Source organism: Odocoileus virginianus, chromosome 7, assembly GCF_023699985.2.
Source record: "Odocoileus virginianus isolate 20LAN1187 ecotype Illinois chromosome 7, Ovbor_1.2, whole genome shotgun sequence".
In the NCBI taxonomy this organism is placed as follows: domain Eukaryota; kingdom Metazoa; phylum Chordata; class Mammalia; order Artiodactyla; family Cervidae; genus Odocoileus; species Odocoileus virginianus.
This window is the reverse complement of record NC_069680.1, coordinates 13,457,747-13,601,925: the sequence shown is the minus strand read 5'-3', so window position 1 is coordinate 13,601,925 and position 144,179 is coordinate 13,457,747. Positions and strand designations below refer to the sequence as shown.

The 144,179-nt window shown below is 41.7% G+C and overlaps 2 protein-coding genes and 1 pseudogene across 2 annotated transcripts; 1 reads left to right on the top strand and 2 right to left on the bottom strand.

Moving 5' to 3' along the window:
• Positions 1-50,455: 50,455 nt before the first annotated feature.
• On the bottom strand, positions 50,456-89,200 carry SMC3 (structural maintenance of chromosomes 3). The gene is made up of 29 exons (XM_020905446.2): positions 89,041-89,200; positions 87,982-88,057; positions 82,218-82,256; positions 80,650-80,717; positions 76,061-76,132; positions 75,385-75,464; positions 75,040-75,118; positions 73,648-73,765; positions 72,482-72,657; positions 71,901-71,981; positions 71,511-71,675; positions 71,087-71,208; positions 69,752-69,965; positions 63,630-63,733; positions 63,076-63,175; positions 62,298-62,458; positions 61,827-61,968; positions 60,083-60,233; positions 58,179-58,331; positions 56,799-56,950; positions 55,907-56,065; positions 55,194-55,301; positions 54,578-54,686; positions 53,693-53,940; positions 53,394-53,606; positions 52,925-53,116; positions 52,596-52,773; positions 51,526-51,632; positions 50,456-50,864 (listed from the first exon to the last, which is right to left on the bottom strand). The coding sequence occupies exons 1-29, from the start codon at positions 89,053-89,055 to the stop codon at positions 50,793-50,795; spliced, it is 3,654 nt and encodes a 1,217-aa protein (XP_020761105.1). The 5' UTR covers positions 89,056-89,200; the 3' UTR covers positions 50,456-50,792.
• Positions 89,201-110,714: 21,514 nt separating this feature from the next.
• Positions 110,715-111,785, top strand: LOC110145227 (M-phase phosphoprotein 6 pseudogene; annotated as a pseudogene).
• Positions 111,786-130,125: 18,340 nt separating this feature from the next.
• Positions 130,126-143,044, bottom strand: DUSP5 (dual specificity phosphatase 5). The gene is made up of 4 exons (XM_020905445.2): positions 142,447-143,044; positions 137,617-137,765; positions 134,376-134,595; positions 130,126-131,632 (listed from the first exon to the last, which is right to left on the bottom strand). The coding sequence occupies exons 1-4, from the start codon at positions 142,823-142,825 to the stop codon at positions 131,226-131,228; spliced, it is 1,155 nt and encodes a 384-aa protein (XP_020761104.2). The 5' UTR covers positions 142,826-143,044; the 3' UTR covers positions 130,126-131,225.
• Between the last annotated feature and the right edge of the window lie 1,135 nt (positions 143,045-144,179).

Sequence of the window (144,179 nt, the reverse complement as noted above, 5' to 3'; positions counted from 1 at the left end):
CCTTCACCGCTAGGAGACTTAAATTTACCCTCACAGGCACGAATGTTTTCTCTGTTCACTGAACTTCTCTCATAGCTGAGTGGCCTCTGGTAAATCCGGTCTTCCTTCTGGACCTGGCTTCCTTTTCTACCAAATAAGAGAACTGAATCAGATGATCTCCAGGGCCCCTTTCAGCTTGAAGTTTTGCTTTCTTATTCACCTTGTAGCCCAGTTTTCAGAGTAATTAGTCAAATGAAAACTTATTGACAGAAGAATCATCAATAGAAGGAAAAGAACCAAGCTAATGAGTGACTGACACTGAAAACTAAGGTGATAAAGTGTGTGTTCTTTAAAACCCTTGAAGGATCGTATCAATAAGTTCCATTCAAAGACACAGTCATAAAAATTCAAAGGAATTTTCATCTCCCCCAAATTGATTCTTATTTATAACATCTGTGCTCCCAAAGGTTGAGTTATCATTGGCTTAGATATTTACCTAAGAAAACTAAAGACATGTCCACATTAAAACTTGCAAAGAAATATTCATACGACTTTATTGTAATAGCCAAAACACTGGAAACAATGTAAATGTTCATCAATAGGCTAAGTAGATAAACAATGTATGATATATCCATAAAACAGAAAACCACTCAGCAATGAAATGGACCAAACTTTTGATATGTGCGAAAGAACAGATAAAATTAAAAACTGTAAGCTGAAAGAAAACTCACAGAATGAGAGAAAACACTTGTAAATCATATATCTGATAAGGGTCTTATCTGATTCATAATTTCACACGAAAAAATAACTCAATTTAAAAAGAGACAAAGGACTTTTCTCTGAAAAAGATAAATACAACAAACACATGAAAAGATGCTCAGCATTATTCGTCATTAGGGAATGCAAATCAAAACCACCATGGGATACCACTTCACACTCACTAGGATGGCCATAAATTAAAAAAAAAAAAAAAGGAAAATAACAAGTGTTGGCAAAGTTGGAAAGAAACTGGAACCCTCATTCATTACTGGTGGGAATGTAAAACGGTTCAGTCATTTGGAAAACACTTTGGAAGTTCCTCAATAAATTAAACACAGAATTATCATATGACTCAGCAATTCCACGTCAAGATACATACCCAAAAGGATTAGAAACAGATATTCAGGCCAAAACTTGCACACAAAATTCATAGCAGCATGATTCACAATAGTCAAAATGTAGAAACAGCCCAAATCCATCAACTGATGAATGGAAAAACAAATCCATACAATGGAATTTTACTCAGCAATAAAAAGGAATGAGGTACTGATACATGTTACAATATGGATGAGCCTTGAAAATATTACACTAAGTGGAAGAAAGCTGATATAAAAGGCCACATATTATATGATTCTATTATATGAACTGTCCAAAATAGGCAAGTACATAGACATAGAAAAAACAGATAAGTGATTGCCAGAGGCCTGGGAGAGGAGGGAATAACCACTTAATGAGGACAGGGTTTCCTTTTGGGGTGATGCAGATGTTCTGGAACCAGACAGTAGAAACTGTTAAGCAACATTGTGAATATACTTAAAACTATCAAATTACACTTGAAAATCGTTAAAATGGTTAAGGTACATGTAGTTTATCACAGTTTTAAAAAACATTATTTCCCCCCAAATCATTATGTGAGTGAAAGAGCCAGGTAACAAAAAGAGTGCATACTATGATTTCATTTGTATAAAATTCTAAAAAATGCAGACTCACCTATAATCCTAGATCACTAGTAGCCTGAGAGGAAGGGGGTTAAGGAAAAGAGAGAAGGATAAAGTATAAAAGGCATGAAGAAACTCTTGGGGGTGATACAAATGTTTACTATCTTTATTGTCTGATGGATGCTTTAAACATGTACAGCTTAGAGAACTTCAATTACACTTCTGCAAAATTGAGAAAAGACCAACAAATGTTTTAAAAATTATCCCTGGACCTCTTAAATTCTTACACTTACTAAATTTCTATTTGAAATACACGGAGGAACTCACTGTTTAAAGAATCTTTGCTATAAACCCTTTTGAAGGTCAAAAGCAAACAATCTTTCCCTGATTTATTGGTTCTATTAAGTGTGCTTTTTCCATTCAATGGTTTCTTAAAGCAAAAGAACACCTGTAACAGTGTCTGCTAAAACTGTTCAAGAGTATGTCTGGTGGAGACTAAGTGAGCTTGATGTGGCCATGTTTCAAGTCAGAAATTCTCTTTGCTATTAATAGGAGCCTAGGACACTTTAATCATTGCTGAATCCTGGTTTTTTGAATTGGTTCAAAAATGGTCAGGTAGAACTTGGCATAGGCTCACTCTGCAAATCAAACGATCTTATGTGTTATTAGTTGAGCACATGCTGAGAGGATTATAAGTGTTTATGTACTCTCCATGAGCATCCAGTTCAGATCTTGCCTAACATGCATAACAACAGAATAAGACAGTGAATCAAATGCCAGAGTCAGATTTGGTCCTGGAATTTAAATTGGGATATGGATTTCACTTTAAACCAAAAGTAATACATAAAGCTAGCAGAAACGGAAAAAGGGGTTTCTAATCAGACTGCTTAGTTCGTCTCAAATTAAATTTGGCAGTTTCAAGTTTATTTCAGTAATCTTTCCATAATAATATTTCCTTTGTAAATAATAGGGTTTTTAATAGATTATTTTGAGGATGCAGATGTTTACATACAGATGACATGATCACTTGAATTTATATAACATTCTCCCATCCCAGCCCCATACCACCAGTTCTTTCATAAATACTATTTTCCTTAGCTTTGTTAAGTCCTTTGAAGTTTGTGACTTGATTTCTTCATCTGTAAAATGGGGTGAATAAGGGCATTAACTTCACAGGATTATTGTTGGATTAAAAGATTAAATGGATTAGACATACATAAAGTGCTGAGACTATTGGCTGACTCACAGGAACCACTCAATGAATGTTCAATGTCATTCACGTAATTATTACTGTTCCCTTTTACAGATGAGAACACTGAGGCTCAGCGCTATTGGTGGCAAAGCTGAATCCAGAACACAGAGCATGCTTGCTCCTGATTCTTCTCACTACTCCACACCACCTTCCACACCCATACATATTTTGTGCATGAAAATAAGAGTACCAATCGAGAAGAGGCAAAAATAGTTGTGTAACTTAAATCTAAAAAGCATGAACAAACTGGTAGTCACAGGCCAGCTCCAAGACTCATCCAGTTTAGGCCCCAGAGCAAGTCATCAGTCATTTTTAAAGTCGGCTTCATACAGTGATTTTGAAAAAAGAGATTAAAGGTTTCTGCAAAGAGTCAACCGAGCTTTGAAGATGCCCCCCAAATTGTGCCAGCTAGCAAAAATGACATTATCGCCCACTCATTGCTTCAACATTAAAAGGGGTTTATATTCACTTTGTATGGACATTAAAAAGTACTGCAGCTCAGGAGAGAATGTCTCCAGAGGTGGAAAGCGTCAGGCCCATCAATTAAGTTCTTATCAGGTCAAGACTAGAAAAATCCAGAGGCTCCAGATAACAATGCAAACATATTTGCAAGGCTGTCTGATTTAATCTGCTTATCCAAATTAACCCATTCTAAAGTGATAGTTAAGCTTCCGGTTCCAGGAATTTCATTGAGAAGGGTTTTTTTTGTTTGTTTTTTTATTTGTTTGTTTAAGGTGGTCAAGTTAAAAGATAAAACCACTAGATGAGAGTTTGTTGGGAAACAGGATATTCAGAGGGTCTCATAGGGTCTCACTTCCAAAGAAAGCTTACTAATCATAGACAGGTTAGATAGAGAGATCTGGTGGTGACCACGTTAACCAAGGGATCAAACTTAGTGGAACATATATCACCTGTTGAATGCATAGCCTTGCCAAAATGCTTAACCTGAATCTGGCCATGAGAAAACAACAAATACATCCTGATCATGGTTCCTTCTTATTTTCTTACGTATTTATTTTTAAAAATATTTGACTCTACCCCACCGCACATGGAACCTTAATTCCCCAACCAAGGATTGAACCCCTGCCCCCTGCACTGGAAGGCAGAGTCTTCACAACTGGACTGCCAGGGAAGTCCCCAGATCATGGTTCACTCTATAGTGGGGAATCTTTGGTCACGAAGAGCAGAAAAGAGCAGGTACACTTGCTAAATTAAAAGAGATACCATAAACAATGCACTTGAAACTGAACCAGAGGGGTTTAAGAATTGCTATATGAGACATTTTTCTGAAAATTTCATTTCATTTCACAAATGTCTTACAACTGGAAAAAGTTAAAAATCAAGTGTTTATGGGAAACATCATTTAAGTAAGACTAACCATCTTAGATACGACAACAGGATCATGGCTATGCAATTTACTTTCAGATGCTCAAGAAAAATACGTGACACTGCTCTGCTTCTGTTTGGAAGTATGGAACAGAGTGTGAGATGCCCTAGAGAGACCCAGTCTACCCCCACATGTCGAGAGATCTTTGTGGGAAGTACTGAGCCCACACTCTAAAGCCCACAAGCTGCAACTACTGAGCCCGCATGCTGTAACTACTGAAGTCGGCGTGCCTAGAGCCTGGCACAAGAAATGCCAGCGCAATGAGAAGCCCTAGCACAGCAACAGACTTACCTCTGCTTGCCACAACTAGAGATAGCCCCAGCAAAGCAATGAAGAGCCAGTGCAGCCAAAAATAAATAAATAATTTTTAAAAAAAAGAAAACAGGAAGATCTTTGTGGGGAGAGATGGCAGGAGATAACACACCCAGAGATAATTTTCAAAATTCTCTTTCAGAGGTCGAGTAGACTAGAGCTGGCAGATAAAAAGGTCAATCTATGAATGTTCTCCACTTCCTTCTCCCTCATTTCCAGGCAGGAAAAAAGGGCAAATAGCAGAAAACGCAACAGACAGAAATATGAGTATTCTTATCCTAGCCTGACCACCACTTGCTGTTTGACTTTAAACAATTCTCTTGGCTTCTCTGATGCTCACTTGCCTTACCTAGAAAAACAGGGGGGCTGGGCTAAAGCAGCTCTCAGATGCCTTCCAGATCTAAAAGTTAAGATGCGAATGACTCATTCAGTCTTAAAGACAACATGCAATGCCAGTGTGAAAAGTCTATTCCTATTCTTTTTAATGGAAATAAGTTTTTCCTCTCTGATTAGAAAATTAATACATGCTCATTGGGGGAAAAAAAAGTATAAAAAGGGAAAAAAGAAAGACAAACCACTATAATTGCACCACCTAGAGTTAGGACCACTGTTAATATCTTTTATTTGTTCTTTAGATGGTTTTTCAGGCTTGAGAAACCAGCACATGCTCATAAAGTTTTTTTAAAAAACACAAGATCCCAATATACGTGCTGTTTGTAATTCTTTTAGTTAACAATATTATATGGTTTACAATCCATATTAACAAATATAGAATAATGGCATCATTCTAATGGATGAATGGTACATGCTATTATACAACCACATGATTTATTTTCTCAATGAGAAACATCTGGGTGGTTTCTAATATTTTTGTCCTTCTGGCCAATGCTGCAATAAATATCCTCAGGTTCACCCTCATTATGTAAATAACAAAGTATCTAAATCAAGATTTAATCACACTACTCTCTCCCTTTTCAAACAGAAAGTTAAAAAAAAAAAATCTCTTTTCAAGTATTAAATAAAGGCTCTCCCATAACTCCAGACTACAGTGACCCTGCCCAGGAGGACACAAGGCCCTGAGGAGACCTGGGCTTTAGAATGCTCTGGAAACAATGTTTGATCTCTTTGATTCAAGGAGGCACGCAGAAACCTGAGGCCCAGCTTCTGGATAACTGTGATCTCTTTGCAAACTGTTTGCCGGCGCTGAGTTCTGGGCGAGTCTGCGGCCCACGCTGCGGCGAATGAGTGCACCAGGCAACATCAAGTCTTAGTCTGGGCAGCCGGCAGGCTCCTCCAAACGTCTGTCAGCCTATGCTTATGTTTTCTGCCTTTAAAAATAATAACGGCGCCAAACACACTCCCACCTGCCTGTATTCAATACAATCTAATTAAGACTCATGAAAATTACTAGAACAGTACTCTTTCTACAAACTCAAGCATTCACTTTAACATTCCAAAATAATGAACATTCTAAAGTATTTGTTTTCATTTTTTAAAAGTTGGTAGTAATTAGGAAACAGTATGAAATGCCCTCCTTTTCACTGACATTAGTATCTACCTTTCTGTTTTAAAATTATGTCATTGATCCAGAAATATTTTGCAAGTGCTGAAGAAAACTTTTAATTCTCTTTTTGTCATTACTGTTGTTTCCATGAGTAATCAGTCTCACAAATATGTACCTGAGCCCTTGATTAACATGTAACTGATTCTCCATCAGATGTGGAGGCAAGGAGAGGCATCCTACAGTGATAAGTATTCAGCAATATTCCTGGGGATTCACATAATTTTATTCTTGGAAAGAACTGACATTGATCATTTCCAACCCCTGGAGAAGCAGGATTAGGAAGATTAATTGATATGTCCAGGTTACCCGCTCCCAATCCAGGGTTTCTTTTTCCTCTCTGACCCTCTTTGTTAGAAACCCATCTATTAATTTAAAACAAAGATACTCACTTTACATTTGACAACACCAGAAAGATCCTACCTGTCATTCAATTCAGTAATGAATTCAAAATAGAGCCAAAGAAGTAACTTTGTGAAATGAATACATCTTTAAAATATATATTACCTTGTCTACTCCTTCAGCATCATGGCACTGGAGGTCAGGCTTAAGGGTGGGTCTAATAAGAACCAAAAACACATCTGGAAGAGTCTGTAGACAAGCTGCACAAATGAAAACTATTTCAGATGTTTAGACAGCCGTGAATGGAGGTTTCCAGGTTCGGATCAGAGTGCAAGTGGCAACTGAGCATTGGTGGTCATTACTGTGATCCAGAGAAAGCAGGTGCAAGAAAGAGAAGCAAAGAGCCCTGGTGCATCCTTGAAGCAAATACCCACATTAAAGGAGGGAAAAGTGGCGTGAAAACTATCTTCATGGGGTGACAACCACCCCCAAATGCAGGCATGACCTCCAGCCTTTTGCTTTCGAACACATGGAAAGATTTATTTGGCAAACTGAGCCACAAGTTATTAACACATCCTCACACAACTTGCTTCACAGCTCTTGTTTTGCTCATAAAGTACATTCACATCAATATGGACCATCCCCCTGACAGAGCTGCTGTCAGCAAGCTGGAAAAGTTTCCTTGTAAACTATCAGGGGACTTATTTATCTTATAAAATCTAGCAGGAGTTGTAGGAAAAGAGAGGCTCAATTAACTTGTCTATAACTTCTGCCACTGTAAAGACTTTATCCTATTAGATGGATATATGCCTTAAATCCAAAATACCCCCAACTTGCTGCCTTGAAAATGTCGAAGACTGAAACCTTAGTTGGGTGGAATTAACAGTGACCACCCATTGTGCCAGGCAAAATATCAGCCCACCGCCAATATCCCCTTGGTGGTTGTTGGAAGCCAAATTCACATTCCTGATTAAAAATGTGCCTACTTAATTAAAGTCAGGATTTCCCAGTCTTCTCACTGGTGGGAAGAAGCAACATGAAGCTTCCAGAACACACACATCAGCAAGATGTCAGGTTCATTAACCAGAAAGCGAATTGCCATGTGTTCCTTTCTACAAGCCGCTAATTACCGTCTTTTGCCCTGATTCTGGAATACGGATCACTTTACTTTCTGCAAAACTTTTTCAATGCACTATTCTAAACACAGCCATCAGTCAGTCACACCAGCTGTGAATCCACAGCGACCTTCCTTGTTAAAATACACAAAATCGTATCGGCTACACCATCCCAAACAAGATAATTACTGTGTCAGGAAATAAAAATCAGATTAAGTGGAATTTTGTGGCACAGGACACCCCTTCAAGCTTTTGCCTGACAGAGGGACCAAGGAGGATGAATTTGCCTTGAGTTTTAATTCCACTGTCTCAAACTTCTTCCATTCTAGTTTTTCAAGTTTAGTTCGATCTGTTTTAATTCTATCCCTTGGTCAGATCTCAGTTCCTAACATTTTGTAGATTCTTGTTTATCAGAGATGTGAACTGAGCTATACTCGTGTGTTCATTTGAGGATTAGCTGTTGTGGTCAGGGAAGAAATATTTGTTCAACTGGAGTCAAGAACCTACAGCCACAAGAAAAATAAATGAGAGAGAGAGAGAAACTGGATAATGGGGGATCATTTCACTGTGAGTCGATCCTGGTGGGGTTTTCTCCCTTCTGGTGACTCTATGCATAGGCAAAAATAACTTAACAGATCAAAGTCCACATTCCAACTGATAGATATGGGTTTTTTTTTAATTATTAATTTAATGAACTGCTAAAGCAGTAGCAAAAGAATAAGTGGACAGAAGAATAAAATGAGTGATAAAATTTGTCTTCTTTTTCTTCCCCTGCAGCACTGGCATTAGAAAAGCTCTGTGTACACCATATGTACAGTCATTTACTGTGACTAATGGGAATAATGTACTACATTTCATAAAACTGATCTCTGGCAATTTGAGAAAACACTCGTAACTGGATGGCTACACTTACTATCTAAAAGTACTTATCACAACAAACCCTCAAGCAAAATTTCTTTTTTAAAAAAACAACCTTAATAGGCTTTCTAGCGAAGCAAAGAAACTTTTCAGAATGTCAAGAAGCCTCCCTGTTTTGGGTAAATGCTTAATCCTCTCAGATGTTTTCTCCTGCTGAATGCTTGTCTTATGTGCAGTTTAAGATGGTGTTTAAAATTTTCAAAATTCCTTCTACAAGTGTATCCCTGTTTCCTCTAAAAATGGACTCAAACTGATGTTAGAAAGTGGCACAGATGTTAGAAATTCCAACCTCTTTCCAGAACAGGACCAAGTATGAGTTGAGATAATGTCCCTTTTTGGTAAACTCTTATTTTCTCTCAGATTCTGGAAGTAATTGTCAACATGCCCATTAAAGTGAGTGGACATCACACACAACTTGCCTGAGTGTCACCCTACGAGTTACATGGAGATCCTTCCAAATGCAAGACATCTGTAAAATTATCTGCAATCAGAGTGACTACTCGTAATATTCCCTAGGCTGATCCAGGGAGCACTGTGCACTGAAGATGCAACCGGCCAGCGTCTTAGCTCCAGGCAGAAGACTGTAAAAGCAACCAAAACTGGATTTATATCTTCATAAATCACAACACACGCAGGTGACACTATCAAATGCTAAGTCAAAACTTTTTCCATTTTTATAATTGATTTTTATTCACTTCATACCAAAGTAATCCGGAAAGGAAAAAAATAAGTCATCAATGTACAAATTAAAGATGCAACCTGACATCAAGCATTAGCCAGAAGTATTTCACTGCAAACCAAATAATTTAGGAAAATCACCTGTGTGCTCATCTCATAGATGTGTGTGCTTGCTTGGTTAATTTTCACCATGATTAGTATCACACTTTCTAACTGCATCTGACAACTGACTTCCACACTGCACACAGAACCAGTGACTCCGCTTTCATTCTGAAGAGTTTTAAAACTTACAACCTAAAATTGAAAATTTCTGATGTTCATCAGGATTAATAAATAACTTCTTATAAATCAAGAATTAGGTTTGGTTATAAAGCACAAAATTAAAAAATAAAATACTTTTGAAAATAAAATATTGTGAATATTTGAGGAGATAAATCCTTGTAAAACATTCACTGACACATATCAATGTTGTTCTATTTCTGTTCATAGGAAGATAATATATATTTTTTAAGCTCTCAAATTATTCTGATTTCCTAAACTTATTCCAAATCTTTTAAGGTGTTATTTGTAATTCCTTTGCCCAAATAGCTTACATAATGCTTCAGATTTTATTCAGTAATATCTCCACATTGACCAGCTTAGAGAATGCACATTTAAAACACATATCTTATAAGACATTAGTTATATGTGTCTAAACATGGCTGATAATCTTCATAGGTAATGCGAACACTAGCCTGGAGTCAGGGGTTAACAAGGGTAGACAGGTCATGCGCCATGCTTGACTGAAGCTAACAATACAACAGTGAGAAAACTAAAACACCTGAACAGGACAAAAGAACTCCACAGTAGTTAACTTTTGATGCAGCCTTCATAAATACAGAGACGAGATTCCATAAAATAAACCCCAAAGTCAATCACATTATTCATTGTCACACCTCATTCTCTTAAGACCAAATGTAACGTAGGTGAATAGAATTCAGTATGTATTACCATCATGACTGTTACTTTACCAAAATCATTCATGTCACCCAAAATGAAAATGTCATTGAAGAAGATCAGTAAACACAGACTTTAAGTGAAAAAATTATTGTAATCCTTAAACGCTAAGGCAACATGAAGATTGGTATCTTCATCATTTTGAAAGCAATCAAAACTCCTCTTACAAATTACATAATAACCTCATTTAAATAACCAGAAAAAACACAAGTTTCCCCAATACAGCGCATTTAACATGCTTCCACTAGAGAATTACACCCAAAGCTCTAGCTTCCCAAAATTCTCAAATCAAGAGGTGGACAACTCTTTTTGCCGCTGAGAGCAATCTCTCCCCGCCACATTTTCTCAAAGATGGCCGATGCAAACAGCACCTCAAAACTACATAAAAATGGTTGCTCAGATTAAATTATGCAAGCGCAGTTTCAAAATAACCTGCTCAAGTTTCAGCACATTAAAGATGGACCTGCAAAGCATTTGTCATGTTATGCCTGCTTCCAGCAGAATCACAGTGGGTGATCAGGGAAGCACAAAACCCAAGTCATCCTTATAAAAAGAAAGACTCTGAAACACAAGCGCACAAACATCAAATCCCATGCGCACATTCACCAGCCTTGGACTTGGCGCCTGAAGACTGATCTGTCACCAATGCAAAACAAGGAAGAAACATGAGGCAGTCCTTGAGGTCTCCATCCTGGAACTACTAACAGAAGGGGCCATATTTGAACAGCTCAGGCTCATCAATTAAAGTAAAATACTCCAGGGGTGGAATTTTCAAAATGGGGGTGAATTTACAAGGTTAATTTTTTATTACATGAGGTAACTGAAATATACTTGAAATGATTCATCTCCCACAAAAATAGCCTTTATTTTCAACCGGGCAATGTTTCATAGTCAGACATCCATCTCCAAAGATTTTTCTGTGAACATAAAATTCTTGGCTTTTTCCTAATTAAAAATAAGTGACTGGAAAATGTAGGGTGATTACAATACCAAAACAAGTTCAGTAAACTTACTGTGCAGCCTAATTTCAAGCCACGAGACACTGGTAAGAAGCACATTAGATGTTTCCCAATTAATAATCAGTCAATAGAGTTTTTTCCTCTTTTACTAAATAAACTTTAGGTATTAAACATCTCTTCTGTGTTACTTTATATTTATATTAAGGACTAAAGAGAAATTTTAAGTAATGATGTACTTAAACTGTCCATCATACTTAGTAAATCTTAGCTGAAATAACTTGCAAAACAATGGGAACAGAATAACAATATAAAATATTTTCATTTTCAAATAATTAGCTACTTGCAGGTAGTTGAAAAGTTTTATAAAATCAAACTAAAGCCAAAAGTTGTCATAAATGGAACTTTTAATATTCTACCAGTCAAGAAAAGGGGGGGAACCATTTTGTTCTGCAACACGATACCAACGTTCCTTGATGTCAAACATAAATTTTCACTATTCTTTCATGACATGTTAGCCTTAAAAACAATACTTACTTCCATTTATGCCCCATCACTGGTTATTTCTCTTATTACATTTTAATAGGTTTCATAACTCAAAGCATCAACACAGCAGCGCTGGAAAACCTCCGCTTTGTTCCATAGGACTGATTTTGCTGTACTTGTGTTCATTTCTCTTTCTCCAGTTTCGCCAAAGCACTCATCGTCCAGGCTTTCCAACACTTCTTACCCTAGTTTCGAGAACTTCACTACAAGCTGAGGGAAACTTTTAGGAGAATAAAGATCTTTTCAACAAACCAACATTCTAGGCCTTAAACTGTCCAACAAAATCTCGAAAGAATGAACGGAACCTCACCCTTTTATTTTTATCTCCCCCTAGATGGGTTGAATAGAGCTTCTGAGAGCACACTGGCCATGCCCAACCTACTCACGCATTGGGACGTCCGGCCCAGAATATTCGCGACCCGAGCCGCACGGATCACCCGAACCACGAGATGGTAACATTAATGGAAAACGGTTCCGCTGCTAAGAACTCTTCGCAAGGGCCTTCTTGGAAAATGTAAATACTTCTTGCGGGGCAGAGCAAACGATGTTGTCCACAAACCCTCGGTACCCTTTGCACCCAGTATCACTGGTTGACTTCAGGGTCACCATTTAAGGTGGTTTCTTCGGGCGGGCGTCTTACTGACGCGCCCTCCCGCACGCGCGCGCACACACTCGCGCGCGACTTTCTATACGTTCCAGCGGCCTCCTGGGGCTGGAAAGATGAAATATCGTCTCTGGGCCATTTCCCCCTGAATTGAGCTAATTGAGTTCAAAATATACAGTAGAGAAAAGAAAGGGGACGAGAAAGAACAAAATTATTTTCCCCAAATAGCTTGGCTTTCCTCTGCCCAAGCTGACGAACAGCCGGAATGACACCAACCCTGCCGAGAGGGACGGCAAGAAAACTTCAAAAGCGAGGCGGCCGAGCGAAGTTTAGCCGGGTGGGGAGAGAGGACACCACAGAAGGGAGCGCCCGGGGTGTGTCCCCCAAGCGCACTCAGGTCCCCGCTCCCCCTTCCCTCCTCTTACTTTTGGATGATCTGGGGCAGGCTGGCTTGGGGCGGAGGCGGCGGCGGCGGAGGCTGCATCCCTCGCGGGCCTGGGGGCGCCGGGGCGCCGGGCACGCTGCGGGCATCTCTGTCCGGTTGCTCGGGGCCGCTGGGCTCGGCGTCCTGGCTCATGGCTGCGGCCAGCACCATGTGAGGCGAGACCGGCCCGGGCTCGCGGCGGGAGAGCGCGCGCGAGGGGCGGCCCGGGGCACGGGCGCTCACTGGCCGGGGTCCCCGTACCCAGTCCCCTTGTCCTTCCCGGTAGCGCGGGGAGGAGACGCGATGGGCGGGGAGGAGGCAGTCCCGGCGGCGCCGCCTCCGCCTCCTCCCGCGGGTCCCGCTCGCCCGGCCGGGCCACTCAGAGGTGGGGGCCAGGGGGCGTCTCCCAGCCAGCGGGAGACACTCGGCTCCCGGGTGGTCCGGGGAGCTCTGCCCGCAGCTCCTGGGCGCTGCGTTCTCCACCCGCCACCCGCGCGCCCTCAGGGTCCCCGGGTCGGCGCTCGGCAGCGCAGCTCCGCCGCGTAAGGCGGCGAGACATACGGCCGCCCGCCGCCGGACGCCGAGCTCTCGCCTCTCCCGCTAGCCGGCGGCCTCCGGACTGTCCCCGGGGACGGCGCGCGCGGCGTTGCGCGCTCCTGCCAAGCGGGGCGGACCGAGGGCGACCCGAGCGTCTGCGCGCATCGCCAGCGCGAGGTGCGCGGGCCTTGGCACCTTCCCGCGGCTGGTGCCCAGCCAGCGCCACTCATGGCTGAGGGGCCCGAACCCGCGGGGGGGAAAGTCCAGAACTCCCTCAGGTCGGTGGGACTGGTAACCCTAGATCTAAGATGACCGGACCCGCGGGCTCTCCAAACTGGCAATCCCCAGACGCAGCCTGTGGGGCCGCCGTGATTTCTCTTCATTTATTTCCCCAGTTTTCTAAAAGACCTGCCGCTGTCCCGCGAGCGCAAAGACAAAATCACGTGTATGTTTTATTCTTGTTATTTATTGGCCAAGTTTCAGTAGGAATGTAAAGGATGAAGAGGAGTTCGCTACCATCGCACTCCCCAGGATTACCGCCTCCGAAGCTCTGGTGGTTGCGCGGGAGCCGCAGTGCGCCAGCTCACCTGCACACAGCGGCTCACGGCTGTGGACGCGGGCGTCGCGCTCAGGAGCCACCCCACGAGGTGCAGTGTAATGTCCTAGAGCACCGGCAGAGATCTGGGGAGGCACCTGGTGCCGCGGAAACGTCCAGAAGCTGCGCAAAGACCTAGGAGTGTGGTTACCCTGGAGATCCTTACCGTCTGTCGGACACACAACTTTCTAAATCCTGACATGGGCAGCCCCAAGAAACGAGGAGAGGCGTCCCTTGGGTGCTTTGGAAGCCAAAGCGCACGCCAGGGTGCCCCCGGGCCTGGAACGAAGCTTCCCGGGGGTCTCAAGCCAACCCATCCTCCTCCCGCAGTTACGTGGAGAATTCTGAAGATGAATCCTCCGGGGACCAGCAACTATTGAATCCCCTGAAAGATGATTTCTTCTCTCCCTAGACTGTGAGTTTCTGTCAACTTTCCTGCCAGTTTCACGAAGTTTAGCCTCCCTTTTGCTGTCATCCTACCTAGATCCTCCCCCACCCTCCCTCTCTCCTGTACACAGAGTGTCCTGTCCACTCCCTGGCTTCCTTCTTCTCTCTCTCTCTCTCCCCCTTTCCCCTTACAGATAAAATGATACACCCAGTGCCTTGTATTCATGAGTGATCACAGTTCGCAAATTTGAATCTCACCAGAAAACCCAGGTAAAGACAAGCCAATTGTTTATTCATTGAGCAAATGAGGCGAGTCAGGGTGATTTATTTGTTCAACTATATATGGCTAGTAAAAAGCTGTCCCGGAGTCCTCTTGGGCGCTAGGAGTGGTTAGTTCATCATTTTCAGTTTCTATCACTAAAGTACTGACTATGGTTTTCATAAAACTCTACCTTCCACTGCACCCCCTCCCTTGGTTGAGGGAAATGATCTGAAATTAACATTGCAACTCTCCCAGAAAGGAAAACTTCCCATATGCTTGTATTAAAATACCCCTCTGAGAATCCCCCAAAACCTTTGTTAAAGACAGCTTTGTAGTCAAAAAAAGACAGATCACTTCTTACCAGAGAGGTTGAGTGACTCAGTCTCTCTGAGTGTCAGTTACCAAATATGTAAACTGGCAGTGATGAGACCCTGACTTGCAGAGTCACTGTTAGGATTAGAGATAATGTATCCTGCATAATTGATGCATAATTGGTACAAGAGATATCCAGTTTGGCAGTTATCACAAAAGTGACTCCTTATCTTCCAACCTTACAACCGAGTAGAACAGTAGATCTCAAACACTAGGAAACCGAGTGCTTGGAAGTCATAATATTGATATAACTTAATCCATCCTCATAATATTTTTCCTGACAGAAACATAAAGGAAGGAAAGAAAGAAGGGAGTGAAGAAGGGAGGAAGGATAAAAGGCAGGGAGGGAGGAGAGGAAATTCTTATTATATAAATGCAGCTCTCTGTATCTCAAAAATAATGTATTAGCTTTTGTGACAAAATAACAGTGATACATCTGGGGTATTTATTAGACTTTTCTTCCATCCTTTCTGTAAGTTGAAAATTTCCCCCCAAATGGAGAAAATTAATAATACAGAAGGTGTTTTTAAGAAGCCCCATTTCTGTGAGTATAGCTGAATATTTGCAACATATGTGTTATGTGAGAACTGAAACTCGAAGCAGATGTGAAGGGAGAGGGAAACACTGCAGCAAAAACCTAAAGCTAGTTCTGGACCTGCCTCAGATCCCCTCAAAATATTGTCCAGGTTAGCAGTGAACAAGACTTTCCATTTTGCAAGTCAGACATTCAGCGTATTAAGCAAGTCCAATGAAAAATATTTATTAACGTAATGTCGTTTCACTTCTTTCCAGGAAAAAATGAGAAAGCTCCCGGGATGGGGTTGCAGCCACTCAAGAATCCTTTAGTAGGTTTGCTTATGTTTGCCCTGTGTCCTCACCACCCCCATCACACCAGGATGTGCTTGCCATTACTGACCTGAGGGAAAGGCTGTCGGGGTCACCTGACTTGACAAATGGGAAGAGGGGAGGGGTTGTAACATCTCTGTTCCACTCTGCAGAAGCGCTCTGTCCCTGCTGACATACCAGGAAACTGAGATCAGTGAGGCTTTTGCTGTCTATGAATATATTGAACATTTCATAGGTTATTGTTGTTCAGTTGTTCAGTCATATCTGACCCTTTGTGACCCCATGGACTGCAGCATACCAGACTTCCTTGTCCTTCACCATCTCCCGGAGCTTCCTCAAACTCATGTCCATTGAGTTGGTGATGCCATCCAACCATCTCATCCTCTGTCGTTCCCTTCTCCTCCTGCCTTCAATCTTTCCCAGCATCAGGGTCTTTTCCAATGAGTTGGCTCTTTCCATCAAGTGGCCAAAGCACTGGAGCTTCAGCATCAGTCCTTACAGTGAATATTCAGGGTTGATTTCCTTTAGGATTGACTGGTTTGATCTCCTTGCTGTCCAAGGGACTCTCAAAAGTCTTCTCCAACACCACAGTTCAATAGCATCAATTCTTTGGCCCTCAGCCTTCTTTATAGTCCTGCTCTCACATCCGTACATGACTACATGGGAGTCAGCTGTTAAATGCTTTCATAGATTATTACTTACTTCATATTCACAATAATCCCATGAGGTAGCTGCCCATGTTTTTATTTATTTGTTTTTTAATTGAAGGATAACTGCTTTACAGAACTTTGTTGCTTTCTGTCAAATCTCAACATGAATCAGCCATAGGTATACATATATCCCCTCCCTTTTGAACCTCCCTCCCATCTCCCTCCCCACCCCACCCCTCTGGGTTGATACGAGCCCCTGTTTGAGTTTTCTGATCCATTCAGCAAATTCCCGTTGGCTGTCTATTTTACATATAGTAATATAAGTTTCCATGTTACTTACCCACGTTTTAGAATTGAAAATTAGGCTAGAGGGCTAAAGGAATTTGCCTCAGGTCACCTGACTTTTAAGCTGCAGAAGCAGAACTGCAGTTAGATGGATCTGACCCCAAACCTCACCCACTGCCTCAGTGGCACACAGAGCCCCGACAAGCCACCTGGTCTTCTTTTGATGTGACAACTGCCTGCATCTTCCAGAGAATGTAAAATACCCCCTGCATTGTGATTCAACTCTGCCACTCATATTTATCTAATCAGTAAATTATCAGGTAAGGTCCAAATTGACATAAGCAAGAAAATTTAAAGAAATTAAGCAGCCTGGGGCGGGAGGCGGGGGTAGTAGAAAGGAACAGGAAATAGAAACCAGGTCTCTGTCATTCTCAAACTTGCCAGGGACTCTGGCACACTAGTTTGTTCTGTAATGTTAATAAATGCTTACTGGGTACCAGACAGTGATTCTAGGAGCTTTCGGGTGCCTTATTTCACTAATTATCACCAGGTTGCAGACAGAGAAGCTTGATGAACCTCTCCAAGGTCACAAGGATAATACATAGTGGAGTTGAAGTTCATACCCTGGTCTGACTCCCTGCAACTCGCTGTCCTCCGTTCAAGGTGACTGTGAGCATTCAGCTCTGCAGATGAGATCATTTAATATGTATTGCTTTTCCCTATGTGTAATTACTACTTAAGGAAAAAACAACAGTTTATTTAGTAGGTTATAAAGTTTGATAATAAACAGAGCTGGTAAAAATACAGGAATGTAAATATTCTCATATACTGTGGGTGAAAGTGTCAGTTGCTACAACCTCTTTGAAAATGAGTTGTCACTGTCTGTTACAATTACAACAAAGGAAACTGACTCAGTAGTTATCCTTCTAGGAATGTATCCTATAGGTAGGTTTATTTGTAGCAACAACCAAAGTTCCTTGTGCAAGGAAGTTTACTATGGCATTGTTTGTAACAGCAAAAACCAGAAACAATCACAATGCTAAGCAAAGGGGGCCTGGTTACATAAAGGATGGTCCCTAAATGGAACGGAATACAATGTAGCCCTGAAAAAGCAATGCTAGGTCTATATGCACTACTAGAAAAAAATTTCCAAGATGTATCACTTAGGAGAAAATGCAAGTTCCTCAGCAGCATTGCAGTATAATTAAATTTGTATAACCAAAGAGTATAAAACATTTCTAGAAAATTATAGAAGTAACTAATTACTAACAGTAATTACTTCTGGAAGTTGGGATAGGGCAGGAACTCTCTTCTTTTATATTTGAATATTTGAAATAAAATTTTATTGACGTATATGTACTGTTTGAAATTTTTTACTATAAACATGTATTGTTTTTTATTACTGATCACTAACAACAAAGCAATTCTTTCCCTCTTCAACTAGTCTTTCTTAACAGCACTTAGCACATGAATATGATTTTTTTTTTTTAAAGCAAAACATCATCTGGAAGATTGAAAGAGAAACACACTGGACAATGTATTGTCCACGGTAGTCTTTTGTTATCCTAACAACCCCAATAGAGACAACTGAATAATTAATTCATTAATTCCCAGCAGTCATGTTGATACAGTTACAGTCTATTAGTTTGATAATCGTGTAAGCAACCTATCAACATTAGCCATAACGTATTAACTGTTATCTGGGTGTTAATAAACAGTTATCATTTCTTTAGTATTACTCTGTGTCAAGCTGTCTTGAGCACATAATATTTCTCGTTTGATCCTCACAACTTCCTTATTAGTTGGCTGTGTTTATGCCCGTTTTACAGATATGAAAACCAAGACTCCAAGAAGTTCAGCCACTTGACAACTACTCTTTGGGAGAACCGCAAATCTAATGCCAGTCTCCATTCCTCCTAGAATAGAGCTTTTAACTATTCCAACATGGTGCCAGTGATGTTTCTTGGTACAATGGGTCTTTTAAGACCAGACATTCCTCTGCTAAGTGATGGCTGGTGTGACCCTCTCTGCTGTCTCCAGTACCTCATCCTTTGATTTCCTATCTCTCCACCAGACCTCGCTTCTCTTTTCCATCCTCCTGAAGTCAGCTTTATCTGTCTGCTGGCTCCTCTCTCAGAGCTACACCCTAATCTTTTACTTAAACTTCGTGGAATCCCTGCATATGTCTTAAAACAATCATAAAATAAAATCCTGTGCTAGCTTTGGAAAGGATCACCTCTCTGAAAATGCTGGAGAGGCAGCGGCTGAAGGATGCTGTTTAAAAATAATATGGTTACTCATGGAACTGGATGCACATTTGAATGTGAAGGCGACAGTCAGGGAACTCTAGCTGAGGAAAAGTTGAGGACATGACCCATACGGTTCTTTTCTGCCTAACAACTCATGCAGAATGTCCCTCATTGGCTGCCGGGAAAGGCTTAGCCACCACCTCTCTGGTGGTGGATTTACCAGCCAGGCCCCTTGTCCTCTGATGAGCCACGCAAGTCTTATATTATAATCAAAGGAACAGTTGACTGGGAGTCAGAAAATCTGAGTTCTGGACCTCTAGGTGTATCCAATGTTCCTGAACAGAAAAGCAGTCATCCCAAACCAGGGGTGAAATCAACATCTTTGCCTCTTCTAAAAGCATCACTACTCCAAGCCCAGGTGGCTTGAGCTCTGCCGTTCCAGCACTTGCTCAGGACCTGGCCACAAACCAACAGAGGATTGAGTTAGAATCCTAGGGGGCTCACAGTATTATAGGGCAGAGTTACCTGGGTCTGGCTTCCAGGAAAAGAAAAATGTTGAGCTGTGTTTTGAAGGAGAGAATGGCTTCGTCTCTTTTGCTTTTACCAAGAGAAAGCAAAGCAACAGGGACAAGAAGGGGTGTCAGAAAACGAACTGCAGCTGAATTTTCTTGGAGGGGGGATGGGAAGTGACGGAGGTATGAAGCGAATGTGGGAGAAACGTTAGCTGGAGGCTAATTGCATGATTTAAGTTCCATGGGGCTCGGCACCCCCGTGGAGACCCAGCTTCCACACTGCAAGCTTAATCCCTGGGGAATGCCACTGTCATGCAGAAGCTGCTAGTGTGACTCGGGGCCCCAGCCAAGCCCATCAGCACTTCTTAGAGGCAGGGGGTTCCTTTATCGAGCCCTCCCCCCGTCGCCTGCTCTGTCTTCTCTTATCACCCGGGCGGTCGGGCCAGTTGGTCCGCAGGGAATAAACATCTCAGGCTGTCTGCCCACCAGCGCGGAGATCAGGTGACCATTATGGAAGGCAACACCGGAGGCCTCTGCATGCCACCATGACGCCAGGAACAGAGCCTGTGATGTGCTGACCTCACTGAGTGGGCACCCATGCAGCTGGCTTGAGTGAGGAAACCGGTGCCACTCCCCGATGTGGTACCTTTGATCATCCCAGGGTCACCCGATGCCGGATGTCCTGCCCAGCCCCCTCTCAGTGTAGACTCTGGAGTCAGAAAAGTTAGATTAGAAACCCAGCCACATGATCAGTTAGCTGCATGACTTTAGGCTACTTTACATCTCTGTGCTCCCTTCGGATGGGAGCCTCAGTGTTTCCATCTGAAAAATGGGGACAATAATGCCCCCATCATAAAGTGATTGTTAGGATTAAGTGTAAGGCACTTGGGAGGTTGGTAAAAGAGCACAAACTTTCAGCTCAAAGACAAATAGGTCTATGGATCCAAAGTAAACATGGTGACTAGAGTTGATAACAATGTGCTGTATAATTGAAATTTGCTGAGAGTAGAACTTCTGTGTACTCACCCACAAGATAAATATGTGAGGTGATGGACATGTTAATTAACAAGGTGGCGGGAACCCTTTCACAATGGATATGTATATCAAACCACCAGAGTATGTATTTTAAATATCTTACCATTTTATGTGTCAATTATACCTCTATAAAGCTGCTTTTTTTTCTTCAAGTAAAGCACTTTAGATAGGCATAAGATTGAGGTCAGCAAGCTGTTGTTAGCTGCTTTTAACATGATGATTCCTGGGCTTCCCAATGGAGAATCAACAATCATAATACATAGACTGCTCTTGAAAGGGGGGGGGGTGCTCTGAGTCTAGGATGTCTGTCACCTCCTACATGTAAAAGTCCCAGGCAAAAAGGGATGTAATCATAAGAACCATCTGGAAGGTAAACTGGGGAAAAGGGGGTATTGTCAGAAGAACACACTGGAAAAGAGACTCGCAGACTTGGGTTGCCTTCGCCAGCCCCGTGACCTTGGGCTTGCTTTGTGAGCTCTCTGCCCTGAGTTCCCTCATCCATGAGATGGGATAACAAACACTTCCTTTCTGTTGTTGTGCGGCTGAACCCAACGCTGGCCCAGAGTCACCTCTCGGTCCCAGTGGCTGGCATGAGGACCTGGTCTCTGTAACAGGTAACACAAATCCAGTGAATGCAGGATGCCCACAAGAGGACGGGGGCAGTAGTGAAAGGTATGTTTGGTTTGGTTTGGGGTTTGATTTGTGGCAGGTGGAACTTGCCTGTTCCTTGGTATATTTCCCCCAGGAACTTCTCTCTGATGATTTAAAGAATCCTAAAGAAAGCCAGTTAGGGTTCAGGAGGGGGAGGGTTGTTAACACATGTCTGCTTTCCTCTCCTCCCCTCTCCCCCAGCAAGGAGTAAAGCAGCATGTCTAAAAGGTCTAAGGGCATGCTGTGGGTTGAAATCTGTCCTCTAAAAAGATCTGTTGAAGTCCTAGACCCTGATACCTGTGAATGTGACCTTATTTGGAAACAGGGTTTTTGCAGATGTCCTCAAGTTAAGATGTAGTTGTTAGAGTGGGCTCTGATCCATTGTGCCTGGTGTCTTACAAGAACAGGGAAATCAAGACATAGATTCCGTCACAGGGAGAACGCCCTGTGATGACAGAGGCAGAGACCGGCATGATGCAGTTGCAAGTCTGGGAACGAACTCCACCAGGAGCCAGGAAGACGGGAGGAAGGATTCCTCAGAGGCTCAGATGGCCCTGCTGACACCTGGATTTCTGACGTCTGGCCTCCAGCACTGAGAGGATCCATTTCTGTTGTTTTAAGCCACCTAGTTTGCAATGCTTTGTTACAGCAGCCCGGAGGAGAATAATACAGGGAGGAAACGGACTGGGGGAGAGGGAGGAACTGCGGGCCCAGAAAGCCAGGTGAAGAGACGCCCAGCTAGAGGGTCCTTGGGGCTCCCCACCTTATCCTGCAGCCTGAGAGGGCTTGAGCTCAAACCACTGCCAGCGCCACCACGGAAGGCAAGGTATTTGAACCACGTGAGAAACAATATTTGAACCAAGTTATTTGAACCAAGCAGGGAAGAGCCAGAGACAAGTTTCATGGTCCAAGAAGGAAGGACTCTCCCACCCAAAAGCCTTCACAGCCTCCCCATGGTCCAGCCTCCAGGCTCAACTCCTTTCACACGTAAGTCTGGCCAGGCTAGTCTAATTCTTTCCCTAGAAAAGCATCTTATGTGTTTTGTCCCCTGAGTCTCTTCTTCTCTGCCTTTCTCCCTCTATGCCCTGCCTGACTGAGCCCACTTTCATCCCGGGAGCACCTTCTAGCCCCAGAATGCCTCCCTTCTTGGAGCATGTATCACATTGCAGGTCTGCACATCTCACTTAGCAGCTGGTCATGTACCCCCCAGTAAATTGTGGGTACTTTTTATTTGATAAAGTGATCCCTTTTTACTGGTTTGTGGTTTAGGTTTTCATGTGTCATGCCTTGTTCTCTTGACTATATCAGGTATCTTGGTATGCAGGGACTGGGCATGTGTCCTGAATCAGTCCTTTCATCCTCAAACATGGAGATCTGCCCATGTAGAATGTATAGCTGTTTCCTGATTCAGCACAAGTTTTTTTTTTTTTTTTTTTTTTTTTTTGGCTGCACTGGGTCTTCATTGCTGCACAAGGGCTTTCCTAGTTGTGGAGAGTGGGGGCTACTTTCTAGTTGCAATGCTTAGGGTTCTCCTTGTGGTGACTTTTCTTGTGGAGTGCTTGCTCCAGGCCATGAGGGCTTCAGTAGCTGCTGCACACGCTTCAGTCACTGCAGCACGCAGGCTGCAGACCACAGGCTCAGCAGTTATGACACATGGGCTTAGCTGCCCCACGGCATGTGGAGTCTTCCCGGACCAATGATGGAACTGGTGTCTTCCGCATTGCAAGGTATCTTAACCACTGAACCCCAGGGAAGCCCAGCACAAGAATGTTAGCTATGAAGATCTGGAAATCTAGAGTAGTTTTGTTTTTGTTTTCTTTTAGTTCTGCCATTGGCTTGTTTGTATCATTAGGGGCATGGCCATTAAAATCAGACAGACCAGATCTTGAATCCTGACGCTGTCAATTAACAGCTGTGTGACCTTGGGTAAGTTACCTAACCTCTGTATGCTTCAGTTTCCTCAGCTCTAAAATGAAGTTCATAGATTGTGAGAGTGACAGCACTGTGTATCTAACACACAGGGTGCCTTCAGAATTCATCTGTGTGATGAATAATTTGTATAAGTGCTTGGCACTATGCCTGCCAAAGTTCCCTGGGAAGCAGACTCTGAGACAGGCCATAGCAGGTTTATTTGGGGCTGCTCCTGGCTGATCAATAAAGTGGAAGAGAATAGAAGGAAGCAGGATTGGGCAGAAAGAGATACCAGGCTGTGAAAAAGTCTCAGTGGAGACCTCAACCAGCTCCACGGAGATTCTGAGGTTGGGCATCCACCAGAAGTGGCAAATAGCTCTCAGCATTTCCACATCAACACTCCATCTAGGTGCAAGACTAATAGAAGAGTGAGTGTGCCCCTCCCAATCATCCTAACAAAATCCTTATTACATTTCTTTGGCTCTGATTGAGTCCTGTGCCTATTTGTGAACCAATCTACAGCCAGAAAATGTGATAATCTCACTGGCTGAGCCAGAGCCTCATGCTGACCCCTGGTGCCAGATGCCCCATGCACTCCACCTGAAGCAGGCAGATTGAAAATTGCAGAGCCTGTGGTTCCCCTAGTGGAAACTCTGAGAGTGCCAGGAACAGAGGGATGCTGTACTGTGAAAGCCTGACAAATGTTTTTTCTTGAACTGAAAAGAATGTTAGCATAGGAACAGCTTCTGGTAGGGCAAGTACCTACTGAGAATGAAGGACATGCTGACGGGAAGCGCAACGTGCATTGATTGCAGGGTGTCTGACTCAGAGGAATGTTTGCTTTAAAAAATGAAAAAAAAAATGTATTCCTAATAAATGGTGGAAAACAGCATCCACTGAGTGATCCTCAAGTTGAGATTTAAATCTTAGCCCTGGAGAGGCTTCTGAGCTGTTGGATGTTCTGTTTTGATCTGGGTGGTGGTTTGGGCTTCCCTGGTGGCTCAGATGGTAAAGAATCTGCCTACAATGCAGGAGATTGGGCTTCGATCCCTGGGTCAGGAAGATCTTCTGGAGAAGGAAATGGCAATCCACTCCAGTATTCTTGCCTGGAGAATTCCATGGACAGAGGACACTGGTGGGCTACCGTCCATGTGGTCACAAAGCTGCTGCTGCTAAGTTGCTTCAGTCGTGTTCAACTCTGCAACCCCATAGACGGTAGCCCACCAGACTCCCCCATCCCTGGGATTCTCCAGGCAAGAACACTGGAGTGGGTTGCCATTTCCTTCTCCAAGGCAGGAAAGTGAAAGTGAAGTCGCTCAGTCGTGTCCAACTCTTTGCGACCCCAGGGACTGCAACCTACCAGGCTCCTCCATCCATGGGATTTTCCAGGCAAGAATACTGAAGTGGGTTGCCACTGCCTTCTCCACAAAGAGTCGGATACAACTGAGCAATTAACATTTTCATGAAGGTATTCACTTTGGAGAAATTCAATAAGCTAAACATTTATGGGGGCTTCCCCGGTGGCTCAGAGGTTAAAGCATCTACCTGCAATGTGGGAGAACTGATTTTGATTCCTGGGTTGGGAAGATCCCCTGGAGAAGGAAATAGCAACCCACTCCAGTATTCTTGCCTGGAGAATCCCATGGATGGAGGAGCCTGGTGGGCTACAATCCACGGGGTCGCAAAGAGTCAGACACGATTTGAGCGACTTCACTTCACTTCTTCAAACATTTATGATTTGTGTCTCTTTCTCCATATATGTCATACCTATAATAAAAATGTTCCTTAAAAGAAAACAATTTCACATAGTCTAAGGCTACATTATAAGGCTGTATTCTTTCTCCATGTTGTAGTGTTATTTTACTGTCCATAACCTTTGACAAGTTACAACCACTCCATTGCTGGCTGTTCACTGCCTGAAGAACTATTTCATCTAGGATGATTTTTATGATAATTGAGTGTCCCTACAACCTTCAACACAGACCCCCCCGCCCCCCCCCCCGACAACTGGGATTTAGGCTTTTAAGGGTGGGTCATGAAAATCATTATTAAAGCAACAGATTTTTTTGTTTTGTTTTTGGGGTCTTCTTTGGCTGTACCATGCAGTTCGTAGCGTCTCAGTTCCTAGACCAGCGATTGAACTTGGGCCATGGCAGTGAAAGCTTGGAATCCTAACCCCTAGGCAACCAGGGAACTCCCAAGCGAGACTTTTTAAAATCAGTGTTTCATATTAAACTTCAAGGATTCAGATAATTATCTAGTATTTTTGTTGTTGCCGAGCTAGTTAAAAATAAGTGATAGACACCATGAGAGTTCATTTCTGAATATCAAGTAATGCCAAAGAACAAGATATTCTTCTCTATAACCATAGTATCATTAAGACACCCAAGAAATATGTTGATACAATAATATATAATTTTCAGTTCATGTGAATATTTCCCCAGTCATCTAAATAATGTCCCTTATACTTGCTTTTTTGTTTAAATCGAAGCTTCAACCAAAATATTTTGCATTGTATTTATTTGTTCTTCTCTTTATCCTGCTTTACCCTAAAACAGTTTCCACACCTGTTTTGGGGGGGATCATTCACAACATTGACATATTTAGAATCCAGGTGAATTGATTTGTAGAATTCAATCTCTATATTCTGAATTTGTCCTATCACTTTCTCATTACTAGATTCAGGTTAAGATTTTTTAGCAAGAAGACTTACATGTGACATATACTTTCCCTTCCTCACACAAGAGGCCCAGTTTGTCAGATTGTTCCATTATTAGTGATACTCAGTGGTCTAGCTTGGTTAAAGCAGGTCTTGTGGTCTCTTTCCCTTTGTGCTTAGAAATCATCTTTGGGCTGACAATTTGAGACTATGTAAGTGCCCTGGTCACCAATAGTCATTCACCCAATACTTTTAGCATACACTGATGATCCTTTCCAGAAGCTGTTATAAATGAAGCTTTTCTAGTTGAATCATTCCTTCTACATTTGTTGATGTCTTTTGTAAAGAAAGAACATATCCTGTTCTCTTCTCTCTCCTTTCTTTTCTCTCCTCTCCTCCTCTCTTCCTCTCCTCTCTTTCAAGCATATGCGTTTTTATTATACACACATATTCTTATTTCCCTTTCTTTCACAAAAGGTATTTCAGAAACATTGTATACTTCTTTTGATAAACTCTTTTGCTCATTTTTATATTGGGTTTTTCATCTCCCCCTCCATCCTAGAATTTTAGGTCACCTTCATGTATTAGGAAAATTATATCTTTATCTCTGATATAAGTGACACGTATTTCCTCCTAGATTATTTGTCTTTTGATTTTTGTTTATAGTTTAGTCATGCTAACATTGCTTTATTTTTACATAGAAAAATTCATCAATATGCTGTTGTTGCTATGTCTGGATTTTGAGACAGACAAATTTCTCCACGCTGAAATAATCTTTTAAATTATGTTTTCTTCTAGTACCCGTGTGATTTTGTTTTTTACACTTAGACCTCTGATCCACTTGGAGTTTATTCTGGTGTACAGTGTAAGGCATTGATCCAATTTTATCCACCTCCAAATGGCCATCCAGTTGCTCCCACACCACTTATTAAAAGAACCAGCTTTTCTTAGTGATTTAAGATATTATCTTTATCATATGCTAAATTCCCATGTGCCTTAGATCTATTCCTGGACTTGCTATTTTATTCTAATAGTCTGTCTATTCATTTACCAGTTTTAATTATAGATCCTTTATAATATCATTTACTATTTGACAAGCCTAGTCTCTTCTCATAGCTCTTCTTTGGGGGAGTTTATGGCTATTCTTGCATGCTTATTTTTTTACATGACTTTCAGAGTTGACTCCTCCAGAAAAGAATGTGGTATTTTTATTATGATTGTGTTAAGATTGTGTATTAGCTTCAGGAGAACTAGAACTTTATGATGTTGAGTGGTCCTGTCAGAGAACAAGGGAGGTCTCTTGCTTTGTTCAAATCTCCTTTCAAGCCTTTTGGGAGTATTTTGAAGTTTTCCTCAGGTTTTGATGATTTTGAAGTGAAGTGCAAGTCATTCAGTCGTGTCTGACTCTTTGCAACCCCATTGACTATACTGTCCATGAAATTCTCCAGGCCAGAATACTGGAGTAGGTTGCCATTCCCTTCTCCAGGGGATCTTCCCAACCCAGGAATTGAACCCAGGTCTCCCGCATTGCAGGTATATTCTTTATCAGCTGAGCCACAAGGGAAACCCTTTGATTATTTTAGTTGTAGCAAATAAAACAACACTCCAGAAGATCAAACAAAAGTTTTATTACAAAAAGTGATACCAGAAGAGAGGACAGAGCCAAACAAAATCACCACATTGATACCAGATGCCAGTCTTATAGCCCAGAGGCACAAGAGACCTGGAGCCAGACAGATAACCAGCGAAGGCAGAAAGTGCAGCCATAGCCCCTCTCTGGAGGCTAGACACCACCTGCTGATACATGGACTTGTGATAACCTAGGGGTTCAAAATGACTCACATGGGGTCTACTCTCAGAGCCAAGCCTGCCTATAAAACAGGAAAATATATTTAAAAAAAAGGATGTGTGTATATATATACATGTATAATCCGAATCACAGCAGAAATTACTACAACATTGTAAATCAACTATACTTCAATAAAAAAAAATTGATTGAAAATAATGAAGAATTGTATATACCTCATTTAAGAAAATAGGGTTTTTTTCTTTCATTATCTCCTGTAACTGGTTGTTTATTTAAATACAAACATTTTTGCACATTCATATGTTACTTATCTAAAATTGTGCATTTATATGTACTTCTTATAGAATTGTTTTGCTTGTGTTAATTTTGTCATTAAAACTTTTGCCTATTATAAGCCTGCCTGTTTTCTTATTTATGACCATGCAACTCATTTTCTAGATGTCTAATGCTGAAATATTAGGTAGAAACTTCATATAACAGATTGTGTTAGAGTTTCCACATAGTTCACACATACTTGTTCGTCTATTCCTAAATATTTAGTGTTTTTTTGTTTCTGTGCCACATATCACCTGTATGTGAATCTAAAATACAGCACACCTGAACACATCTACGAAACAGAAACAGGATCTTGACACAGAGAACAAAGTGGTGGTTGCCAAGGGGGGGCTGCTGGGGAAGGGATGGAGTCGGAGGTCGGGGTTAGTAGATACAGGCTTTTATAAATAGGATGGGTAAACAGCAAGGTTCTACTGTAAAGCACAGGGAACTATGTTCAATATCCTATGATTAATCGTGATGGAAACTATTAAAAAAGAGAATGTATATATATGTACAATCTGAATCATAGCAGAAATTAGCACAATATTATAAATCAACTATACTTCAATAAAAATATTTTAAAAGATAAGAATTGTATATACCTTATTAAAAAATCAGGGTTTTCTCTTTCATTATCTCCTGTAAGTGGTTTTGCTTATATAAATATATATTTTAATATTTATATATTATTTATCTAAAATTATGCATTTATATGTACTTCTTATAGAATTGCTTTGCTTGCGTTAGATTTGTCATTAAAACTTTTGAATTTTCCAGCTATACTATCATATTATCTATGAACAGAGATAGTTTAATTTTCTCATATTCAATTCTTATCCCTGTAATAGTTTTCTCTTGCCTAGTTGCATTGATTAAAATCTCCAATATCAGCAACAACATGGATGGACTGTGAGAGTATTATGCTTAGTGAAGTAAGCCAGACAAAGACACCAATACTATATGACATCACTGATATGTAGAATCTAAAAAATAAAAATAAAACAAACTAGTGAATATAACAAAAAAGAAACAGACTCACAGGTATAGAGAACAAACTAATGTTTACTAATGGAGAAAGGAAAGGGGGAAGGGACAAGATGGGATAGGAGATTAAGAGGTACAAACTACTACATATTAAAATAAATAAGCTACAAGGATATATTGTAAAGCACAGAGACTATAGCCAATATTTTATAATAACCATAAATGGAGTATAACCTTTAAAAATTAAATCACTACACTGTATACCTGAAACTTATATAATATTGTAAATCAACTATACCCAATTATATTATTTATAGCCAATATTTTATAATAACCATAAATGGAGTATAACCTTTAAAAATTAAATCACTACACTGTATACCTGAAACTTATATAATATTGTAAATCAACTATACCCAATTATATTATATCCAATATCATGTTAAATGATAGTGGACTTGCTAGATATCCTTGCCTTGTTCCTGACTTTGTGTATTCATTTATTAAATAAGATTCTGACTTTAGGAGTGAATTATACATTTCTAATATATACATGTATTGTATAATATACATATATACTTATGTCAAAATGAATTCACTAATTCCTATGTTTCATTAATGTTTTGATCATGAATGAGCAATTACTTTTATCAAAAGATTTGTAATATCTATAGAAATAATCAGTTAATTTTTTAATAAATGTTAAATTTATTAAATTTAAATTTAATGCTGAATTTCATTCTGCATGCATGTAAGTGAAAGTCACTCAGTTGTGTACAATTCTTTAGGACCCCATGGACTATACAGTACATGGAATTCTCCAGGCCAGAATACTGGAGTGGGTAGTCTGGTTTTTCCAGGGTATCTCCCCAACCCAGGGATTGAACCCAGGCCTCCTGCATTGCAGGTGGATTCTTTACCAGCTGAGCCACAAGGGAAGCCCAATAATACTGGAGTGGGTTGCCTATCTCTTCTCCAGTGGGTCTTCCTGACCCAGAAATCAAACTGGGGTCTCCTGCATTTCAAGAGGACTCTTTACCAACTGAGCTATCAGGGAAGCCATGCCCAGTCATTAAGTTATGTCCGACACTTTGCAGTCCCATGGACTGTAGCCTACCAGGCTCCTCTGTCCATGAGATTTCCCAGGCAAGAATACTGGAGTGGGTGGCCATTTCTTTCTCCAGAGAATCTTCCCCACTGGAGGATCAAACCCACGTCTCTTGTACCTCCTGCCTTGGCAGGTGGATTCTTTACCACTGAGCCACCTGTTTACATATTACATTAATGAATAATATCAAACCATCTTTGTAATCCCAGAATAAATCCCACTTATTCATGGTATATTGTTTTGAATGTACTCTTAGAATATTTTCTGGCTTTTCGAGATGTTTGCATGAATCTTTATAAGTAAAAATTATTTATACATTTTCTGTTTGTTTATTGGATTTAGGTATCAGTGTTTACTTCAGAGGAAGAGTTTGGGAATTTTCTTTCTTTTTTTAGGCTCTAACATTAGGATTATCTGGTCTCTGAAGGACTGGAAGAATTCTCCTGTAAATCATGTGACCTTGATGCTGTGTGTGTGAGAGAGAAAGGGAGACAGAATTTTGGATAACTTTTTCTGTTTCTTCTATGGAATTGATTCTCAACTAAGTGACCAAAGGACACTCAAGGGTCCCTATAACCCTTTCAAGGTGACAGCAAAGTTCTCCTTTCAACTAAATATCTGCATGAAGCTAAATTTTCTTTATATTCTTCAGTCCAAATATATTACAAGACACTGAATGAAGAGGCAAACATGAGGGGTTTCCCTGGCGGCTCCGTGGTAAAGAATTGGCCTGCCAATGGAAGAAATATGGGTCTGATCCCAGTCTGAAAAGATCCCACATGCCATGGAGCAACTAAGCTTGTGCACCGCAACTCTTGAGCCTGTGTTCTAGAGCCCAGGAGTCGCAACTACTGAAGCCCACACACCTGGAGTGTGTGTACCGCAACAAGAGAAGCCGTGGCAATGAGAAGCCTGCCCACTACAACTAGAGAGTAACCCCTGCTCGCCACAACCAGAGGAAAGTCCGCACACAGCAACAAAGACCCAGCACAGCCAAAAACAAATAAACAAGTAAATAAATAAAATATTTTTTAAAAAAGAAGTCAACGCAAGGATCCAGCTGTCTTAGATTAAGCCAAACAAAAACAATTGCAAAAATGTAAAACTACTATTATTCCCACTAAAGTTTTTTGAGGAAAATATAATTGTTTTTCATAAAACAGTACTATTTATGTTAACATGCAATAGGCTTGTTTCTTAAATATTATTTCAATGGTCTCACTTTTAATGTCTAATAGATAGTGATACACAACCCACATAAACAAAAGCTCTTGAGATGTCATCAAAATTTTTTAAGACTATTAAAGTGTCCTGAGACCAGCAATAATGAGAACTGCCATTTTATGGGAATTGTATTGTTTAACTTTTTATCTTTATTATGGACAATTTTGATAGACTGTATTTTCTAAGAAATTATGGGTTTCATCTATACCTTCATGTCTATTCATAAAAAGTTGTGCAAAATAGCCTTATTTTTAGAAAATTTCCTCTTTTCCATGGTTATTTTGTTCCTGTCATTTCTTTTGTGAATTTGGCCTTGCTTCTTTTTATTATCTTAAATAAGCTTAAATAATAAGCAATATTTATTAGCTTAAATATTAGTCTACATATTTTGTTGATTTTTCAAAGAACAAGCATTTGAATATGGTTGCTATTTCTGCTGTCTTACTACTTTTTAAACTCATTAATTTCTGCTTTAATTGTTCCACTTTTAGTGTGGTGGCCTAAGTCCACTATAGCCTATGTAGACTCTTAAAAGTAGTTTTCATTCACATGGGGCCATCAGCAATATACATCAATGGTCATGCCCAGAACTCAGTTAACTCTCCTGTCATCTGTTGTAAAATAGTCCAAAAAGCTTCAAATTCTGCAGGATATTGCAATAGTCCTTTATTTTGATAATCATATTAATAATAGTAGATGAGCGAGAAATGTATTAGAGTCCAATTGGTATGATAGTAAACCTTATAAAGACTCAGGGACCTGCCACAGTAGTGAATTGATAAGGATTCGGTGGTCTGAAGCCTGCCAGGACATCCTCTCAAAGTAACAGACAATTTATTGCATCTTGCATCATCCACCACCAAAAAGGAAACACAACACTTGCTTGACCTCTTTCTGTTCTGGAGGCAGCATATTTATTTCACACTTGTGATCCTGCCCCGACCCATCTGTCAAGTGACACAGAAGGCTGCCAGCTTTGACCAAGGCTCTGATACTGGGAACAGACTCTGCAGTCAGGTCCAAGCTGCTGCCTGGGCCACGTGATGCAGAAGACCTTATGGTGTCTGTAGAAGCCCTCTGGGGGCTCCTGTAAGAAGATGCTGTGTAGGATTCATTACAAGCCCTAGCAGGAGAATCACAATATACACACCTGAGTTCCAGAATAAGCCATGACAAGTGCAGCAGAGATTTATATACATATGAAAAATAGCTGGGCCCTGGTGGAGACAGTATCTCTGACCTTGCTGACCATGGAATAACAAGTGGCTATGTGGCCAGAGGGGGCTTCCCTGGTAGCTCAGCTGGTAGAGAATCCACCTGCAATGCGGGAGATCTTGGTTCAATTCCTGGGTCAGGAAGATCCCCTGGAGAAGGGCTAGGGTAGCCACTCCAGTACTCTTGGCCTTCCCTGGTGGCTCAGATGGTAAAGAATCCACCTGCAATGAGGGAGACCTGGGTTCGATCCCTGGGTTGGGAAGATCCCCTGGAGGAGGGCATGGCAACCTACTCCAGTATTCTTGCCTGGAGAATCTCTATGGACAGAGGAGCCTGACAGGCTACAGTCCATAGCAGTCCCAAAGAGTTGGACATGACTGAACCACTAAGCATAGCACATGTGGGCTGAGACACTGCATTATATTTTTATTGCTATGTAATAAATCACCACAAATATAATGGTTTAAGGGAATACACATTTACTAACTTAGTTACATAGGTCAGAAGTCCAGAATGGCTCAAATAGGTTCTCTGCTTAACAAATCACAAGGCCAAGACCAAACTGTTGACCAGGCTAAGTGCTTATCTGGGGGCTCTAGATAAGAATCTGCTTTCAAACTCATTCAGGTTGTTGGCCAAATTCAGCTCCTTGTGGTTGTAGGACTGTTCTTGTTGGCTGCCAAGTGAGGGCCTTTCTCAGCTCCTAAGGCCTCCACATTCCTTCTAATGTGTCCCTCATCCTCCTCAAGCCAGCAACAGTGCACCTAATTCCCCTCTCACTTCAAATCTCTGGCTTCCTCTTTGCTACCAGCCAGAGAAAGCTCTCACTTTGAAAGGTCCCTGTGGTTAGATTAGGCCCACCTGGATAAGCTTCTTAGGGTTAAATGTGCTGGAGAGCATAACAGAACCACGGAAGGGGGGCTTCCCCAAAGGCTCGGTGGTAAAGAATCCGTCTGTAAATGCAGGAGACACAGGAGACAGGGGTTCTATCCCTGAGCAAGGAAGATCCCCTGGAGGAGGAAGTGGCAACCCACTCTAGTATTCTTGCCTGGGAAATCCCATGGACAGAGGAACCTGGAGGGCTACAGTCCATGGGGTCACAAAGAGTCGGACACGACTGAGCACGCACATGCAGTTCTCATCACAGGAGGGATAGCTTCTCATAGTCACAAGTTACAAGGATTAGGATACAACATTTGGTGGGCCACTTTAGAAATGGTCTCTACCACAGCTGTCCATCATGAACTGGATTATCTTGGACACCCTAAGTCAAAAGCTGAGGTTGGTCCACCAGCAGCCCACTGAAAGATGGAAGAAGTACGGCAGGTCTGGGCACAAGCAACACACGTACTCACAAGTGAGCTGTACCAACAGGGGACTGAGACTGCTTGTCATCCATCATCGTTGTACCAGCGTCTCTCCCTCAGCCTGGATCTACGTTCGCAAGGGAAGTCCTTTAGAACCAGCCGACAGAGGAGGGAAAGGCCTCACAGGTGAATCATTTGATACATGGAGCCAAAAACGAACCGCTGCCCATGCAGCCCTCCTCTGGCGTAGCTCTGGGAGAGTGTAGAGAGGAAGTCCTCCCAGTGGGGAGAGGTTCAAGTGGTACACTTGGTCATTTACTTTCCATGGACACAAAAGGATCCCAAGACAAGAATATGCATAGCCTCATGGGCAACCATGAGTGAGTGAGCTGGTGAGTAACCAGCTCTTATAATCATCGTCGCTAACAAGGGAAATGGGTCTGGGTGAAAGAGGAAACATTACTAGCATGTACAATTAACAACCACAATCACAAACATTATATGGGAACTTAGGAAAATAATTGTGTAAGAATGTTAAGCAATGGATAACTTAAATTCTTTTGGCCTCACCTGGAAAAGGGGCTTACTAACATCTACTATATTGGTTTATTGTGATGATTAAATGAGACAAAATCGGTTGATCATAGTATCCACTTATTATGAGGGACTTTGCTGGCGGCTCAGACAGTAAAGAATCTGCCTGCAATGAGGGAGACCTGGGTTTGATCTCTGGGTGGGAAAGATCCCCTGGAGAAGGCCATGGCTACCACTCCAGTACTCTTGTCTGGAGAAGTCCATGGGCAATGGAGCCTTATAGAGGGTTCACAAAGAGCAGGACAAAACTGAGCACTTTCATTTTCACTTCTACTTATTATGAACCTGTGTTTGATAAATGATAGTTATTTTGTTGTCATTATCATTTACAGTAATGGTGAAAGAAAGAACAAAAATAACTCTTTTAGGCTGATGCTAATAAAACAACAAATTTTAATCATCTCATGTAGCAAAATCATGTAATTCTTTTCTATAATTAAAAAAAAATTGTAATTAAAGTAAAAGTAACCAGGGTTTATTACCAGCACACTGAAACTCATTAACAAAGTAAAAATAAGTATTATGTCCTCCTGGCTTCATAAGGTTCCAGTGAATTAAGTTAATTTCCAAATGTGAAAATGTCTTGAATGTAGTCACATACCTTTCCCAGTTCTTTCTCTCTTGCCTGAATCTCCCTCTCTGGTGTCCTGGTGAAGGATGTACTGGCTATGACACACACTCTGAACAAGAAGGGAGAGTCAGTAATTCAAGTGAAAATCTGCATGTGGCGGGCCGTGATGTCAGCTTTAGGGCCTCTGGTGAGTACCTCCATGGGACAGAGGACCCACAAAAAGAACTGAAGACTATCTGGGAAGTGGACGGCACCCCCTAAGCTGGATCCTGGATTTGGAAGGGCTCCAGAGAAATGCTGTCAAAACTCAGGAATTTAATTTTAAAAATGTCAAAGGAAGGCAGCCTCAGATCCATACCAGGGCTCATCTGTGATATATTTCACTCAAAACTAGTTCCCATATATTTACACATGTATGTATAACTGAATCACTTTTCTGAACCCCAGCAGGTAGCATAACATTGGAAATCAACTATATTTCAATTAAAACAGCAACAACCACAACCTCAGCTCTAGATCCCACCTCCCATACCTAAACATCCAATATCCTCCAGCCTATTACTACTACTGGCTGTTTGGATCTAAATGACAGGACTCTTGACTCTGTCCCTGAGAAAGACAGAGGTCTTGCCTCATTAATTTTTGCAAGTTACCAGAGCTCCAGAAACTGGTTAGCACCAGAAAGGTTATTCTGCTACTGGATTTTTCATTTTCAGACTCCAGAAATATCACACATTCTGGCTTCTTTGTGTTCTCCTTACTCTCTCTGAGAACTCCCCTGACGGAAACTGGATTAAGGGACCACTCAATATAAATTGGGCTTCCCTGGTGGCTGGGCTGGTAAAGAACCTGCCTGCCAATGCAGGAGATGCGAGTGAAGCAAGTTTGATCCCTGGGTTGGGAAGATCCCCTGGAGAAAGAAATGGCAACCCACTCCAGGATTCTTGCCCGGAGAATCCAATGGACAGAGGAGCCGGGCGAGCTACAGTCCATGGAGCTGCAAAGAGTCAGACACGACTGGGCACACACAGGCACATGGAGTAAATTAAGGGGCCACTCAATGTCAATATCAACAGTTCACTTGTATTTGGAGCCCTTTTGTTTTTAAAAATCCAGCAGCCTCCTTTGCACCTGTTGGCAGAATATCAAATTGCTGTTTCACTCATGCTGTATGGGAGAGTCAATCATAATTTCAACTACAAAGTCAACATTTGGAAAGACGAGCCAGGCATTTTTCATTTAATCCTCACAAAAATCTCTGCAAGGTAGGCATTATTATGCCCATTTGTGGATGAGAGAACTAGGTCTCAGAGTTCAGGAGCATGAACAAGATCACACAGCAGAGCTGGGAGCCAAAAGTAGGGCTCTGGCCTGATGAGGGCTGGCTCTTTCTATTGCACTGTACCAGGGTATAGACAGGGCTTCCTAAGACAGCCCTCCTGCCAATGCAGGAGACATAAGAGATGTGGGTTCAATCCTGACATCGAGGGCATAGCATCCCACTCCTGTATTCTTGCCTGGAGAATCCTCTGGACAGTGGAGCCTGGCAGGCTACAGTCCATGGGGTCACAAAGAGTCAGATATGACTGTGGTGATTTAGGACACACACAGCATATAGACAGAATGTTTGATTTCTACAATTTTCTCTGTAAGTTCATACTTTAAGGTACTACTCCTGCTCTGAGCACACAAGAATAATGGATAAAATATGAAAAACATTAATCCTGCTCGAAAGTCCAATGAACATCTCTGTGGACTACTCAAAATGAGCCTGAAAACCAAAAATTTTAAGCACATCAAGAAATCTAACACTCAGAAAGAAAGCTAACAAAATCAAATAATAGAAATGAAATTTTCATACAGATTAAGTGAAAATAATAGGCTTTTCTGATATAAAATTTTAAATGATACATTTAGATTGTATTTTTCTCATTGCATCTTAACAAGTAGTGCATGGTTTCATTTTGCCTTATTAACAATGATGTTCAGTTTGGTCACTTGATTCTCCAGGCTTCTCTACTGTACAGCGGATGTGAAGAAGAGGGAACTATTGTATAGGGTTGGTGGGAATGTAAATTGGTGCAGCCACTAAAGAAGACAATATGCGGATTCCTCAAAAAATTGAAACAAACTACCATATGATCCAGCACTTCCACTTGTGGGTACTTATCCAAAGAAAACCAAAACACTAACTAGAAGACATATACACCCCTGTGTTCACTGCAGCATTGTTTACAATAGCCAAGATATGGAAGCAGCCTAAGTTCCTGTCAATAGATGAATAAATAAAGCAGCCTTGAACTGAACCTGGGAAGGGCTTGAGCTGGTGGGGAGCAGACAGGGACTCAAATCCTTTCTCTGCTGCTTAGCTGTGGATTCTCAGGCTAGCTACCTTCCCTGGCCTTGGCTCAGCCAGTTCACTTCTCTGCAAAATGGGAATACATGAGGCCCAGCTTAAAGAGTTGTCAGAATTAAGTAAGAGAGCATATGCAAAGCGCCTGGCACCTGCCTAGCACAGAGGACAAACCCTCCATTCAAGGTACTTCTGCTCTCCAAATGACGTGTGTGCAGGTGTGTGTAACAGGTGTTAAATGCATGTGTGTGCGTGTGAGTGGGAGGAGGCAGGGCCCGCTGGGGGATACAGCACACAGTTGGCTCAATTACTCACGGCCTCAAAATAAAAAAGCTGCACCAAGCAATTATAGGCCCCAGGATGATTGTAAATCCCACAGCCCTGGCCCCAGGCCAGAATAGTGCTAGCCCCCCTCCCCCACCTCCTCCACTGGTGGCCGGAGCCTGCTGCCCTCCTCTCTCCCCAGATGGCCTGGTCCATGCGTGCCCAAGGCCCCGGGAAGCCATGGGGCATCAGAGGTGCCATCCAGGGTGGTCCTGAAGGGCCCGGGGTGGGGGTCTGCTGGACTTTTTGGAGACCCTGGACTCTCCAGGGACCTCTCCAGGTGAGGAGATCCATCTAGAACCAGGGAAGGGAGCGATGCACAGCCTGGACCTCTCCGCCTTACAATATGGCTCCGCCAGGGGTGCAAGTCCTCAGTCCCTCCCGCCTGGGAGCCGGCCAAGCAGGTGGGGCACGCTGGCCTCCACGTCTCTGAGCAGGAACCAGGAATCCCTTTCCTGTTCTGGAGCTTCGGGGGTGGGAGGGGGCTGGCCCTCGAAGGACTCCTGCTGGGACTCTTTGTAAACCGAAGGCTGCCTCCTCCCTGTTGAACTCCATAAAGCTGTTTTTCTGTGACTTTGCAGAAGGTTGAGAGGCACACAGATGGCTCTGGAAGGTCAGTGTGAAGCCAGCAGGCCTGTCCCCCTCACCCCAGTCATTCCAGTTAGCCCTGGGAGTGTTGGTGGGAGTGGGGGTTCTGGGGAAGTGTTCAGTCAGTGGGCAGCAAGACTAGCCTCCTTCGCATTCCCCTGGACAGGAAGGTCGGGGACAGGACTGGCCTGAGATCACCCACAGTACAAGCAGGTGCTGGCTGAGCGCTAGAACCCAGGAGTACTCTCCCATCCACCTCTGTGCTCCCAGAGCCAGATCTGAGGCCCCATGGATAATAGGGGTTCAAAGTGATGGTGGGCTGGACTTCAGCCTAGGGTTCCTGGTGGCGAGACTCTGCCTGCTCCCCCAAGAGGCTACTGCTAGAGCTCCACAGAACATTCTGTAAAGAAACATTCTGGAAGCGCCTACTTACACAAGGGTAACTGCAGCAGATTAGAGATGGCCACAAAATCTTGGGGATCCCTCCATGGAGAGGTGGGGCCCAATTCCCCTCACCTTGGAACTGAGCTGGGCTTCGTGGATTCATGACTTGCTTGACAAATGAATGATGTGAGAGTGACGCACTGGGACATCATGGCTAGTTTCTCTTAGCCTCCCACCAGATACAGGAATGAAGCAGCCTTGAAGTCACCAGGTGAGCCCATCTTCCAGCTGAATACCACTCAGGTGACCACCAATGATGCCACATGGAGCAAAGAATCACCTCGTTGAGCCCTGCCGGGATTCTTAACCCACAAAACCATGAGATATAATAAAATGGTGGTTGTTTTAGTCTACTGAGTTTTCCTGTCATCTCTTAACACAGCAATAGATAACTATACGGTAACTTTCCATCTTGAACATACTAGAGAACACAGCAGCTGGCTGCAGACTCCTTTCTAAAGCAAGTACACACACCCCTGAATTGTATACACCATTTAAGCTCAGATGTCTTTCGAGGTTTCATGAAGCTGATTTGGGCCCCAAATATTATAAATGTAACTTGGAAACCAACCCGCATAAAAAAATTAAGCCGAATTCTTCTGGTGCAATGCCTGGGTGCACAGCCCTCTGTTCCCATTTAACTCCAGAACCGCCTTTTAGGGTAGTTTCGTGCAGTATGGCCATCTTAACCAGAGAGGACATGGAAACAGAGGTTAACGAGCTTGCCTAAGACCATACAACTCGCAAATGCCAGGGCTGGGATTCAGAGAGCCTCTCCCCACGGAGGGTGCTTCCCAGGGGCCCTCCCGACGTCTGAGAGGACACACCTGATATGCCGTGTTGGTGACACGAGGGGCCCGCGGGCGGACGCTGGAGCGGGGGTCCCGGGGCCCCAGGAAAGCTGCCTCCAGGCTGAGGAAGGAGCACAAACCCCAGGCCCAGCCTCGCGCCACCTGCCCACGCCCCCTCCTCAGGCCCCTGGCGCAGCTGTCACCATCACGGGCCTCCGATCCGGTTACAGACCCCAGAGCCCCCTCCTCCTCCTGCCTCCTCGTGCGCAGGACGGAAGGCAGAGCCCCGTCCGGCCTGGGAACGGCGCTGAAGGCGGAGGACCAAACCGTCCAAGGCGCTGCCAGCTGCCGTCACCGCCGCGCCCCCGCCCGCTGAGCTCATTCTCTGGGGTCTTCGGCGGCTGGTGCTGAAGACGGACAGGAGTGCGCGCCCTGCGGTGGGCTGTGAGGAATCCTGCAGTTGGCTTTGTTGAGACGGGTGATGCCGCACGGGGCCCGGGCTCCGCACCTGCTGCCGGAGGAAGTCCCCTCCTATCTTGCCCCAGAGTGCGTGCAAATGCACACGCGTGCACACAGAGGAAGCCGCCTCCCACCCAGTGGCTCCCACAGAAGGCCCAGGCCTGGATTAACTCTGGGCTGCACCGGTTGCTCATCTAAGCTCCAGTTTCCTCACCTGTAAAGTGGGTTCATTTAGCACCTACCTCATAGGTTTTATATCTCAGGACCTCACCAAAGGCTTGTTGAGTAAAACCAGCAAGCAACAACAAAACCAACACCCCCACATCCATGCATCCATCCATCCATCCCCTGTGGTGCAGGTCCCAGACTCTCCCCTCCTCCTCACTGCCTGCTTTCCTGTCAGCCCCACCCTTGCTGAACTGGGCTTGACCCAAGGTTCTTAACTAGGCGTCCCCCTGCCAACCCTGCAAGATGGTGAGCTCCTCTCCTCTGGGTCACACCTCTGAGGGCTGGAGTGTGTGTTCTGAGAAGCTTCAGGCGTTTAGCAAATATATCCAGTTCTTGGGGATACCGCGACAAGCCTACTGAATGCCCTTTCAAAGTTACACTAGAGCAGTGGCCAGCAGGCCCCCCTCGGGCCATCCGACTTTCTAAGGGACACACCGGCTTCCATGGATCAGGGCATAGATTCTAAGTTAGATGTTAACTTACAGAGAAATGGAGGAAGTTAGCTTACAAAGAAATAGATTCTGCTAAGTTACATGTTAACTTACAGAGAAATGAAACTTCCCCCAGTTGGGAAGCTGGCAGTGATTCTTGTCAGCTTACAAAAATAACCCGAAAAGATTATGGTTTTATTGACCTATCAAGCTTCTGTCATCCTGCAGGTTCTGTCATTAATGAGATAATGGTGCTCGTGGTAAACAACCCACCTGCCAGTGCAGGAGATTCAGGAGACCTGAATTCGATCCCAGGTCGGGAAGATCCCCTGGAGGAGGGCATAGCAACCCACTCCGGTGTTGTTGCCTGGAGAATCCCATGGACAGTGGTGTGGAGGGACAGCTCACTGGTCCCTCTTTCTAAGCCTGAATGAGGAGGTAGATGAGAAAATCCCTCTCCATCAAAATGACTTCAACAATGAGAGACCTCAGCAGGAATCATCAGGACGTAATGGAAGGTTTCAGGTGTTAAGACTAAGGCTGAAGGTTTCAGAAGTCTTCGTGATATAAGAGGGTGGGGAGAAGGTGGGGCAGGTGTGGAAGGAAGTTGGGCGGCTGGCCCAGGAATGAGCGCAGCAGGAGGGCTGTCTGGAAGGAAGCAGGGTCATAGTGATGCCCGTGATGGGCTGGGCAGGCCGGGGGCTTCTACCAGAGCAGGGCCTGGTGCAGCTCTGGGGTCAGAAATGCTCCAAGTTTTGGAGTTTTGGGGGTTTTCCCCTTGGCCAGACTCACTGGCTGGGCACAAGGAAACCCTGAGCTGGTCACACTGAGCTCTTAGCTCCCAACAGAAGCTTCCCAGAAACTTCAGGTGTGCAAGGGAGGTATTGGGGTGACAGGGAGCCGCTGTCAGGCTCTTCAGTTGCCCACACTGTGACACTGGGCCTGTGAGTATGCTCCGAATCTCTGCTCAGAACTGCTGGAGGCAGGCACAGACCCTCAGCTGGGCGCCACCAGGTCCTGTCTACTGAGGAGGCCCTGAAGTCAAGCTGGTGAGTTTGAATTACTCTCCCCTCAAGATAAGAATTAGCTTAAAGCCCCCAAGTCAAACAGGGACGGGGGAGTGGCCCAGTCCTCTGGCTGGTGGGACGGCGGCAGCTCCGGTTGGCTCACTACTGTCATCCCAGCTCTCCAGTCTGGAGGCCTTGGGAAAGTTCTACCAGTCACAGGGACCACCCTCCCTCCCACCCCACTGCATCCAGCTGCCGCCCACTGTTTACCTCGGTTCAAATGAAAGTTTCACTGTCTCCTTCAGATAAAGCAAACCAAAAAAGCCTGCTTCTTTTCTTTGCCTAGATGTCTCAGAAAGGATTCCTCTCAAATTCATAGGCCACTCTTTGTTCCAAAGGTGAAGAGTTTCAATAGCCTGAGCCTTCTCTTTAAGGCCCATAGATTTTCCCAGTTAACAGGCAGGGCCTGTGACCTTCCTGGGCCCTGCCCCAGACCTGCTGATTTAGAATCTCCAGGGGGAAAGGCTGGCGAAACGGCAGCTTTAAAAATGACTTCAGGGGCTTCTTTGGTGGTCTAGTAGTTAAGAATCCGCCTTGCAGTGCAGAGGACATGGGTTCAGCCCCTGGTCTGGGAAGACCCCACATGCCACAGAACAACTAAGCCCGTGTGCCACATTATTAGCCCTCGCTCTGGATGCCTCGAGCCACAACTACTGACGCCCATGTGCCCTAGAGCCCGTGCTCTGAACACGAGAGGCCGCCGCAGTGAGAAGCCCGCACACCACTGCTAGAGAGTAGCCCCCACTGGCCTTAACTAGAGAAAGCCTGTTCAGGCTTTGAAGCGATGAAGACCCAGCAAGTCCAAAAATAAATAAGGAAATATGAAAACCACTCCAGGGCACCTCCCTGGTGGTCCAGTGGTTAAGAATCTGCACTGCAATGCAAGGGACATGGGTTCGATCCCTGGTCAGGGAACTAAGATCCCACATGCCTCAGGGCAACTAAGCCCATGTGCCACAACTACTGAGCCTGCGCACCTAAGCCCCGACATAGCTAAATAAGTAAATCAATACTTAAACACCACGCCAAGTGGGGAGTTCCCTGGTGGTCTAGTGGTTAGGATGGCGGGCTTTCACTGCTGTGGCCCAGGTTCATTCCTTGGCCAGGGAACTGAGATCCTGCAAGCTGAGCAGCATGGCCCCAAAAGAGGACTAAAAACAAAATAAACAACACTCCAAGTGAATATGATGGTGAGGCAAGGTTGGGTGACACAGGTTTAGATTAGAACTCCTCTGGGATATGGTGTATTTGTACATTTCTCATCAAACTTCTAGCTGAATTATTCCTGATTCTTCCCTAGCTACCAAGTTCAGCCCTAGAGTGGGCCAGGGTGGCCGCACAGAACATAGCTATCTTGAACATCCACGTCCCCTTCTGTATGGGGGAACCCAGTCAAAGGGAATCATGGCAACGATAGAAATAGACCATGGGAGAATTCAGAGGGGAGCAGCAGCCTGGGGTGTCCCAGGTCACTGCTCGTGGGCAGGTGGAAGGTTCATGGACCGGGAGGCACCACACGGGCATGTGGACCTCAGAGGAGGACTGACCTGAGCTGGGTCTGCCGCCCCACTTAGAGCTGTGTGGCCGGGGGTTGGGGTGGGGAAATAACCCCTTTGAGGCTCAGTCACGTTTTTTGGACAACAGTTCCCTTCTCAGGGTGGTGGTGAGGCTTGTCTGCACTTGCCGTAGAGAATATAAGTCACTGAGCACAGAGCCTGGCACGTAGTAAATGATCAGTAGGTGCCAGCTGCTATTATTGATCATTCATTCCACAAACACTTTCTGGATAAAAATGGCAAAAATAAACAGCAAAACAGAAAATTAGATGTGGTGTCAATGCTCATAGTGCATACAGGATGGAGGGTTTTAAAGGGATTTTACTCTAAATTCATGCAAACAAAAGGTTTCTGTTTTTCAAGTGACAGAAGAGAAGAACTTGGGGGAAAAGCACAGGTTCAACTCGGATGAGAGTTCTGCCCTGGCTGCTGCTTCAGATTCAGTCTATTGGTGCAAGAGTAGATTGTGGAGATCCCAGAAAGGCGGCCTGACTTCCTGAGACTAGAGAATCTTTTCAGCCTTGAATAACAAATAAAACTGCTACCCCCATACCCTGCCCTTGCACTAGTGTGTGTAAAATCTTGGTGATCTAGAACTATTCTTAGTTCCCCCAACTTCCAAGACGACCTCTACCTCAAATGTCTCATATTACTGCTTTAAAAACCCTCTTATACCTACAAACTACAAAGTAAAGAATAACTAGGTGGATTTGAGAACCAAAAGAGAAAGGGACAGTGTGGGGAGGGGCGTGGAATCATAGTCCTACTCTTTGAGATGCACAAGGTGGAACCCAGGCTCTCCTCCGGGAAAGCTGAGCTCTCAGAGGCATGGGCAGGGAAGAGGGCTAGTGGTGGTGGCAGAACTCAATGTACAATCTTTGCCTTTTTAATACTGGGAGCTGAGAATAGGGTTGGGGGACTTGAGAGGAATTGACAGTTAACTGCTAGAGAATTCCAGAATCAAAAGCACTCAGCCAGTAGGCTCCTCTGCAAAAGATGCATGTGTGATACAGATTTGGGGGGAAAAGTTTTGGATCTGGTTTTGGGTGGGGAACGTAGCTGCAGAAAAAAAAAGAAAAGCTCCAGGAATACACCTCAGATTTGTAGACAGTTCAGAAACCAACTAATCCAGAGGTGCTTTCACACTGCTTTGTGGCAGGTCATTCTGCCAGTGTTGGTACCAACTTTGAGTTTTAAAAAGGGAGTCAGAGAGATCTAGTGAAATAGGAGAGAGCAGGGTTCTCTACTCTCAGCCTCATCACTTTCTCTTTTCTTTTTTAAAAATATTTATTTATTTGGCTGCATCAGGTCTTAGTTGCAGCTTGCAAACTCTTAATTGCAGCATGTGGAATCTAGTTCCCTGACCACAGACTGATCCCAGGCCTCCTGCTTTGAAAGCACAGAGTCTTGGCTGCTAGACCACCAGAGAAACTCCCCCCACCTCTTTCTAACAGGAATTTCTCAGCAAGTTATTTCACCCTCATGGAAGCTTCCTTTTGTTCAGACTAGTTAACACCACCCACCTCAAATTTGTTGCCCTTAAGTGAGATGATAAAAGGGTCTGTCTGTTATGTTGTTATTTAGTCGCTAAGTCGTGTCTGCCTCTTTTTTGCGACCTCATGAACTGTAGCCCACCAGGCTCCTCTGTCCATGCGACTTCCCAGGCAAGAATACTGGGGTGTTCTTGTGTTTCTTCCTCTCGGGGATCTTCCAGACCCAGGGACAGAACCCATGTCTCCTGCATTGGCAGGTGAATTCTTTACCACTGAGCCACCAGGGAAACCCCTGTCTAGTATTTAGTAGGTAATTAGTTACTATTAACTCACACAAAGTTAAACTGTATAAATTTGATACATGGCAAAGATGCTTCTGTCCCAAGGGATCAAGATGACCACCTGAAATCAAACTCCATCCCCCACCCCCCATTGCATTGCTTGCAGGATCTTAGTTCCCTGACCAGATTAAATCCCCAAACATTTCTTTTTAATATCCAGCCAAGGACAGAGGTTAGACAACAGACACTCCAGGAGTGTGCCCACAAAAAAAAAAGCAAAAGGTCACTGGAAAGACCTTGTTGGCATGCGGCTTCAGTAGCTTCTCTTTCTTGAAGGTTCCAGAGCTTTCATCTCACACCTGAGATGAAAGACAGTACATTCTTACCTCAGAATTGAAAGACCATGTTGCTTATTTCTCTACGTGTACCTTAAAAACTCCAGGCCATTGTAAGGCCACACTCAGTGCTGGCTATTTGCATCAGGGGCATAGATGTAGCTTTAGGGGGGCCAAGATTAAGGTCACTGACTCCAGCTGAGGAACAGAAGGCAGGGCCGTGCGTGTGCACAAGCAGGCACACATACTCCTTCACACCCGCTTCCCGAGGATGAACACTTTATTCTTCAGCAGTATGGAAATTGGACTTCTGGGAAAATCCTTAAGAGGGATAACAGTACTTTCTCCAAGGCTACCGGAGTGCTAAGAAGGTTTCTTAGGAAACTAACCAGCAAGAATTGTCATCATTCTGTAAGAGAATGTAAGAGGCCCTGACTGACTCAGAGTTGTGTTGGAGAGATGATGAAATGGCGAACTGAAATGCAATGTCACAGGTGAAGCTGTTTACATTCAGGGATGCAAGGTAAAAAGTCAGGAAGAGAAAACAGGGGAAACGAAGACCATCTCTTCTGGGTCCACAGGATTCAGAAGTCACAGGCAGGGAAAAAAAAAAAAAAAAAGCTGCTCTGAGGAGAAACAAGTAGGGCTATTGCAAGAAGGGGTTGCCTTTTTGTTAACAAGATTCTATTAAACAGCTGCGGCATAGCTTTCTAAATAGCAACAATACAACCTGTTGCAAGCACTGGCCACCTTGGCTGAAGGCATCCAATTTATGACTGACCTACAAGCAGTTAACATTTAGCTTGAACTTCTGCAACAGGGAAATCTCAAAAATATCACACCTCAACCTTCTCATTGCTCCTGAAACTCTACTAATAAGGAACTAAAGAGGAAACTAGTTGGAAAACTATAGACTGAAAAAAGGAGGGGTTGGCACGTGGGAAGGGCCCCCTCTAGTGGTTCTGGAATTAAATGAACTAATTTGGGATTTAGTATATCAGGAGCAAAGCACAGCTGCAGCAAACCTCAATCTTACCAAAAATCTTACACAATCATTTATTTCTAATTCTGAGGTGGCATGACAGATTCCTATTTTAAAAAGAAAACCTCTCCTAGCAGGTTTCTGCCTTAGAAGCAACATGATCCTTTCACTATGTTACACAATAACCACTTCTGTGGCCTTCAGTTCAGTTCAGTCGCTCAGTCGTGTCCGACTCTTTGTGACCCCATGAACTGCAGCACGCCAGGCCTCCCTGTCCATCACCAACTCCAGGAGCCTACCCAAACTCATGATCCATTGAGTCGGTGATGCCATCCAACCATCTCATCCTCTGTTGTCCCCTTCTCCTGCCCTCAATCTTTCCCAGCATCAGGGTGTTTTCAAACGAGTCAGCTCCTTGTATCAGGTGGCCTTAGTTCCAAATGATTTGGTCTCACATCCATATTCTTCACGTTCAACTTTCTAATGTTCTTTTTTTCCTCTCTCACCTATATGTACTTCTCTCTAACTAGTCTATATAACCATTGTTTTTAATCTAACGAAAAATTTCATACTTAGGAGACTAGGGCTGGATTTGATATCACCACACACTTGACTGTGTATCATATAAGCAACATGCCAGGCACTGGTCTGAACCATACAGAACTCATAAAAGATAACATGCAAACGCTAACAGACTTCTACCAGCCAATGTGATGACTTGAGAAAGTAAATATATCCACGTTCTCCTTGAAACCCTGATCTCTCCGCCGCCTCACGTCCCTGTGCAGTTACTGGCTCTTACACCCAGGAGACTCTATCTCTAGGAAGCGGAGACCACGTGCCACAAGGTGGCAGATGTATGGAGAAACGCTGGCATCTTTCATGCAGAAGACTGGCAGCCAGGGGTAACCCAGCCCCCTAGGACATTCAGGGAGACAGAGATCAGTACCTAAATAGGTGAGGGCTAAAGAAAAGGGGAGAAGGGTAGGGAGGGAAAAGGTTTTGATTAAGCAAAAGATGGTGGTGACTCACCCTTTGAAATCTGTTAGTGGGTGTAACGTGGAGGACCGATCAACACTCTATAAAATAACTCCCCTATTTTCAGTTAACCGGGGAGCACAAAGAGCTAATCATTCCATAGTTCATGTGTTTAAAAAAAGGTGCAAAAATTAAACAAAAAGCTTTCTCTCTTGAGAAAATTAACTTGCAGGGTTCTGGGTAAAAATGCTCATTTTGGGGGTTTTGTTTTTGGCACTGTTGCTGAAACAATCTAAGCATCCAGTAGGAGATATTTAAGTACCTCCGGCTACTTCTGACAGAATTTTGTGGCTATTTAAATTTTGTTTCTGAAGAGATTAAAGAGGAATATTTCATATTGTATTACTAACTGAAAAGTTCAGGATATAAAATTATATACCCAGTATAAACCTAACTGTAAAATTTTGCATGAAAATTTGAAGGAAATGCCTGAAAATGTTAATTGTGGAAGTCTGGCTGGTAAGGTGACCTTCTGTTATTAGTATCCTATAATAATGTAACCTATAATAAGAATATGAGTTAAGAGAATTTAAACATGGGCAAAAGATGTGAACAGACATTTCACCAAAGATGACACATGATAAATGACCAGTAAGTACATAAAAAGGTGCTTAACATCAATAGTCATCAGGAAAATGCAAATTAAAACCACAGTAAGATACCACTTCACACAAGAATGGCTATAACAGAAAGAGAGATTAAGTGTTGGTGAGGATATGGAAAAATCAGAGCCCTCATAAATTACTGGTAGAAATATAAAATGGTACAGTTCCTTTGGAAAAGTTTGGAAGTTCCTCAAAAATATTAAACATACCACATGACCCAACAATTCCAATCCTAGGTAAATACCAAAAATGAAAACACATAAAAACTTGTTCAAAGAGGCATTATTTATAATAGCCAAAATGTAGAAACAACCCAAATGTCCAACTAATGAATGATTAAACACCACAGTATACAGTTGACCTCTGAACAACATAAAGGTTAGGGGTGCTGACTTCCCCTTAGAGCTGAAAATTCAAGTAATGCTATCTTTGCCTCAAAAACAAAGGAAGTGATAAATGATCCACCCAAGGGCAGGAAACTGAGAGTTTGGATAGAATGAGGACTCAAACTCTAGATCTTTTGATTCCATATATTATGAACACAAACTTTATCCTCATTCTTAAAAGATCCATAAAATGAAAATACAGGTAACTATATTGAAAAAATAACCAAGTATAAGCGGACCTGACCAGTTCAGACAAATGTTGTTCTTGAGGCAAACTGTATAATCATACAATGGGATATTATTCAGCAATAAAATGGAATAAAATACTGGTATGTGCTACACCATAAATGAACCTTGGAAACATGCTAAATAAAGGAAGCTAGTCACAAAAGGTCCTGTATTGTATAATTCCATTTACATGAAATGTCCAGAATAGGCAAATTCACAGTATGAAACATAAATCTGTGGTTGCCAGGGGAATAATAAGAGGAAAGGGAGATGTAGAGTGACTGCTGATTGGTAGTGTTACTTTTGGGGTAACTGAAATGCTCTAAAATTTTTTTTCATCCAAAGCAATAATTTATTTTATAAAAGTGCAAAATACCAACCAAATAAGAAAGCAGATCTTCCTCATTTAAGAGTTTTTAATCTAATAAATTTTGCCTCCTTCGTCACCACAAAAACATTAAATTTCACTCCATTTTCCCAAGTAATAGCTAGTTATAGTAACTATGTCAAAAGTTGGTTTTTTTTTTTAATTTTTCATTTATTAGTTGGAGGCTAATTACAATATTGTAGTGGTTTTTGCCATACATTGACGTGAATCAGCCATGGATTTACATGTGTTCCCCATCCTGAACCCCCCTCCCACTTCCCTCCCCATCCCATCCCTCTGGGTCATCCCAGTGCACTAGCCCAGAGCACTTGTCTCATGCATCCAACCTAGACTGGCGATCTGTTTCACACTTGATAATATTCATGTTTTGATGCTGTTCTCTCGAAACATCCCACCCTCGCCTTCTCCCACAGAGTCCAAAATTCTGTTCTGTACATCTGTGTCTCTTTTTCTGTTTTGCATATAGGGTTATCGTTACCATCTTTCTAAATTCCATATATATGCGTTAGTATACTGTATTGGTCTTTATCTTTCTGGCTTACTTCACTCTGTATAACGGGCTCCAGTTTCATCCATCTCATTAGAAATGATTCAAATGTATTCATTTTAATGGCTGAGTAATATTCCATTGTGTATATGTACCACAGCTTTCCTATCCATTCGTCTGCTGATGGGCATCTAGGTTGCTTCCATGTCCTGGCTATTATAAATAGTGCTGCGATAAACATTGGGGTACACGTGTCTCTTTCAGATCTGGTTTCCTCGGTGTGTATGCCCAGCAGTGAGATTGCTGGGTCATATGGCAATTCTATTTCCAGTTTTTTAAGGAATCTCCACACTGTTCTCCATATTGGCTGTACTAGTTTGCATTCCCGTCCAACAGTGTAAGAGGGTTCCCTTTTCTCCACACCCCCTCCAGCATTTATTGCTTGTAGACTTTTAGATAGCAGCCATCCTGACTGGCATGTAATGGTACCTCACTGTGGTTTTGATTTGAAATGCTCTAAAATTTGATTGTATAGATGGTTGCACAATTCTGTGAATAAAATGCACTGAATTGCTCTATACTACTTTGAAGGCTGAATGTTATGGTGTGTGAATTACCTCAATAAGCAATTTAAAAACACAATAAACAACAAAGCTCTCCTTTGGGAAAAGACCGATGTTCCAATAACAAGGTTTTCCAAACTACTTTACTTATCTGGAGGAACAACTTTTACAGGCCAATTTCTTGGATACTCTTCCTAACTTCTATTAAACATTGCCATTTTAAATTAAAAATACTTTTTAAAGGACAGTTACATTGAGTTATAGCAGGGTTTCTAATCCTCACTGAAGGTCAGGATCACCTTACGGAACTTTAGAATTAACATTGACCAAGACTCTATCCCTTAGAGATTTGGATTCAAGTGGTCTAGGGAAAGACTCAAGTGGTGTTACATTTTTAAAAGCTACCTCCATGGATTTAAAGCCAGGATTGGGAATCATGTTGCAATTCAACAGAATATTAAACCATATTTTAAAAATCTTTTAGGTGAAGGCAGACCTTTTCTTAAGCAAAACAAAAAGCAGATATTTAAGAAAAATTTGTTTCCAATCATACAACTATAAATAAAAAGCCACATAAAACAGTTAGTCATAAAACCAATTTAATTGAAGCTATAAAAAGAGGCAATACACTTGATAAAATAATTAGGAAAGAACATTTAGCACATTTTAAAAGATTTAAAACAGGAGAACACTTTACAAAAAGTTGTTGTGGGAAATAAAATCCTTAAACTATGAATAGAAATGTAACATTACAGAGTATGTTATAAAATACAATGACAGAAATATAAAAGGACTATGTATACTCTAAGTCTGAAAACTATTAATAATGACCAGATATTTAGGTTTAAATTTACAGTTCCTGGGTAAAAGGATCATATTACTATACACATCTTCCAGACCAATGAGCAGTGTTTTCCAATTAACCATGAGTGGTATCATCTTCTACAAAGTCTTTGGCCATCTCTGCTGTGATCACATCAATATGACTAACCTGAAGAATATACATTAAAAACAGAATCTGTTAAATTGTAAAGAAATTTATCAGTGTTCCCACTGGATATGGTAATATTTTTAAAATACAGTCAATTACCTATAAATTTCATATTTCAAGTCAACTGACTATAACACTGACTGATAAAACCCTTATTTTAATGCTGTTTGTTCAACACATGAGTTTAAAAAATATTCTGCATTTTAATGCTCTGAAATACAGATAAGTACTAACGTCTAAATATCTGAACCACATTTTTGTTCAGTTTTTATTACTTTGCTATTTCAAAGAATTTTAAGGCTGAAAACACCTGGAAGAGCCGTGTGGTCTAACCAAATATAAATCAATGTATGTAAATGTTAAAGACTGTGCATTAAATAAGCACTAAATAGACTAGAGATGAGGATGTCTCTAAAGGCCAATGAGAATAAAACTATACAATGAATGCAAAAAAAAAAAAAAAACCCTGATAAGCTTCATAAACATTTTAAGTTTTGCTTCATAAACATTTTAAGTTTTTCTTCATAAAGACATCATCATCAGATAAGCAATAAGTTTCTGAATTTTTTCCTCCTGACTTAAGTAACAACAACAAAAGAATTCAACAGATACAATGGATTAAATACTATATGAACTTAAACTTCATGTAAAAAAATCTTACCTTATTTCTGAACTTCACACCATAGAATTTGTCAGCTGACTCAAGCAGCTCAGGCCTAAAAGTAGTTGTAATGAATTGAGCATGTACAGCAAGCTCCATAATCATATCTGTAAAAAGAAAGAGTAATTTAATAAAACCGTTTTCTCAGTAGCACTAAAAATTTTAAAAACAACGATCTTTACTCTTACCTAAAATTTAAAACTGTTTGCATAAATCTACAGAAAGCATCAACTTGTTTCTTAAGCTAGGGATATATCTTTAACACCAATATCTTAGTTACAGAATATAAAAGCAGGATTTTCTAACAAAGGATTAGAAATAATGTCAGAGCAAAGTAAAATTTTCTCATCCAGAAAAACCAAAAGCAACCTTTTCCTGGCTACCCACTCCCCCAAGATCTTTTGAACTACTAAAGATCAGATATACATCTGAACCACCGGCAGTGTGTGGACTCTGGGAGAAGGCGAGGGTGGGATGTTTTAAGAGAACAGCATTGAAACATGTATATTATCTAGGGTGAAACAGATCACCAGCCCAGGTTGGGTGCATGAGACAAGTGCTCGGGTCTGGTGCACTGGGAAGACCCAGAGCGATCAGGTGGAGAGGGAGGTGGGAGGGGGGACCGGGATGGGGAATACATGTAAATCCATGGCTAATTCATTTCAATGTATGACAAAAACTACTGTAATGATGTAAAGTAATTAGCCTCCAACTAATAAAATAATAAAAAAAAAATATTATAGAGATATAAAAATTAAAAAAAAAGATCAGATATAGATTATTTAAGCACAGAATCAAATCTGTTTACGGCAAACAAGTTTTAAGAGAGACGTTTGTATAAAAGCTTAAGTGGGGTTAGATTTTCAATTATTTCATGTTTCTCATAGAACTAAACTTTGCAGTCTAATATTAAACTTAAAAAACTTTGTTAAAAGAGAAATTATTTTGTTTATTGAATAACACCCCTGTCTAGTCTCCCCAGATACCTCAGGCAGCAAGGAATATATGATAAAAGAGGCAAGCTATCATTTCTAGTAAGTTACTATGAAGCTATGAAACCAAAACTGTACCTGACACAGCCTTTCTGTGTTGAGCATCCAGAGCCTGGTCAATCTCATCAAACAAGTAAAAAGGAGCTGGGTCACATTTCTGAATGGCAAAAATCAGAGCAAGAGCGACCAAGGATTTCTGTCCACCCGAAAGCTGTTGCATTTCTCTCATTTCACCTTGTTTTCCTGTAAATGACACCTAAGAAAATATTTAATTAGAGTTAATATTTCAAAGGGGTAAAATCACCATCGTCTCTTAAAATTAAATTGCATACAGTGCACCAATTTAAGATTTGCAAAATAATCCACTATGACAATGTTCTCAGGAAAACTGAATATAGTTATTTTACCCTAATTCCAACTCCAGTGAACTGGTCAACTGATGGAACGCTGCTTTGTGATCCAGAGCCCCTCTCACTTTCACCGCTCCCTTCTCCTTCATCCTGAGACTGACTGCCTTCCACATCTCCTTTCTTCATCACCAAAGTAGCTTTGCCACCAGGAACCAACTTCTGGAATACTTCACTAAAGTTTTTGGATACCTTAAAATGAATAATATATAAATAGGTGTCAAATGGAATATGTACTTTTTGAAACAAAGACAAAAATTATTTAAAAGCCATCAAAAATATTTTTATTTTTTAATCAAAGAACAAGAATAACAGACTGGATCCTTTTAAGAGTTGTGTATATACTGGATATCTGTAAGTATTAGAACAATTATCAGTGGGAAAAAAGCTTTAAAACCTTTACAAATTGAATGATAAATTGAGTATCTGAATATTTTAGCTTGTGTATTAACTACAAACAGAAACATACCTGTTTGAAAGTTAACTGAATAGCTTCGTATTTTCGAAGTTCAAGTACGTTCATCAGTTCCATGATTGACTTGTACCCCCTGTCCAACTCTTCTTGTCGCTTTATTAACTTTTCTTTCTGCTCTGAGAAATTTACAAACTGATCTAAAGCTTTTTTGTTAACATGGCTGTACTTCTTCAATTCTGTGTTGCACTGTTCAAGTTTTCGAAACAACTATAAAGAGAAAAAAAACATATAAATAAACTCACAAGTAGGGAAATTTGCAATGAGATTTCATACTTAAAATCAACTAGATTTACCTGTTTGAGGCTCAGTGTTTGGTATTTTTCAAATGCTTCCTGAGGAAGTGATCCAAGTTCTCGAATTTTCTTCATACACTCTTCTTTCTTCTTCAGCAGCATGCCTTGTCTATTTGTCATCTTTTCTAGTTCTTTAGTATCATGATTTATAGCATCCATGTGTTCTTTTTCCATATTTTTCCAGCGCTCCATACTCTTCTGCAACTCCTTAATTCCAGCTTCTGTTTTATCGATGGAATTGTCCAAATCTAAAATGGGGGAACACCAAATTAGGCCATAACACTTATTTTATTTTGGCTGAGCCACGCGGCTTGCTGGATCTTAGTTCCCCGACCCGGGATTGAACCTAGATCCCTGGCATGAAAGCAGGGAGTCCTAACCACTGGATCGCCAGCGAATTCTCCATAACACCTATTTTTAAGGCCAGACGGTTATCTGATCAATGATTTAATGGTCAAATCTATCAAAATAAGCAGGTATAAATTTTTGTGAAAATTTATGAAAGAATTCAGAATAAAATTGGGAGTGTACACAAGCCATTCAATTCATATATAAAGTTTTTATTAATCAGTGTTTATAAAAACCTAAAATAATTTTCTTCTCAGCAATTAAGTGTCATTTACTTGATTCAGCTAGTCCATGTTTTTGTCAATGAAACTAATAATGTATGGTCTCTTAAAAACTGTCACAAACATTTCAATAAAATGAAGGTGACTATTATAATCAACACCCTAAACTGTTCACTAGAAACTGTTTATGACGAAAATTTCTGGTACATGCTTTTGCCTATTTGGGTATTTCATTTTTTAATACACAGCCTTATAAAATGGGGATAAGCTAAATTTAACTAGATACCAAAAACATTTTTACAAAGTAAAAATTCACCTTCTGATCGTGCCATGGTATCTTTCACCCTTTTATTGATGGCTTCAAGTTCTGAGGTTGTAGCAGTGAGAACAGTACCCCCTTCTGTCTCTCTCAGTTCATTGAGTTCCTACAACACAAAAGGAACACAGGAGCATTAAGCCATAAAAATATAAATTTTGTTAGTTTCAAAATGTTATGATTGCCAATGTTTACATAGCTGTTGATATGTTTGAACCAACACTTAAGGAAACCAGAAAACATACTTTAAATAGTTGTAAATACTTAAGGTATCCATTAAGCAGGAAAAAAATGATTAATGACTAAGAAATTTCTTAGCATCTGACCAGTACTGAGAAAATATTCGTAATTAATATTTACTGAGTACCTAGAATGTGCCAGATAATCACACAAAACATACTGCTAAGCTTATTTTACACAAGAGGAAACTGGAGCTTAGAAATATCACATGACTTGACCAACACAGTACACCAGGTGGCAGTGTGAGATCTCCAAGCCAAGGCAGGTAGACTGCTAGTCTTTCTGTCCCCAGAGTCCATGCTCTTAAATCAAAGCCTCTCACATGAGCATTTTCAAAAGGTTATGCTCATCAAGAAACCATCAAAAGAGAACACACCTGTTCTACTTGGTCCAAGCGTTTTCTCAAATTCTCATTGAGGTAAGTCTCTACTCGAGTAATAATACCTTCTAATTTAATTCTTTCATTCAGTAGTTGTCTGTTTTCCTAGAAGAAAAAAGAAAAAATTGTTCATCTACATAGGTGTGCACATTTCACATACAGGAATGCAGTTAATCTGTTGTTGTCTCCATTACTTGTGTTCAAATGAGCTGAAACAAGAGTTTTATACCTTTCCAAAAAGACCTTTATTTTCTTCATCTACTCTCTTATCTATCCAAAGGCTATTTTTGTGCCTGGTTCTTTTCATAAGGCATACTACCAAAAATATTTTTCTTTTCTGCTTCTCACTTTTTGAATTTCGTGTTAATTATTTACATCTATATTTAAGAATCAAATGTTATTAAAATGTTTAATCAAAACAATATTTTTAAATATGTAAAGGTGGTCAGATCAATAAATACAGCAAAGCTAACAAGATCGATTTTAATAATGACAAACACGCATTAAATAAGATGAAAGAAAGATTTCTTACACAATCCTATCATAAGGTTTAGAAAAACTTACTAAAATCTCATTTACTTTAATGGATACTGGAAGTCTAGTAAGTCTTATATTATCTCAATAACCTCTTTCACACTCCTTTACTAGCAAGAAAGACCCTCTGCACAACAGCTGATTACCACATTTTTCTTTCTGTCAACTGTACTTGCCTGTTGAAGTTGACGAATTTCATCGTTCAGTGCATCTACTCTCTTCTGATCTTCCAGACTAAGTTGAGAAAGCAAATCAGTTCCCAGTTCTGCTTTCAGTGATTCTCTGGTGGACTCCATAGCATGCAAACTTGCCTCCAAACTTTGTAAGCTACGTTGCTGTATGACAGATTTTCCATTTATTAGTAACAGTATTAGTCAGGGTATCACTTAGAGTAGTGAAAAATTAAAGACCATCTTTATTTGATATTAAAGTGAGCTTAAATAATATTATCTCAATTAAATAGATGCCCATTACATTTAATAATTAGAACTATGCAGCAACAAGAAAAACGTTTATGATGCAATGTTATGCAGGATGTGTGGAATACATCATATTCCATGGTCAAACTATATAGAAGTTGCTAGAACGTTAGGGTGGTCTAATTGTGGGTATATACACTACATTTTAAACTTTGTTGTTTTAGTATAATTGATGTACAAAATTAGTAGTTTTTGTCAAAACTGTTCATGTTTATGAGACCAATGGATATTATCATTTGTAATAGCAGTAACAGTTCACTTTCTAACTCATTTTAATATAATTTGGACAAAATGCAGTCAAATAAATCCATAAGTAGCATTTACAGACACAAATGGTACCTGGCTGACTATTGGACTTTTATGCCATGGCTCAAAATGCTACTTGCTTAATGAAGTTAGAAAATCTGAATTTGGCCTACAAAAATAGACTCAAGTACTCATGAATAAAAGTGTGATAAAGAAACATGCAGATACACAAAGTATGGGCCTAAATGAAAATAGAACATAATGTATATGTTATATAACCTACACAATATATAGTCTACCCCAAATCTATATAATTATATTTTAAAAAAACATACTTACGAACCTTGGGCATAAAGGTTTTCTCTGACTGCTGCCTCTTCTCTTTTAACATCTTCATTTCTGATAATATGCTATCTCGAGATGCTTTAAATTTCCTTTGCTGAGTCTCTATTTGCTGCATTTGGTTCATTAGCTGATCAATTTCATTATTAATCCATATACAAGGCTAAGGAAAATTCTCTTCAGTGCCTATTAACTTGTATCCCCTTCCTTTTCTTTATCCCTAGATTAAGCTATTTTCTCAAATTTAAGTACCATAACAACACAGAATTAAATACTATGTCAAGTCTGTTTAGTCATAAAAGAAGCTTTAAACATTTTAACCCACTTCTCTTTCAAAATAACATACAATTTTACCAACTGCTATACAAAATAAATAAATAAACAGAACCATGGGAAAGTCCTAAAGGAAGCTAAATGATACACATTTCAAAATATATATTTTTTTCATTCAATAAGTATTTACTATATAAGCTATTATGCTTAAAGCACTATATAAGAAAGTTAGATGTGAAAAGGCGGCTTCATGTGTTTTCCCAGGTTCTGTGCTCAAATCTTGCCAAATTTGGGCAGATCTCAAAGTATGCAAAATCAAAGCTAAGATGTTTATTTGCCTTCTTCTCTGTGCTCTTGCTTCCCACTGATGACAAAGACGCTATATACTCACGATTTCTTAAATGCCAGTTTCACTAAAAATATCCTAACGAAGCAGTAAAAATAATTATTTTCACTGCTTGAGCACCTGTATTTAACATTGTGTGACATAATGCAAGGTATATACACAAAGTACTTTTGCCTTATACCATGGTTATTTTAAGAAAATGGACATGCACAACTGTTTGTGAGCCGAACTAGTCACTTTTCACAGAACACCATTTTTATCTGAAAGAATGGAAAGAGCCATGATTACTAAGACTTGCATTTTGATGGACATTTCCTCCACTAATACTAAATCTGAAACTCAAGATAATAACCCCTAATAGACATTTTTCAATCCTTATATATTTAACTTCTATGTAATATGTGGCATTCCTAATACTGCCCACTCTTCTTCCATTGAAACCCTATCCAGGTTTTCTTCCTAAAATTGTCGGACAAGCCCTCCTCAGCTCCCTTTACAATCTTAAATTTCTGTGTTCCTCAGGTTCTTTTCTCTCAGAAATACACTCACTGCCATTAAGCAAAGGCTATTACAATGGTTTTTAGTTTTCTCCCTGTATTCAGAAGTTAAATGGACATACTACACAAGCTTAAATAAAAGTCAAAATAAAACACATGGGATATTTTCCCCCACTGTATATGTGAAAATACATCTAACACTCAAAAGATTCTATATTCCAACCAAACAGTTCTTTCTCTACAGCAACACAAGAGAAAAAGATATTTTCAATATTTCTGCGCAGATTTTCATTGAGCTTCGCTTCAAGCTCACCAAGTTCTTCTTCTGCTTTTCTAACATCTTTTTGTAATTCAAGTCTAGACTTCCTTGTATCATAATAGCCTCCAGTCAAAGCACCTCGATGACTAACTTGGTCACCTGTTAATAAAACATAAGAAAATTAGTAATTCTGTATAACAACTTCTTTATTCAACAATAAATTGATTCATAATCAAACAACTAGATTAATCTAAAGGTTTTACCTATTTAGTAAGAACTTAAGAGTTTAAGCCACCTCGGAAAAAATGTAGTTTTACAATATTAACACTTGCACTTAAAAAATATACCTTCCAGGTAAACCTGAACATTTGCCAGAAAGGAAAGTGTTAAAGACTAATAGGAACATGTCAACAGGACACAGAACCTAGCCTGAAATTCCCAATGGCCATAACTGGGGAAATATGAAAATCAAAAATAGCAATGGCAATTTGGTTACACATTGAATAAAAAAAAAAATCCATGAATCACAGCAATACACAAAAAGGAAAAAAGGAGGGGGCTTTTCTTTACATAAAAGTGACAGCTAATAAATATAGAAGCAATCATGGCATTTTAGAATGATCATTTAGAAACCCTCAATGTATTAAACCAAGTCAGGCAAGGGTCCCCAAAGGACACTAAGCCACTGGCAAAGAAACTTCTGGGGGAACCTGATATTCACGTGTCCTTAAAGGATAACCCCACACATCACGTATTACTTACAAAGGGAAAAAGGTACCTTTACAACCAAGATCCGCTAGTGGTCAAACCTGGTGTCACTACAGTGGGACACAAAGTGATGCAGTAAGAAGTACACATCACTCATGCCAAGAATGCTTGACCTAACCTAGTGAAGAGGAAGCAGTAAGACAAATCCAGAACACTGAAGATTTTTGAGAGGGCAGACAGAAGCAGCAAGAAGAACCACAGTCTCGCAGCAGCTAAAACCAAAACCACATCACAGAAAGTTAACCAGGATGAAAAAAGCAGAGGGTTTTGTCTCAGAGGAAGGGGCAAGATAAAACCCCAGAAAAACAACCAAATGAAGTGGAGAGAGGCAATCTTCCAGAAGAAAGCAGAATGATAGTCAAGATCCAGAATCTCAGAAACAGAACAGAGGCAAAGATTGAGAAGATGCAGAAATGTTTACCAGAGACCTAGAAAAACTAAAGAACAAATGAGATGAACAATACACTAAAAGGAATCAATAGCAGAATAACTGATGCAGGAGAATGAATAAGTGACCTAAAGGACAGGATGTTGGAAATCACTGCTGCAAATAGAAGAAAGAATGAAAAAAAATGATGACAGAACACAAGAATTTCTTTGAAAAAGTAAATTTCTGGGGGTGGGAGGAAAACAGAACTGTGCTATACTGAAATTGTTTATGCTTCCCTGTAAACATATAGGGGAGAAAAAAAACAACAGAAAATGAGGACAAGTGAACCCATATACCAGAGGTTCTTAACCCTCACTCAAAATAAAATTCAGGAGGTCCACTGCTAAATCTTGTTTTTTAATATCTTAAAGAATAAATTACTATGTCATATTTCTAGAAATACTGCAATAACCATGCCAACTGGTTTCTTTGTTGATCCAAAGTATTTTGTTTTATACATTTAAAAAATTTTTGAGAAAGGTGCCAGAGGCTTCACCAAACCAAGTCCATGGTGCCAAAAAGGTTAAGAAATTCTACTATACATTAAATGATTATACTTATGAGACATCAATTAAACATAAAGTGTTGACCATGTTGAAATTCTGACTTGAATAAACCAACAGGATTTAAAAATGAGAAGTAACTGCACATGAATTTTCAAACACTTTTAAAGGAATTTATTTGTTCAAAGCTAATAATTACTATTACAAACCTTCCAAGGTAATGCAGTCCATAGTGAAAGCACGGGCCAACTGGGTTGAAACTTCCATACTACGACAAATGAGTGTTTTTCCAAATACATGTTTGAAAGCTTTGTCAAATCTGGGATTGTACCTCAATTTACTTATCATAGGAATAGCATCCTAAAAATGAGTATGTTGTTAGCAAGCAAAGAAATCACAACACAATTAATTAAAACATTATCAGAATTGTAAATTACATTTTTCTGAAATACAAATAAACAAAATGACTTTATATTTCAAAACTGTTGATTTTTATACTGAACAGGTGAGAAAATTCATTCTACTGAAATATGCTAGAAACTGTACTCATGTAAGTCATCCAGGTTTTCTATAGTATAGAGGTTTTCAGAGTACAGTGATAAAGAGCTCAGTGGCTCTGGAGCCTGACTGCTCAAGTTCAAACCTCAGTTCTGCTTCTCAGATGTGTGCTCTGGACAAGTTGCTTAACTTCTGTACTCATCTACAGAACTACAATAACAACAGTACCTTCCTCACAAAGTTAAGACTAGGCGAGTTATAAATGTTAAACATTTAGCGTAGCATCTGTCACACAGAAGGGACAAATATAAACTAATAGTATATTCTCAAAATATTTTCACTTTATTTATATCTAATAATCTACACACATATAACTTTAATTAGACACTCAGAAAAATATTTTTTCAGATAAAACTTATTTTCCCTTTTTTCTCTCAACTGGCATAATCGAATTTTTACATTAGGAAATACATCCTAATACAGAAAAAAGCAATAAATATGTTAAGCTTAAATTAATAATTACAAAGCAAACACCAATATAACCACCATGTAGGAAAAGAAACAAAACACTACCATAAAACCCAGAAGTCATAAGTGTAGCCCTCTTCTAATCATAGTGGTTATGTCCATTGGTTACCTGCTGGTGATGACTACTATTATAATTTTGTGGTAATCACTTCCTTGCACTTGTAGTTCTATCATCTAAGATTACTTTTGTTCAGTTATTGTAAAGGGAACAACACAATATGCATTCTTTCGTGACTTGCTTCACTCACACATCACATTTATGACTCAATTTCTCCTCCTCAAAACTTCAGAGGTAATTTGTAGATTTAAAAGAAAAAGCTAGACCACTCAAATAGCTTGTAAGATTCTCACTGTTCCCCTTCAACTGTAGACCATTCTCCCAGGGTTTTAGCTTTAACCTTAAAAAACAGTGAAATAACTGCTACTACCATCAACATTCTGAAGCCAAACACCTCAAAGCAATTACATTTTTACCAAGGATGACGTCTAGGTAATATTTTTAATCTGTTAAAAAGCATACCAGCTAACAACAAGAGCAATGTTATGCTTTCAGAGGCTATCATATTGTTAGATATTTTTAATCTAATTTATAAGCCATTAAAAGAATATTCAGAAATCTTATTTACTTGATTTGATACTTCCTCAGGGAATCCTCCAATTATTAAATCTTAATTTTTGTCTCCTTGAGTTACATTCTCAGAATATCCTGTACTGATGTATTTTAACACTTGGCACATTTTGCAATGGTTTATGTCATGGCTGTGACCTGTCTTCCTTCCTTCCTCATCCAGCATTAACTATCCTCTACGGTAAGAAAGGAATGCTTCCCTCAGACCACGTGAACCACAATGTGCATGTTGTGCACTAACATGTGCTAAACCAAGAAAAAACTTACTGAAAGACAGACTTTAACAAACATCAACTCACATTGGTTTCAGGATAGGCAGTATCCCTTACATCTAACTTGTTAAGAGGCAGGAAAGTAACCTCTCCAGGAAGATTCATTTTATTAAACTCCATCAAAATCTTCGTGCTGACTTCATCTGAATCAACAATGTGATAAAACAACCTATATGGAAAGAGAATGAGATAGGTCCAAAGTGCTTTAAACATTGAAGCAAACAAGTTACTTTTTTCTATGCAATCCAGTTTGTATGGGGAGGGTTACTCAGAAAATTCCAATGGAGGAAGAGAAAGTACAAAAAGGAGAAGTTCTAGTTTCTACAACTAGGAACAAAGACTTAGCATTGACGTCTTTAATTGGAATGTTAAATAAAAGGATTGGAATATTAAATAAAAGAGGATATATTTAAACTACAAAAAGTTGTCTCTTAGGTTATTCTTATTCCCTTTTTTCTTTGAAAACTCAAAACATTAAGCAAAAAAAAAAAAACTCACCTGTTTCCAGCAGTGACTTCCACACATGTGTAGAAGGCAGGCTCACATTCAAAGTTATTCATCACAATACCATGATAGCCATTTTGAACATGCTGGTTTATTCCTTTTCGACGGAAGTGGTCTAGTACTTTATTTATGCTATCTATTCCATTTAAAATGGCCTGTTCAGAAGCAAAAAAGAGTAAAATAATGCTAATGGCACTCCTGCTGATATAAAATGCCCCCATTACTCTATACATTAAAAAAATATACCAAATTGGGAGATTGGGATTGACATATACACAACTATCTATAAAACAAACAGCTAACAAGAACCTACTGTATAGCACAAGGAACTCTACTCAATACTCAGTAATGCCCTCTATGAAAAAAGAATCTAAAAAAAAGAGTGGATATACTTATATGTATAACTGATTCACTTTGCTGAACACCTGAAACTAACACAACTCTGTAAATAAACTATATGCCAATAAAAATTTTTTAAAATAAAAAATATACCACAGATTAAACACCTTCTCCAACAACAGGTCAACTCCCTTGAAATATGCCAACTACGTGCAACACCTTGTATTATGGATTCTGTTCCATGATATTAGCATTAAAAATGGACTCTTCATCTAGAAATCACAAGTGCTATTTTTAATAGCATGGGTGCTTAAATGATATCCAGTATTTCATATTTATAAGTAATTTGCACTCTTCTCTTGAAAGCTAATAAATTCTTGTGCAGTAGTAACTGACTCAATGCAAACTGAGGTAATGAAAAGAACCTACCCACCTTTCCTGTTGCAGCTCTAAGAAGTTGCTGTTTCTTTTCAAGATCTTCTCTTTTAGCAGCAAGTGCCTGCTGTTCTGCATTCTCTTCTCTCCACAAGTAACTAATCAATAAAAAATAGACTGTCTTCAATTTTAAAATTAAGACAATATGCTAACAGTATACAATTTTGAGGGAAGACTGAAATTAAACTTCTATAGTTAATTTATAACTTCAGTTCAGTCGCTCAGTCGTGTCCGACTCTGTGCAACCCCAAGAATCGTAGCACGCCAGGCCTCCCTGTCCATCACAAACTCCTGGAGTTTACTCAAACTCATGCCCATCGAGTCGGTGATGCCATTCAGCCATCTCATCCTCTGTCATCCCCTTCTCCTCCTGCCCCCAATCCCTCCCAGCACCAGGGTCTTTTCCAATGAGTCAACTCTTTGCATGAGGTGGCCAAAGTACTGGAGTTTCAGCTCCAGTATCAGTTCTTCCAATGAACACTTAAAGACCATTTAACAGCCAGTAACTAGCATTACTCAAAAATATTAAGGCATACTTTAGTCTATACTAACTTTCTTTCACTTTGTAATTCATCTTTCTTATTTTTTACTTCATAGTATTTTCTGTCCAGTTCTTCAACTCGAGCTTTGACTTCATTAAGATCCTGATCCAGTTTCTATGGAAATAAAAATAATTCAAATTTAAAATATAATTTCATACAAACTAATCCCTAGTAATAGAAAGCAGGTCAGTTGTTATCAGGGGATGAAAGTGGCCAGGAAAGGAGGAAGGGAGGAATTACCAACCGGTATGGGAAAAATTCTGGGGTTATCAATAGGCTTGTTATCTTAATTGTGGTGATGGTTTAACAAGCACATCCATGTATCAAAACAATTAATTTGTTCATTATTAACCCTACTACTTCTATAATGTATACTCTAGAATTTTAGAAGAAAAAATTTATTAATAAATTCTCAAAACACTGCAATGCATACTTTTCACATGGCCCTCTCTACAAACACACTAGAACACAAGAGATTTAGGAATATACTAAGAAGCAAAAGGCTCTTTTGTACAATGTAATTAGCACTGTAAAATCATCTCTATCCAGTATAAAGAACAGAGTTCACCCTCACAAGTGGTCATTTTGATACACTTAAATGTGACTGAAATATTGAAAAATAATTTCAAACTTAAAAAAGAATGAATAAAACCTCTCACTGCAAGGTCCTGTTTTAGCACCAAGCTTTTTCAAAAAGGGCATCTGTTGAGGTTGATATTTCCATGAACTCAAGACAAAAATGCCTTTTATTTCAAGACAGGACTGTAGCTATCTCAACTGAAACAATACTAACAAATTCCCAAATAACTGACTACCTCAATCAACCTGTTTTCCATTCCTGACCAAAGTCCAAAGCACACTGGCCTGTAGTCTATTACTCCTGGTCACTTGTCCTAGCAGCTGAGCTGTTTATGGTTACAGAATCAGTTCTGTATGCTCCCTGGTATCTTTTTGTTTTTAGGTGACTGATTACATTAAACATTAGATAAACTGATGATATGAGTACAAGGAAAAGTTGTTTCCTTACAAAACTGATTTAGTTGAACACTCTCAAAGATGAGTCACTAAAAATTGGATTAAATGGGCAAAACAACTCTAATATATAATACATAAGTGCGTATGGTAATAGATACTTTGTACTTTAAAATGGGCTTCTCAGGGAGCTCCGGAGAAACGGAGTAGCCATCACAGTCAGCAAGAGTCCTAAGAGCAGTACTTGGCTGCAGTCTCAAAACGACACAATGACCTCTGTTCGTTTCCAAGGCAAACCGTTCAGTATCACGGTAACCCAAGTCTATGCCATCTAACGCTCTCCAGTAACGCTGAAGAAGCTGAAGTTGAACGGTTCTATGGAGATCTACAAGGCCGTCTAGAACTAACACCCAAAAAAGATGTCCTTTTCATTACAGGGGACTAGAATGCAAAAGTAGGAAGTCAAGAAATACCTTGAAAAACAGGCAAATTTGGCCTTGGAGTACAGAATGAAGCAGGGTAGAGGCTAATAAAGTTTTGCCAAGAGAACACACTGGTCATAGCAAACACCCTCTTCCAATGACATAAGACTCTACACATGGACATCACCACATGGTCAATACAGAAATCAGATTACATTCTTTGCAGCCAAAGATGGAGAAGCTCTATACAGTCAGCAAAAACAAGACTGGGAGCTGTGGCCAGATCATGAACTCCTTATTGAAAATTCAGACTTAAATTGAAGAAAGTAGGGAAAACCACTAGACCATTCAGGTTTGACCTGAATCAAATCCCTTATGATTATACAGTTCAGTTCAGTTCAATCACTCAGTCGTGTCTGACTCTTTGTAACCCCATGGACTGCAGCATGCCAGGCCTCCTGTCCATCACCAACTCCCGGAGTCCACCCAAACCCATGTCCATTGTGTCGGTGATGCCATCCAACCATCTCATCCTCAGTCGTCCCCTTCTCCTCCTGCCCTCAATCTGACGCAGCATCAGGGTCTTTTCCAGTGTGAGTCAGATCTTTGCATCAGGTGGCCAAATTATTGGAGTTTCAGCTTCAGCATCAGTCCCTGCAATGAACACCCAGGACTGATCTCCTTTAAGATGGACTGGCTGGATCTCCTTGCAGTCTAAGGGACTCTCAAGAGTCTTCTCCAACACCACAGTTCAAAAGCATCAATTCTTCTGTGCTCAGCTTTCTTTATAGTTCAACTCTCACATCCATACATGACTACTGGAAAAACCATAGCCTTGACTAGATGGACCTTTGTTGGCAAAGTAATGTCTCTGCTTTTTAATATGCTGGCTAGGTTGGTCATAATTTTCCTTCCAAGGAGCAAGTGTCTTTTAATTTCATGGCTGCAATCACCATCCACAGTGATTTTGGAGCCCAGAAAGATAAAGTCAGCCACTGTTTCCCCATCTATTTCCCATGAAGTGATGGGACTGGATGCCATGATCTTAGTTTTCTGAATGTTGAGCTTTAAACCAACTTGTTCACTCTCCTCTTTCACTTTCTGCCATAAGGGTGGTGTCATCTGTGTATATCTGAGGTTATTGATATTTCTCCTAGCAATCTTGATTCCAGCTTGTGCTTCCTCCAGCCCACCGTTTCTCATGATGTACTCTGCATATAAGTTAAATAAGCAGGGTGACAATATAAGCTTTGACATACTCCTTTTCCTCTTTAGAACCAGTCTGTTGTTCCATGTCCAGTTCTAACTATTGCTTCCTGACCTGTATACAGGTTTCTCAAGTAGTAGGTCAGGGGGTCTGGTATTCCCATCTCTCTCAGAATTTTCCACAGTTTATTGTGATCCACACAGTCAAAGGCTTTGGCATAGTCAATAAAGCAGAAATAGATGTTTTTCTGGAACTCTCTTGCTTTTTTGATGATCCAGCGGATGCTGGCAATTTGATCTCTGGTTCCTCTGCCTTTTCTAAAACCACCTTGAGCATCTGGAAGTTCACGGTTCACATATTGCTGAAGCCTGGCTTGGAGAATTTATACAGTGGTAGTGACAAATAGATTCAAGGGATTAGATCTGATAGAGTACCTTAAGAACTATATAAATGACAGAAATGGTACAGACCTAACAGAAGCAGAAAATATTAAGAAGAGGTGCTAAGAATACACAGAAGAACTATATAATAAAGATCTTCACAACCCATATAATCATGATGGTGTGATCACTCACCTAGAGCCAGACATCCTGGAATGTAAACTCAAGTGAGCCTTAGGAAGCATCACTATGAACAAAGCTAGTGGAGGTGATGGAATTCCAGTTGAGCTATTTCAAATCCTAAAAGATGATGCTGTGAAAGTGCTGCACTCAATATGCCAGCAAATTTGGAAAACTCAGCAGTGGCCACAGGACTGGAAAAGGTCAGTTTTCATTCCAATTCCAAAGAAAGGCAATGCCAAATAATGTTCAAACTACAATACAATTGTAGTCATCTCACACGCTAGCAAAGTAATGCTCAATATTCTCCAAGGGAGGCTTCAACAGTACATGAACCATGAACTTCCAGATGTTCCAGCTGGATTTAGAAAGGGCAAAGGAACCAAAGATCAAATTGGCAACATCTGTTGGATTGCTGAAAAAGCAAGAGAGTTCCAGAAAAACATCTATTTCTGCTTTACTGACTATGCCAAAGCCTTTGATTATGTGGATCACAACAAACTGGAAAATTCTTAAGAGAGAGGGAATACCAGACCACCTTAACTGCCTCCTGAGAATTCTGTATGCAGGTCAAGAAGCAACAGTTAGAACTGGACATGGAACAACAGACTGGTTCCAAATAGGAAAACGAATATGTCAAGGCTGTATATTGTCATCCTGCTTATTTAACTTATATGCAGAGTACATCATGAGAAACGGTGGGCTGGATGAAGCACAAGCTGGAATCAAGATTGCTAGGAGAAATATCAATCATCTCAGATATGGAGATGACACCACCGTTATGGCAGAAAGCGAAGAGGAACTAAAGAGCCTCTTGATGAAAGTGAAAGAGGAGAGAGAAAAAGTTGGCTTTAAACTCAACATTCAGGAAACTAAGATCATGGTATCTGGCCTCATCACTTCATGGCAAACAGATGGGGAAACAGTGGCTGACTTTATTTTGGGGGGCTCCAAAATCACTGCAGATGATGACTGCAGCCATGAAATTAAAAGACACTTGCTCCTTGGAAGGAAAGTTATGATCAACCTAGACAGCATATTAAAAAGCAGAGACATTACCTTGCTAACAAAAGTCCATCTCGTCAAGGCTATGGTTTTCCAGTAGTCATGTATGAAAGTGAGAGTTGGACTATAAAGAAAGCTGAGTGCTGAAGAATTGAGCCTTTTGAACTGTGGTGCTGGAGAAGACTCTTGAGAGTCCCTTGGACAGTTAGGACTTCCAACCAGTCCATTCTAAAGGAAGTCAATCCTGAACATTCATTGGAAGGACTGATGCTGAAGCTGAAACTCCAACACTTTGGCCACCTGATGTGTAGAACTGACTCATTTGAAAAGACCCTGATGTGGCAAAGATTCAATGTGGGAGAAGGGGACGACAGAAGATGAGATGGTTGGACTGCATCACCGACTCAGTGAACATGAGTTTGAGGAGTTGGTAATGGACAGAGAAGCCTGGTGTACAGCACTCCATGCAGTCACAAAGAGTTGGACATGACTGAGAGACTGAACTGAACTGAACTGATGGCTCAGTGGTAAAGAATCTGCCTATGAAGGCAGGAGACCACGGTTTGACCCCTGGAAGGGGAAGATCCCCTGGAGGAGGAAATTTTAACTGACTCCAGCACTCTTGCCTGAAAAATCCCATGAACAGAGGAGTCTGGTGGGCCACAGTCCATGGGGTTGCAGATTTGGACATGACTGGGAGACTAAGCACACAAGCACATACTTCATAACAGTAATTCAAAATGTCAAGTCACAAAGTCAAGGAAAGACTGAGGAGCTGATGCAGATTAAAGCAGATAACAGAAACATGACAAATAAATGCAATATATGATCTTATATTGAATCCTGAATTGTTTTCATCCAACTTTAAGGAGAACTGTATTTACATGTGCAGCTCATAACACAAAAGTCCCCTCGAAATGCCAATCACTACAAATATTCATAAGAAATACCCTGGGTTCTACATCAAGATTGGTATACACTCTGGTGGAGGATGTTGATAAAGAAGGCTATTCAGGTGTGGGGACAGGCAATATGTGGGAAATCTCTATACCTTCCTCTCAATTTTGCTGTGAACCCAAAGATGCTCTTTTAAAAATGTCTAAAAATAAAGACTGGTACATAAGCATACACTTATCTTTAAATATTTATATATAAATACATGTAAATATTATACATGAAATGCATATATATATACATATTTAAGATTTTATGTTTTCAGTGACTTTTCTGATAAACTGACCATACCAAAGGTGAAGACCTTGCAAGGTAAAAAGGTTCCTTCTAGCCATGTGTATAAATAAATAAATACAAATATATATATATATATATATATATATATATATTTTCTTACCCCACACCTGTCCTACACACTCCCTTCTTACCACTTTGATCATCTTCCAATCACTATATCCACAAGTAGCATTTAAGAAAGCATTTTTCTCTAATTTTAAGTAATTTAAAATCTTTCTTATTCAAAGTAATGATTTCACCTTCTACTTCAATTTGTAAGAAAATGCTAACTCAACATGCAGAGTGAATGTTTAATTCATTTAGAAAGTGTTATAAAATCACCAATGTGTTAACAAAATATATTCTGCAGTAAGTTATTACATTGATAGAATAGTACATTATTATATAAAAATGGAAAATTTTTAAATTACTAGTCATTTTAGATTTGTATGGTATCACTTACAGTTAAGTGTACAGTCCAAGTACATGTTACTGACTCATAAAAAATATATTTTAAAATATATTTAATCTATATGGACACTCACTGATAAAGTAAAAACATCTTTACAAAAAGAACTACCATATGTATAATATTAAACTGTGCTGGTCTTATCTAATTAAGTATCTGTCTTGTGTATTTTATGATAAACTATTTACAAATAAAACCTAAAGAAACAGGTAAACCTGCACATGTTCACACTCAATGATTTCACAAAGCAGCTATGAAAGTTCTTACATTATATTGCTCCAAATTTTTCTCTTTATTTGCCTCAGTGTCCTCCAAATCCTTATGTATAGCAGCAATCTGTCTTTTCTTGTCATTAATAGCTTGATCCAAAGACTTGAGTTCCTTTTTAATCCACTTATCCCTTTCTTCTTTTGATGTAAACTGGCTTCCTCGACCCTGCTTTGCATAAAGGTCTGTTCTTTCCTGGGTAGCTTGGGCCAATCTACACAAGATAGAAGAGAATGGATTGAAAAGGGGAACAGGAAATAACCAAGTTTAATTGCAATCAATACCTCAAGAGTAGAGAGAGACAATAACCATTTTTATAATTCCATAAAAGAAGGAAAGAAGGGGAATTCCCTGGTGGTCCACTGATTAGGACTCTGTGCTTTCACTGCTGAGGGCCTGGCTTTGACAGTCAGGGAACTAAGACCCCACAAGACACATGGGGGAAAAAAAAAAGAATTAAGTATAAAAAGCAACTGTTACCTAATAGAGCTTCTAGGACTAGCTCTATATAACATTAATTTAACTTCAAAATCACAGTGAAATTCAGGTAAAACAGCCCATCCTCTAAGGATTTAAGGTCCTTCCTGGTCTGGGTTAATCAGTAAACCTAGGCAAATCTAGCACCCTACCTCAGGGATTTTCAAAAATGCTCCAACTATATTTAACTATTTAAATATTTTCAACACCTTACAATGAAAGACATTATAAAAGTTAAAAGCAAGAGAAAACACATACAACATACAGGACAAATATTAATGCCCAGATAATATAAAACAATGCAATCAAACAGTAAGAAAAAAAAATCAGGAAAAAAATGGAGAAAAGGATATAAACAGGAAATTCACTAAAATAAACATATGAGGCATAAAAACACGATAATATACTAAATTGTGAAGTCAGCAAACACTGGCAAGTCCAATCTACAGACATAAACTAAAATGTCTAGATGTTAAAAGTCATCAAGTATGAAAAGAAAGTGGCAGAATGAACACACAGCAGGATACAATTTGGGTAAAAGGAATAATCATCATTCATGTTTTTAAAAGTCCAAAATTTAGCTAAATTATTATGGGCAAGTTACTGAACTTCCCAGAGCCCTAAATCTGTCAGATTTACAGTGAGAATACTGTGGATCTCCTAGGGCTTCTAAACAGGTATTATGCATACACTAATACTGGCCCACAGTATCGGCTGTTACTTTGAAATGGGCATTTAACTTTTTGCCCTTAATTACTTTTTGCCTTTAATTACTAACTTCCTAACCTCTAATTCTTTATATAAGGTTCTATAGAGGAACCATGCAGAAAATTAGAATTGGTGAAAAAAGTCCCAGACCTAGCAATTCCTCGCTCTTCTTTTTCTTTTACACTGTTGAATTTAGGTTCTGTTTCTGCCAGTTCTTTCTGCTTTTCTTCTATTTTTTCAAGCAGCTTCTGCCTTTCTTTTAATAAGCGTTTCTGTAAATAAAGCAAGATAAGTAAAAAATGCAATCTGTTTAAAAACTTTTCTTATTTATAAGTCTAGCATAAGATACTTTCTCATGAAAAGAATTCATGAGAAAACTGACCCTGCAACATAAAACTCGTTTTTAAATGTAAGTAACTGATAGTAGTCAGTTGCAACTTGAATGCAAATTATTTTAATGTGCCAAATTTTTCACAAAAATTCAAGCATGCAACCCTGTCACAGAAAGGACTGTCCTCTGCAGTTTCCACTCACCTGAACACTTGTGTCTTTCATTTTCAGCATTTTAACTTACCCTCTGTTCACTATTGCCTGCCAATTCATCTTGTAAATCCTTGGCTTTAAGCTCCAACTTAGTTCTCTGCTTAATTTGTTCCTGTCTTTCAGCACTGAGCTGTTCCTTTTCTTCTTTCATAGCTGAAATTTTTGTTTTCAGTTCTCTAACTTGGCGCTCAATATCCTATTCAAAAAGTATCAAATAGAAACAAGTTAGACAACTAGAAATACAAAAGCAAAATCAGGACACTACTGGTTTATCTCTTCTTTTTCCCTCATTTAAACTTTCAGTACTACTCTCTTTCCAATACTCAATCCCAGTGACACCCCTACTTGAAGTTACCATTCCATAATTCTGGTATAAAAAGTTTAACTTACAAGTTAACCGAACCCAAGTTTATAACCTTACCTCCATTTTATCTCTTGCATCCTGCTGAGCATCTCTTAATTGTCGGGATTTTTCTCCACTTGTCTCTCGCTTAGCAGAAAGCTGGGAAAAAAACCAAGCTATGATTTCTAACCCATTTTGAGTTTGTTCAATATTTTATAACATCTAGCAAATATCTTTAAATATCTCTTAAAACAAGCATTCACTTACAAATTTTTTCCCCCAAAAATAACTGTAGTGGTTTTAAATAGAAAATGCCTGTAGTTTTCAGCATTACCTAAAACACATTTTTGTACAAAATGTCAGCAATACTAATTACAAAATACACCTTAAAAAGCCAAGAAAGAAATTCGTGAAACCATAAGAGTTTTCTTCTCATCCTGGTCTGTCTGACACCACCACCTAATTATATGTCAGATACAACTATAGCAAGGGTCATTTTCCTTGGAGTAAACTCAAAGAGTAAATCTGCTGAGTAATGAATTCACTAAGACATTTTAAAGTTTTGAGGCCTGTATTTAAAAATCATTCAAAAGTATAAATGTGAGTTTAATATATTCATAAAAATAAAATTAAACAAGTGGCAAAGGTAAGTATTTTACCTCATCAAGTTTGGCACGAGTCTCGTTAAGTTCCTGATTGTAAATGGTATATTCCAGGGCTCGTCTCATCTTATCCCACTTTTGATACTGAGCTAGTTCTTCCTTTTCTTCCTCTAACGTATGTAATCTCTCTTCAATGTATTTTAACAACTCATTGATTTTTTCCCGTTTTCCCTCTTAAAAAAAATGGGAGAAGGGTGAAGGAGTTGAATAAAATTTGTATTAATATCAATTCTCAAATATACTGTGTTAATCTTAAGCACGTTAGCATTATTTCTTTGATGTTAGGTGATAACCAAATCTAAGATATTAAAATGGCAATTAAAATGCTTTATCATGGAAAGTATAAGATAATAAACTTATACATGGTGACACTGATTGTTATATTACATGTGGTACAGGCCTCTGTTTAAGCTTCCTTTAAAAGTTAATGTGCCCCCCCCCATGACATTAGGAAAAACAAAAACAAAACCTTAATATCACTGGTGTCACTGATTCTCAATTCTTATAACAGCATTATCTATATAGCTGCCATATACTGAATACTTAACTATATTCCAATCATGGTGCTACTTTGCTCCTCTATGCACCACTACAAACTATAAAAAAGGACTTCACAAATGGGAAAGCTTTCGACCAGAGAGGTCAAGGCTAAAGTCTCAATATCAGGTAACTATTATTTAGATCTTGAATGTAAGGGTTTCTGACTCTTAAGGCATGAAAGGGCACAGCACTTGAAAGGCAAAGTTGAGTTTCCATAATGAACACATTAAGAACGAGTCCAAGTTCAAAGTTTAAGTTTTACATTTACTTGCTTCTGAATAAATTAAAACCTAATGCCAACTGATATTTCAGCATTTTTTTCCCCTGAGGAACACATCCAAATGTGTTATCCTCACTAATAATGAGAAAGACTTTAAAGGCACAAAGCAGCTGACCGAGAATGGCACTATTATCTCACAGTAACAATTCTTTATTCAAAGAGACAAATTGTTAGAATTCTCAAACTTTCAACTGCCTAACACTAATTTTCTTTCCAATCCGTCCACAGGTAAATTATTATACAATATTCTCCTGAGAATAGACAACTTCTCTCAAGTATCATAACACAATGAAAAAGCAATTCACAGAATAGAAGAAATAAGGCAGAATAACATTTATTTTACCTGTTTCCTTCATTAAAGATATGCTTTCTTCTTTTCGTTCATCATACACTCTAGTACCAGCTACTTCTCTTAATAGTTTTAGTCTCTGAGAATCTGGTGCTGTTGCCATCTGGTTAATCTAAAAATTTTAGAATAGTAATTATTTAGAGAGATAGATTGCTCTTTAAGAACTCTACCTTGAAAAGTATTCACATGCCAAGTTTTAAGTATTGAGTTCACAATGGGAGAACAGCAATGAACAGAAAAGTTCTTACCCTCAAAGAACCTACATTCTAGTGGGAAAAAAAACAGGAAGTATACATACCATTACACTATAAGTGCCATGAGGAAAAGCAAAACAAAATAAGAAATTATAGCATAAAGAGTTAGGGTGATTGGGAGGGGGGATCGGGATGGGGAATACATGTAAATCCATGGCTGATTCATGTCAATGTATGACAAAAACCACTACAATATTGTAAAGTAATTAGCCTCCAACTAATAAAAATAAATGAATAAAAAAAAAGTTAGGGTGATGGCAGTGCTCTAATAAAAGAGGCAGACAACATAGACGGCTTCTATGAAATGACCTATGAGCGGACACTGAAATAATACAAAGGGACCTATGCTGCATGCATGCAGGAAGTCTCAGGTAATTGCTTTCAAATCAGCCTCCTATTAAAGAAATTTCTTATAAAGACAGTCTTTTCAAAAATCTTGCTCTTAAAAGTGAAACACATTCTTCCTAATCCCTTTTTCTGAATGCTAGCTTTCCAAGACATAGCTAAAAACACCTCCAACATGAACTAAGAGGTGGACATTTTAAAAGGATTCTCCCCTAGTCCAAAACAGCACAACAGAAAACTATTAGGACCCTGCAGGATATGTTGTAAGAAAAATAATTTTAGATATATATAGTTAAAATATATGAGGAAATAGCAGAACAATCAGCAGACGTATATAACTCCTAAAAACTGTAAAAAATCCAATTTTGATTAAGGGAAAATAATATATAGCATTATGGCAGATTTCTGGTAATGTAAGCTTTCTAGTGTGTTATACTAACAGTATTAATTTCAGAAAGTAACTTTTTTCAAATGTGACTTTTATAAAGTTTCTACAATACTCTTAACTTCTACAAATCAAAAATATCTTCAGATCACTAAGAAAACACGATCCACTTAAATAATTCTGCTGAAATACTTTTATCACACTGTGCAACGGATCTATTTTGCATTTTATGGCCACAAAAAAGGTATGTTATACAAACTTCAGTGCAAAATAAATCAATGAAAACAGAAGACAGTAAGGTCCATTTTCACCCGAATTTAACCACTAGAATGAAATCAAATTCATCATTCAATGAATATAATCAGAAAACAAATTCCATTTAAAAAGATACACATTTTTTACCTTTCCTTGTTTAACAATATAATAAGGATTGCTTCGAGAAAAACCAGCACTTTCAAGGAGGTTCATCACATCATTTTTCCTGTTGAGAAACAATTAAAAATTTTTTCAAATATATAACAATCTAACAATAAGCAAAGAATACACTAACCCTTGAGTTAAGGAGCATGAAGAAGTATAGAACAGTCATTAAACTATCTGTTATATCAGCCTCAGGGAATCTTCTGATTCTTATGCTTGAGTTCTAAATAATGATTTGCTGAACACGAGGCAAAAGCACCTCATATACGAGCCAAGTAAAATACTTTTACTCTTTTGTATAAAAATTATAAGCATAAAAATGCTTACGTGACCATTTTCTTGTCTAAGAAATACTGATCCTTTTTGGCACCGATAACTCTTCGAAGTGAAACTTCCTCTTTGTCGATCTAAGAAAAAAACATAAAAGCTCAAACATAAATCTAATAGTAAATGTTTTGGAAACATTTCAGTTAATAGGGTCATTTTAGAGTCCTTCACCATAGCAGTTATTTTGAAACTTCAATTATCTCACTAAAGATATGCTATGAATACTCAATTCTACAACAAAGACCTTTTTTTACAACAGCTTGCACATTCCCACTTGTTTACCAGAATATTCAAAATTTTAAGATAAAATTAGTATGTAAGCTATAATTATTTTAGTATAAACTAAATCATAAAAGCCTTCCTGGGTAGCTAAAACAGTAAAGAATCTGCCTGCAATGCAAGAAACCTGGGTTTGATCCCTGTGTTGGAAAGATCCCCTGGAGAAGGGCATGGCAACCACTCCAATATTCTTGCCTGGAGAATTCCATGGACAGAGGAGCCTGGAGGGCTACAGTCCAGGGACTCACAAAGAGTTGGACATGACTGAGTGACTAACACATACAAATCATAAAAGCCTAAATATAGCTATAAATAAAAGTTTCAAAGCATGAAAAAAGTCAGCTGCATCAATAAAATTCTCAACATTATTACTGAAAAGAAAAAAACAGTTACTCACGGGTAACCGGTTGTCTGAATTGTCAAAAATAATCTCCACAAAAGCAGAAATAACACGAGGACCAGTACCCTCCTAAAACACAAGAAAAAGTTAATGTCATTTAAGTGGTATTTTCACATTCTTTAAATATTTTTAAAGTTTAGTGAAGGTAATAAGCCCGATTCAATGGAGGAAAATTTCTATCAGACTAGAATATCACAGCAATCCAGTCTATGCCCCAACCACTCATGCCAAAGAAGCTGAAGTTATATGATTCTATGAAGACCTACAAGACCTTCTAGAACTAACACCCAAAAAAGATGTCCGTTTCATTACAGGGGACTGGAATGCAAAGGTAGGAAGTCAAGAGATACCTGAAGTAACAGAAAAGTTTGACCTTGGGAGTACAAAATGAAGCTGGGCAAAGATTAACAGAGTTTTGCCAAGAGAACACACTGGTCATAGCAAACACATTCTTCCAACAACACAAGAGAAGACTCTACACATGGACATCACCAGATGGTCAGTACAGAAATCAGATGGATTATATTTTTTGCAACAGAAGATGGAGAAGCTCTATACAGTTAGCAAACACAAGACTGGGAGCTGACTGTGGCTCAGATCATGAACTCCTTATTAAAAATTCAGACTTAAATTGACGAAAGTAGGGAAAACCACCAGACCATTCATGTCTGACTTAAATTCCTTACAATTATACAGTGGAAGAGACAAATAGATTCAAGGGATTAGATTTGATAGACAGAGTGCCTTAAGAACTATGGACAGAGGTTCATGACATTGTACAGGAGGCAGGGATCAAGATCATCCCCAAGAAGAAATGCAAAAAGGCAAAATAATCGTCTGCAGAGGCCTTACAAATAGCTGAGAAAAGAAAAGAAGAGAAGTGAAAGGCAAAGGAGAAAAGGAACTGTATACCCATCTGAATGCAGAGTTCTAAAGAATAGCAAGGAGAGATAAGAAAGTCTTCCTAAGTGATCAATGCAAAGAAATAAAGGAAAACAATAGAATGGGAAAGACTAGAGATCTCGTCAAGAAAATTAGAGATACCAAGGGAACTTTTCATGCAAAGATGGGCACATTAAGGACAGAAATGGTATGGACCTAACAGAAGCAGAAGATATGAGGTGGCAAGAATACACAAAAGAACTATACAAAAAAGATTTTCATGAGCCAGATAACCATGATGGTGTGCTCACTCACCTAGAGCCAGACATCCTGGACTGCAAACTCAAGTGAGCCCTAGGAAGCATCACTATGAACAAAGCTAGTGGAGGTGATGGAATTCCAGTTGAGCTATTTCAAATTCTAAAAGATGATGCTGTGAAAGTGCTGCACTCAATATGTCAGTAAATTCGGAAAACTCAGCACTGGCCACAGGACTGGAAAAGGTCAGTTTTCATTTCAATCCCAAAGAAAGGCAATGCCAAAGAATGTTCAAACTACTGTATAACTGCACTCATCTCACACGCTAGCAAAGCAATGCTCAAAATTCTCCAAGCGAGGCTTCAACAGTACGTGAACCATGAACTTCCAAATGTTCAAGTTGGATTTAGGAAAGGCAGAGAAATCAGAGATCATATTGCCAACATCCACTGGATCATAGAAAAAGCAAGAGAGCTCTAGAAAAACATTCTACTTCTGCTTTATTCATTACTCCAAAGCCTTTAACTGTGTGGATCACAACAAACTGTGGAAAATTCTTAAAGAGATGGGAATACCAGACCACCTGACCTGCCTCCTGAGGAATCTGTATGCAGGTCAAGAAGCAACAGTTAGAACTGGACATGAACAACAGACTGGTTCCAAATCAGGAAAGGAGTATGTCAAAGCTGTATATTGTCACCCTGCTTATTTTACTTGTGTGCAGAGTACATCATGTGTAATGCTGGACTGGATGAAGCACAAGCTGGAATCAAGATTGCTGGGAGAAATATCAATAACCTCAGACACACAGATGACACCATGCTTATGGCAGAAAGTGAAGAAGAGCTAAAGAGCCTCATGATGAAAGTGAAAGAGGAGAGTGAAAAAGTTGGCTTAAAACTCAACATTCAAAAAACTAAGATCATGGCATCCAGTCCCATCACTTCATGGGAAATAGATGGGAAAACAATGGAAACAGTGAGAGACTTTATTTTCTTGGGCTCCAAAATCACTGCAGATGGTAACTGCAGCCATGAAATTAAAAGACACTTGCTCCTTAAGGAAAGCTATGACCAACCTAGACAGCATATTAAAAAGCAGAGACAGAAGTTTGCTAACAAAGGTCCACTTAAGTCAAAGCTATAGTTTTTCCAGTAGTCATATAGGGATGTGAGAGTTGGACTACCAAGAAAGCTGACCATTGAAGACCTGATGCTTTTGAACTGTGGGGTTGGAGAAGACACTCAAGAGTCCCTTGGACTGCAAGGATATCAAACCAGTCAATCTAAGGAACTCAGTCCTGAATATTCATTGGAAGGACTGATACTGAAGCTGAAGAACCAATACTTTGACCACCTGATGTGCAGAACTCACTCTTTAGAAAAGGCCCTGATGCTGGGCAAGATTGGAGGCAGGAGAAGGGGATGACAGAGGATGAGATGGTTGGATGGCATCACCATCTCGATGGACCTGAGTTTGAGCAAGTTCTGGGAGTTGGTGATGGACAGGGAAGCCTGGTGTGCTGCAGTCCATGGGCTTGCAAAGAGTTGGACACAACTGAGTGACTGAACTGTACTGAGAAAATCCTCTTGCCAAAGCAGCAGACACTGGATTAGGATAACAATACTCAACCACAAACCTTTTTTCCCCTCCCTCAAATAGACTTTGACTCTGAATTTAAAAAATGAGAACTATGCAAAAGATGTCAAAGTTAGATATACATAGGCTTTGTTCTATATACCACTTCATTTGAGCACAAGACCCCAGAACCACCCAATTTTACCTATTTGCTAATATATAAAACACTTTGAGGCTTTTCTCTTATAGATTCATCTTAATGTTAGAAAGGAACCCTAACAAAGCATATAATTACTGGAACTGTCTTTTTAAACATTTGAGATATTCTATATAGTTTTAAATCTGCTACAAAAACATTCGCATTTAACACGTCATGTTTCGATCAGTTTGTGACCCAGCTACTTAACAAGCCCAGATGATTTCTAGGTTGTGAAAACTGTTATGAAGTTGTTCAATACAATAAAGAATAATACCTAAAGAAATTATTCTTTTAATGCTAATCTGAGAAACCTAAACAGAGATTTTCTTATAGGGAATCAATACTGAGTACAGACTAAAAATTCAAATAAAAAAAAAATTTAAATTAAAATTTAAGAGTGGGAAGAAGGAATTCCTTGCCAGTCCAGTGGTTAGGACGTAGTGCTTTCACTACCGTGGCCTTGGTTCAATTCCTGGTTGAGGAATTAAGATCCTGCAAGCCACATGGCACAACCGGAAAAAAGAACAGAGGGCAGGGGTGTCGGGGGGTGGGGGATAATGGTTAGAAAAAAACTTTTAAGTCTGAGAGACACTGTGTAGATACACTGAAGAATCTTGCTTTCTAGTCTTAAAAGTAATTATAAGCCATATTTAAATAAGACAGATGAGGTACATCATTTTATCATAGACTTTTATACTTTCTTAACCTAAAAGTGTTTATTATTTATAATTTAATGAAAACGTTCTAACAATTTTCACTACTATCAACACTTTCTTATTGGAAACTGTTCCCTTTAAGCACAAACATGGCTGAAGATAAGTTCATGTGGTTAGGTTCATAACGGCTGCTTTCCTGTGGCTCCGTATTAACTTCTGACCTCCCTGGCGTCTCAGACGGGAGAGCGTCTGCCTGCAATGCGGGAGACCCGGGTTTAGTCCCTGGGTTGGGAAGATCCCCTAGAGAAGGAAACGGCAACCCACTCCAGTATTCTTGACTGGAAAATTCCATGGACGGTGGAACCTGGAAGGCTATAGCCCATGGGGTCGCAAAAAGTCGGACACGACTGAGCAACTTTACTTTCTGAGTCTCAAAGTTTCTAATTCCCAACCTAACTCTTTTTTCTCCTCAGCAAACCAGATTCCAGATTCTTTATTTAAAGTATAAAAAATTTATATTTATATAGAACATATATCCATCCATAGGGAACTCCAATTTTAACCATTATATAAAAATTAAGCCTTCATCCTGCATTAATATAGTACACTAAATTTCATAGCAGAACATATACATAAGAAACATATTGTGTCATATATATATGTTTCTTACAGATCACCAGCCCAGGTTGGGTGCATGAGACAAGTGCTCGGGCCTGGTGCACTGGGAAGACCCAGAGGGACTGGGTGGAGAGGGAGGTGGGAGGGGGGACCGGGATGGGGAATACATGTAAACCCATGGCTAATTCATTTCAATGTATGACAAAAACTACTGTAATGATGTAAAGTAATTAGCCTCCAACTAATAAAAATAAATGGAAAAAAAAAAAAAGAAACATATTGTGTCATGTTCACAAAAGATCTGAAACTTGAAAAAATAATTTTGTTTAGCAGCACCGACAATGTATTTTTAGAAATACTTAAAACCGGTAATGTTTTAAAGCAGTCTCACTCACATGTAACAAAGCCAATCGCTGTTCCGGACGAAGATGACTAAACTCATCACTGAGAACAAACTGAATTGCTAGAAACATAAAAACAACTATTAGTACAATCTAAAAAAGATTTGTGCTTTAGTTATAATTTCCCATACCTTCAGAGAATACAGTGTATCTATCAGGTATTGAACAATACAGATAAAGTAGATTAACTGCTTCATATAGACAAAAGGAATGCAGAAAATTTGCCTGTACAGACTAATCAGCTACAAAATGATGATATTAGAAAAATATTAACAAGCTTTCACGAAAACATTTAAGGTAAGAAAATAAAACACTGAAATACACAAAAAGACAAGTGGAACTAAGGTATAACTCTTGATCAAAGTATACATGTTCAGGTTTCATGCTATATTTGCTTTTATTCACTACATATAAATGATATAAATTAAAATATTTAACAAAATAGGATATATTCCTATAATATCCTTAATTGGATACTTTGTCAAAAGAAACAGAACCATGTAGGAAATACTGGGAAATGCTTCAGATTTCTACTCTCAGTTGCAGTACTTACATGCCCTTTGTCTTCTATAAATAAGAAGGTATCATTCATGCCACTTCCACAGAATGCATAACTGGACCACCCTCTCCTAGAAACGGAACTCTTCACTCAACTGTTGTATTCCCAGTCCATCTGAGAGACTTTTGACACTCTAAAAGAGTGAGTGTGTGTATATGAATGTGTATGCTGGGGGTGATGGTGGGGATTGGTTTTCTTTTATAATCACCTTGGAGGGGACAAATTCAAACTCCTAGAGAAATACTTCCACTCCAATCCTACCCTTCTCACCACCCCCAAATTAAAACTACTGATGGGATACAGAGTGCCCTTTAAAGCGTGAGCAGAGAAGGGACAAAACTTCTGCTACTACTAATGCTCCCTTTTCCTCAAGCACCACTCAACTAAGATGTTTAAAAATTTTTCAACCTACTCCTTATATAGTCCAAATCTGTAAAATATTTTTCTCCCCAAAGAATTTAACACAGGCAGTACTATTCTTAAATGCGTTTTATCTTCAGAGATAGTTTTCAAAGCTCTATTCACTACCTTCTGACAACTCTTTGTGAAGTCTATACAGTTTTTTATACTCCTCCATCTTTTATTAAAATAATTGATTTAGATGAAACAGATAAGCTATTTCCCTTAACAATATTAACTATTCTACTGCACTTATATTCTTTCTCTCTCTCTCTGCATTTACAACATTTATATATGGCACTGAAGTTTAGAAAGCACTCCTATACATATAATTTCATTTGATTCTCACAACTCATCTAAGGTAGGCAGGGAAAATACCTGTTTTCAAAGTGAAAGACTACTTTGAGAAGTTGTTCTGTGTAATCTCACATGGCTAATTAGCCACTAGTGTAGAGCACAGATTCTTACACTCTAAACCCTCTACATTAAACTGCAATCGTGTTTGAAGAAGTATTTCTTCTGTTTCATGCAGACATAACCTCAGATAAACTACCCTAAGATACCTAGGTCTTATTATATTTAGAATTAAAAATACAATACCTACCATAAAAAAAGTTACTTTTTCCAGATCCATTTCTGCCCACTACAAAATTTCAAAAAGTATATGTTATTTTGTATAAAAATCAGTAAAATTTTATACTGAAAGTATTCAAAGATATAAAATCTTATTTTCTAACAAAACATCTTAAAACTTAAATACAACAGAACAGTGAACAGCAAATAATAAAACAGCTTTAATTACCAAATAAGTACAGTTTTTGTATACTGTTCAGTTTTTTTCTTAAAGCAATTTATTTCATTGTTTACTTTTTTGCTCTTTCTCCATAGTTTAAAATTAACAGGAATAACTAAACATACTACCTGGTCTTCATAATTTATAATCATTACAATGGACATGTAATTTTATTTTAATTGTATATAATACTTCTAACAATTTAAAGATTCAAATGCTAAAATTTTAAAATACTTAAACAGTCATTAAAATTTCGCAAACCATTTCCATGTTAAACGGTTTTCTGATCAGCCCTTACATCAAGTATAGTCTCAGAATCCCAAAAATACAGACAACTATAAGGCACTTGTTTTACTACCTGAATTCAGAAATAAGCAATTCTATACATAAGAGAAAAATCAATGCATCAGATATAATGAATTCATTTGAACTTTTCTGTTCAGCAGAATTTTCATTGTTAAGAGTCATGAATAACTGTCACTCTCTCTCAATCTTGACCAATATCCTGAACAAATTAGCCCCAAAGTCATTATCTTTAATCCAAAGTAAATTCTAAAGATATAAGAAAGTAATGAAGTGCTTAAAAAAAAAAAAGGCATTTAACAGACACAGGCCATCTTGAAGGGAGGGGGCTTCTACTAGGGAAATCTAGGACAATTTGAGCACCAAAATAATTAGACGAATTATAAATTAGGGCTTGGGTGGAAGTGGAGGAGAATAATTCATAAGTTCATACTGAAAATAAAAGATAAACAAACAGCTAAGGAGAAAGGATGCTTGATTACAGTAGAACAACAAAGGGTAAATGTGAAAGGAGTGCTGGAAATAGATCATCATCCTATAACTACCAGAATAAAGGCAAGAATTATTGATGAATACTAAATCTAAGGGGGAATTTTGATAAGGAATACAGTATTTGCATGGTCTCAAAATCTCTCCACATTATTTATCAGTTGCAAACGAAAAAACACACACTACAGTGGGAAAATGACACAACCTTTACTGATCAAAAGTATCATCATCAATAAGAAGCAGGCGGATATCATGTGCCTCCACATGGAATACCCTGAAAAGGACACATCATTTCCATAATATTTCTCAAAACTAACAATGTAAAACACAAAGGCTGTGGAAATGACCCAGATTAAGTGAGAATAAAGAGACATGACAACTAAATGCAATGCCTGATCGTAAATTAAATCCTGTACTAGAGGGAGGGAATGCTAGAGGGGGGGAAATGCTATAAAGAACATTTCTGGGTCAATCAACATAACTAGAAAATAAAAATAAAAGATTACTGTATTGATGCTAAATTTACTGACATTGATAACTATACTGTGATTATATAAGATGGCTTCACAAAATCTGTCTGAAGTTATCCAATGTGACCACAAACCAGACTTACCTTCTTTATAAAGATATGACCACTTCTACCCTCACTCTTGCCCTCAAACTGCACTCTCCCATTAAGGCCTTAGCAGCTAAACAGGCCTAGAGCTCTGTTTTCCAGGAAAGCAGGACTAATTTAAGTATAAAGTATAGATCATTAACAGTAAGAATAGCTATCTCTGGGTAGAATGACTACAGTTTAATTTTTTTTCCTTTTAGCTTCTATGCTCTTTATGTTCTACAAAGTCATGTATATTTCTTTTGTTAGAAGGATAGGAAAAAAGATAACCTTAAAAACGTTTATGGCTATTACATTTAAACATCAAATAAATATCAGCACACGGGGTATCTCCCTGCCTTCAAATCATTATTTTTCCAAGGGTCAAAAATCACTAAACAAAGCTTTCAAAAGATATGTTTAGGGTCAATCTCAGTGTATATTACTTTTGGTCTTTCTTACATGATTAAGGGATTTGTTTTTAAAACACATTAAACAATATCATGGTTTTTTTTTTTTCAGTTAAACAAAAGAACATTTAGATAATTTCCTTTGTAACTGTGACTGTTAACAATCCTAATGTTGCAACCAAAGTAGTAAAATAGCTACCTGATATGAGTCCCTACAGATATAATTTAATCATTCTAGGTAATGATGGCCATCATCTTACAGTTTATTTATAAAATTACAGTCAGTGCTCCAAATCCCAAATCACTGGGTTCCAAACCTAAGGATTTAATCAACCACAGACAGGAGGCTGGGGTGGTTTCAAAAAGTGCTAAAAATAAACCTGAATTTGCCACAAGCTGGCAAATATTTACACATGATGTACATTGTATTTACAGCTATTTACATAGCATTTACATTGTATTACAAGTAATCTAGGGATATGCTTAGGTTACATGCATAGATCTGATAACAAGTTTCAGTCATGCATCCAAGATACCAAGGAAAAACTATAACTGTATAAAACTGATATTAAGATATTTAACCACTTTTAATTTATAAGTTAAGGAAATAATCTATATCTAGTAATTACTCACTTTTCTCCATTTCTAAAGATTTTCTGATTGATGAAAATCAGAAGACACTTATAATCAAAATGTAAGTAAAACTCTAGTACAATCAGTCTATTCTTATAGCACACCAATTAATGATTTTTCAGTAGGTTAAGGCAGAAGGAAAAGTATGTTTTTATTACCAACTACAAAGCTGCAACAGATGCTTCAACGGCAGGCCTTCTCTTGCCCTCAATTTTTAAATTTTATTATGTATTTCAAAATAAAATATGACTCTCAAAACTTCCTCTGGGAACATTAGTATTCACTGTTCACCCTTAACTTATTTCTGTATTGTTAACTAAACTAGCACTTGCCAAGAGCATTTGCCAGCAACAGAACAACAAGGGCATTTGCCAGTTGCCTCTGCAAAGATGGAACCCTATGCTGCTGCGGCTGCTGACCTTCAACACCCCGAGCTGAATTCAGGGTGGAGAGTCAGGCACTCTCTGCTCACTCTTACTTTCCCACTAGGGAAACTGGTGCAACAGGTCTTCAGATTGATATTTTCAGGAACCGATTTCACGATCCCAATCCCTGCATCTCTTCATATCTAGAAAATAGCTAAATCCCTTCATGATGACATCCGCTCCTCTTGACTAGCAGAAAACTTTGTGTCAAATAAGCACTAGCAAAGTAATGTTCAAAATTCTCCAAGCAAGGCTTCAGTTCTCCCGAACGGATAACTCCCAGATGTTCAAGCTGGATTTAGAAAAGGCAGAGGAACCAGAGATCAAATAGCCAACATCCACTGTATCAAAGAAAAGCAAGAGTTCCACAAAAATATCCACCTCTGTTTCACTGGCTACGCTAAAGCCTTTGACTGTGTGGATCACAACAAACTGTGGAAAATTCTTCAAGAGTTGAGAATACCAGACCACCTTACCTGACTCCAGAGAAACCTGTTAGAACAGTTAGAACTCAACATGGAACAATGGACTGGTTTAAAATAGGGAAAGTGGTGCGTCAAGGCTGTATATTGTCACCCTGCTTATTTAATTTATATGCAGAGTACATCAAGTGAAATGCCCTGCTGGATGAAGCACAAGCTGGAATCAAGATTGCTGGGAGAAATATCAATAACCTCAGATATGCATATGACACCCTTATGGCAGAAAGTGAAGAGGAACTGAAGAGCCTCTTGCTGAAGGTGAAAGAGGAGAGTGAAAAAGCTGGCTTAATACTCAACATTCAAAAAACGATGACCATGGCATCCGGTCCCATCTTTTCATGGCAAATAGATGGGGAAACAATGGGAACGGACTTTATTTTGGAGGGCTCCAAAATCACTGCAGATGGTGACTTCAGTCATGAAATTAACAGACGTTTGCTTCTTGGAAGAAAAGCTATGACCAACCTAGACAGCATATTAAAAAGCAGACATTACTTTGCCTACAAAGGTCTGCCTAGTCAAACCTATGGTTTTTTCAGTAGTCATGTATGGATCTGAGAGTTGGACCATAAAGAAGGCTGAGCGCCAAAGAATTGATCCTTTGAACTGTGGTGTTGGAGAAGACTCTTGAGAGTCCCTTGTACTGCAAGAAGATCAAACCAGTCAATCCTAAAGAAAATCAATCCATTGAATTCATATTCCAGTGAATATTCATATTCACTGTAAGGACTGATGTTGAAGCTGAAGCTCCAACACTTTGGCCACATGATGCGAACGGCCAACTTAATATACAAGACCCCAATGCTGGGAAAGATTGAAGGCAGGAGGAGAATGGGGTGACAGAGATGAGATGGTTGGATCACATCACCAACTCGATGGACATGAGTTGGAGCAAACTCCAGGAGACGGTGAAGGACAGGGAAGGCTGGTATGCTGCAGTCCATGGGGTCACAAAAAGTCAGACACGACTTAGTGACTGAATAACAATCAAAGGGCTTGAATGCACTGAATTTCCCCTTCACCAAAATCTTATAGACTGACCTTCTCCCACTGCCTCTTTGGAGCAGTCTCTCAGAGTTATCTGAGGTGCTGTCTCCTGGGTTGCTGTCCTTATTTTGCCCTAAATAAAACTTAATTCCCAACTCGTGCTTTTTTTTTAGTCAACAGTATGAATCTTACCTCACCTCAAGCTATGGACTCCATGGTACACACTCTCCCTGACCCCCAATTCATATGTTAAAGCCCTAACCCCACTATCTGAAGCTTTTGGGAGATGAGGGGGTTCTTTGGGAGGTAATTTACATGAGGTTAGGAGTGAGGCCTTTATGGCAGGACTATTGCTTTTTCAAGAGGGAGGTTCAAACAAAGGTTCTCCAGAGCAGTGAAAAAATAAATCCCTGTTGTTTAAGCCATCTAGTCTACGATATTTTGTTGTGGCAGTCCAAGCCAACTAGGACAGTGTATAGCTGAAATCTATGTTGATAGCAGCTCTATGCTTTTCTGGTGTCTAGAAGCACTCATTTCATCTAGTCTTTAAAAACTCAGCAGATGGTCAGAAAACACTTGCTGTCTGTATCACTATTATCTGTAGAACCTATATATTAACTATCATATTGAAGGACAATCATCATTAGCCCCCTTATACTCACATAATTGCTTTCTCATTTAATCTTCCCAACAGCCCTAAGAAACATGTATCATTATTTCCACTTTACAAGTGAGAAAACTGAAGCATCAGGAAGTCTGAAGAATACATGGCAGAACTGGGATTTGAATCCCAGTTCTGCCATGATCCAAAGTTTATGCTTTTCCCACCCAGCTGCAGTCTGTCCTTGGACATTATAATATGAAAAAAAATATCTTAGAACAACCTAATTTGTGAATAAAGAATGGTCATCTTCGAAATAAGGCAATAGTGACCATTTAAAAATAGGAAATGACATACCAAGAATAGCTGAAATGCTAAATTTAGTGCCATTCACTATAAACTTAAATCTATTAAAAGACATAAATACAAGGCTACCAAATAAAAATTAATACTTTGACTGTCTTATCCAAGTATTTTAAACATAAAAAGGAAGCAACTTCATCAGTGCAGAGAGAAGTATTCATACAGAAAAAAAAACCATATAAATTTATGTAATATTCAAGACAATTCCTGTCTCCTTAAGCCTAATATAGGCAAATTTAAACAACTATATAGACATAAAACTGACGCAGTAAACCATGAACACTTACCAATAACATTATGTTTTGAACTGAACGGATCTACAATTGTTTGATCTCTGTAACTTCGAAAACCCTGGATAATAACCTAACAAACAGAAGAGAGATTTTTTTCAGAAAGAAATAACACACCCCAAAAGAAATAACTTCTAAGCTAATATTTTCCTTTAGCCCTCCTTCCCTTTCTGGTTTCCCATTTAATGCCAAAAACTTCCAGAGAAGAAAAATTTATTTTGGAAAATGATTTAAAAATCTCAAAACTGCCCGTATATCAGTAATCATTGCCAGTGTTCTTTAGAAGTTATAATTAGCAGCCTATTAGGGAGCGCTCAAAATCAAATACACTGTATAAGGCCGGCTGGAACGCTAACCATCACAGGACCGGATAAAAGTCTATCAAGCATGCAGGGGGGCTCAGCGGTCCTGGGCGCCCCTTTCAGTCACACTCTGGCCAAAACAGAGCCGCCCATCCAGGACAGGGCTGCTCAGAGTCCAACATATCCAACCGAAAAATTTCTCCCAAGGCGTGTGAATGGGCTCATTTTCGGGGTGGCCTCCAGCGCGGGAAGACCATTTTGACAGAAAGTAAACAACGGAATGAGGAGGCGCTACACATTCTGCAGGAAGGAGGGACCCTTTCACGTCTCCGGTAACTCGGGGAGAAGCGAGGCCCCTGGCTAAGCTGACATCCCAGCTTGGACCCCACTGGCGTTCCGAGGCCGGGGACACCCTCTCTCCACACAGGCCACGCAAAAAGCTCGCGAGGGGGCTGGCCAGCCCCGCAGGACCAAGCTGCTTCTCGTCCACCAGGGAGGGCACGGTTCCCTCCAAAAGGCCCGCCTCGCCAGCCCCTCCAGCTCTCTCCGCGAGAGCCCGCCTCCCTCAGGCAAGCGCCCTGCGGAGAGGCTCGGACTGCAAAGGGGCGCCCCGATTCTCTGCGGGCGCCCCGAGCTGCACCCCTCCCCCACAGTCCCTGTCCAGCCCCGCGCCACCCTGCAAGAAGCAACACCCCCGACAGAAAGAGCGGTCCCCACGAGCGCCTGAGGGGCGGGAGGAAAGCAGAGGCCTCACCTGCTTTATGTACATGGTTCCGCGCCCCTAGCCGGGGAGAAGGGCTCCCCCGCGAGAAGCAACAACTCGGCCGCGGGGTTAGGTGAGGCGCCTGAGAGACCCCTCCCCCCAAAGCGCCGCTTGCACCCCTGTAGCCAAACAAAATGGCGGCGCCCAGGGAGGCGGAGTCGCCGCCTTGGACGGAACCACTCTCGCAGCTTCCCTCGGAGCGTGGGGGAATCAGAGTCAGATCTGCTCTGTCTTTTTAGCAAAAGATCCTTCTACGATGTCGTTAACTGAATTTCATTTGACTCCTCAATTTTTTGGTGAATTTTTCCTGAGAATTAGTCGGAAACTTCATTCGGAAAATCCTTGGTCGTGAGATTGACCTGTATTCCCTCCGAGCGCGCAGCCAATGGTTGCGGCTACAAGGTGGAGAAAGGTTCGGCGCCAAAGCTGAGAGGGTGTCCAAGCGCCAGTAGCAGTGCGAGTTGATGGCCCCGTGGTCTCGCGCTGTTTGGAAATTGCGAGCTGGGGCGGGCGGCGCGGCTGCCCGAACCTGTAGAGTGCAGGACCGGGGGAGAAACTCGGTGGGCAGAATCTCTGGTCCTCTGTTATTCTCTCTCTTGTATAAGTTTAGAATGGCCCCCACTGGCTCTGGACTCCCCACTCTCAGGACAGCCCCAAATGGACTTGACGCTAGAAAATTAATTTTAATATTGTCATAGTTATTAATATCCCGGAGCTGTTACTGCTCTGCCAGTTGCTATAAATCTAGGCAGATTAGACGACTGCAACGCAAAGATTTAGTTAAGATTAAAACCCCTCCCCCGCGTTTTTTCCTAAGAGCCTAAAAGCTTGGAGGTGCTAGTGGCAACCCTGGGCGTATCGGATCTGCCTCAATCGCAGGAGAAAAACTCGAATCTCTGGGCCGCTGTAAAATTACCTGCCACTCAGCAGTCACTCAAATTGGTCTGTCCTCGCCACCCGTCAGCGAGGCAGTTCCAGCGCTGATTATTTCTACGTTGAACTATTTCAAATGACTAACTTCATCCCTGTCAACACCTCTTGGTGCTGGAAGAAGACTTTATGTACCTTTTAAATGGATGAAAAGGACAAGGACACTTAAGGGAAACAAATGACTTAGGCAAGGGAAAGAGAAAGAGCACTTCAGGGAAAACATACGACTTTTAGGAAAGTCAGACCGGCCCTTAGGAGAAGAGTTGTAAGTCGCAGTAGTAATACTTTGAGTATTACTTCGGTGATGAGTCAGACCTCCCCGTGTGTTCCCAGGGAGAGGATTTATGGCAAGTGTGTTATTTTAAGCTCTTTTGAGAGGCAGATAAGAGATTTCAGAAACTCATACTTTCAGCCTTAAATAATATTTATGCCACAATAGTGGATTCTGGATCCTTTCCAGAGAGTATCCAGAGTATACCTGTCAGGTCCTCCTTCCCAGGTATGAGAAGCTTGATATCAATATAGGGGACCAGCATCATAATCTGCTCAGTGATAAGAGAATTACGACTCCAGACTATATTCTGAGGGCTCTCTGTTGGCTCAGCAGTAAAGAATACACTTGTAATGCAGGAAACCACCTGTAATGCAGGAGTCCCTGGTTCCCTGGGTGAGGAAGATCCCCTGGAGAAGGAAATGGCTACCCTCTCTGTTGCCAAAATCTTGGCTCTTTGTGCACCAATGCCAAACAAAAATATGAGACAGAATTATGGAGGAAAAAGAAAGAGTGGCTTTATTACTTGCCAGGCAAAGAAGGAACACAATAGGCTAGTGCCTCAAGAACTGTGACACTCTCCCTACCCCTCAACCCACCCACCCTGAGTATGGAAAGGTTACATAGTCAGACTGGTTCAGAATTGGGAAAGGAGTACTCAAGGCTGTATATTATCACCGTGCTTATTTAACTTATATACAGAGTACATCATGCGAAATGCTGGACTGGATGAAATGCAAGTTGGGAGTCAATATTGCCGGGAGAAATATCAATAACCTTGAATATGACATCACCCTTTGGCAGAGAGGAAGAGGAAATAAAGAGCCTCTTGATGAAGGTGAACAGGAGAGTGAAAAAGCTGGCTTAAAACTCAACATGCAAAAAACGAAGATCGTAGCATCTGGTCTCATCATTTCATGACAAATAGATGGGGAAACAATGGAAACAGTGACGGACTTTATTTTCTTGGGCTCCAAAACACTGCTTAATTAAAATGAAATTAAAAGACCCTTGCTCCTTGGAAGAAAAGCTATGACAAATTTAGACAGTATATTAAAAAGCAGAGACATTACTTTGCCTACAAAAGTCCATCTAGTCAAAGCTATGGTTTTTCCAGGAGTCATACGTGGATGTGAGAGGTGGACCATAAAGAAGACTGAGTGATTACGAATTAAACTGTGGTGCTGGAAAAGACTCTTGAGAGTCCCTTGGACTGCAAGGAGATCAAACCAGTCAATCCTAAAGGAAATCGGTCCTGAATATTCACTGGAAGGACTGTTGCTGAAACTGAAACTCCAATACTTTGGCCACCTGATGTGAAGAACTGACTCATTGGAAAAGCCCCTGATGCTGGGAAAGATTGAAGGTAGGAGGAGAAGGGGATGACAGAGGATGAGATGGTAGGATGGTATCACTGACTTGATGGACATGAGTTTGAGCAAGCTCTGGGGGTTGGTGATGGGCAGGGTAGCCTGGTGTGCTGCAGTCCATGGGGGTCACAAAGAGTGCCGGACACAATTGAGCAACTGAACTGAAGCTGAGGGTATATGTATATTCATGAAGGAGTTGGGTGGTGGATGCATATTCATTAAAAGGCTTGAGCAGGGGAGAATTCAGCATAGAACTAGGGTAAGGTAGACAGAGTCAAAGCTTTGTTGGTTGAAGTCACGATGGTCAGGAAAGTCAACATCATCATCCTTTAGGTTCCAGTGGTCTGGTGGTTGAGCGCTTTGCATGCGTGCATGCTAAGTCACTTCAGTCATATTTGACTCATTGCAACCCTGTGGACTGTAGCCTTCCAGGGCTCCTCTGTCCATGGAGATTCTTCAGGCACCAATACTGGAGAGAATTGCCATGCCCTCCTCCAGGGGATCTTCCCAACCCAGGGATCGAACCCATGTCTCTTATGTCTCCTGCATTGGCAAGTGGATTCTTTATGAATAGCACCATCTGGGAAGCCATGAGCCCTGCAAAGAGGATTTACATTTTGCGAAACAGTTCAAGAAATTTCTTCAGGCTAATCTTTACTGTGGAAACAGAACTGAGGGTTTACAACTGGTTTATTGTCTTTGCTATTGTTACTTCTCTTGCATGTTAACAGTTTGTTCTTTCGTTCCCTTAAGATCATTATTACTAAGACCTGTTCAAGGGCAAGCATTGTGGTCAGGCTTAGGTCACAAAGTGGTTTAGGACTAAAATGGCTTGTCTGATGTCTAAAAGCTATATCCAGTTCTTTTCCTCCAGGGAACCCCTACCCTAGTTGCTTACAGTATTTGTCAATTGTTAATAACATCTATTGTGATTGTGCATGCATGGGCCAGGAAAATTACCACAGCAGTGAGTTTTTTGGACTCATTGCAACCCATATGAAACAAACAAGGACCAGGACTTCATTTTTCAGCTGGCCTCTGCACACCTCCAGTCTGTCAGGACCTATAAACATGTTTGAGCTCCCCTGGCATCAGTGTCAATACAGATCTTGTCTTGTTGAATAGTGTTGTTGAATATAGTGCTGTTTAACCCAAGTTCGTGTGCCTGATGCACAGTGAGGCCAAACTGAAATGTTTTAGTTTGAAGCAGAGAAAGGTTTATTGTGAGGAGAATGGGGCAGCTTGTGCTCAAAAAGCACAAACTACCCAATGGTTTTCTGGGAAGGGTTTTTATAGGCAAATTTTGGAGGAAGGGCTACAGAGGTGTGTGACCTTCTGGTACAGTAACAGGGTGGTATTCCAGCAGTTTCAATGATCAACCCTCTTGTTCCAGCCAGTCTGGGGTCCACATGCGTGTGCTCAGCCTTCAATTAGCGTTCTTGATCTGCTTGGGGGACTTAGTGCCTGTAGAAGAACTCAAGAGATGTCTATCAGATTGTAGTGTGTGGACCTTGAGAAAGAACCAGGACCCCTTCCCGTCACTGCTTTATTGTCTCTTGCTTCCTTTTAATTTCTTTCTACATTCCCTCACTCCCCTAGTTAGTAACTTTGAATATGCCCTTTGGAATTCAGGGACAGTCTAGGAGGCTGAAGCCTTTTTCCTACAAATAAGAAATGGTCGACACAGAAAGGCTTTTGGTATGTGGCAGGGCCCCCAGGGTCCTGCCTGGGTTCAGTAATGCTCAAAAATCTGTCTGCTTCCTTTCTCCCATGGGTCAGTTACTCTGATAAGTTTCAGGGTCAGATTGGAGGAATAAATATACTGAATACACTTGCAGGAGGAATATACCTTGCTCAGGACCCAGCCTTCTATTCAACTTATGGGCTGTGGTGTGGGATCTGGCTAAAGTCTAGAAGTTGGGTGAGGGGTTGTGACTTTTCTGCTGTGTGACTGACATCAGCCTCCACTCACCCAAGCCTAATCTAATGTGGTATGTAAATAAACCTCTACCACAACTGGCTGCCTGTTTCACTCCTAGGAACAACGTGGTCTTAGCTGTAGCCATAGACTCCTTAAATGTAAGGGCTAAAAATAGAAAATCTTAGATGATAATATAGGAGTAAATCTTTGTGACTATAGATTCGGCAATGGTTTCTTAAACATGACACTAAAAGCACAAGTGATGAAAGAAACATAATTTATACTCTATCGAAACTTTTGTGCAGGGATTTCCCTGATCGTCCAGTGGTTAAGAATCTGTCTGCCAATGCAGGGGACACCAGTTCGATCCCTGGTGTGGGAAGATCCCACATGTCATGGAGCAATTAAGCCCGTATGCCACAACTACGGAGCCTGTATTCTAGAGCCTGCAAGCCATAGCTACTGAAACCTGAGCACTCTAGGGCCTGTGCTTCTCAACAAAAGAAGCCGCCACAATGAGAAGCCCTCGTAGTGGAGAGAAAAGCGAAAAGCTGTGCACAGCAACAAAGACTCAGCACAGCTGAAAATAAATAAATAAAATTTAAAAACTTTTATGCATCTAAAGAAATAAAACAAGAAGAAAATATTTGTGAATTTTATTGATATATTTGAAAAGGGACTTGTTTCTGAAATATATAAGAACTCTTACAATAACAATAGCAATAAAAAGACAACTTGGTTTAAAAATGGGTAAAAGATTTGAATACAAGTTTTCCCAAGTGGTCAGTAAATTTATAAAAAGATGCTCACCATCATTAGCTACAGTCAGCTACCACTTCATGTGCACTAGGATAGACAGACAATGACAGGTGTAAGCTTGGATATGGAGAAATTGGAACTGTCTTATTGCTGCTGGGAATGTCAAATGATGCAGCCACTTTGTTCCTCGAAAAGTTAGATATAGAATTAACCACATGACTCACAATTTCATTTCTAGGTATATATGCAAAAGTAAAGAAAACTTCCACACAAAAATGTGTATATGAATGTCCATAGCAGCATTATTCTTAACAGCTAAAAGGTAGAAATAAATGTCCATCAACTGATAGATGGGTAAAATGTGCTCAATCCATACAATAAAGTATGTTTCAGCAATAAAGAGTAATACTGATACACGCTGAAGACTGTACTGACACATACACTTAAGAGTACCAAGGGAGTTCCCTGGTGGCCTAGTGGTTAGGATTCTGGGCTTTCACTGCTGTGGCCTGGATTCAAGCCCTGGTTGGGGAACTCATGCAGTGCAGCCAAGGGACAAAAAAAAAAGGATGAATCTTTCAAACGTAAGCTAAGTGAAAGAATCTAGTCACAAAAGAGCACATATTGTATGATTCCATTTATATGAAATGTCCAAAACAGACAAATTCATAGACACATAAAATAGATTAGTAGTTGCCTGGGGTTACAGATTGAGTGGGAAGATTGGGAAGTAGATTTGAGGAAAGTTTTTTTCTCTTTTTGATCTGTCTCATAAAGTAAAGGGAAAAAAAAGCAAAAATAAACAAATAGGACCTAAATAAACTTAAAAGTTTTTGCACAGCAAAGGAAACCATCAACAAAACAAAAAGACAGCATGCTGAATGGGAGAAAATATTTGCAAATGGTTTGACAAATAAGGAATTATTATCCAACATATGTAAACAGCTCTTGCAATGCAATATCAAAACATAAACAACTTGATTAAAAACTGGGCAGAAGAACTGAATAGACATTTTTCCAGAGAAGAAATGCAGGTGGCTAACAGGGACATGAAAAGATACTCAGCATCATTAAATCATCAGGGAAATGTGAATCAAAACCACATCACACCTGTCAGAATGGCTATCATCAAAAAGAGCACAAAGAACAAATGTTGGCAAGGATGCAGAGAAAAGAGAACCCTCCAACACTGTTTGGTGGGGATGAAAATTGGTGCAGCCACTGTGGAAAAAAGCATGAAGGTTTCTCAAAATACTAAAATTGGTACTACTGTATGACCCAGAAACTCCACTCCAATCCGGGCTATATAGATGTCTATGAAAAAATCCCACCAAAAACACCAAATCAAAAATACATGTGCACTACAATGTTCATAGCATCATTATAAGCAACCTAAGTGTCCAACAACAAATGAACAGCTAAAGATGTGGTGTGTATATATGTATGTATATGTGTATACACACACATACACAATGGAATACTACTCAGCCATAAAAAAGAATGAAACTTTGCCATATGCCGCAATATGCAGGGACTTAGAGGGCGTTATTGCCTGCCAGTACCGAAGATGTAGGTTTGGTTGGCAAGATCCCCTGGAGGTGGAAACTGCAAACCACTCCAGTGTGCTTGCCTGGGAAATCCCATGGACAGAGGAGCCTGGCAGGCTATGGTCCATAGGGTCTCAGGACTTAACAGCTAAACATACACATGATGCACACAACATGCTAAGTGAAACGTTAGACAAAGACAATGCATGATATAACTTATGTGTGAGATCTAAAAAATACAACAAACTAGTGAATGTAATAAAAAGGAAACAGATTCACAGATAAAGAGAACAAACTAGTGTTTACTGTTGAGGAAATGAGGAAAGGGCAATATAAAGGTGGGGTAGTAGAAGGTACAGGTTGCAAAATAGGCTACAAGCTATATTGTAAAACATGAGGAATGTAGCCAGTGTTTTGTAATAATATAAGTGAAGTGTAGCCTGTAAAAATTGTGTAAATAAGTAAACATCAAATTTAGGTAGCATTTACAAAGAAGACAAAAGAATAAGTTCAAAACTTATAAACAGCACTCTGAAAGATTATTGAATTTTTAAAAGTTGATAGACGTGGAGGTTGAAAATTTCCCATATAAGCATTGTCCCTTGTGCCTAATAAAGGAGCGCTTTGGGAAGCTAAGATTTAAAAAATAGTGCAAAACTAAAAAAAAAAAAATAGTGCAAAACTCTCAAGAATCTTGGAAATTATGGGTGAATTGTGTCTAAGTAGGTAGATCAAATATCATTCTTCATAGTTGGACAAATTCAACAACTAGCTCAAGACGGTGACAGATTAACTCACACACAAAAATACAGGTAGCAAGGTATTTTTGTTTTTTATTCATTTCAAATTGTTGAATGCACACATACTGCTAACATGACAATTAATTTGAAATATGTATATGCAATTTGGGGCTTCCCAGGTGGCACCAGTGGTAAAGAACATGCCTGTCAATGCAGAAGACTAGGGTTTAATCCCTAGGTGAAGATCTCCTGGAGGAAGGCATGGTAATCCACTCCAGTAATCTTGCCTGGAGAATCCCATAGACAGAGGAGCCTCGTGGGCCACAGTCCATAGGTCACAAAGAGTCGGACACAACTGAAGCAACTTAGCATGCATGCATATGCAATTTGAACACAGTAGAGATACGGGGAAGAATTTTTTTCAGCTTCATTGATGACAAACACAACTAAATCTGAACCACATAAAACTGTGAAGGATTACACTCTTAAGGAATGTGGTTTAAATTTAGTATAGGAATATGTTCTAATGGTGCAGCTGCGTTGACAAAAAAACATTCTGAAGTCATTACCCAAATTAAAGAGCTTGCATGAACGTATAAATCAACATACAGCTTCCTTCATCAAGATAGCTTCGCACTGAAAAAATTTTACCTGAACTAAACAGTGTTAAGTTACACAGTAAAAAATTGTGAATTATGCAAAAACCACTGTATTAGGTTTGAGATTTTCTCTTTATTATGTGATAACATGCAAACACCTATTGTTGCATATGGTAGGAGGCATAAGATTCCATGCTGACTGAAGCGGGTGACTGAAGTGGAACCTTCTATTAACAATGTCTTAATGTGAAACAAATTTGCAGTGTTCCTTGGAAGTGAAAAACGCTTTCATAAGGTCTCTGCCTTTTAAAAATGTGGTTTGGATGACAAATTTATTTGTGTGATATTTTGGGCATTTTTGATGATCTTTCTACTTCTAAGCAAGGAAAGACTGTGATATGATTTAAAATGGCAGGTAGGATCGAAGAGCAAAAATGAAAGCAAGAAGCTTGGAAAAAGAGGGTTTCCACAGACTATATATAACATGCTCCTTAATTTAACAACAATTATCAGTAAAGTAGGTGATGATCTTGATATTGCACATGTGGGAAGTGTTAATGGCCAAATGCCTTACAGATTTGACAGAACTGTTTACATTTTATATCCATCAAAAGAAGATCTATGCATGGGAAATTTACAGATCCAGAAACCATTGCTTTCCTTGAAAGGTAACTTTTCAACTTTATAAACTTAAAGAATAAATTGGTGGAAATGCCAATGGATTGAGGATTTTGAACATCAGAATCACTTGTTTTATTTTCGATAAAAGTGAAAGATGAAAATCTTGAGCTTCCTGGAATGGCTTTAAAATTTCTTCTTCTATTCCTGTTAACAAACCTCTGTAATACTGGTTTCTCCACTAGAGCTTTTATTAAAACAAAACATAAAAACAGTTTCAATAGTCATTGTACCTTGTAAGTAGCATTATATTCCATTCTGCCTGCTTTAGCTAGACTTAACTAGCCCTTATAAGCATATTGGTCCACTAAAAACAATATTGATATGAATAGTATTCATTTATATTTTACTTATAATTTTATAAGTAAAATAATATTATATTTTACTTACAATTTTTATTTAGTTATGCCTGAAGAATGACAAAAAAATTATTAGCATAAAAGTAGGTCTCTCTATTCATCTCTCATAACATGTACATTCAATGAACAACACATACAGATTTTGCAATTATTTTACTTTTTCCCTATGTTATGTTTGTTCTGATTATGTTTATTGAAATGTAATATTGTCTATTGAATCCGATAATAACAATTAGGTTTTTATTTTGTATGTCTTTGGATTTTAATGTAATTTATTCTGTAATTCATTTTTATTGAATTTTACAAATGGAATGATTCACAACAGATCAAGAAAATATGAAAACTGGCCCTTCACCACATTTAGTTTGAGAAGCACCATTCTACGCATCAGATTCATATATAACATGAGGATAAACTACTAACTTTGGATAGATCACAATTTTGTTTTTCTTTTTGGCTTAAGCATGGAAAAGTATTTATTGGCTCTTGTAAATCAAGCAATTCAAAGACATCAGCTTCAGATATGACTTGACTCAGGGCCCAAACCATATTTCCAAAATTTAGTTTTCTCTTTACATTTCTCAGCTGTGTTGCCTTGACGTTGTCTCCATTCTTGGCAGTTCCCTTCTTAAGTGTGAAAGATGAAGTCATCAGCTCCTGGAGCAGCATCCTTCTATGCTGAAATTCAGTGAGAGATAGTGAACATCTTTATCCTAGCATTTCCAGAAAACATTCTGGGGTCCACTCTGATTGGAGTATGTCAGTCCATGAGCTCATCTTTGATTTGATTACTACTGATGTCATCAAGATGCAGGACTTTGGCCGAGTCAGAATCATTCATCCCACTATTATTTTTGTTACTGAAGTATTGGTGATTTACAATATTGAGTTAGTTTCAGACGTACAGCAAAGTCATTCAGTTATGCGCTTGGTTGCTCAGTCAGAACTATAGCCTGCCAGACTCCTCTGTCCATGAAATTTTCCAGACAAGAACATGGAGCAGGTTGCCATCTCCTACTCCAGAGGATCTTCCTGATCCAGGGATTGGTCAGTTATAAATATATACATTATTTTTTTCCGATTCTTTTCCATTATAGGTTATACAATATATTTAATATCGTTCCCTGTGCTTATCTAAATCCTTGTTGTTTATCTCTTTTACACATTTGGTGGTGTGTAGGATTGATCACAGTTTTGAGTAATGTGAAGTCCTGGGAGTTAAGGAAAAGAAGGGCCACTTTTTTTTAGCAGGAAAGATGTACATTGTTCTGAGTTTCACTTCTTCACCATTCCCACTAGAGGGCAGTCAAGAAGTACTTATAATTGTTCAGTTCAGTTCTGTAGTTCAGTCGTGTCCGACTCTGCGACCCCATGGACTGCAGCACAGCCAGGCTTCCCTGTCCATCACCAACTCCCAAAGCTTACTCAAACTCATCTCCATTGAATTGGTGATGCCATCCAACCATCTCATCCTCAGTCGTCCCCTTCTCCTCCTGCCTTCAATGTTGCCTAGCATCAGGGTCTTTTCTAAGGAGTCAGTTCTTCGCATCAGGTGGCCAAAGTACTGGCGCTTCAGCTTCAGTAGCAGTTCTTCCAATGAATATTCAGGACCAATTTCCTTTAGGATTGACTAGTTGCATCTCCTTGCAGTCCAAGGGACTCTCAAGAGTCTTCTCCAACACCACAGTTCAAAAGCATCAATTCTTCAGTGCTCAGCTTTCTTTATAGTCCAACTCTCACATCCATACATGACTACTGGAAAAACCGTAGCTTTGAAGAGATGGACCTTTGTTTGCAAAGTAATGTCTCTGCTTTTTAATATGCTGTCTACGTTAGTCATAGCTTTTCTTACAAGGAGCAAGTGTCTTTTAATTTCATGGCTGCAGTTACCGTCTGCAGTGATTTTGGAGCCCAAGAAAATAAAGTCTCTCACTGTTTCCATTGTTTCCCCATCTATTTGCCATGAAGTGATGCAACCAGATGCCATGATCTTAGTTTTTTGAATGTTGAGTTTTAAGCCAACTTTTTCACTCTCCTCTTTCACTTTCATCAAGAGGCTCTTTAATTTTTTTTAGCTTTCTGCCATAAAGGTGGTGTCATCTAGATATCTGAGGTTATTGATATTTCTCCCAGCAATCTTGATTCCAGCTTGTGCTTCATCCAGCCCGGCATTTCGCATATAATTGTTGGGTGTGTCAAAAAGCCAAACTTGCTCTTAAACTACAAGAATGAAGCATAGCAAAAAAATAAAGGAGAGCAAAATCAATTACCAGGTGAACATTTATTGGTACCAATACTGTACTATACCACAGTAAAACTCAATGAAGAGTTTGAAGTCCAGTGTCTTTGTATTTACAGCTGAAACCCAAGATGTGTGTGTATGTGCTTAGTTGCTCAGCCATGTCTGACTCTTTGTGACCCCGTCGACTGTAACCCTCCAGGCTCCTCAGTCCATGGGGATTCTCCAGGCAAGAATACTGGAGTGAGTTGCCATGCCCTCCTCTAAGGATCTTCCCAACCCAGGGCTTGAACCCAGGTCTCCCACATTGCAGGCAGATTCTTTACCATCTGGGCCACCAGGGAAGCCCAAGAATGCTGGAGTGGGTAGCCTATCCTTTCTCCAGGGGAACTTCCAGACCCAGGAATTGAACCAGGGTCTCCTGCACTGCAGGTGGATTCTTTACCAGCTGAGCTACCAGGGAAGCCCAAATCCCAAGATAGTAGGTAAAAATGGGACAACTCAAGGCTAAAGGGACAGATTGGAAGATGTTGTATGTTGTTCTATACTATGTGTATTTTACCGAGAGAGAGAGGTTGATTCATTCCTCAGGTCAGAAGCCTGGGTGGGCAGGAAGCGTCTACACGACAGCTCTAGTTCACAAGATGTGGAGGAGAAGTGGACAGACACGGTGGTGTCTCCCTTCATCACAGGGATTGCTGAACCGTTGCTCTGGGGTACATGCACATACACTCCTGTACTTTTATTCCAATTGTCACTACAACTCTTAGCCCATCTCTCTATCCCAGTTTTCTAGCTGACTTCTTTGGGGAATTCTTTTCATAAATGGGCTTCCTTTGTGGCTCAGCTGGTGAAGAATCTGCCTGCAATGTAGGAGGCCTAGGTTCAATCCCTGGGTTTGGAAGATCCCATGGAGAAGGGAAAGGCTACCACTCCAGTATTCTGGCCTAGAGAATCCATGGACTGTATAGTCCATGGGGTTGCAAAGAGTTGAACACGACTGAGCAACTTTCACTTTCACTTTTCATTATTAGTACCTTCAGCATTTGCTGAGTACCACCTTGTTCCTGGCACCTGGCTCTGGGTACAGCTGTGAATCAGCTTCTGCAATGAAAGTGTTTAGAGAATATAACTCTTTCTATTTGGGACCTTGAAGGTCCTGGGAACTGTTTTTATTTCAAGTCAGCATCTCCTTCAATCAGTAACAAGTGGGCCACTTAGAGCTGCCATCTCTCAAGTATTCTCTTGAAAAGATGGAAGAACAAGAAAGAAAAAGAGGGGATAACTATAGAACCACAGAGTGATCCAGAGTTGCCTTAACAACCAGCCGTTGAAGTGCCAGAGCTGGACTCAAACTTGGCCAACTGTCTGTGGAAGGATGTCACCTTTTGATTTTAACAGAACTTCACTGAAGTGAGCCTTTGAAATCTAAAGGAAGAGGGGCCCACACATCAAGGAACTCACCCCGTGCCTACCTTAGGCTTGTTTTGATTCTGTAGGGACACAGGATGTTCTCATTCCAAAGGCTGTCTGGAACTGCTGGAGGCAGTATAGCATGTGGGGAAGAGCCTGAATTGAGAGACAAACAAGCCTCAGTTGGAACTCAGGCTGGACCCTGTAGTAGCTGCGCAACTTTGGACATTATCTTTGTGTCTGAGCTCTCACTTCCTCACTTAATAATACTAGTCACTCCTCGGAAGATGTTGTGAGGTTGAAACCATATAAAGTAAGTGAAGTTCTTAACTGGGCAACTCCCCAGTATATGTTAACCCAGGGCATTGAGATAAATGCTCAGTTTCCATCATGTAAGTAGATCAAGGAAAGGGATGTGCCTAAATTGATTTTATTTTGAATTCTATTCTATTTTGCCACGTGCTTGGCAGGAAGAAGTCATTTTGTTGATACAGAATGTATCCATGGCCACAGGGAACCACCCAGGTCACTCTCTGTGCCAGCAGCTGCCTTTCCTCTCCTGCTGGGTCAAATGTTGCCCAAGTGACTGAGAAACGATCAAGGCATTAGTATTTTCTGGAGACCTACACTGTGTCCTGTTATCTGAAATGACTAAAGGGAAGGTGGCAGGAACAAACAACTATTGAGTGCCTGCCTGCCATCAGTATTCTGCTCTTTCCAATATTTATTCATTCGACAAGTAACAACTAGACCTTGCCAGGAATAAACAGGTAAAAAGAATGCCATATAAGGACTCTCTTACTTAAAGCTTAGAATTAAGTTTTCTTGTTTGGTTTAAAATTATTGTACAGTAGATTCTGCTAGTATACAGTTCTATGCATTTTAAAAACATTTAGATCCATGCTGATAGCATCACAATCAGAACACAGAATGTAGTGTAGGAATTTTAATTTCTAAAATTGGATGTTGTACAACTGTGTCCCAGAGAGTTTGAGCAATTCTCCAAGGTCAAGATGTCCAGTGCTTATTTACACAGATGATAGAAGAAAATGCAGATTTTCACCTTGGAGTAAGCTGGAGGTCAAGGAAGGGCTCTGTGGCCAGTATTGGTCCTTGAGGTGAAAATCCCCTTTTTCATGTACGATGTCAGTGAAAATCTTCTTGGTGCAGTAAAATAAACTCTGTAGACTTTAAGAAAGGCTTCTGAGAATTTAGAATTTAGCTGGGTTCACCAGTTTACTCTCAAGGCACAGCTTGTCTGGAATAACTGATTTTAACAAGAAAGTATTATGACTCACTTTAAACAGAGACTACAGGGACTTACCTGGCGGTTCAGCGGTTAAGACTCAGTGCTTCCACTGCAGGGGATAGGTTCCATTACTGGTTGGGGAACTAAGGCCCCACATGCCATGAGGTGTGGCCCCCCCAACTTTTTTTTATTACAATGTAATCTTTTGCCAGTAACTCCTGGTCATTTTGGTGGCTGTCGATTGAGGTACCCTTGTTCAGACTCCTCTCTTGGGGAAAGTAGCCTGCCCTCACCACAAACCCACTTTTAACTCGATGGGTTTAATGAGCTCTATCCTGGACAAGAAACATTTCAGTGTTGTGAAAATTATAAATTGAAAGTCAATAAAGTTGAGTAAAAAGGTCGAGAGCCCCTTCTAGGGAGGGTCGCACACCTACAATATTCAGTATGTCTTTCCACTTCTTAAACCACCTGCCGTAGCTGCTGAAAGCACTTTGGAAAATTTTTAAGCCAGCATTTCTATGTTAGTTTATGTAACTAATAATTGCACATGATAAAAATAATATTAAGTGATCAAGAGTCTCCCTCCCACCCCCAGACCTCACCACTTGGTCTCCCATTCCAGGGGCAAATGCCATGACAAGTTTTCTGTGTATCCTTTGCAAAGTCACTAAACAATCAGAAGGCATTATATTTATTGTCTATAGAATGTGCATTTATGTACAGCCTAAAAGAAATATGCCACCCCATTTCTCCTGACTCTGGTCATTCAATTAATTTAACTGGAAGCTGGTACCAGGCATGTAGTGAAAATGAAAGTTGTTCAGTTGTGTCCGACTCTTTGCTACCCTATGGACTGCTGCCTGCCAGGCTCCTCTGTCCATGGGATTCTCCAGGCAAGAATACTGGAGTGGGTTGCCATGCCCTTCTCCAGGGGACTTTCCTGACCCAGAGATTGAAGCTGGGTCTCCCCCATTGCAGATTCTTTACCGTCTGAGTTACCAGGGAATCCTTGGTGCCAGGCATACAAGGACCCAATAAAGCAGCTGTGACTTTCAAGGAGATCTTATGAATCAGAAGGACTTGGGGCAGCATTTGCAGAAAAAGCATTAAACACAGAGAGCTTGTGTTGGTGGCCCAGATGCCCCATAGTCTCCCATTTGGTCCTGGCACACCCACTGCTATGCCATCTGGCGGCAGTGGTTGGTTTCCCAGGTGCTCCTGCAGGGTTGGTCCCAAAGCTGCCAAGGCAAGTCTAAGCTTACCTTCCTTGTGGGAAGAGAAATTCTCCTCCTCAAAGTCCCCAGTAGGACCCCAGAGGCCAACCCACAGCTGGGTTGACCACTAGCCTGGAGCAAGTCTCATGAATGCTTTCTTTCCAAGGTGCTTGGGATTCCCACCCTAGCATCACTGGACTGGACCTTAGAATACCCTTTCCAGACTCCCTCTCCCACACCACCCATCCTCGTCATGGGGACTTCTGACCTCGTGGGAGTGTGAACACACCAAGGACCAGGCGCTCCTTTCCTGGGCAGCCCACTCAGTGGTCATAGAACTCACATGGTGAGAAAGCTCTTCCCTCTACTTGACGACACAGGTGGCCCAGGGACACCCATCCTCTGTTTCCAGGGCAGGATTATCCAACAGGCCGACCATCAGGGCTGTTGGAACAGCAAAGTGGGGGCATCTGAAAGCATAAAAACAATTTCAAAGGACACTGATATGTGATAACTATTTTTAAAAAGAGAAGGGAAAAAAGCACTAAAGTGGTTCATGAGAAAACTCAGAACTTTATTGGACTTCTTTTACTTGTTTTTAGTAATCAGATGCTTAATTTTGTATTACCTTTGGGGGGAGGGTGGGCAAGAAATACCTTTAGAGGCTTAAGACTTCAAAAGATCTTAAACAATGTTCCTGGATTCCTTTACCCAGAGGAAGTGTCCCCCACCAGACAGCCTCTCAAATATCTGATGACTTCTTCCGCTCTCACACTCAACCTTCCTTGCAGTTTGTCAACCTCCAGGAAGCCCTTCTGAGCAACTGGGAGAGGACTGGGGCTTCCCCCGAGGCACACAACCCCATCTGTGTTTATCTTTCCACACGGAGTCCTGACCCCTGGGCTTAGAGACAGCAGTATGCCTTGAGTGGGTGCCCACGAGGTGCCCACGGGGTCACTGACTACTCCTTGCTTCATGGCTGAGGCTTGAACGTCCGCCCACCTGTCCCCATCAGTCTTACATCACCCGTCTGGGTGGGGGTCCTGGGATGGGGTCCTGGTTTGCCTCCTTACCCAGCCCCAGGACAACCAGGGTCCCATTGGGCTCTCTGTAGCAGGGGTGTGGAACAGGGCGGAAGCAGAGAGCTTGCGCCCCTCAGCCTGGTAGGCTAAGGGCATGGGAAGGGGTGACTAAGTCTCCCTAGCAACGGGGAGTGGTGGGGGGTCATACATACCATGGCTCTTATTACTAAACAGGGCATGGCAGAGTCAGGGCTCCGGAGCACAGGGAACCCTGAATGAAACAGGAAGTGGTCACTGTGATTCAACCACGGAGCTTTTTCCTGAGTGTCATCTGTTGGGAGTGACACAGCTTTGGGGAAAAGTCACTATGCTGAGGTGGGGGGAATGGGTGGGTAGGGGGATGTTCAAGGTATGGGCCAGGGCTGCCACAGAAACTGGGTGGTGAAACCCGGGAGGACAGCAGCATTGTTGCCTGTAGCATTGTTGCCTCCAGTGAGCCAGCCAACACCAATCCCAGCCATGTGGGGAAAAGTTTTTCTGGAGAGGGGATGGCTCCCAGGAGACCGCATCTCTCTGCCTTCCTGGAGTCAGAGACCCTATTTACTAAAGCTACCATTGGTACAGGTTACTTGACTTCTCTGAGCCTCTATTTCCTTAACAAAATAATGGGAATAATAATGAAGTCCACTAAGTTTTGTTACTTGTTACCACTAACAGCTTTGTCCTGGGACTGCAAGGAGATCCAACCAGACCATTCTAAAGGAAATCAGTCCTGAATATTCATTGGAAGGACTGATGCTGAAGTTGAAACTCCAATACTTTGGCCACCTGATGTGCAGAACTGACTCATTTGAAAAGACCCTGATGCTGGGAAAGATTGAAGGCAGGAGGAGAAGGGGACAACAGAGGATGAGATGGTTGAATGGCATCACCCATTCAATGGACCTGCATTTGAGTAAACTCCGGGAGCTGGTGATGGACAGGGAGGCCTGGCGTGCTGTAGTCCATGGGGTTGCAAAGAGTTGGACACGACTGAGTGACTGAACAGCTCTGTTGTCAAAATCAAATAAGATGTTATATTTATCATTTAAAAAGGCGATTGGTATATGGTAGGCAGTAATAAACAATAGCTGTTATAATTTTGTATTTATTATAATCAAGGACTCCCAGAGGTGGACATCTTAACCTGAATAATCCATTTTGAAGAAAAGAAATCTGAGGTGTTAAGAAGGTAGTGATGTTTCCAAAGTCTCACATTGCTAACCAGAGGCACACCTATGTCTGGAACTGAGGTCTCCTGCTTCTTTGCCCCTTTCCCTCTCTCTCTCGCCCCCTGCCCCCTGCATCCCTCCTTCTTCATCATCTACCACTAACTGGGTTCCTGTTACATGCCATCCATTTAATGTATATGATATCAATTAAGTCTCAGAGAAGTTAGGCAAAATTGTTCCATCTTTCAGATACCATGTCACTTAGCATGCTTCCATCCATCTTCTCATCAATTCCTTTAAAACTCTTCGCCCAGCACCCCCTCCAGGAAGTCATCTTTGATTAAATCTTCCCCAGGATTCTACTCCCTCCCAAACAACCCTGCCCTCCCAACTATTAGCTGACAGTCTGATTTAGCAGATACATCTTGCAATCATCAACAACCAATGTAAACATATGTGGAAGGACAAGCATATGAAGGACAAGGTCCTTCAAACATGGGCCTTACAAACTATAACTTTAAAAAACTATTTAAAATACTCTTATCATAAACATAAAGTAATAGCCATCATTTTTTTGAGTATTTATTTTATGCCAGACTCTCTTCTGAGTGATTCACATGGAACATCTTTTACGATTTTGGTTTTTACGATGTGGACCATTTTTAAAGTCTTTATTGAATTTGTTACAAAACTGCTTCTGTTTTCTGTTTTGGTTTTTTGGCTGCAAAGCATGTGGGATCTCAGCTCCCAGACCAGGGATGGAACCCACACCCTCTGCACTGGAAGATGAAATGGTAACCAGTGGACCCCCAGAGATGTTCCCACATGGAATATCTTTAGGTGTGCATTTATAATATTCTCAGCAAACGAGAAGAATTCCTCAGAAGTTCCCTTTCTTCCAAGGTGTTCCTTGGCTCTGAGCAGCTCTGCTGAGGCAGCTTCAGCTTGTGGGCATCTTCTGCCCTTGGGAGAGGCCCAGGGTGGGGGACACAGAATAGAGGGGGGCAGATACCCTGGGCACATCCAGGGACAACTGGCCAAATACATTCATTGTGTCGTGAACATATTTCTGAGGGAAGATCTGACCCCTCTGGGTTTCCCAGGAGGCACTAGTAGTAAAGAACCTGCCTGCCAATGCAGGTTACACATGAGAGACATGGGTACGATCCCGGGCTTGGGAAGGTCCTCTGGTACAGGGCATGGCAACCCACTCCAGTATTCTTGCCTGGAGAATTCCGTGGACAAAGGAACCTGGCAGGCTGCAGTCCACGGGGTTGCACAGAGTCAGACACCACTGAAGCAACTTAGCACCCACGCATGCTGCCTGCTCTGGTTTGGGTCTTATTCTCCTGTTCTTGTGTCGGCTGGAGGGTAGTTCACCAGCCCTGGATCCTTTGAGGACCCTTCTCAGCCCAGTGCACCCTGCACTGCTCTCTCCTCTCCCTGATCTCTGAGACCTGCTCACGCACCACTCCTTCCCCTGCCTCCTCACCCTGTCTGTCCTGCACCAGAGAACTCTGCTGTCCTTCCCCTCCATAACCCCAGCTCTCATACAGCCGTACCTCTGCACATTTCCTTCCCTGCCCGACTCTCCCCCGCACCCCCTGGCTGGCTTCCTGAGGACACTCACAGAGAATTAAATAAATACCCCATGTGGGCTTCTCTCCTCTGATCAAACTGTGGGCTCCTCAAAACAGAGGCTGAGATTTAATCTTAACAAAACTTGATTCACAAAAATAAACTGCAGGCCTATGGGCCATAGTTTAGCATGTGAGTTTTTAAAAACATTGCATTAAAATATTATCTTTTTGGCACTCCACCCTTCCCTTAGGTTTTAGGACTCAAAGCAAGTACACAACCCTCCTCGCATTGTTCCCTGTCCTGTTTGTTTGTATCATCAGAGCCCAGCACAGTACCTGGAGGTCAGCTCAGTTCTCACAGTTGGATGAATGAATGGATGAACGAAGCAGAAAGGACACTGGCTTGGGGATCGAAAGCTCTGAGGTCCAGGCTCTGCCACTCACTATGTGACCCAGGAATATTCCTTTATGCTGCAGAGCTGTTTTCTCATCTGTAAAATGTATAGGCTGTGTTAGGATTCCTTCTGCAACCATTCAACAAACATTTGTTGATAAAGTTATGGCTCAGATGTAAAGAGGGGGATGTGACCCAGTTCATTTCCCTGGAGGTACTTAGAGCTGAATTAATTTATTAATAGTAAATCTCTGAGCCTCAGGCTTTTCCTCTGGAAAATGGGATGATGCTTGCCTGGGGCTGTCATGAGGCTCAAATGAGAGAAGGCAGGCATTCTGCATTTTATTACTCCAAGCCCTCTCAAATCTTGAGCCCTATGACTTGTTTCACACTTTTCTATAAACCAGTTTCACACTTTTCTATAAACAAAAACACTAACATCACACCCTTATTCTGGCTTTGGGGAGCAACTGAGTGTCAAGATTTCAACCCTGCCTGGGTACTTACTAACTGCATGTCCTTGGGCAAGTTACTGAGCCTCTCAGAACCTCCATTTCCTCATCTGATGAGTGGAAGTGACAGTTAAGTGTTCTCCCACCTCACAGCATGGTTGCGAAGGTGACCAGAAATTGCCCCATTTCGAGTGAATTAAAAACTGAAAATGCCACATTTGGGAAGTGATCTGAGGACTTCTGCCGTGATGAGGTCTTATGCCCTCCTACCCTCCCTCCATCACCTGCTCTCAGAAAGGGAATAGAAAGTACCACTTACTGACACGGGAAGTGATCCCCCCTAGGGGAAGCTTAATTTTTAATTGGCATCAAAGTCTGAAAGTAGAAGAAGTGATGTGGCATTTCAGGTGCTGGGGAGGGAGTAGGAGGAGAGTTTAGGGGGCCTGAGAGCCTTTCTGAGTCACTGAAATCGCAGGCAATAAACAATGTCACGGAGAGTGCTTCTGAAATCTCCCGCCACTGTCATTCAGTCATTTCTCACAGAAAATTCAAGTAGAGCAAGCAATTCACTTCTGCTTGGACCTCAGCTCCCAGCCACGTGACAGGAGGAAGTTGGGCAAGGAGGCCTCTGAGCCCCCGCTACTACCAGGTTCTAATGGTATTTCGGAAGGGCGGGAGGTGTGGCTGAGAGGGCAAAGGACGATTTCATTTCCCTTTGCCCTCCTCAGTCACCCTTCTGGTCACTTCACTCCCACACCGGTGGCCAGGGCAGAGCCAGGGTAGGTTGGGGCGCATCCTCTGCCCGCCACCGCACCCTCGGAGCCCTCCCAGGTGGGGCGAGGGTGCCCATCTGCGCAATCACTGCCCAGGAATGCAGCTGGGGCAGTTCCCACGGGGCTCCCAGCTCTGGGTGGGACCCTCTCCTCGGCCGGACGATCAGAATCACACTCGGCAAAATATTAATTATTGTTGCTTCCAAAGCCCCACTACCGGCAGATGCCGGGCCCTGCCCAGGAAGTTCAAACAATCAGCGTCTCTGGCATTTTAGTCACCCCTGGTTGGAGAGCCGGGTCGGTCGTGTGATCCCCGTCCCCTCCTTAGATGAGAGCACTTCCTGGAACCCAGCCTGGGACCCACAGGTGCCCGGAGGCTGGCGGGGGCTGGGGCAGAGTTGGGGTGTGTGTGTAGGTGGGGAATGTAAGGTGAAGACGAGAAGAATAGGAAAGTTTCCAGGAAAAGAGAATAAACACGGTCTAAGTGAACTTATCTAGGATTCTCCTTTTTTCCAGAAGATGTAAGAAAATCGCCCTGAGTCCCAAGCTGCCAAAAGGCAGAGCGGAGGCACTTCCCAGTGCACTAATGGCAGGTAATTTCACAGGCAGGATGAACCACCCCAGTCTAATCAGTGGTTGAGCATATTGGGAACGTGAGAAAGCAGTGGGCAGGCCAGCCCTTTCCAGGTGACTGTGGGGCTGTGGAGCTCATACTCTTGGTGGCAGTGAAAATGCCCTGTCAAAATTCAGTGAGGTGGTACAGGTCCTGCAGGGTCTTGTCCCCTGACCTGCATCAGATTTGTGGGAATTTTAGGAAATGGTCTCTTGAAAGTTTCTTGGGACAAATTGCTTAATTGATGTCAATTAAGTATCAGTTGATACTCCAAAGAAGCATTCCAGAATCAGAAACAGTTTCTGCAAAAAACACTCATAATTTGGCAGACCGCGGCGCCCGATGGGAGTCTTTATGGCGGCCGAGCGCAAAACTAAGTTGTCCAAGAACTTGCTGCGCATGAAGTTCATGCAAAGGGGACTGGACTCGGAAACCAAGAAACAACTAGAAGAGGAAGAAAAGAAAATCATTAGTGAAGAGCACTGGTACTTGGATTTGCCTGAGCTGAAAGAGAAAGAGAGTTTCATTATAGAAGAGCAGAGTTTCTTGTTGTGTGAAGATCTTCTCTATGGAAGAATGTCATTCAGAGGATTTAATCCTGAGGTTGAGAAATTAATGCTTCAGATGAACGCTAAGAACAAAGCAGAAGAAGTTGAAGAGCAAACAGTGGAGCTCGATGTGTCAGATGAAGAAATGGCTAGAAGATATGAGACCTTGGTGGGGACAATTGGGAAAAAGTTTGCCAAGAAAAGAGACCGTGCCCTTTACGAAGAAAATGAAAATGGAGACATAAAACCAATTAAAGCAAAGAAGATGTTCTTAAAGCCCCAAGATTAAAGTGGAGGCCTTAAGATATGGCTCAGGGATGAGAGCATCTTTTGGAACTCACTCTGTCAGTTCCTCTATAGTGATTAGGGTAGTAATGTTTATTTGTAAAGAAATGTATACTTTTGGAAACATGCTGTTTTTGGAACAGACGTGTGATGGATGTTATACATCCTTTGCTTAGCGGTGTTCATCAAGAGTGGACTTTTAACCCTTGGTCTTCAAATGTACATAGGTGTGTGGTAGCTTCCTAAAGAATATTTTATCTCAGATTTTTTTTCTAATATAACTCTCCAGTTGCAAACCTTAAACTGAACTCATGAAAACTAATACCAGTGTTTAAATTGCCCTTATGTTTATAAACATGTCAAGTCAGTTCATACATATATTTTGGAATCATGTCATGAGAATTTATTATATGTTAATTCATTAAGAACAAACTTGCCTCTTTGGGCTAAGAATTTTCATGCTACAAAGTCAATGTCAATGTGTGGAATTATGTTTTTTGTTGTTGTTTAAGCCTTTAATTAATTTTTAGACATTGTTCTATAATAAATACCTGTTTTCATATTAAAAAAAACACTCATAATTTGTAGATGCATGTACCCCCTACCCCTCTAAAAACTGGAAACAATACTTGGGGAATGAGCCTATTCACTCCACAGGATATTTCACAGTTCATAAGAATGATGATTGCAAAGAGTCTTTAATAACATAAGGAAATGCAGAAGCTGTAAAGTAGGATACACAACTATACCCACAGGGTGATCACAGCTGTTCGAAAGGAAAAAAGGGAAGAAAGAACCCAAACCAATACATAGAAAAGAGGGTGGCAGGAAACACCAAATTGTTGACAGTGGTTTTCTGTTGGTGGTGGGTAATTTCATTTTCTTCTTTCAACTTTTCAGTATTTTTAAATCTATCTATGGCATATATTACTTTATAGTGAAAACTATCCATGTTTTACTTTAAAAGAGAGAAAGTGGATTATAATAGTAATAATAATAAACAATAGCAACAACAATAATAGTAAACTAACATCTACTGAGCATTTACTGGGTATCTGTATTAAGCAAGCACTTCACCTATTTTTGTTTTAAATCCTCATAACTATCCTATGAGGTGGACATTATTAATGTGTCTATTTTACAAAAGCTCTGAGATGTTAGGGCATGTCCACAATGTTGAGTTTTGGGCAGTCCAGTCTCCAAAGCCCCCCTGGCCTGTGTGCAAGACTTGCCTTTATATGTTAACTATCACAGAAGTCCAAAGGCAAATCCTCCTGCTTCTAGCTTTCTGGTAACGGGTGTGGGCACGTGACCTGAGGCTTGGGCCCTGGACCCGGAGCACTAGAGAGTTAGAACACTGTCTGCCTTGATAGCTGGCTGCAATAGCATCATTAGTGTCCTGACTGAGTACTTCCTGGCCAAGGGATGGTTTTGTGCCTTCTGCTGCTCTGGGCCTTGAACGTGACCTTAATTTCTGCTCCTTTCCCAAGTCTGACCCTTTTGAATCCCTGCCCATTCTATTACATTGGATTCCTTTTTTAAAAACAATTTTTTAGATCATTGGGTCCATCTCTGTGTCTTGTTACTAAGAGTTCTGACTGGTGTTGGTGATTTTCCTGCAGTCTCATAGCAAATGATGGAAGCAGGACCCCAATCCTGACCTGTCCATCCAGGGCGGAAGCCCTCAACCAAACCTTTTGTCACTAATACTTCGAGCTTCCCCAGAGTGTGATAAACATTTCCTGAACTCCTAGAAAACAAACCGGAAACACCAGCTTGAAGTTTTTCTCCGAAACTGGCAGCCCCCCGCCCACTCTGTTGCATGGGAGCCTGGCAAGCTGATCAACTAAAGGGCAGGAAGCCTGACACAAAAGCCAGGTCAGGGTGGAGCCAGCTCCAGCTTCCAGTGACTGGGGCGCGTGGGCCTGGGGAGGAGAGGAAACAGAGGCGTCTCAGGCCTCACTGGCACTTCCTGGCCGGTGCCTGAGGACTGACTCAGCATCCACTGTCCTCAGCCTGGAGGCCTTCTTTGACCTTTGGAGGCTGGGAGAGGAGTTTGACTCTCATGGCACCTTACATCCTCTTCTCCCACGCCAGGTTGATAGCTTGTTTACACGTCCACCCCCATGCAAGTGTGGACTTCTAGAGGTCAGGGACAGAGTCTTTCCCACCCTGAATTCCTCTCGCCTGGTGCATCACTGTTGTTGGAGTGAATGAGAGAATAAGCGTATGAACAGTTTTCCCCATTCCCGTGCTAAGCGGTGGGAAATCTTAAACCCTGGACTTTTCCAAGGCATCGTGGTAAACTAGAACAGCCATGGACTTTGGAGCTGACAAATTTTGTTTCAGAACATGACTCTTGGGACTTCCCTGGCAGGCCAGTAGTTAACACTGCACTTCCAATGCAGAGGATACAGGTTCAATCCCTGGTCGGGGAACTGGCCATTCAGCATAGCAAAAAACAAAACAAAACAAAACAAAACATCAGAACCTGGTTCTCCTACCTATAGAAGATTCTTTTTTAACTGCTCTGAACTTCAGCTTCCTCATCTGCAGGATGTGTGCTATTCTTTGTCGCTCAGTCATGTCCCACTCTTTGGGACCCCGTGGACTGGGGCCCACCAGGCTTCTCTGTCCATGAGGATTCTCCAGGCAAGAATACTGGAGTGGGTTGCCATGCTCTCCTCCAGGGATCTTCCCAACCCAAGGGTCAAACCCAGGTCTCCTGCATTGCAGGCACATTCTTTACCATTTGAGCCACCAGAGAAGTCCAAGAACACTGGAGTGGGTAGCCAGCCTAGCCCTTCTCCAGGAGATCTTCCCAACTCAGGAATCAAACCGAGGTCTCCTGCATTGGAGGCAGATTCTTTACCAGCTGAGCTATCAGGGAAGCCCTTCATCTGCAGGATGGGAACAGGGCAATCACTCTCACACTGAGTGATTGGGCAGATAGGGAAAGTAGGTGGCACACAGTAGGCCCTCACACTCTCCAAATCTGCTTCCTCCTCCCAATATTTCATTCTGGCTCATTTCCTTCTCCTGCTGAACCTCACCTGGGTACATGCCCAATGATAGGGAAAAGGTTAAATAAACTATGGAACACCAGAAAGATAAAATGTCAGGCAATCAATAAAAAAGGCGTTTAACCAATAATTTTTAACAGAATAGAAAATGCTCACATGTTCATGTGAAGTGCAGATAAGGCTAAATTATTCATACTGTATGACCTCAGCCATGTAAAATGATTGTGCAGATGCATGCCGGGACGTGTAATAGCAATTTCTGGAACGATACACAAGAAACTCTTAACAGTGTTTTCCCCTTGGGTAGGAAGAGAAAGTTGGAGAGGACTTTTCACTTTATAACATTCTGTCCTATTTGATATGTATAAAGTAATATACAATATATAAAGTAATATATAACATTATTATATTATATATAATATTAATATATATTAATTATATATAATACAATAAATATATAATATATAAAGTAACATATATGCAGCATGTGATATTAGATATATTAGATATATTTATATTAATTATAATGTTATATATAATAATAATTATTATTAATATATATTAGACCTATATCTAATATTATATACATTAGATATATATTTGCCATGATCGTGTATTAATTTTTAAATAAACCCTCCCAAATGTAGAAAAAACAGAAAGGAAACATAAGATTTCAACTGTGGTTATTTGGGGAGCTGTGGAATTATGGGATGACTAAAATAATTCTCCCTGTTATATTTTTCTGTGTTTTCCAGGTGTTCTGTGATGAACATATAGTTCCTCTAGAATCAGAGGGAAGGCAAACACCACTTGGAATAGCTCCCCTGGGGTAGGGGGAGGAGGAAGGATGAGCAGGTGACAGTGTCTAAAGGGCCGAGGGAGCATGAGGTGTATCTGGGCAGAGGTAGTTGTATTTTTGGAGCCATGTGGTTCCTGCTGAGTCAAGTAACTAGTTGTTTGACCCCAGCCTGCCAGTGGAGGCAGGAAATACTCCCACTCCTGCCCTGGTTTGCGCTTAGTCATCCTCTGGGAAAGCAGGGTAGGGGTGGGGGCAGGAGGTGAGTTGGGAGTCTCCTTCTGCCCCCTGGAGCCTTCTAGGCAGAGAAATGCCCTGAAGGGGTCTAAGACCTGGACATCATATCCACCTGGCTCTATCACCTTGGGCAGGCAGCAGCTGGGAGCGAGCTGGGAGGGTTGGGGAGGGGTACGGAAAGAATGGCCCTCTGGCGTTTAGCAGACAGACCGCATCCTCCCCTGGAAGCTGCTGTGAATATTAATTACCATTTGTCCAGGGCTTTGAGATTCCCCAGATGAAAGATGCACCAGAAGGAGTGTCACGATGAATCTGTTTATGGTATTGACTTTCATCCCAAACATCCGTCATGACAATCATGTGTCTCTCTCCTAACCTTCCATCGCCCTGACGTCACAGCCTCAAAGCAGAGAAGTAGAGCATCAGTATCAAATGATGCTGAAGGGGAGGTAGGAAGTGCAGGGGCAGCTCATCCCCCATGATCCTGCATTTCAGATGGGTAAACTGACTGCTCCATTCCCCCACAGCTTAAAAGGAGGAAATTAGGATGAAGCCAAGGAAACTGAGGAAGGAAGCCTTGGTTGCTGTTGTTCAGTGGATCAGCTGTGTTTGACTCTTTGCGACCCCATGGACTGCAGCAAGCCAAGCTTCCCTGTCCTTCACCATCTCCCGGAGCTTGCTCAAACACATGTCCATTGAGTTAGTGATGCCATCCAACCATCTCGTCCTCTGTCACTCCCTTCTTCTCCTGCCTTCAGTCTTTCCCAGCATCAGGGGCTTTTCTAATGAGCTGGTTGTTCGCATCAGGTGACCAAAGTATTGGAGCTTCTGCTACAGCATCAGTCCTTCCAATGAATAGTCAAGGATTGATTTCCTTGGAGAGAGGGGCTATGGATTCCTCTGGACCTGAGTCCAGATTCTGCCCCTTGTGTGAACTGCCCCTCGAGGGATGGGAGGAATCCCAGAGCTCTCTGGCTCAGAAAATGCAACACAGAGCAGGTCCATTCCTAGATACACAATTCCAACTTCTGATTCCACTAGCAAACTGAATCACTTCTTTGTTGATTGTTTCTGAACCCTTGACCATGGCCAAATTCTGTCATCTCCTGGCTCTGTGAATTTGGGCGGGAAACTCTTTGGTTTTCTGGACTCTTCTCATTCTGTCTTTTCTTATTTTATAGGAGAAGATAATTGATCTGTAAAGCTGCTTAATGTGCTTCTGAGCAGATGTACACAGCAAATCCAATGGAGAGAGGGCCATGAAGGGGCCAACCCCTCTCTTAAGGAGACTGCATTCTCACAGGAGAGGAAGCTCTTCGTTTATGAGACATTTAACAATCTCAGAGAGCAGGGAGGCAGAGAGAAGGCCAGATCCCCAAGAAGAGCAGGATAGTTGTGGCATAGAAAACTTGGGAGACTGCCAGGATCCAAGTATGGCGCTACAAAGGGACCCAGCCTAAGTGGAGATAGTGAAGAGCCCATCGAGGCCAAATGCAAGGTTTACGAGAGGATGTGGGCAGGCAGACAGGCAGGCTGGGGGAGATTGTGAAGGCCCTTGAATGTCAAGCTAAAGAATTAGAATTTTATCCAGAGGACAGTCGGAACCCACTGTTTCTGAGCCAGAGGATAATACAACGCAGAGTTGAATAAGAGGTAAAACGTTTTCACCAGGAGGTGAATCTTAGTATCTCTGAGTCAGCAGCCCCACCATGAAATTCACCATCTCCCTCCTCAGTCCAGACCCCAAATTCTATTTCAGCCGATGACACACAAGAACAAATGTCACCTCCCCTGGTTGCTCTTTGACACACTACCGAGTATTATTTTCTTCATAACACTTATCACCTTTGGAAATGATCTTGTTTATGTACTTGTTTTCTTCCTCTTTCTCTGCTGCTCATGGAATATATAGAGGACGGGGTGGTTGGGGGATTGTTATCTGTTTGTTTGCTGTTTCATTTCTAGCAGCTATGACAGTACCAGGCTGCTGTCAGAGGCTCAGCGTGTATTTGTGGAATGAATGAGTAGATGGATTGATAAATACATTAATGGCATACTATTTTCTCAGTCACATCATCCCCAAGCCCCATGGTGATTCTTGACTCATGCTTCTTCCTGCTCTGCAGAATCCAGTCATTCATTGCCATGTCTATGGACATTATTTCTGCATCCCTACTTGCTCTCCCCTCCCCTTTGCATTTACACCTGGACTCTCTCAGACAACTCTAAGCTTCTTGAGGACAGACGCTCCCCTTCATTTCCCCCTGGGGGGTCAGCACAGGGCCCGAGTGATAACAGTTCCCACTGGTCCAGTCTTTACAGTTGTTCAAATGCTTTTCACATGATCCTGGTATACCTCGGGCAGGTTCAGACTCAGACCCCAGCCCTCAACTCTAAACCACATGCTTATTCAGTTTTTCTGATTCATGCATGATTTATGATGAGTGAATGAATGAATGAGTGAGTGAGAAAATTAGTGCTAGAAGTGCTCAAGAGCAATTGTAGAGGGAGAAACTAAAACAGAAGACCTGTTGAGGAACATGTCAGTCCCCAACATATTGACACAAAAGGAGAGAGAGTGGGCGTTGGGATGAGTGGGGAAAGCCAAAATCTGGGGCTGGAAATGGCTAATTCCCCAGATGTTAGATGACTTGGTCTCATGTGTCATGTACCCGTCTCCTCTGTTTTATTATTTAAAACAGAAAGACATATAGCAAACCTGGGGGAACACAACAAGAGACCAAGTTAAAGGAGCAAGGGATTCTGAGTCCAAAAGAGATATAACTTATTGGTTTGTGAACTACTGTGTTTGTAAGAAGTAAGAATTAAAAATATAAGCAATTCCATTGGACAAAAACTGAAAAAGGACAAAAATATATCAAGAGAAAAGAAAATGAAAATCACCGGTTATTTCACCATCCAGAAAAAGTCATTCTAACGTTTTGATGCACATCTGTTCAGACTACATAAATGTTACTTATAAATATAAGCACATATAATATTTATATAAATCATATACTTTATTATATACCATATATATTATATATACAAGTATGAACATACTTTAAAAAGTAAATGATATACATACAGTTGTGTAACCTGATTTTTGTTCACTTAATAATATGTAGTGAACACAAAGGAGATTTTATAAGCCCAAAGGGCAGTAGGAAAAGATAACCTTTGGATAAACAGGAAGCCACAGAAGATATATGAGTATAAAGTGAGCGGTTAAGCTCTGGGTTTTGATAAATATTATAAAAGTAAATAAATCTTAGATGTCCTGCCAGTTTAGGTAATTATTAGCTCTCTATCAGCAAGGCCACAGTCATAGACTCACAGGATGTTGATACTTGAAGGAGCCTTCGAGCTGATCTAATTCAACCCCCTTCCCTTGGGTATTGAGAAACTCTTAAGCCCTGGGACATGAACTAAGTTGTCTTAAGAGACATGACTGGTGAGCCACAGAGCTGGAGTGAGTATGGAGCGCCCTGACTCCCAGCCCAGTGCTCTTGCCACTAAACCACACACATATGCTCTTCCACCACGGGCACTGACACGCAGAATGGAACAGAGAAGATGAGGCCCCGAGCTCAGTGGTTCTCCAGGTGTATAAAAGCAATGGAGGGGTGTGTGTGTGTGTTAAGAGGCCACCAAGTGTCCCCAGGCAGGTGACTAGGGAGACATAGAATACAGCAGCTGAGACTGGTTGGCTGTGGTATCAGGCCACTGAGAACCAAACTGTGGTTCCCTTATTGATCTTGTTGTATGACTTTGGGCAATTTACTTAAACCTTCTTGCTTCAATTTCTCCAGCTGTAAAAAGGGCAGCAGCACCTAATTCAACAGATTACAGTGAGAATTAAGAAATCATGAACACAAGGGGCTGATCAAGGTGTTTGACATATAGAAAGAGCTCAATGAATGTAAGCCGTCATGATTATTGATGCTCTGGCATGAAGCTCAATGTTCTTATAAACTTTAGAAAAGAGCTTAAGGGCACATCACAGCCTATCCTTGGCTGAAGGCATCTGTAGGAACAGAGGACTTAGAAAGAAGCCCAGCTCTGGAGCTCTGTGAGTCCCCCACTGTGAGGGCTGTAGCTAAGAGAGACCATTACACCAAGGAAGACATGTGGCTTGGAGTGGAGCTGTAGGCAGCTGGGGACTCAGGGACAGTCTAGTGATCTTGCTGGAAATCACCCCAAGATGTAGCTGTGAGTCCATCTTCACACTCCCTGAGCTGGTCAATTATTGGGCAAATCAAGGGTCCATAAAAATTTATTCTGCATTTTTCAATCTATTTAAAACATAATCAACTGTTTAAAGCTAAAAGAATAGCAAGTTATTATGAGGTTTATAACAAATGTAGAACTAAATTAATTACAGCACAAAGTAGCACAAAGACCTGAAAGAGGGAAAAGTAAATATATAATTAGAAGTTCTTCCATTTACACATAATAGTAATAGTACTATTTGAAGGTAGTGATAAATTAAAGATGGATATTTTAAACCTCAGTACAACCATTAACTACAACAAAATAAGTATAACCAATAAGCCAACAGTGGGCAAAACATGGAACTATAGAAAATACTCAATTTGTCCAAAAAAGGCAGGAAAAGAGAAAAAAAAGATTCAAAAGCAAAGGGGACAAATAGAACACAAACAGAAAAATACTGAATTTAACCTTAATCATGTTAATAATTACATTAAAGGTAATGTTAAAGACAGGGATGGTCAGATTGAATAAGGAAAGCAAGACCCTACTATACACTGTGTACAAAAAAACCAGCTCCAAATATAAATACACAGATAGGTTAAAAGTAAAATAAAAAGATATAACAAGAAAACAATCAAAAGATACATAGAGTAACAAGGAAATCAAACCAGTCAAACTTAAAGGAAATCAACCCTAAATATTCATTGGAAGGACTAATGCCAAAGCTGAAGCTCCAATATTTTGGCCACCTGATGCGAAGAGCTGACTCATTGGAAAAGATCCTGATGCTGGGAAAGATTGAGGGCAAGAGGAGAAGAGGGCAACAGAAGATAAAATGATTGAATGGCATCACCAATACAATGTACATGAACTTCTGCAAACTCTGGGAGATGGTAAGGGACAGGGAGGCCTGGCTTGCTGCAGTCCACGGGGTCACGAAGAGTCGAACATGCCTTGGAGACTGAACCACGGGGTAGCAGTATGAGGCAATCTAGACAACAGAACAAGGATGAGAACAGCAGACCAAGTGGGACATTACATAACAATAAAGGGGTCAGTTGATCAAGAGGATGTTCTGTGCTGTACTAAGTTGCTTCAGTTGTGTCTGACTCTGTGGGACGCTACGGACCATAGCCTGCCAGGCTCCTCTGTCCACAGGATTCTCCAGGCAAGAATACTGGAGTGGGTTGCCATACCCTTCTCCAGGGGATCTTCCCAAGCCAGGGATCGAACCCGGACCTCTTATGTCTCCTGCATTGGCAGGCAAGTTCTTTACCACTAGTGCCACCTGGTAAGCCCACAATCAAGAGGATACACTAATCTAAACATTACTGCACTGAACAGAACTTCAGAATACATGAAGCAGAAACTGGTGGAACTCAAAGGAGAGAGAGGCAAATTCCAATTGAGGGTGAAAGCATTAATACTCCCTTCTCAATAACTGACAGAAGAATAGACAGGAAGTCACTAAGGCTGTAGAAGACTTGAACAACGTTAGCAATCAACTTGACCTATTTGACAGTTCATAACACTCCACCCCAAAACAGAGAAATACACATTTGTTTTTCCAAATGCCATGAAACATTCACCAAGACAAACTGTATTTGGGGACCACAAAATCAAAGTGTCAATAAACTTGAGGAATTGAAATCACAAGAAGTATGTTTCCTGACTACCATAGAATTAAACTAGAAATCAATAACTTCATGATATCCAGAAAATCTCCCAAATTTTTAAAATAAATAGGTCAAAATGGAAATTACAAGATAAATTAAAACATTTTGAACTGAATGAAAATGAAAACACAACATATCAAAATGTATAGGATGCTTAGAGGGAAATTCATATCTTTAAAGGTTTATTTTAAAAAAAGAAGAAAGTATAAAATCAATTATTGATTTTCACCTTAAGAAACTAGAAAGAGTAAATCGAATGCAAAATAAACAGGAAGAGGGAAAAATAAAGAGAAGAGTAGAAATCAATGAAGCAGAAAATGGACAAATAGTACAGAAAAATCAATGAAACTGAAAGGCTAGTTCTTTAAAAATATAAATAAAATTGTAAATTTCTAACCAGGCTGATCAGGAAAAGGCAAGAAAAGACAAAAATTACTAATATCAGGAATGAGGGAGGGAACACTATTATATATTGTAAAATCTTAAAGTGATAATAAGGAAATATTATTAGCAACTTTATGCTACATAGTTCAGCACTTTTGATGAAAATAAACAAATTATTTGAAAGACACAAACCACCAAAATTCATTCAAGAAGAAACAAATGGAATAGCTTTATATCCACTAAAGAAAAGGAATTTATAGCTGCAAAGCTTGACAGAGAGAAAACCTCAGGCCCCAGTGACTTCACTGATAAGTTCTACCAAACATTTGAGGAATGTCAATTCTATATAATCTCTTTCAGAAATTAGGAGAGCAAAAAACTCGTTCCCATTCTTTTAATGAGGGCAGAATTATTGATATCAAATTCAGACAAATACATGACAAGAAGAAACTAGAGACAACATCCCCCATAAAAATTAACACAAATACTTTAAATACTAGGAAATTAAACCAGCAATATATAAGAAAGATAATACATCATGATAAAGTGAGGCTTATCCCAGGAATGCAAGGTTTGATTAACACTCAAATTAATCCATGTAATGAACTTCCCTCATAGCTCAATTGGTAAAGAATCTGCCTGCAATACAGGAGACCTGGGTTCGATTCCTGGGTTGGGAAGATCCCCTGGAGAAGGAAATGGCAATCCACTCCAGGATTCTTGCCTGGAAAATCCCATGGACAGAGGAGCCTGGTGGGCTACAGTCCATGGGGTTATAAGAGTTGGACACGACTAAGCGACTAAAGCACCACCACCAATGAAATTAAGAAAGAAACTTGATTTACAATGGTTTGAAAAAATCTTAGGAGTACATTTAACAACAGAAGTGCAAGACTTGTACACTGAAAACTATAAAACATTGTTGAAATAAATTAAATAAAACCTAAAGCAATGAAAAGATACCAGTGTTCATGGATCAGAAGACCCACCATTGTTAAGGAACTTACCAAACAAATCTACAGATTTAACACAAGTCCTACCAGGAACTGGCAACCCACTCCAGTATTCTTGCCTGGAGAATCCCATGGACAGAGGAGCCTGGTGGGCTACAGTCTATAGGGTTGCAAAGAGTCAGACACGACTGAGCGACTTCACTTTCACTTTTCACTTTCTTTACCAAATCCCAGCTGATTCTTTGGCAGAAATTGACAAACTGATACTAAAATCCCAGTGAAAATTCAAGGAACCCAAAATAGACAAAACAGTGTTGTGAATGAATAATAGGGAATTCCCTGGTGGTCCAGTGGTTAGGACTCTGTGTTTTCACTGCCTAGAGCCTGAGTTCAATCCCTGGTCAGAAAACTAAGATCCCTCAAGCCACATGAAGAAGAATGAAGAATTGAAGGACTTCCTGATTTTCAGACTTACTTCAATGCTGCAATAATCATGATAGTGTGGTACTGGTATAAGGATAGACATGTAGATCAATGGATTACATAAAAAATTCTGAAAATGCAATAATAAAACAGCTTATTTGAAGAAAATTTTCAACAGATATTTTATCAAAGAAGATATATGAATGGCCAATAAGCACAAGACAATTCTCAAAATCGTAAGTGTGAAAATGCAAATTTAAAAAATCCAGTGAAGTACCTCTACATGCACTAGAATGGCTAATCTTAAAAAAAAACAAACTGACAAAGCCACTATGAGCTAGGATACAGAGAAACTGGAACTCTCATTCGTTAATGCTTGAAATGCAAAATGGTATAACCATTTTGAAAAATAGTTGGCAGCTTCTTATAAACTTAGAAACATACTTACCATTTGACTGCAAGGCTGTCTGTGAATGTTTATAGCAGTGTTATCCGTAATAGCCAATAGCTGGAAGCAACCCAAATGTCCATCAATGGGTGAATTGATAAACGAAGGTCAGCATATCACTACGATACAGTACTATTACAGCAATAAAAAGGGATGAATTATTAGTAGTCATGCCGCATGGATGAATCTTAAATGCATTATACTTAGTAAAATAATCCAGACTCAAAAACCTACATACTGTATGTTCCCATTTATATGAAATTCTAGAAAAGGCACAATAAAATGAAAGAAAACAGATGAGTGATTACCAAAGTCTGGGATGGGGAAGGAGGAGTAAACAAAGGAACACGAGGAAATTTGGGAGGTGAATAAAATAGTCCCATATTTTGATTATGGAAGTGTTACATGACTGTACACACATTTTTCAAAACCCAAATGGGTGAATTTTATACTAAGTAAGTTATACTTCTACAAAATTGATTTTTAAAAATTATGAGCATTGTTATTTAATTTCCATGTGATAGTGCTATGACAGGAAGGTATAGGTACCAGAAGGGCATTTAATAAGGAATCCTGAAATCTGAGAAGGTTTCCCTGAGCAAGTAAAGTCACGAATGAGGCATAAGGAGGCCCATAAATGACCAGGTGAAGAAGGAAAGGGATGAAGCAGAGGGAGGAAGGTGTGCAAAGGCCCTGAGACCTAAGTCCTTCTCGCAACAGATTTTCCAATAGAAAATCCACTTCTGCTTGCCTAACCCTCACACCAGTGGGTAGGTCACCATTGTAATTATTGTAATTAATCATCATGGCCACTATTCATTGAAGACTTACTATGTCTTTGACCTCATACAAGGCAATTATACCTCATCAGATTTACTCTTCAAAATTGTACCCACAAGGTAGATCCAATTAGTACTCTTTTTATGGATAAGAACTTTGAGGCTTAAGGAGATGGAGTAATTTGTTCCCATCCACATAGCTAGCAAGTGGCAGAGCCGGAATTCAAACTCAGGCTTTTGAAATTCCAGCCCTTGAGTTCCAAGAAACTGCTGTACATAACTTCAGTTAGACAATTGATTGGTTCTCCTCTCCAGACCAAACTCTACTACCTTTCCAAACTCTCCTCATATAACATAATCTCCAAACCCTTCAGTAAACCACATCTGTAAACATGCTAGTTTGTCCATGTCCCACTTGAAAATGCAGCTCCCGAATCTAAACTTTATAATGTTGGAAGAGAAGGCTTTGTAAAGTTAAGGAATTATTACAATGAGATCATTTGAAACTGTTCCGAAGAACAAATAGATTTCATAGCCTTATTTAAGGGATATAGACACGGAGACAGATAACTGAGAGTCTTTTGAATTTTTTTTTCTGGAAAATATGCTGTGTAGGGAGAGGGTATGCCTTTGGGAGTCCAATGCAAGTTAGGTATCCTGGCTTTGACATTCACAGGCTTTAGCTATGTAACCCCTGGGCTAAGTTTATAACCTCTCAGTTTGCTTATCTGTAAAACAGGGCTAACAATATTATTCTTGCTTCTGTGAATCTTAAGTGAGAGAACATATGCAAAATGATCAGCATACAGACTGCCAATAGTAAGTGGTTTTTTAAAGGTCATTTTAAAAGTCCTAAACTGTTAGATTCCCCAAGGTCTGGCAGCTATGCTTCCTGATTTTAAGTCTACTGTTCTTTTCCTCATGGGCTGGAGATAAACTGTTTTCACCTTCCTACCTTAGAGATATATCTGAGACTTCACTCTCTGGGAGGTTTATTTCCCTCAAGCAGCACTTTCATTCCTGGTTGCTGGGGAAGCCCAGAATGTAAGCATAGGGATGCTTGAAGGTTCTATTTTAAACTCCCACCTAGTAACTTCTAGGTTTCTATAAACTTTATAAGCAAATGGGGGTGAATGTGTGGGCAGGAAGGGATCAGACCTGCCACTATAAATAAATACTACCAAGATTTTAAATTTAGGTACCCTAATTGATAATATGAAGTCACTTACTGGAGGTGGGACAAAAGGGGTAGGCTTGAGTTTTATTGTGCCCAGGCTATCTGGTCATCTCCAAGGCCTTCTTATCCAACACTCAGTCTTTGGGCATTAATTAAATCCTTTAGTGGCAAGCTAGGCAAGTGTGTGGCAGGATCTCCACCCTTTCTGACTGAAACTGCTCTGTCTCCAAACCCTGCTCAGGGAGTCTGAGGTAGGCAGGTCTCTGAACTTAGAGGAAACTGACTAGTGCCAGGGTGGACACCTGACCCAAGGGCAGCCCACCCATAGACTGACAAGTGACCAATGAGGTGATGTGGTGACATGGACTCTGACCAATAGGAGCAGTAATTAAATCTAGGAGCCGTGTTTCCTTTAGAATTGGTAAGGGATTCAAAAGTGGCACCTGGGGTTAACATGCTTATGAGCTTATGTGCAGAGGATAGCTTAGGCCTTGAAGGAGATGGAAAGAGCAACTTCTGGTTCTGACAGCATTTATTTCCCAGCTTGTCACTCATTCACTCCTTCATTCAACCAATACTTATTGAACACCTACTATAAATCAGGCCCTGTGCTAGGTCCCTCTTCAAATTCAATATAATCTTTGTTCTCCTGGTGCTTCTAGTCTGAAGACAAACATTAATAAAATATGATTACAGATAAATGAATATTTCTTAAACTTTGATAAACTGTGAAGAAAAGCTATAGGTAGGAAACTATGAGGGACTGAATGGGAATGTCTGACCTAGTTTGGAAGTCTGGGAATTCTTGCCTGGAGAGATGACGTTTGAGCTGAGACGTGAAGGACAAGTAGGAGTTATTTAATTGAAGGGTGAATTTAGGGGAGAAATGTGTTCCAGGCAGAAGAGCCAGTGTGAACAGAGGCAGGAGGAAGCATGGCTTATTGAAAGGACTGTCATAAAACCACTGTGGTTGGTTGGAGTAGAGTGCATCTGGGCATTAAGTGCCATTTGTATCTATACACAAAATGTCTTTTTTTTTTTTTTAATGTGGCCTAAGGAGACTCTCTTCCTTGGACACAAAAGTCCAATGGACAAAAGCACCTACTGTATACCCCAGGTGCTGAGAGGGGTACAAGATCAATGAAATGGCTTCATCCTGGGCTCTACCATTTACTAGCTATGGGACTTAGGGCAAGTTACCTAGTATCTCTGAGGCTCCATTTATGCATCTGGAAATAGAGACAATAAAAGCATTTGTACAGAGACTTCTCTGGTGGTCCAGTGGTTAAGACTTCGCCTTCCAGTGCAGGGGGTGTGGGTTGATCCCTGGTCAGAGAGCTAAGGTCCCATATGACTCATAGCCAAAAAACCAAAACATAAAACAGAAGCAATATGGTAACAAATTCAATAAAGACTTTAAAAATGGTCCATGTGAAAATAATCTTAAAAAAAAAAAAGCAATGGTACAGAGTTTTGATGAGTATTAAAAAGGCAAGGCCTATGTGCATGCCTAACTTGACTTGTGGCATATGATGGTGGTTTAGTCGCTAAATCATGTCCAGCTCTTGCAAGTCCATGGACTGTAGGCTGCCAGGTTCCCCTGTCCACGGGATTTCCCAGGCAAGAACACTGAAAGTTGCTCAGTTGTGTCCAACTCTTTGTGACCCCGGGGATTATAGAATCCATGGCATTCTCCAGGCCAGAATACTGGAGTAGGTAGCCTTTCCCTTCTCCAGAGGATCTTCCCAACCCAGGGATTGAACTCATATTTCCTGAATTGCAGGTGGTCTCTTGCATTGCAGGTGGATTATTTATAGACTGCAGCATATAGTTGATAGTGCTTAATAGACACTTTTGATATTGGCCAAACGACCGAGAAAGGATCGGGGCTCAATAAAAACTCGCTACTTTTTTGAACTATGGTGGGGGTGAAGGTGGGAGCAAGATTAATATAGTGTTCATAACAAGGTAGTAAATGATGCAGGAGAACCTAAAGGATGAGCCAAGGCGGGGGTCGGATGGTAAGCACAGGGAAACACAGCCATATGTCCACAGGCTGGCATATCCAGGAGCTCTGCATAGAGGGGAGAGGATGGAGCTGGAGCCAAGACAAGGGGAGCTGGGAAGGGGGCTGTGTGGGGCTGGGGCCATGAGCACACCTTGAGAGGCCAGCTCCACTCTGGGACAGAAAGCCCAGTGAACAGTCATCAGTACTCATGAAGCCCTCATTCCCCACTGAATCCCAGGTTCTAGCAGGTGCTCAGTGTGAAATGGACGCAGGGATGATAGTTATCTAGGCAGAGAGTCATATCCATCATGGGCAGTGTGTGGGGGTCAGAAGCATCTGCAGTGTGGCTTTGAGCAACCTGTCCATCAGGGCCAGGGCTCCCCGCCACCCCATAGAAGGTCACCAGGATCAGCATTCAGTGTTGAAAGTGCCTGAGATTCTAAGAGAAGACCTGGAGCCAGGCCCTCGTCGTGGGGTTTGGGTTCTGGACGAGATTTATTCCAAAAAGAATACAGAACTTGGTCAGACTTACTGAGAAGGCAAAGATTTATCTAGTTCCCTGGATGAATCCTTCAGAGAGAGATGGAGAGTAGCAACATTGGAGGATGTATAGCCTTCTCTCCATGTGTATTTATATATCACCTCTTTCCATAAATGCATTGTGGTATGTTTAATATTCATTACTCAAGGGTTGTTCTTTTTTTAAAGCCACTGGGGCAATGGAAGCAAAGAAAAATATAGTTGGAAAATTTTAATGGAAACCCGGTAGAGTCAATACCCAAAATATATGCCATAAAGTCCTATAAAATTGCCAGAGGTAGGCTAAAAATTTGGTTCTGAATAGCCTGGTGGCCTGAGCAAGGAGGGAAACAGGGGCGGTCACCAACTTATGGGGTTGGGAAGATAAACCACCACCAACTCAGTGAGTTTCGGCCTTCCAGGGTGTTAAGACTTGGGGTACTTTTTCCCTGGGTCCTCACACAAAGGAGCGCCCATGGGTACACGGGGCTCCAGTGAGCACACTGGTGTGAACTGCTCTTACACTTCCTGCCCCTAGGTCAGGCCGGGCTCAGGAGCCAGGGTAGACCTGAGGGCCTTACCCACAGAGTCAGCTAGGAAACAGCTTAGAGAATGAACATTTCTATTCTCCCAGACACATCTCCTCCTGGAGCACTGCTGCAGACCCGCAGAGGTGTTGCTTCAAATCCTGGGGATGAAGGAACTGGACAGCACCAGCTTTAATTCTGCATCTGGCACCGGAAGCCCATGTAAAGTTGGCTTTGGCAAAGATGGAAGAGTAATTAATAAGGAGAATGTTACGGGAGTGAGAGTTACAGAGCCATCCCCAGCTGTGGGGCTTCACTTGGCTTGCCCGCCAGTGACTCACGGGCTTATGAGCAATCCTCATATGCCTGATTTAGAGGACTTACTCACCCTTCAGAGAAAGACCTTAATGCAATAAAGCAAATGTCAGCAAGTGGGACACGGCTTAGTGTATCATCCCAGCCTGCGCCCAGCTTCCCCCTCCCTGCCTCTCCCTGCCTGAGGCCCCTCCAGCCACTCAGCACCTGGACAGGCCTGCACAATGGGACACATTCCAGGGCTGAACGGAGGCGCAGAGATACGAAAGCAGGGAGACCTCAGGTGGACCAAGCCCTAAAGTCTGGTCCAGCAAGATTATAGATTAGCTCTAAAGCACCAGACTCGGGGCAGGGTGAGGGCTAGAAGCCAGGATTTCCCTTCCTGTGCAGTGCTTCCCCTGAAAGCCCTAGTTGGATTATGTAAATGCTGAAGGTAAAGCAGCTTTCCCAGTAGGGGTGACATTCTTACCTGAGGTCTTTCCAAGGAATCTGTGGGGAAGGAAAGTTTTATGGGGAGCAAGGCCTCAAGCAAAGCTTTTGAGGTGAGACATTTAGAAAGAGCTGGGCTACCCTTGGCTCGGACACCATCTTGCTATTTGCTGACATGGCACCTGCTGGGGGAGCTGGAGGCCTTTTGGATACCCCATAGTCAAGGGGCGTGGATTAGAATCGCTGTGTCGGGAATGTGTGCTATCAATCCCAGTCAGTTTCCTGTTCCTCATGATTAGGAAACAGTCCCCAAGAGTAGGCTGGAGCAGAGGCATAAGCCATGGGATAAGCAAACACTGCCCCTTCCCTCCTCCACCACACAGAGGACATTACTCAGAAGGCAAGCTGATTCAGCCTTGGATTTAAACCCACTCATGGAAGGATTTACCTAGGAACTCCCCAGGGAATTATCTGTAAGAATTAATCCCAAGGGTGAAAAAGAAGAACAAGCATTTAAAGCAAACCCTCACTTCGTTTGCTTATTGGTCCCTCAGTCATTTTTCCATACTTTTCTCAGAGTCTGCCATACACAGGTACCGGGGAGAAGGCTGACCACAAGCTTGCAACTCAGGTTTGCTGCAGTCAAGGGTCTCAAGTTCTGTGGAACTTCTGGGACCATCTAGCTTAGTTCACTCATTTCATGGATGAAGCAGCTGAGATTCAAGTTGAACTCTTTACCTGGGACTTAAGGGAGTGAAGAGCTCAGGGTGGACAGATGCTCTGACCACCTCCCCACATGGCCTGGGTCTAAGGAATTCTCTTGCGAGCTAGCTTAGGGAAGGCTCCCAACTGGAAAATATTGAGTAGACAGCCTCATGCCTGCAACGGCACACTCACCACCATCACCTTAAGAGTTCATTTGGATAGAGTCCAGAAAAGTAGGTTGGGTCCCCACCTCAATGTATCCCTGCCTGAACTCATCAACATGAAGAAGCACTTTTGTTCATTTTACTATTTTTATTTTGCACTATAAAAAAAACGACGGCAATGACCAGTAACATACTGCTTTTCTTCACATTCATAAGGATTTTAGGAAATTATTGCCTTTTCCCCTGGAGAAATAAACTACAGACAAAAAAAAAGTAGTACCACATTGAGAAATCTGCAAATCCCAGAAGTCAACAGCTTGAAGACAACCCCCAGGGGCAGGGAAGAACACAAGTGTCACCAACCAGAGACGAGACAAGCACATATAAAGACAGCAAGCTGGGGTGACGACCATTTCAATGCCACTGACCCAGGAAGTGGGTACCCTTTCTCTCTTGTGGCACCCAATGCCACTACCTCAAATGGGTGATTTTTGGTCTATGGTCTAAAGAACTCTTTTCAAATGACACAAGAGTTGCTTTGAGGAGAGGTGCAACAAGAAAGGTTCAAGTATGAATAAGAATCATGCCCAAGTCCAAAGTCAGGGAAGAACCCACAGTGAGAAGGAAACCGGAAGTGTTCCCGTCTCACTACTTCACCCAACTGACTCCACCTGATCCAAGATGGGAGTCTCAAAAGCATCTGAGGGTTCAAATCGGCATATACATCATGTCCCTAAAACCCTGCAGGGTTACTTTCCTGACTAGGTGGTGATCAGCTTATGCCCTGAAGCAACAGAGACAGATACAGAGACTGCCAAAATTTAAAAAAAAAAAAGGTGGAAATTGTGCTTCCTTCAAAATGAATTGGCTTCATGACTGCCTTTTCTCCTGGTCTAGCAACTGCTTTCTCCCATGTTGCTGCAGGTATTTATTGCCTTATGCTTGAAATGAAAAGGCGAATTTTGAGGTGCAAAGATTGGGCAGTCCTGAGGGCAGGGGTCTGGAAGTTCAGTAGTCAGCACACACTGTGCTCTCATAATGGCTTGGCCTTCCTTCAGTCCCGAGGTCAGTCGGAAGTTTGTCTGCAAACCTAGTGACCCCTTCACTGTCCCATCAAGACAGCAGGACAGGGTGAGGTCTTCAGTATTGCACAGGTATGAAATGTCCATGAGTCAAAATACAAAATCACAGTTGTTCTTGGGGCTGGGCTGGCTCCCCCAGCTTGGGTTTAGCAGGATGTGGCTGTGGCCAGGGGGCTCCGGCTGAGCTCTGAGGCTGTCGAGTGGGTGGGCACCGGGGCCAGCACCGAGGTAGGGAATGTGCAGTAGGAAGCCTGCACATCAGGGCTCAGGGTCTGCAAGTGGGCGAGGAACGAAGGGCCGGCGGCCTCTCCTTGGCAGGAGGGAGCCTGGGGGGTGGGCGTGGAAGGCAGGATCTCAGACTCATATTGTAGGAGCTGGCCCATGAAGCCAAAGTTGGGTGAGACCACACTCCTCCTCTGCTTGATGTAATCAAAGGCATCCTTCAGGTGGAACTGCTTGGTCTTCATGAGGTAAGCCATGCAGATGGTGGGCGAGCGGGAGATTCCAGCCTCACAGTGAACCAGGACCTTGCCTCCTTTTTCCCTGACACAGTCTGGAAGAAAGAAGAGACAGTGGGACTGAGTTGGGATGGGGACTCAAAGGCAATTGGGTTTAAAAAAAGTGACCGAGTTATCAAGTCTCATCGCATCTGCTCAACAGCAGTGGTCCCACACTAGGTTTCTGCTAATCTTTAATCCCCACTGGTGAGGACAGACCTTGGAGTCCCACTGATGTCCATCCCTCTGTAGGACCTTCACAAACCTTAGTTTGTCAGGGTACTTGCACAGGTTCTGCCACTAGAGAGGTTCTAGACCTGGAGTAACCCCTTCCTGGGGATGCCATCTTAACTTGGGTTCCACAAATGGGTTTCAGGAAGGCTTTGGGAAAATCTTTCAAACTGCCTGCAAGTTTTTATTGCACATTCACATTTTTCTGAGAGGCTCAAAGATTGACTTGGAAAAGCAATTCCTGTCTCTCAGGGTCTGATTCTAATGGTGATGACCTAGTCCCCATCCTGGGAGAGGCCTTCCAGCCTCCCCGGGCTCCTTGCTTGGCTGTGCCAGGGCGGGATGCTTGGCTCAGCCCCCAGGGTTCCCACCAATGAAACATACAATAAATAGTGTGCAGCCGCTAATTATAGCCTTGGCTAAGTGACGCTTACGAGATGGAGGATATAAATGGCTTTGGCAAACTCCATCTTGCACAACAATGGGAGTCGCTGCTATAAAGCTACCACCGTCAGTTAGCATGGTTTAGCTCAATATGACAAAGCGGCGGGGTGGGGGGGGGGTGCCCTCCTTTTCTGTTTTACTCCTACCCCCAAAAGAGCTCTAACTGTTAAAAATGGCAGGGGTAAAAGGTTAAACATACATACCTATCAAATAAAAACCACAAAAAAGAGTCTTTCCAATTCCCTCTCTTGCTAGTGAGGAAACAATTACATCACAGGAAGTTAGACATACCTGGCACTATGTCAGGCCACCGAATGCAAAAACATTTAAGATTTTGAAAGGCCAATAAAAGTCAGCCCCCTTACCCACCTCTTTCCTCATGTTTAAAAGGTTTGCAGATGCATCTCTAAGATCTAAACAATCAGGTTTCTGAGCACTCAGGAAGGATCCCTTGAGTTTCCAAAATGAAAATCTCAAAGGATGCCCCAGGATAGCTCCTTAGAGGTGCCCCCAATATAGTCTCTGATTCAAAAGAAAAAAAAAAGTTCTTGTAAACTAGTTCAAAGGGGACTCCAAGTTCCTAGGATTATAGGGTCATGACTCCACAATTTTCTTCTACTCCTCCACTGGCCTCCTTGTCATCCAGCTTTTAGTTGGCCCAGAGCCAAATCCCAGAAACCAAAGAGCCTACAGTACATTGCTTCTGGATTCCATTCCACCCCTCGGGGCTTGCCTTCCATGTGGCCCTTGGAAGGGGTCAGTGCAAGCGCGGTTTGGCCTCAGTCCCTCGCTCCTTCAGCAGAGGAGGGGTCTGGGGAAAAGCAGCCCGTGTACCTTCAGAATGCTGTGGGTTTGTGTGGTTGTGTACACAACAAACACAGTGCACAACCGGATGGGGAGGGAGGCTTCTGAGAAGTGATGGGGGCTGTTTCATGACCTCACCGAGAAGCTATCTAGGTAATTAAATAACAGGCTGAGAAGGGCAAGGCATTCCCAGGGACAGGGAGAACAAGTCAAGGATTTCCCACCCTGAGCCCATTGTTTCGGCTGCCCCTTGGAGGCTCCAGAGGAACAGTCTCAGCCCAGAGGCTCAGGGGCCAGGGAGGGCAGGCTCAGCCTTTTGCTCGCAGTGAGTTTCTTGGTGGATTTCCATGGAGCAGAGATTGTGTGTGATGAGCAGAGGGCCCACCACGTGGCAGAAGAGGGGGGCCCTTTAATGGCTCCCTGCACTAAGAAATCACTGCTACACTCAACACCAGCCTTTCCCCTCCACCATCCCTCACAGACAGAAGCTGGAAGACCACTGCTCAGCTTCAACAGCTGTGCACGTTAAAGGGGAAAAAGGACTCTGCAAAGGGAAGCAAGTCCTCAAGAGTAGGGAGCGGTGTCCAGCCTAGTCCCCAAGGGAGATGGATGGGAGAAAAAGATGTCAAACGAAAGAGCAGTCCAGTCTGCTCTGAGAAGCTGAAATCCCAAGGCCCAAAAGCCCTTTCTAGGCAGAGGGACCAGAGGTTCCCTGACCTACACAATGGAGTAAGTGATAACTACCTTACGGAACAAACAAAGGATGCAAAAAGATGCCAACTTCTCTGTGCATAAAGCACAGAGCTTGAGTCGCGTGTTACCGTTAATCCAGAACAAGCTGAAAATGCAAAACAAATTGCCCCCGAAGCAGTTTGCCAAAAACCTTGGAAAGCTGCTGGGGCCCCGGGGCTTCAGTGCCTAAGTAATGCTCTCTCGATCCTTCTGTTTGCTTTTAAAAATATCCCAGTCTACGTAGAAGCACAGTCTGCATGGTTCTTTCCCTCCCCTGCGTCCCTGGCATGGAGCATCACTCATGAACGCACTCTGCTTCCCTCCCAGCCAGAAACACTAACAGAGCGGTAGTGAGTACTGCCTTAAGATGATATTAACTAATACATTTACCCTGCAAATTAATGCTCCTATTAAACAGCAACTCAAATCCTCCCCTCTGTCGTTCTGGTAGGTGAATCTCTTCTTGGCTCCCACTTGTGGTGGTTGCACAAACAAGATGCTTTTCTTCTCAGAGATGGGGTGACCTCCATCAGTACATCGAAATCCAAGAACACACCCCCCTAAATAACTGAGGACAGCAGCACCTACCGATGAAGTCTATTGCTTCTTGAAAGTGGGAGCTGATGTCAGCCGCATGGCTGTCTTCCACGGGGATCCATTTGTAGTGTAGGTGAGTCGTGCAGGCCTCGGAGGTCCGCCGGGAGACGTTGAGCAGGGCTGTGATGTGCAGGTTGGCAAGGAACTCGCACTTGGATGCGTGGTAGGCACTTCCAAGGTAAAGGAACGGAAGGATTTCAACTGGGCCACCCTGGAAGCAGGGGCAAAGGACAACCAGGAAATATTGATCAGCTTGCTCTTTGGGGTTTTCAGGTGGGAGGTTCCCTCTCTGGTTTCCAGGTAGAGAGTTGAGAACCAGGGCAGTTTAACCAAGAGTTTGGGTAGAGCCTCTGTCCTGGTAAACTCTCTACCCTACGTCACTGCCTTGGGACTCAGGGACAGCAAATTTCACACAGCTGACATTTTCATTTCCTTACATATATTGAGGTGGCGGGAAATGTCGGCAGCCCTTCTAGACTGACAAGGATGAGAAGCAGGGTGGCGTGATGGAAGACTTGAGAAGACCATGTTGAAGTTCCAGCTGCCCCATGAGTGCCAGGCCAAGGCCTGAACCTTGGAGGCAACCTTGATTTCCTTCTAGATAAAATGGAAAAGGGTCCAACAAGGTGAGCCCCTTCCTTTACAATCTTGACCTTGGATGTAATGTGTTTCATCAAACCTAGGACACTGTTGATCCTAAGAGGCATTTGGATCTCAGCAACATCAAAGTGTGCCCTCCCACCATCCCCAAAAGTATACTTCTCAGAAGTGAAAATAACCACTGTCTATCGGAAATCCTCAGATAAGGAAAAGCTGTTAGGCCATGAGCAGAGGCTTGGCCTTTTTTTGTTGTTTTTTTTCTTGGCTGTGCTGCTCAGAATGTGGGATACAGGATCTTAGTTCCCTGACCAGGGATCAAACCCATGCCCCCTGCAGTGGAGGTGTGGAGTCTTAACCAGTGGACCATCAGGGAAGTCCCAGGCCTGATCTTTAGTAGAGCTGAGTTTTGCTGAGAGATGCTTATATCCTTACTCTTTTGGGAGACAACCTATACCTGAGGTTTCTAGTTACAAAGGATCCAAAGAACCAGAGACCATTTACCCTGAGGCAGAGCTAAAAAGAACTGCTGGCTAATCAAACTCTGGCAGTCTCAGCATTTCCAGGGTGGCCAGAAAAACTATCGTTCCATAGTTGGAACAATGGGAACCCTTGGAGATATACAGGACAAAACAGAGCTGGGGTGACGGTGGCTGTGTCTTTGGCAGCCTTTCTCATATCATCCATCCGTTTCCTGTGTTTCCATTTCCTGTCCTGGAATAAGAGTGGAATGGAAACTCTCTGCCAGACCCATGATAGGGGAAGGGGCATGGGATGAGGGCTGGCAGAAGGCAGCAATTCTCAGAAAACCCCGCATGGGTGTCTGCTTTTCCTTTCCTGAGATGTCGGGTGTTTAAGGCAAAGGCCAGTTTGACCACTTGAAAGAAACCGAAAGAGATTTTACAAATGGCAGTAATAGTAACAACCAGTACTTTTGTTAGCTGGCCCCTGGGCTTAACACTTAAGATGTAACTACATAGATGTCTCCCTCTCTTTAGAGATTGGAAAATGCTGCCACACCAGACCTGGGATCCTACTCAGTTTCTCCTGGAGCTTAGCCCAACCAACACCCCTGAAACCATATTTCTTTCCTTTTTTGAATCTTCTTCTTAGACTCAAGAGGAAGAAACCAAAGGCCTTTAGAAACCTCAAAGGTTAACATGACCTCCCCCAGCTTTTCTCAAGGCAGAAGCACTTCTAAGAAGTAACACTAGGGGCTTCCCCAGATGAGTCTTGAAGACACTTCAGGGCCTCCCCGGGGTCTTGCTTGGCCAAAGGGCTGTTGTGCTTTCACAACATCCTGCAAATTCTCGTTTCTCTTTCACTTTCTGAGAAAGGGAGAGGGGAAAACACCACCCAAACAAACAAACGCAAATGGAAATCAGCTAAGCCGGATGCCCGCGGCTTGAAAACCCAGGGTTCATCATACTCTGTAATTTTAACAAAGAAAACAAACAAAATAATAACCTTGGCACCTTGCCAAGTGAATAGGTTTCCTGACCAAAGATTCCATTCAAGGAAAAGCCACCTGGCTAAACTTGGAAGTCTATTCCCAGGGGCAGAGCTCTGCTCATGGCAGGCGGCTGGCATCTTAGGCAGCAGCATCTAGAAGTCTTCCTTCTTATGATTTGGCTATGTTCTTATTTTGTGTGAAGAACCTAAAAAGTTCCTTCTACCAAGTCAGGTACCCACTAGAATGACCCTCTTCCAAAAGAAGGCAAGTGGCAAACAGAACAGGGTCCTGAAAAGGACCAGAGCAAGGGATGAAGCGAAGGGAGTTCTGAACTTAGTGTTGCCATGAACCGAGCAGCAGGATTCTTGGCAAAAATCAATCACCGACCAGCTGTGACAGTTTTCCCCTCTGTAAAATGGGAAAGTGGGTTTTGCTCTCTGGTCTCTGTGCAGATCTGGGTCCTTGCTTGCTTTCCCCCCATCCTCCTGCATCACAGGTAACCCCCTGGTTGAGCCATCCACTTTTTTTTTTGCCTTTAGCGGGTTGCTAGAAAGTACAATTCTAGGAAGGGAAAAAACCCACACGTTTGTAGACACACGAAATCCTCTAGTGTCTCTTGATCTCTGTCTTCAGAATTTATGGAATTATAAGCATCAGAAACCCCTAAAGGAGGCTGCATAGCCATCCAAACAGTAGTTTCTCTACAACCCTCCCCCAATCTTCCTCCTTCAGTTAAAAATACCAAGACACGTCTTTACAGGTACCAGGCTGGTTTGCAGAAACTGCAGAACATGAACAATTACACAGAAGACCAACACAGGAAGCCTGGGTGTCAGCTCTGAAAACGTCTTCAGGGAAACCTAAACTGCTATTTCGACGCTTCTCTGCACCTCCCAGGCCAGCTGACAATAATATATCTTTCACTTCCCCTTTTCTCCAGAAGCCGCGGAGCACCCTGAAGCATGCTCGCTCTTGACAGCTTATTTGCTGGAAGGAAGCCCATGTACTCTTGGATGGAAACTCGAGTTGGCAAGCAACAGAGGTTCTCTAAAGCTAGAGGCCTCTGCCAGCTCCCTGATCCGCAGAAGAACCAACCAACGTTAGTGACTGGGGAGAGGGAGAGCCAGGGTGCTATGCACGCAACAGAGCCAGGGGCCTGGATGGTGCTTCCACACCACGTACCTGGTCATAGGCCGGCCTGTAGCTGATGTTGAGCACTGACTTCCCACACTGGCTGATGAGGGCTCTCTCAGTTTCAACCTTCTCTTGGGAAATGGGTTTTACATCCACGCAACACTCAGGATATTCTGAGTAGAAAGTCTCATATCCCCCTAAAAGACAAAAATTAAAAAGCAAGAGAGATATAAGCATTGATCGCTTTTTTTTTTTTTTTTTGCTTCAGTCTGTCAGAAAATGCCTAGAATTGATCAATACCCTGAGAGTGGAATACTAAAAAAAGGTATTAAGTTACTATACATTCTGGTCTTATAAAAAAACTGAGCCAAAATAAGTAATAGTTTTAGAATAGAAATGGGCTCCACAGACACACACACACACACTCTCTCTCTCTCTCTCCTAAAAAGCTACAGTTCAAAGGCAATGATTAACTTTTTATGTCTATCAGAAGAAGCTTAAACTGTGAAAGGAAATATATCTGACAGCTGGCAAATATTAACCAAACCCCTCCAGACAACAAAAGCCATTTTCTCACATTCATCTAAAATTCAGGTGTGATTATGCAGAATTTCATTAATTTTTGAAAGAAGCTCCTAAACTGGTCTGTTTCATCCATAGCCAATCAGCTTTAAACAGGATTATAGATGAAACACCCTCTATAACGGAATGGGGGCTTACATGAGGTTTTAACCTCAGGGCCATAAAACAGCCCTGCCCTTTCTCTTTCCCAAAGTGCTACGAACACTGATGACAGTCCTCTCCACAGGTCCAGTGTAATCAATCTAGTTAATTACCTTCTAAACCAAACTAGAGGAATGAGGCCTTCTGAACTTAATTCTTATCTCCACCCCCAACCCCCGCTGCTTTCCCCTTGACGGCCACCTACTCTCCCTTTATCTCCTTACTACCCTCCCCTCCTGAACTTTCTCCCCAGCTACACACGCCCTTGTGTGTGCGTACACACCCTCAAACTGATAAGTCAACTACCCGAAAGTTTGATTCTATAAAAATCCTAACTACATTTAAGCTTCTCCAATTGGATCACTTAAGGTCAGAACTACTCTGACCAAATCAGAGAAACTTGAGTATGTAAATTCTTGGGCCAGTACAGGAAGTGGGGAAGAACCAAACAAAAAAATTGGCCCTGAAGCCTGAGAATGCCAAGTGCTGCTGGGTGAACAGGCCAGCCTTGTGTGGGGAAACCCTCTGCTTCCACTCCAAAGGGACCTACGGCATTTCCTAGAGCCTCCAGAAAACCTGCTTCTTTTTCCAGAGAATTGGGGTCAAAACATTATTTTTTTTTTTGCCACACTCTGTGACTTTCAGGATCTGGAGGGATTGGGGGCAGGAGGAGAAGGGGACGGCAGAGGATGAGATGGCTGGATGGCACCACCAACTCGATGGACAGGAGTCTGAGTAAACTCCGGGAGTTGGTGATGGAGAGGGAGGCCTGGAGTGCTGCGATCCATGGGGTCACAAAGAGTCGGACACGACTGAGTGACTGAACTGAAATGAACTCAACTGAACTTAAGTTCCCAGACCAGGGATTGAACCTGGGCCCTGGCAATGAAAGTGCCCAGTCCTAACCATTAGACTGCCAAGGAATTCCTTCAATCATCTGTTAAAGAAGCATTCTGAGACCATGTATTTTTTTCCCCAACGGCCCCCCTTTTTTCCTTCTGCCTTTTGGTGCTGTGATAGCCGCACAGGCAAATGGTTAATGGATTACTCGGCAGTCTCAGCTCTTTCAGAAGCTTCAGCCAATTCCTAGAATGAGTCATCTCGCCATTACTGCTTCCTCTCGTTGTGCTGGAACTGCCCCCGCCCCCACCAAGCACGCCCAAATCTCCCCTGTGGTCACTGCAGCAAACAGCCACCCGGGCCTCCCCAGATGAGCTTCTGGACCTCCACAATGACCAATTTCCCGGTCATGATGACAGGTCATGCTGGAGGGGGCAGAGGTGGAAAGTTTGGAGGTATCTGTGGCTTAGTTTCCCCTCCTTCACCACCACTGCTCTGCCCCCTGCACGGACCCTCAGCTTCCTCCGAAAAGGTGTCCCTAGTAAGCAAAGCACTTCCTGCGCCTCAACATTTGTGTTCCTAGGAGACACAGTGAGCGATAGGGGACAGGAATCTGAAGTAAAGCAGCCCAGGCCCTCTCAAACTTCAGAACGAAGCTTGGGAAAGAAAAGCCTTCAGGTCACCCCATTTCTTGGCTTTAAATAGAGCACTTAAAAGAGCTGGCTGTTAGGAGGACAGACAGGAGGTGCGGGTGTGGGCTGGGTCCTGCCTGCCTGTTGACAAAATATGGCAGGCAGACAAAGAGTCTTAGTGTGACGAGGGACAGATAAACAGTGTCCTGCCTCTTCAAGTTGGGGTCCGGAGTCCTCCAGATTAGATGGTCTCTGTCTTTCACCCACTCCCACCAGAGGGGTGGAGATGGAGCATTCCTCTCTGGTACCTTACTTGAGATGCAAGAGTTGTAGCAACTCTTGGCTGCTTCAGTTGTCTTCAGGGTGGTTCTGTTTTTGATCACCACTGCAATACCAGGGGAGTTGAGCAGAGAAAGAGGACGGACACTATCTATAAATACACACTGACAATGTCATTTGGTCAATTCATTTTAGTGGGGTTTGTGTGTGTGCGCGTGAGCAGAAGGCATTAACAGAAGTGTACAAGACATTGCCCCCACGGTCTGAGATGCCACTAGATCAAAAACCTGAGCTCCTATCTGGACGTGAGTTAGGTGAAGAAATTATTTTCTTTGGCAACAACTTAAAAGTTCAGCATTGTTGTAAGGCTAAGTATCAAGCAATTTCTACTGAAATTTAAAATGGACATAAACTGTGATCTGGCGATTCTCGTAATTTTACTAAAAGATGGTGCACACACAAAAGCATTTGGACAGAGATATCCTCTCCCACACTGCTTCAAATACTAAGGCATGAACCAATCTACTTACCGGCTATCATCAGGGGATGAGTTTAAAAAGTGAATAGGACATGTATGCTCTGATATGGACAAGTCTCTCAAGATCTAGTTAGGTGACAGAGGCAGGAACAGGAAATAAACAAAATCATTCTATTTTTAAAAGACATACAAAATATTCTATTTTTAGTATTTTTTAAATATTTTAATTTTCATGGGAAATTGATTTATCTAAAGATGAACAAGAAATAGTTGACTGTTGCCTCTGGGCAGGGGTGGAACTGAGTTCCAGGGTGTGCAGAAGATCCACTTTTCATTGTACAGCATGTTACTTTCATTAAAAAACTTTTTTAAAAAACATTTTTACTTGAGATGTGAGTGTACAGAGCTGCCTACTTCCTGTGGCATTAACTTCCAAATGGCTTGCATGGCCCCTTGGAGAGGGCTGGAGACCAGAGGCAGGACCGGAAGGGGTTTCCTGGAAGGCATCTTTCATGCTGCTGGAGCGGCAGAAGCTTTACCTGTACTCATGGCTAAGAAGAGGAGACCAAAAAGGGTATCAGGAAGACAAAGAAATCAGGGGCCCTGTGTGAAAGCTCTGCAGAGTTTAAAGGGCACTCTCCATCTCCTGGGGGCTGAGGCTGGGCGCAACAGAAAGATCTTCTGCCCCTGGTGTTTCCCTAACAGGAATCAACTGGGGACAGACTGCCTGCAAGAGGTGCTAATTGAGGTGGGAGCTGCCCCTGTGCCTCTGGAATCTCCCAGCCTGGAAAATGTAAAACTCCACACGTTGCACGGTTCTAAAACAGCGCCCTCATGTTCTCAGCTCACCGCACCTGAGTTCTGAATCCCAGCTACATCTCAAGGCGACCTCCCAGAGCTGGTTGGGCTGAGTCCTCGTCGTCTCTTCCCTACAGGTTAAGCCTTCCATACACTTGAGGTTAAAACGGACTCAAATAAAAGGCGGCAGCAATCACAGGAAGTGATCCAGAAATCAATACTCCGGAATTTGACAGTAAATTACCCAGCCACCACCAGTCATCTCCCCCAGCAGGTGTAATGTGCAGACTGGTGAAGCAGCTACTGGAGGGTCTCAAACCCAATGAGCCGCAGTCCCCTTCACAAGCACCCTGTGTACCCTCTCCTAGGTCCTAGCTCGCCAGCCAGCCTGCCGCCCGCCCCCGGGAGACCGCGTTAGGTGCCCCAGCTCTGGCCCACGACCAGTCCAGGGGATGATCCCGGGGCGGGAGAGAGGAGGTGAAAAAGAGTGGAAGACTAAAGACTGTCAGCTCCAAATGGAGCTAGAAAAGCCTGGGAGGGGAGAAGGGGAAGCCGAGGAACAATAAAAAGCAATAAAATGAAATGAAAAGGAAGAGGGGGGAGGGACTCACCAGGGTCAAAAAGGCAAAAGGGTCGATGAAGACACAGCCTAACGTACGTTAATTGTCCAGGCGGGAGAAAAGGGGACACCGCGGCGCCACGCTCATGCGGGGGGTGATGGCGACCCGCGGATCCCTTCAGATCTGTCCATCAGAAGGCTCCAGAGCGTCGGCCCCAGCGAAAGACGTGAAGCCGGCGCCGGGAAACCCGGCTTGTGCTGGGCGCTCCCCAACCGTTAAGAAGCAGCGCCCCCAGGAGCGTGCAGCAACCTCCCCCCACCCCTCCCCGCCTGGGGCAGCCAGGCCGTCAAACGCTTTCGAGGAACGCAGGTGGGGACGGAGAAACTGCGAGCGCTGACACCGGCCGTGGCCTTCCCGGCGCACGTCAAGCCCCAGGGTGCAGAACTTCCCCGGCGCCAGGATCAAGGAAGGCGCCGGCGCCAGCAGGGGACCCCAGAGCCCGGGGTCGTCCTGGCGCGGGGGGGGGGGGGGGGGGTGACCGAGGACCGGCGGCTCGGACGCAGCTCACCTTTGAGGAAGTAGACCCGCGGGCCGGCGGGCAGGCAGGCGAGCAGTGAGGTGAGCACGACGCGCGCGGCGCTCTCTTCGCGCAGCTTCTGCCAATGCCGGCTGCCCTGGTCCAGCACGACCACGGCAGCCACGCCGCCGCCACCCTCCTGCAGCAGCCGCGCGCGCGCCGCCTCGTCGGGCAGCACGTAGCGCGCCGACACCGCGCCGCCGCGGGCCCGCCGCAACACCACCGAGTTGAGGTTAACGTTCAGCGAGCCGCGCACGCTCGAGGCGGCGAAGGCCAGGTAGGGCCGGCAGTCGAGCACCACACAGCGCGCCGCCGCCTCCTTGCGAAGCATCTTGCGCAGCTGGCGCCCGTCGAGCGACGTGACCTTCATGCCGCCGCCCAGCGGCCCCGCGCCGTGCGCGCCGCAGGTGCCCACAGCCAGGATGCCCGCCGGCGAGGCCCAGGAGGACGACCCCACAGGGCTGCGGCCGGCCGACCGAGCCCGGCGCCGGAGCGGACGCTCAACTCTTCTTTCCCGCCCCGTACGCTCGGCGCCCGGCCCGGCCACTCGCTGCCGCAGAAGCCGGGGATTCCGCCGGCAGCGCAGCGTTTTATGTGAATGGGTGTGCGGCCTGTGACGTGGCTGCCCATATAAGGCGGAATATGGGTATTTCCCCGCCCCTTCGGGCTGCAGTCACGCCCCCAGGGGGCGGGACGCGCGGGGCGGGCGGCCAGGGTTAGTCAGCCGGAGAAAGAGGAAGTGGAAGGCACCTCGCTGTGTTCTCTGCGGCGCTGCGCGCAGACACTCACTTGCGCATCACCGTGGACTGCCGGTGGGTTGTCAGGAATGCCAGGAGGCCGAGGTGACCCACGCTGTGCGGGAAGAGGAGGAAGCGGAGGAGGCAGAGCTAGCGTCGCACCATAGGCTTTGAGTTTCATAGACGTAGGTTCTGGACCTTCTGGGGGCCGTGCCTGACAGTGCGGTAGGCAGAGCTAGGGGCGCCCTCGGCCGTGCCCCCAGATGAATCAGAAGCAGATTTCAGGCGTTACGGAAGTCTTTACGCGGGAAATGAGATGATAGCTGGAATTTGCTTCGAGGTCTGGGTTATTGATGACTCAAGTTTGGGCTTGTATTGGTGGTAATCATTGGAGCTTGGTTATGGGCACCTGGGTGTTCATTATACTGTTTTCTCTACTTTTCTTTATACTTTGAAATTGTCCACCATAAAAGTACCTAAAAGTAAAAATAGGAAGAGAAGAGCCTGCAATTAATCTCCCCAAATGGATTCTGCCCTCAAAGGATCGATGGTCCTTTTGTTTGTCACACTCCCAGATAAAAATTAGAATGGTTGTAAGGACCTATTGTACAGCACTTGAAACTCTACTTAATGTTTTGTGACAGCCTGGATGGGAGGGGGGCGTTTGGGGAAGAATGGATACATGTACATGTCTGGCTGAGTTCCTTTGCCCTTCACCTGAAACTACCTCAACATTGTTAATCGGCTATACCCCCCAATTAAAAAAATAATAATAAAGCTAAAATTTCACTGAAAAAAAAAATAGAATGGTTGTTTTTTGAGGAACCATTTTCTGTCACCCAGAAAATATCTGTGGTGAACTCAGCTGCAGCGTCAGCATGCACTGTTGATGGAGCTCAGCCCAGCCAACTGTCCAGGTGGCTTCTGGGACTTAGGGGATTATCTGTGGATAAAGTATAATCCCAGGCTGTCTGCCCCCACCAGTCC

Excerpts from the sequence above, each read along its gene's own strand:
- SMC3 (XM_020905446.2), bottom strand. Across the intron at positions 69,966-71,086 it reads GAAGAGCGAGGAATTGCTAG|ATTGGCCCAAGCTACCCAGG; the intron begins GTCTGGGACTTT and ends TATCTTGTGTAG. Across the intron at positions 53,941-54,577 it reads TACCATGGCACGATCAGAAG|ATTTGGACAATTCCATCGAT; the intron begins GTGAATTTTTAC and ends CCCCCATTTTAG.
- DUSP5 (XM_020905445.2), bottom strand. The coding sequence starts at position 142,825 with ATGAAGGTCACGTCGCTCGACGGGCGCCAGCTGCGCAAGATGCTTCGC. Across the intron at positions 137,766-142,446 it reads GCGGGTCTACTTCCTCAAAG|GGGGATATGAGACTTTCTAC; the intron begins GTGAGCTGCGTC and ends TTTGTCTTTTAG. Across the intron at positions 134,596-137,616 it reads ACAGGCCGGCCTATGACCAG|GGTGGCCCAGTTGAAATCCT; the intron begins GTACGTGGTGTG and ends CCCTGCTTCCAG.